At 40.1% G+C, this 117,924-nt stretch overlaps 5 protein-coding genes across 7 annotated transcripts; 2 read left to right on the forward strand and 3 right to left on the reverse strand.

Annotated features, from left to right (window-relative positions):
- The first annotated feature begins 2,057 nt into the window (after positions 1 to 2,057).
- LOC311499269 (inositol-trisphosphate 3-kinase A-like) lies at positions 2,058 to 29,974 on the forward strand. Of its 2 annotated transcripts, none has more exons than XM_084560195.1 (12): positions 2,058 to 2,549; positions 6,557 to 6,695; positions 7,077 to 7,233; positions 8,195 to 8,479; positions 9,894 to 10,808; positions 22,111 to 22,210; positions 22,695 to 22,732; positions 22,870 to 23,045; positions 23,727 to 23,931; positions 25,528 to 25,629; positions 26,213 to 26,284; positions 26,807 to 29,974. In XM_084560195.1, exons 2-12 carry the CDS (start codon positions 6,649 to 6,651, stop codon positions 27,014 to 27,016), a joined length of 2,307 nt encoding a protein of 768 aa, XP_084416321.1. In that variant the 5' UTR covers positions 2,058 to 2,549; positions 6,557 to 6,648; the 3' UTR covers positions 27,017 to 29,974. The 2 variants fall into 2 exon arrangements, with proteins under 2 accessions (XP_084416321.1, XP_084416322.1); XM_084560196.1 differs by having other exon boundaries at positions 7,080 to 7,233.
- A 1,401-nt stretch (positions 29,975 to 31,375) lies between these two features.
- Positions 31,376 to 49,028, forward strand: LOC311499724 (atypical kinase COQ8A, mitochondrial-like). 2 transcript variants are annotated; one of them, XM_084560831.1, is made up of 17 exons: positions 31,376 to 31,860; positions 35,219 to 35,318; positions 36,541 to 36,623; positions 36,779 to 37,029; positions 37,129 to 37,318; positions 37,428 to 37,494; positions 40,722 to 40,796; positions 41,726 to 41,851; positions 43,313 to 43,398; positions 43,517 to 43,657; positions 44,072 to 44,153; positions 44,518 to 44,611; positions 45,437 to 45,578; positions 45,732 to 45,839; positions 45,961 to 46,026; positions 46,543 to 46,629; positions 47,154 to 49,028. In XM_084560831.1, the coding sequence occupies exons 2-17, from the start codon at positions 35,225 to 35,227 to the stop codon at positions 47,448 to 47,450; spliced, it is 1,989 nt and encodes a 662-aa protein (XP_084416957.1). In that variant the 5' UTR covers positions 31,376 to 31,860; positions 35,219 to 35,224; the 3' UTR covers positions 47,451 to 49,028. The 2 variants fall into 2 exon arrangements, with proteins under 2 accessions (XP_084416957.1, XP_084416958.1); XM_084560832.1 differs by having other exon boundaries at positions 40,722 to 40,787.
- A 3,466-nt stretch (positions 49,029 to 52,494) lies between these two features.
- stum (stum, mechanosensory transduction mediator homolog) lies at positions 52,495 to 69,807 on the reverse strand. Its single transcript, XM_084560116.1, has 3 exons — positions 68,993 to 69,807; positions 59,642 to 59,824; positions 52,495 to 55,111 (listed from the first exon to the last, which is right to left on the reverse strand). The coding sequence occupies exons 1-3, from the start codon at positions 69,195 to 69,197 to the stop codon at positions 55,077 to 55,079; spliced, it is 423 nt and encodes a 140-aa protein (XP_084416242.1). The 5' UTR covers positions 69,198 to 69,807; the 3' UTR covers positions 52,495 to 55,076.
- A 4,387-nt stretch (positions 69,808 to 74,194) lies between these two features.
- Positions 74,195 to 77,121, reverse strand: LOC311499057 (C-C motif chemokine 4-like). The gene is made up of 3 exons (XM_084559890.1): positions 75,388 to 77,121; positions 74,889 to 75,000; positions 74,195 to 74,667 (listed from the first exon to the last, which is right to left on the reverse strand). The coding sequence occupies exons 1-3, from the start codon at positions 75,467 to 75,469 to the stop codon at positions 74,544 to 74,546; spliced, it is 318 nt and encodes a 105-aa protein (XP_084416016.1). The 5' UTR covers positions 75,470 to 77,121; the 3' UTR covers positions 74,195 to 74,543.
- Positions 77,122 to 97,624: 20,503 nt separating this feature from the next.
- ehd3 (EH-domain containing 3) lies at positions 97,625 to 114,046 on the reverse strand. The gene is made up of 8 exons (XM_084560502.1): positions 112,854 to 114,046; positions 108,536 to 108,712; positions 107,879 to 107,976; positions 103,245 to 103,386; positions 102,774 to 102,873; positions 102,398 to 102,568; positions 100,668 to 100,832; positions 97,625 to 100,582 (listed from the first exon to the last, which is right to left on the reverse strand). Exons 1-8 carry the CDS (start codon positions 113,078 to 113,080, stop codon positions 100,055 to 100,057), a joined length of 1,608 nt encoding a protein of 535 aa, XP_084416628.1. The 5' UTR covers positions 113,081 to 114,046; the 3' UTR covers positions 97,625 to 100,054.
- Positions 114,047 to 117,924: the final 3,878 nt, after the last annotated feature.

A 117,924-nucleotide genomic window follows, 5' to 3' on the forward strand; every position in this document is an offset into this window, starting at 1 on the left:
ATTTCTAATGTAAACTAGCGGATTCTATTGATCTGATTTCAATTTTTGATGAACACCGATGCTTTAGTTTTATTCCAAATCACCACTGAAGCAAAGGAGGAACAGCCCTGATTTGTCCAGCTGCCACCTGTTGTCCAGACTCCGACAATCCTAGCATGAGTGTTTTCCTGTCTCGAGATGAAACAGTGGAAATAATCTCATCTCTCTGTATCCATGGCAAAAAGCTGATCCATTGTTGCAGCTTCCACAAACCAGACTGAAATCTGATTTGGAGGTTGTGGGCAGGTTGCTATCAGCAGGTTAAAAAGGTTAAAAAACAACTTAAACCACTACACAGTCAGTAGCAGATGCGCAGCCAGTAGACATGTATTAATTTAGATAACATTCATAGGTGTCAGAGTCCGTTCCAAGTCTACTGTTTCTGTCTAATTTCTATTTCTAATGTTGCACTGATGGCTACATTCAAATCAATGACATCGAGCATTGTTCTCTGTGGTGACGTCGATGTTATGTCATAGACTCATGGAAACTAAGTATAACCCAACAATATCCTTACATCTTATCTGTAATTATTTATGGCTTACATGATTTTCTTGTAGTAGCTTCTTATAATGCAGCATAAACAAGTCACCTGTAATATTGAATGCGCCATTACACCTCCTCTCAGCATTTTGTGCGTGTGTCTCGACTCCCTCCCCTTTTTTTCACCTGTTTGGGTGGGACAGTTTACACTGTGATCATTGCTCTGTTAATAGATTTTCCGATACAGCTGCACCCAGTTTCAACCCTGTATGCACTTTTGAAATTACCACAAACCGCTTGACACACAGAGTTAACCTGATGCCTTTAGAGCCCAGTTGATAATTCTGTTAAGTATTAATGAACTTGTATAGTCTATTAGCTTTTATTGTATACTATGTGTTGTTGTACTTTATCTCACTATAAAGACTTTACTCTAAAACAATAGTACATACTCAGTAGGTTCAGATTAAGTAGTAGTAAGCCATCTAGGAGAATTATCACAGGGCTAACACACATGCACATCTATGGCCAATAACCACCAGTTGTTTTAACACACAAGCCTCTGGCTTGTGGGAGGAAGCCGGAGCACCAAGAGAAAACTCCACACATAAAGGCCCACGGCAGATTTAAACTCTAACAGTGCTAACCACTGCACCACTGTGACCTTCCAGTAACAATACAGCAATGTGAAAACTTTCTAAAGAATGGTCAGCCAAAGGTGGCTATATTATTTAAATAAAAGTACTGGTTTGGTTTGTCTAACTGATTTATTAACATGTTTGACATGATTATTAATGCCGAAGCATCAGTGTGTAAACACAGTGTTACTGTTGTAGCTGCAGCAGGTCGAGCTAGTTTAAGCCAAATCCGAGGAGTCGTGAGATGATTAATGTTTGGAGGAAAGAAGAAAAAGTTCTGATACACAAATCTGTTTTCAACTTTCAGTGTTTTTCTCTGATCTTAGATTTTTAGTGAGATACACAAAATAACTAGTTGTTGGAGCAGTTGGCAACCTATATCCATCACCAAGTCATTAGGTACACTAATGAAAACAAATATATTCTGATACAACAGTACTGCTCTAGATCTATTCGTTTTCATGAAGGTTATAGTATTTGGCCTTTATTTAAAATAACCAGAAGTGCTGCTGATCCAAATGTGTTTTCACAGCAACACAAACTACATCTCCCCAAATGATCATACAGTTGAATTACCACCTTTCTGACGGTGTTTTAACATAAACCAAACATTATAGCAGTCATGAAAGGGCATTTAGAGCAGGACTGTTAGAGTAGAATGCATTTCCTTTCAGTAGTGTACATAAATAGTTGTCATCTGAACTAGATCTGTCTTCGTTAGAAGCTGCTGTTTTCGTTCACTTTTGAGATTACGCACGCGCTTGCGCACGTCCATCTGAGGGTTTCCCTGCACGGCACGTGCGTCTACAAACTGTTGAACGAGCACGCGCCCAGCTTTTCAGTTTTTTATCCTCCCAGTGAACCAGAGAGGGAGAGAAAGAGAGAGAGAGAGAGAGAGAGAGAGACACTGCCTGGTCGCTTCCGGCTTCAAACGCTCAGACAAACAGCGCCTTACTACGAACACAGAGAGGTGTCGAGCAACACATGACAACAGAAACCTCCCCGAAAACCACCTATCCGAGAGCAAACTGCGAAAGAATGTCGTTGAAGGACGGGCCTGAAAGTTGAAGTTTTTCTTCACCACAAACAACCAGATGCTCGTGTGACAAAAAGGCATTCTTTTCTTTCGTGGAGGAGGCTTTTTTTTTTGGCGAAAGGGTGAAGAAGCATAAGTAGAAAAAAGGGGACCGGCGGCTGCGTCGAACAAGTTCGTTCATGGAAGAAACCCAAACCGCACAAGAGGAGGAGTAGAGTCGGTGCTGGTCGACGGCTGCTGTCTTTTACATGCTCGGAGTTTGACAGAGAAGACTCATCCTTGTTACTGCTGGTGTCTGGCAGTAATATAACTCGAACAGAGAAGCTTTTGGAGGGGGACGGGACGGGGCTGAGGTAAGGTAACACCCGGCCTGCTGTCATGTCAAGACCTCCATCTGAGATTATTGCTGTGTGATAGAGTTTATTAGTCTTTAATAGCACCACCTCGACTGAATGGGGAGTGAAAGCTGTTGGTAGTTAGGATCACATGCACAGACATTCTTTCAGTAAATGTCTAACTGGCTGCTTAAGTTGTTTAAATACTATTAAGCAATCAATACGTTGAAGGCATTTAGTCTGCTAGAGAATCTCCCTATGATACATATGTTCTGTGAATTCAGCTGCTAGTCAGTGATAAACAGAAACATTATAAGGCATCACGTGCATTAGGTTGGAGTCTGACTGCATGCCATCCAATGCTCATCCAAATCCAGCAATAATTCAACTCATGAAAGCTGAATGCCTCCAAACAACTTATCCAATCTTTTAGCTTCCAGCAACTGTAATTAACGAAAGTTAAATATCCTGGAGAACTGAAACTCAAATATGGACATTCAGGTGATTTAAAAAATCGAGTTTTTCTAGATTATGCAAATTTGCGCCAGACTACTTAAATGATTTGAACATCCTGTCCTGAAAAGACAGTTGGAACAGATGGAAGACCTGGCATTCATTAGAGCTAGGAATTAAGAAGTTATCTTGCTAACTTGCATCCAGATCCATAATCGGACTACTGTCCACCGTTAAGGCGTTATTAGCTCATTCATTGCAAATATTGTTATGGCTGAAGGTAAGGATTATTTTGATTAATCTATAAATAGTTCTTGCCTGTATGTTTGGTATAATGTCTTAAAATAGTCAAAAATTCTGTTTATTCTTTTTTTCAAATGTCAGATTGTTTTCTCCCAGCCAGCACAAAATATCAACGCTGATATAAGAGTAAAACAGAAAATGCAATTTAAAAAAATAAATAAATAAATAATTGAAAACTGACTATTACAAAATAATAACTGATGATTATTTTAATTGACGGATTTTTCCTTTTGTGGTTGGTTCTAATTTTGTCTTGGTCCCATTCAAGGCCCTGTTTAGTCCTTTTCCCATTTAGGGAACCACTGAGTGTGATCCCATCTGCGAGGAGTGGGCGTTACAGACAGAGAGTTATCTATTGCTGTGCATGTAATTTTACTTTTGCGATATTCATATATTTATCATTACTTAAATAAATTATTTTTGATTGAGTAGAATAAATGAAAAACACAATACAAATATCCAATATTACCACAAATAAGTCTAGCCTATTAACCTTACACACTCAGACATGTAAATTTGGTTTAAATAGAGTAAACAGTAGAATGCAGATACATGTATTTCACTGTGAAATTCCTTATTGTACCTGCTTGTAAATTCGCTTGAGACACGCTCATCATCAACATCTCAACACACTGTGTGCAGGATCATTGCCCACTAGTGTAGGCATGTGGACGCTCACGCAGTCCTACTCAGTCTGACGTTAGGCTCTGCTGAAACACTCTGAAGTAGTTTATACGTGGTAATGCCAGTATGATGGCAGCAGTGTTTGTTTAAATATGGAGCTTTTTTATTGCAGCAGCGTGTTGCTAAAGCGGCACTTTTGTGCGTTCCTGTAAGCGTTGACCTATCTGTTTGGAGGCCTGCTCATGGGGATGGTTTGCTTCACTATCCTGTTACTAATATGCGTTAAAAGGGGTTGGAATGTCAACAAAATGCACACGGGTAGTTAAGCATATGTAATGTTTTGGGCATTATTATCAGTTCAGATGTTCAGAGAGATTTCATTTTTTTTTTTTTTTTCCTCTTGTAGTCATTTGTACACGATGGGGCCTGTGTGGAAATTGGCCACTTTATCAAGCACACCATCCAAAATTGAGACACGTTATTCAGTGCAAAGACTGAAAAAAGTCTTGCAGCTAACCATGTGTGGCATGCAGTGTGAGAATGGTTCCTGGTGCCCAGTGCTGCTTCATTACACACTCGCTGTTTCACAGAAAGTAAATCCGCTACTTCTGCATGAAAGATTCAGAACAGACAGCTGAACCAAAATAGCTTGCAAACGCCTCTCTTTCCTTCCTTTCTTCTCCTTCTCTCATCCAACTCGTTCAGTCTGTGTCCTGCACCGTCTCCTTTCCTCATCTCATGCGGGCCCTTCGTGTTGTTGTCACTAAAACTTTGTGGACGTTTAATACACCGAGCAAAGCGATTATGCAGTGTGACAAAAGCAGCACTGGTGGTTAGTAAGTTACTCGAGAGGCCATTCAGATTATTCTCTCTCTCTGTCTGTCTCTCTAACTGCGTCACACCCCAACATGGAAAACCCATGTTTACCCTGTGGTTCATGACCTGATGTCTTAACTTATCAGCTATCAAAACATGTGCCACGGCAGTTTCTGTCACCGGCATGCTTGAAATAGCTCAAGAACTGCACTGAAAAAGATCTGAAAAGGTCGTGATTTCTAGCAGTTATGTTGACTGTTCTGCAAGAGTAGTTATGTTGCGTTATTGCGCCTGTTAAGACACGTTATCTGCGACTCATCAGTTCGTCTTTAAGATGATTACATTTGAAATGTCATAATAAGGACTCACACTCACAGCTCTGCACACCAGGGACGACCATCTTTCTTACATGTTACTACTTACAAACTGTAAAAGTCTTGCCGACAAGCACACTGGCTATATTAATACTGAAGTAGAAAATACTAGTCGTCAACTCCTGTTGCACACTGACACTTATTTGCATGGCCTATTTCAACAGCAGGACATGATACCAAAACCCATTATTCAGAGTCTGAACCTAACTGCATAGAGTGTATTTTGCTGTATTGTGAATGGACGTTGTGTCCTTCTAATTAAATCTGTGAATCTTTCTCACGCTCTGCAGTCTTCCTCCTAACTGTCTAGGTTCAGGACTCGTTTTGGTTTCCGAAGACCCATTTCTGAGAAGAATACTTGCCCCTTGCACGACTAATGTCGAAAGAAATTTCATGGTTGTTCTTGAAATCAGACTTAAACCTAGTTTATTTTAAATGAAACGATCCTGAAACAAGGGCAGAGCTTGATTCTGTTTTGTCACATTAGTGTAAATGAAGCATTATATTTGAAATTATCAGATTTAAAACGTTTTTTTATGCAAAAGAATGAATGCAATTTATTGCACACATCTTAAAAAAATACTTCTTGATGAATCTGAGAGCAGAAACATGCTATGGGGGGTGTGTTGTCTGCAAAAGGAGAAGTCTTAATTCACTGACTCTGGGCAGCATCTGAATCACGTCATAACAAGGAGATTCCACAGACGAGCTGTAATCTTTTGTCCATCTCTTTTTTTCTCCATTTCCTCCACCTTTCTTTCTCCGTCTTTAAAGACCTTCGTGTTTACTTTTGCTGACACTTTCTCTGCCTCCCTGCCCTTTCTCAGTCTCCCTCTCTGGATGTTTCTCTCCAGCTCCATCACCCTGCCCTTTTCCACGTGGCTCACTCATTTCCCCCCTGAAAGAATGTTACCTTGAAGGTATTTTATTTTTAGGCTGAAGACAGATGTTTTGGAGTGAATATATAAGTTGTATGAAAAATGGTGAGCAAATATTGAGCTGTGTAATAAACCAGCTGCTTTATTCAAATAAGCGTCATAAAAATCTCTGCTTTTATGGAACATTGCAGGAGAAAAGGCAAATTATTTCCTGCTCATTCTTCTCCAGTATAACTCTGTTCACGTTCTCTGTTATTTTTCCATTTATTTTATGAACTATGATATATGTATTTTGGGTCAACAACAGGACTATATGAACGATTGTCTTTGTCCATGACGCAGTTTGGGTTGGCTTTCCAGGAACGGAAAAACATGACTTCTAGTATCTGTCCTTCTTGGGCAGAAGGGGCTTTTGATAAATTGGATGACCCTGATGAAGGCCGCTAGCCGAAACGCATTGGCCTAATAAAGTTGTTCCATATAACTTTTAATCTGATTTAACGTTTAATCATTACAAAGCTTGGATACAATAAAATTAACTGCCATGGTCTTTTTTTTTTTTTTTTTTTTTTGTCAGTGGTGGGTACAGTTTGAAGCGGCTCCCTGCGGCTACAGGGGAGATTGTCAGATGTGTACCCAGCGCTCAAAGCCCCTGGCCTGGCCGCGGGAATGGCAGCCTCTGCCCTGAACCTGAATGGGCTTGGAGTCATGAACAGGTATCATTTTGTTTCATATGTCTCACTGGTCCTTTGCCTTTTCAGTTTTTTGTGACTACATCCGTTTTTACTGGAGAGTCTCTGTAGCAGAAGTGCATACTTTAAACAGTCACTATGGTTTGTTGCCACTGAGAAGCTGTTAGACCAGACTGGCAAGATCACTGTTTTTTTTCTATTAAGTTAATAATTGTCTCTTAAAGTATTCCTCTATATTCCTCTTTAACTGTTTTTATGTGTAAGCTTTGGCAGCTTCTCACAGCTTCTGCATATTACTATTGAAGTGTACAATTTGTCTACAGTCAGTATGTTGAAGTGTTTTGCGTTTGTCTTTTAAATACTGTACATACAAATTAATCCTGTCCTCTCCTCCCTTTTCTGTAGCAGTAATCAGTTTCACACCCAGTCAGGCTCCTCTAGTACCTCCTCTCGAGCCAGAACCAGTCCAGTGGCCAGACCTGTGCTGCCAGTTCCAGATCGGAGCACCTACTGCCAGTTACTTGGTGGAGGTGGAGGTCTCTACAGCCCAACCAGCCCCAAGGTACCTCGGTCACCTCATCCACCTTGAGATGGTTAAATACTATTTACGTATTTTCCAGTTTTTCTCAAAAATGTCATAATTTACATTGAAACACTAGCACGTTTAAGCAAACATATGATAGATAACAGTGTTTCCCGTCAATTGCCAGGACTGTGGCAAGCCCAGCATGGACTTATAGTGGACCGGAAATAGCGTGACATGTCTCAAATACCATCCATAACTTTGTGGGAGTAGTGGTGAAAATGAAAGTGAAACTTATCATAGTGAAACTTCAGGATTTTTTAGTTGGACATGGTGTACTTCACTGCTGCTATCACATCCCGTAATTTAGAGTATTTTCGTCATGAGAACCAAGCCTCAAGTTTCAGGCCCCGCCCCCTATAGGCTCACGACATGTACAGTGGATATTGTTGTGTAACTCATTTCCTATTTTAACTGCTGATATTAATAAATCTTGACTTGTATTTTCTATTTTTAAGATTTTACTTTTGCTTTCAACTTAGAAACAACTACACCAACATTAATCCGCGTTTGTCTTCACTGTTGATCTCTTCTTTTTCAGACTGTAATCCATAGAGTTTGTTTTTTTCACTAGACTATCAGATGGTTTTCTTGGATACTTCCTGCCATTGTTTTTCTGCCATAGGCTCTGCCTCACTCAATGCCCCAGGTTGTTATTAGCTGCACCATCGTGACAGTTACTCCTTTCTTCAGCCAAGGGCAAGGGTGTGACTGTAACGAACATTTCTATGTTAAAATCCCACACTGTAGGTTTAGTATAATTCTAAAGTAAATGGAAAAACTGTGGAAAGAAGCCCAAATGGCTGCTTTTGTTTACACTTGCAGTTTTTGTAATGTGTTGCTCAGTTAGTGAATGTTAGTGTCTCTCACCTTTGCCTTACTTGATGTAAGTAAATAGTTTTGGTTCGCCCCTTAAGCCATCTTATTTGTCTTCCCTTAGACGAGCCCTCGAAGCTTTGGTCAAACCTTTGTCTTCCCCCCTTCGGCCTCGCTCACCCTAAGCCCCACACCTCGTGCTCGCTCCCCCTCCCCGAGAAGCCCGGAGCTCCTAGGCGTCAATGTGGGCCAGCGCGTCCGACGCCTAAGTTCGCCCGGTGGTGAAGGGAGAGCTGAAGGAGACGGGCTAGAGGAGAGGAGTGGAGAGACGGGAGGAGGAGAGAGACGAGAGGAGAGGAGACGCCAGGCACAGCTGCTTCAGATTCACAGAGAGCTGCAGAACGTTGAGGTGATTTTTACATGTGCCTCATTATCTGTCTCATATATATTACCCGTCTGTCTGTGTCTAAGAGTCTTTATGCAATATAGGGAAATGTATTAAAACTTTACTAGTTTTGATATATTGGGCAGATCATAACAATGCCATTAATCTCTACTCTCTCTGAGCCTAAAACAAGTACTCTAGCTTGGAAAGCTGAGCAAAGCAAAAAAAAAAAAAAAAAATGTGTTTGGACCATGCAGGTTTGAGCTGTTTCTTTGTTATGTTTTTATGATTGGAAAGCCCAAAAATGGACTTCTACTCCCTGTCATTCTGTGAAAGAGCTGTTAGATTACATTTCATATTAAACAATGCCTCTTTAGCCTGGCATCAGCAAAAAAAAATGCCCGAATGCAAATTAGTCAGGAACTGCTCAGTTCATTTTTGTATCCAAGAGGTGTTATCAACTGACACATACCAAAGTGCCTCTGTATGCAATTGGATGGGACTACAACCAGTCAGAGCAACAAAACATGTGACTTAGCCAGTCATACTCATACCCATATTAGATAAATGGCTGGCACTGGACCGGCACTGGCAAACCCGTTGGAAATGTGTTTGAATGAAATGAGGGCCAAATGGATTCTGCCGGAGTGAATGAAACGTGAGCTCTCAGATACGTCTGGTTCCCAGGCTAATGTTTCTAAGATTCAACTGTCGAAAATTTGCTACCCTCCTGGTCCAGGGCATCCTGGAAAAAGAAAATGCTAACCTTAGTGCGATATACAAGGTTAAATAAAGGTTAATAAATAATCACTCCTTGGTACATAACTTAATCAATATCCGTTTACTACTTGACGTTATCCATCATGAAATCAAGCTTGTAGATGAACATAACATGTGTTTTCTAACCTTTTATTGTTTGTACTTGTCTTTTTTGTACTAATCCACAGTTGAACCAAGCTGATGTCAATACAGACTGTTTGGAATTCAAATGACAAAAATCAGTATAAGGCATAACCTTATTTCTCTTAAATGTTGTAAAGATTTCACATACGCACCATTTATAGGTTTAAATGCAGTTTCAAACTCTTGCTTGCTTCGCTTCATGCCTCTCTATTTTCAGTGGAAAGCCAGTGTACATTAGTACTCTGTGTGAAACTGTAGACAGTCACACATTGAATTCAGAGCTTGCCAACAGTTCATTTTTTAAAACAGCCTGTGTAGTGCCAGACATGGAAAATGATAGTCTAAATTCCTTAGCACTGGTGCTTTATTATGACTTTTTGCATGCCAGTTCATCTTTCTCACATCAGATAAGGTTCTGTTATTACAAGTACACCTGTGCAGTGATAAGCTGCCTACACCAATGAAACTTACAGTTACACCAAGGAAACCAAACTATAGCTTCAGTTACGACCATCGCTTTCTCTGTGTGTTTCAGGTCAGGGGAAAAGTGGGCATTTTCGAGGCCCACATTTCTGGGATTCGTGCCCAGGTGCTTAATAGTGAGCTCCAACGCAGCCCCCGGTCTCCCAGACGAGCGACGAGCCAAACCCCTTCCCATCCCAGCCAAGGAAACACAGTTTTTGAATACCCAATGACCCACCCACAAGAGACTAAAGTTCCCTCTGTTGTCCAAAATGGGAGAGAAAGGGAGGAAGAAACTACCGAAAGAGAAAGGAGAGAAGGAGGTGAGAGGGAGAGCAGTGCTACTAAAACAAATCCAGAGGACAAGACACTGGTTGATAACAACGACTGCCATCCAGAAACAATGATGCAAGCTCCTTGTTTAGACGGACTATTTGTTCAAGGTTCACTTGAGACATTAATCAAAGACGCAGCAACAGACGGAGAGAAAAAAGAAGGAGAAGTACTGAGAGTAAAGGGGGTAGAAAGAGATCGAGGGGAGGCTGGAAACAGACAAATTATGGAAGATGAAACAGAACGGACCAAAAAATCTGATGAAAAAATGCTGCTTCAGACGGAGGGAAACAGGTTGGAGACCCCATCTAGCGAGAACTCCTGTTTGTTGGACATCCCTGATCTCGCCTCCGACCCCTCTTCCTCCGTGTCTCCCTCCATCCCTGCAGTCATAATAACTGACCACGGCCAGGAAAGCCAACCTCAAACTTCTGAAGGCCCTGCCTCAGACCAGGGACTATGCTGCACCCCTAGCCCCACTTCTAGCCCCGGTCCAAACTTCTCCACTCGCTCTCTCAGGAAGCTGTCTTCTTCCTCTGCCTCCTCGGCCGGTTTCTCTTCTTCTTGGGAGGAGTCGGAGGATGATATTTCCAGTGACACGGAGAAAGGAGAGCACCTTCTTAACCCTGCACTCCTCAGTTCTCAGCAGAAAGCGGTAAGTAGATTCAAAGCTTGAGAGTGTGTGTGCTTCTATCTACAACTTACACAGAAGACTCTGTGGTCATATTTAGAAACTTTAGCTAAGATTGCCCTTTAGAATCCCCAAAGGAGAAGTCAAAGAACGAGATGGATTCTCTGTGAACTTCAGGGGGTAGCCAAGAACTATAAAGAACAGTTCCAATGGCTTTGCACCATTTCTTGAGCCAATCCTTTGTGCCTACAGCTTACATCACCCACAGCCATTTAACAATTAATGCAAGTGACAGTGTAATTGTTAAAATATGCATTTTTCCAACTTCTAGGGCCTTGTTGGTTTAGGTTTATTTCAGTGCGGCTTCAGAATCAATTCACAGAGACTTGAAACCTGCTCAGCACAGTTAATGCATCACTAAGACATGTCTTTCCCTGGTTTTGTTAAAATAACTTAACTTTGGAGTTTTATTAGTGTTATATTTGCAGTCTGTGAATCCTTCCTGGTGCATTGTTGGTGTGAGTTGAAGGTTTGACTGGGGGAGAAAAGACAAGGTGTGCTGTAACCACTTGACCAGAAAGTGAAGAAGAAAAAATACTTCTAAGACATGAGTTTCACAAAACACAACAATTTGGACAGTTTGGACCTCAGGACAATTTTAGCTAGTGCATAAACACACTGTTCCTACACCTCTACTTCAAACACAGAAGACTGTTCTCACTGGATAATCAGGTCTGGAAAGTCTGTGTACTAGTCAGTAAACACATAACAAGAAATACATTTACTTTAGGGAAGAAATAGCCATCAGCAAATAGGATTATGAAGAGCTCTGACAACAAGACGGTTATGTTCCCATGGAATGGTAACTTTGCTGTTTTGAGCTGCAGTATACTGAGAAAATGGTCCCGAAGTGAGCACAGAGAGACGAGAAAATTAGATTACTGACTTGAACGAACAAATGACAGCTGGTGTTGTAGTTGTAACACGTTCCAAACTCTACAGTCCACAACAGAATGTGGGACACCCCACATAGATCCAGTGTTTTGGTCAGACATTAGGTAGAATTCATTGAGAAGTAGTCCCTCACAAAATGACACGAAAAGAATATATAATACCCATTGTTCAAGATTAAATGATACTTTTAAAGCAAAATCATTGTTACTGTTATAAAGGTGTTTTATAAGGCAAACCACTGAAATTATAGATGGGTGTATCTCCTAAATGTGTAATTTTGAAAATAGTGAAGATAGTGAAGTTAGTGTCAGGTCATCTATCTGTTGGTCCAGTCTTAATCTTATCAGCTATAAGATGCGTTGCTCTCACAATTTCCAGTAGCTAAACCGTGATGTTGACATTGACTTTTAAAACATTTGTAAATTCTTTCATCTAAGCCGGTCATCAGGCATAAATAGCGTAGTAAGGCGTGTATATACTGTATGGTGATGACTAGCAAATGTAGGCATGATAAATACCCACAGCTGAAGTTTAATTCTGAGTATTATTCTGAGTTATTAGCATACAACACTCAAGACCTGTCTAGTGCAGTAATGTTGCAATTAATCTTGGAAGTAGTTTGTCTTGGCATGTGAATCTGACACCGATAATTGCTCAGAATGCGTGCTGCAATAATGTGTGTCTGTTTTTTTTCCACGTCTTCATTGTTTTCAAGGTGTGCGAATCGTAGCGTAAAGCCACCATCGTCAGTTCCAATGAATTGTGTAGTTGGCACGTTGACAGCATACACACACACACACACACACACACACACACACACACACACACAAATAAAAAACAAAAAAAACCCAACACTTAGACTTAGACTTAGATAAACTTTATTGATCCACAAGGGAAATTGCTTGGTTACAGTAGCTTAGTTGTCATAAAAAACACACAGTGAGGATTGTGCAGGGAGAAAACAAGACCGCGGATATAACGCAAAACTGACCAAAAAGACACAACACGGATCGGGGTCCATTTGCCATAAAATAGGGAATTTAGAAAGGTGCCCGTGTCTTGGTGAATGTGGATCGGAAGTCTCTTAATTGTGCACCTCGCTTTGTTTGTTTGAATGTGACTATGCATGTTGCTAAGTGCTCCTGTGTCAAATTGGCCTGAGCCCTCTGCCTGAGTAATTTTTGACATTAGCGAGACTTGCTCGGTTCCTCAACCTGTGTCCATGTAGGAGTGTCTGTGAAAGATGGTGCGGGCGATAGAAAAAGAAAAAGAAAGAGAATTTGCCAGTCACTATGCCTGCATTTGGACACAGTTCAAAGACGAGGTTGAGGCCTATTTGGGTATTGTGTGTGTGCGTGTGTAGGAAGGTGTAGGTGGGTGCGTAGATATGCTTTTAGTGTAGCCAGGAAAAGTTCAAGAGCCCATCTCACTCACTTCTGCTTTGAAACATGACTTAACGAAGGATTGTTTAACTGATTTTACCACTGTTCCTGAAACAGAGTGACAGTCGCAAAAGTGTCCCTCTTTTAAGCACTTTGTGATGCAAATAATTTTTCTCTTGTTTTACAAGTGAGAAGTGCTCCTTGTTAAAAGACAGCAGCATCAAAATATGAAGTGCATGACATTCTAGTTTAACCAAATAGTTTTTATATCGTGCAAATGGATACATTTAAAGTGGCTTGCATATTTAATCCAATAATCCCCCAGCCTAAACCAATGTCCGAGTTCTCCTGTGTGGCTCGCGCTGCCGTGTATTTGCTTAAATGAATTTGGCTGGTGGATTTGAATAGTGTTTGTATCGCTCTTTGCATATTTCCGGGCATTGTTTTTGTTTTTTTTCTATCCAGGCAGAGAAAGAGAGAGATTCTCCTGTTGGCATTTGTCGTAGAAGTCTGGATCCCCCCCCCCATTACAGCACAGAGCTGTCAAACATGTGGGTTATGCATGTTCTTGTCTGAAGCTTGTCACAGTTCCTGATCCGTAGTTTAAGGAAACCTGGTGTATCTGTGCAAGAGGCAAACGTGCAGAAACACATAAAGCATGCTCGCCTGTGTGGGAGGTATGTAGGAGAGAGGATAGAGAGAAGAGGAGTGATACTGAGAGAGTAAGAAAGAGAGAAAAACAGAGTGGGCTACAGAGAAAACTGGTATAGAGACAGACAAGAGAAGGGGTGCAATGTGTACTGTATGCTTGCTATGTTGTCTTGACATGAAGGGACGCATGTATTTTTACTTTTTGGTGGAATTTGGTGCAGGAATGAACTTTATCTAGCATCTAACAATGAAAATACAACACTATAAGGACATCTTTCATAACATAAATCATTTGAAGACGTACCAGGAAATGTACAGATGCGTAAGTGTAGCTCAGGAACGACTATACGCATACCAGTGTGTAAGAAAAGGAATATTCCCTGCACTCTCTGGGAAAAATACATTCATCACGGTTTTTAAGAGCTCTGCGTCATTGCAGATATATTTGTCATCCACAGTGGGTTTAATTAATACGCATTCTTTTGGATTATTCACCCACAAGTCAGCGTGACATTTTTATTTTGTACCAACAGATCTTCTTTGTTATGGTCATTACTGTTTGGATTATATCAAGTCATTTTTAAGTGTGTAAGTGGAAGGCTGGAATCTGAACAGAGCCATATATAGACACAATTTGGCTGATCCTTTGACAGCTGGGCATCTCTCCAAGGTTAGAAGGCACATGTGTGCTGCCAAGGTTTTTCTAGTTTGGGCAAATTTGCAATAAGAAGACACCTGCCATAGATTGGCATCAGTATTTTCTTTTTTCATTCTGCACGATTTCAGTTTTATGGAATTAAAAAAAAAAAAAGAAAGAAAAGAAGAAGACTCTCGTCGGCCTCAGATCTGAGCCTTTAATGAGATGACAGTCGCTTGTTTGCTTTTCTGTGTAAATTATCTTTAAGCTGCCACCCACATTAGAGTAGCTTCAAACTAAACATCTTGGAGCAAATGCAAATATTTGGTAATGTAATATTACGTCTAGCCATTAGAGGATTTAAGACAATAAAGATTAAAGTAACTATTCAAAATATCCGCCTCGCTGAATAACATTAGAAAGAAGGTTTATGGAAGGAATCCCTATAATCAACAAGAATCATGGGATACAGCAGTAAGTTTGGACACACAAGGCTCTGATCATAATGAGTATCTCTGCATTCAAATGTACTTGCCGACAAATTCGTTCATTCATTCATTTTCTGTAACCGCTTTTCCTGTGAAGGGTCGCAGCGGGGTTGGAGCCTATCCCAGCTGTCATTGCTGATAAACTGAATCATCAAATTTCTTTTATTTAACAGCTAGTCAGTCAGTCCATTTACATCTACAGAATATTAACCATGAACTAGTTTTGGTAGTCATTAATGTTCGGACTGTTGTTCCAATATAATAAACAGCCGGGTAATTTTATTGGCTGTTTTCCCTCTTTTGTGACATTTTTAAATCATCACCAGTTTAATTGGTCATTGCAGCCCTAAAAACAATTACAACATCTAGCCATTTTGTTTAACTCGCAGGCGTTTAGTAGGAGCTATATTTTTAATAAGCCTCAGACTATGTAGAGAAACCTCCAGCATCACGTTCAGCGTATTTTTGTGTGTGTGTGAGTAAAGGTTGTTGAGAGAAAATAAAACTAGAGGAGCAGAAGCTACGGCGGAACAGAAGTTGGGCAGGACTTTTGAAAGTCACACTATAAGTGAAGCGGACGCAGTGCTGTTACTCACGGTGCGTAATGCTTGTGATGCCATGCATTCTCGATACACCATTCATTTGTTGAAAAGTTGCACCTATTAAATAAACAGATCGGTCATATAAACAAACTTGTCATTTGGTAAGAAGACTACGCCCATACCTCTGTAACTAACTTTAAAACACATACGCCATCATCGACACACCCTCTGCACATACCACTTTTAAACTTTTGCTATTTGCGTCTGCTTCTATTCACTCATCCCTGTTTTGCTTTCACAAGCATACTGTAACTTGTGTCACTTTGACTCACATCCCCTTTGTACGAGCCTTTGAGAAGTGGTCACACACTGACCCCTCATTAATCTTCACCATCCCTCTTTAACTTCTGTTAATCCAGCCGTGTCTCTAAACTCATCTCCACTTCAAACACAGAGCTTTCGTGATGCACTGCACTGCACTGAACTAGACAACTTTTCTGTGTCCGCACAACTGCAGCTCAAGTGCACAAAATATCACACAAACATACTGAGACACACACTCCAGTGGAAAATCTTCTCTACCACGGCGGCAAGTTGCCTAGCAACCCCGTGACGTCAAACCGAGTTTCCCTCTTACAGCTGTGCAGTATGTGTGTGTGTGTGCTCGTGTGTGCGAGAGTCTGTAAGTGTATGGGTGTGTGTCTGACTCTACTGTATGTGTTAGAGAGTGTGTATTTGGTTTGCTGTGAGAGGGGAAACACCGGTCAACTCTTTATTTGGTATTTTTGCGTGAGGTTGTGGTGAGATGGCATGCATCTGCATGTTTGAGTTGCCTCAGGCTTGGAGGAGTCAGGTTGGCCCGATACTAGCGAAGCTGACATTTTTCCTGAAAGTGTATTGTCAGTACTGGATACCCTGGGGAAACCCTGCTGCTTGTGACACATGACTGCAGAGACAGAGTATGCCTCGTACATAAGTTGGACGTCCACTACACTTATAGTAAATGTAATAGCTGTAAGAGTTCCTGCAGAAGTTGGATAGGCTTCTTGGTTAGTTTGTTCATTTGTCAGTTTTTCATTTTTCAATATCTGGTTGCATAAACAGACCATACTCTGGTAAGTGGGTGCACTCCTTGCGCACTGTTTTAGAACCAACTCCAGATCTAAAGACAGATACGCTCTTTAATGTTCCACAGTGGCCTCAACTTATTGAGTTACAACATAACTGAAAAACAGCCACATCACAAACACATCACACTTTTTTTTTTCTTTTAGGTGTCCCCTTTTCTCACCTTTCAGTAGCTGTCAGATTTGCAAAGCTGTTGTTCCACTGGTCAGCCTTGGCTGCTGCTAAGAAACTTATCATGCAGTCTTGAAGCGTGTTGTTTAGCTGGCATCACACTCTCTGCAGTTTATTTCTGTGTCACTACGTCTAAACTTTGCATACTCAGACAGTTGCAGTATTTGTATCTGCAAGGGGACCTTGCGGTGAGCGATATCAGGCTTGTTGTTTCCTCCGTGCCTCTCCGTTGAAAACATCAGCACGCATCAGTGTTTCCCCTGCTTCTTCACATTACACATTTGTAACCCAGAGTTACCCTTTGCCCCGAGTTTTTTTTTTTTTTTTAGCTTTTCTGCGCTCTTCTCCCACTACTCTCTCCATGCAAATGAGCGGTATCTAGTTGCCCTATGTAATCCTAGTCTTCTTGGTCAACGAGAAAACATCAGATTTCCATTCATCCGTGCATATTGTTTGTGACAACCATATCAATACGGCATGTGAGAACTTTCCACTGTGTGATAAGTAACTTGTCTTATGCAAATGTGTGTTAAAACATATCTGCAGATGTGCATGCTGAAAACGCGGTGTACATTTCTGGAGATGATAATCAAGGGGCCAATAAAACCTCTTCACCTCAGAGCTTCTTTTTTCCTCCGTGCTCTTTCTGTTGTTTACAGAGGGCAAGGCCTTTTTTTTCTCTCTCTCTTTTGTTTGTAGTCAGCGGCGGATGTGGAAAATACTGTCGCTGAGGCAAGCGGCAACCCCCCCCACTTCCTGTCTGCAAGAAGTTCCTTCGCTTACCATTTCCTCTCTCTCTCTCACTCTCTCTCTCTCACTCTCTCTCTCTCTCTCTCTCTCTCTCTCTCTCTCTCTCTCTCTCGCTCAATGGAAACTTTACTGTTTGTCCTGCTCTCCCCTTGTCATCCAGCTGGTCTGGGGATAGAGATAGTAGAGGCAGAAAGCCCGCCGCATAGAGATGACCGAAAGACAACAGACCCTGACATGGAGGGAATTTCTAGACAAAGACAGAACTCGACCAGTTCAGCAGTTTCATTTTGACAAATTTTCTATAAATGCAAACTTATCAGTCTAAATGCAAAATAAATGAAGTGCTTTTCAAGCAACTAGAAGCATGCATATGATCGTGCATCATTTGCTGAAGACGGTGACTTTTTGAACAGTTTGTTTTTGAGGACATCCCTTTTTTTTCCCGTGGGTGTCTAATGATCGACAGTTTGCATAGTGTTAAGCTATTTACACGCTGACACGGAGGAACAACAAAAACAGACGTTGACCGTACCAAATTGAGGCTACATGCCTACGCACGTCGACGGACCATATACAGCTGCACATTTCAAGCATGTTAAACTTGGTTTTCATGGTGTACAAGAATGAAAAGGTATAAATGACTTCTGTAAAGGCAGGAATATCCCTGTGCAGATTACATTGATTACAGAGACAAGTCTAGTGTCCACAGGTTCATTAGTCAATAGAGAAAGAATTCAGTATAAAGAAAACCTAAAACATAATCCACCATGTAAAATTATTTGTTCTGTGAAATGACCAAACCTTTGCATGGATTTTGTGTCTTTTCTGCTTAGTAAATTTAATATTTTTAGGCTTTTTGAATACATCATCTACATCAGCGGTTGTGGTTTTTATTTTATTTTTCATGCGTTTCAAACAATTGAATAATTGATTAAAAATAGAATCTGCTGATTCATTGATAAAGATAGTGTTTGTGGCAGCCAGTTTAGATAAACTATCCTTGTCCTTGCAAACAGTTTCATAAAATAATGTGAAGCTATATTTGTGTGCATGGGCTGTTTTAACCTTACAAATACTCAGATGCAGTTTGTGATGCAGTGCTGCACCCAAAGGTGCTGAGTTATAGGCTGCATTGTAGTGGCTTCAAAAGGTCACCGTAGAACGTGTGTGAGCTCCTGTTTAAGATGCTTCCCTTTGTTCATTTGAGCCTGTGTCGCAACTTATGTCACAATCTCTCTGCGTCTCGACCTCACCAACAGCAGCGCTCATATGACAGACACGTGAAGGTTTACACAATGATGCCTTCATACATATTTAAGTTGAAAAACATGCACGGACATACTGTGCAGGTGCTGTTTGCTTTTCTGTGAAACCTCTACATTGTGCGTATTCACGAGCGTTTACCTCTGTCTCAGTCCGTCAAATGTTCTGTGGAAATTTGCATGGCGATATTGTGTTTGTCCTCTTGTTTTGCCAATCAAATGACCCACAATTGTTTGTCCCCGCGCACACTCAGACAAACGTGTAAATTTTGTGGGGCATAAGAGTTAGGGTTTTCAGCAGAGAGGGACAGATAATCGGTGTTGTCCGTTTGTCCGTCTGACTGAAAGTCCGTCTGTCATCATGTGGTCTATTTGGCTGTGTTCACTGTGGAGTGTTGTTGTGTCAGTTGGAGCCATCTTTATCATTACCATCATCCACCGCCGCAACACCCAACGTCGTCAGGTACTGTTACCTATATGGTCAGATTTACTTACTTATTTTAGTCAAGGTCTGCATTAACTACCACAGAAAGCTTTTATATCGGAACTTAGATCTTGTTTAGTGATGCTTGACATCTCTATTCTGCTGCAGTTAGATTTTATTAAGCAATGTAGTTTAAGCCTTTAGTTTTTTCCACCTTTCCTCTCCTCTCCTCCACTTATTAGTCACACATCAACAACCCAGACTTTCTCTTTCTCTGTCTCACCCTTCACAGCTCATACACACCAGCTGTCAGTGGGAAACACGGTAGAAAAATGACTTTCTGAGTTGGTAGAGATGATAACCTGATGCATTTGCTCTCTCGCTAACTGGCTAAAGATGACGGGAAATAGCAGAAGGTTGACTCAACTAAGTTAACTTATTTAAGTCTTTTCTTATGGTCTTCGGTGTGGAATTACGTTCTATGTCCCTCAACCACAAGACGGAAACAGTGACAGAGATATGTCGGTTGATCATGTTTTCCAGTAAAAGTCTTCAGACCACTGTCATCATATTTTAAACTATACTATCCAGTTTTACTGAAATCGCAAAGAAAGCATTCTGTTTTTAATCAATAGCATGATTTTACCCAGTAAATCAATTTAGCATCCTTCTAGAAAGGCTGAGCCTTTAAGGCAAATGCTAACAGTCCTGATAGTAGGAAGATTTGCTGCTCTCTCTGACCTAAGTTTTACTTTCCACCATGTGATGTGTTCACATGGGAATGTGTGAGCGTGTTTTACTTTTTATAAGATTGAGCTTTTTTTCTCTCAATCCTCCACTGATGCAGAGAAAAACCCCTCATTTGACTCTTCAGAAAGAGAGAAGGAGTGTGAGTCTGAAGACCTGTGTGTGTGTGCATCTAACCATAGATAGTCATGCTATCAGCTGATGAATTTTCATCAGGTCCAGATTATGTGACATGGGCTATATATCTCCTTCTATGGTCCTCTTCACTCTTATCTTATCCTTTCTCTCTTTCCCTACTGCTTGCACATTGCTTCTCTTCTTGTTTGGTTATTTCTAGACATAATATTATTCCTACTGGTATTAAAAGACCAGAGGAAATCTTCTGTGTGGGAGATCACGTCTTTAAGATCTTTTGCTCCAGGACACTTGCAGTGTTAGCACCTCTTACCGGAAGGACCTTTTTAATGATGTTTCTGTTGATATGTTTTTAATGGCAGACGAAGACGTTTTGGGTTTGTCATGTTTTCAGTGCTGCTGCATCCGCTGGTTTGTCCGTCTCAGAGCTGTACAGCCAAGCATTGTTTAAACCCACAGAACAAGACATGTGGAATCTTTCCATCTGATGTAATGTTGCAGGCATAAATAATAGTTAAGGGCTTCAGTATTTTATTTCGGAACAGTGTTATCTGCTGTAGGGAGCAGGGAGGTGCGGCATGCACCAAAATACTGCTCAGAGACATAATAGAGGTTTATTTTGTACTGACATACTGTATTAAGGGACAATGTTAAGAGGTCCGATTAAGGAAAAGCAAGTTCAGCATCACGTTTTTGCCAATTTCATTGTGTCATGTTTTAGAATTTGCATTGTCCTTTTCCTGCAAACCGAAACACGCATCTTTACATCTAATTCCTCTACACTTAAATATTAATATAATACTTAATGGAGCTTCTCTCCTTTTTTGACTTTCCATCATAAAAAACAGCAGAAAGAAAAGTGGAAGCCTGGATTTTAACCAGAACAAAAAACAAAAAATGCTGGAAATGCTGTGTGTGTTTGTCTGTCAGAGACAGCATATTCCTCCTGAATGGATGTGTGTGTGTGTGTGTTTGCATTTCTTTGTCTGTGTGTGGCAGGAGTCCCGCAGTTCAATGTGTCCTTGCCAGGGACAGGGAGAGCCTTTGGAAAAATGCTGTGTGTAGTTGTGTGTGTGTGTGTTACCAGGGGAAACCCCGACTCGGTCCTTCCGAGTTTGGTTAAAATGTTCTAAAACAACTGAAGAAAAAAAGAGAGAGAGGGAGGGAGGGGGAGAACCAGGCAGCTTCCTCATGGTCAGGGATACCCCACTGTGTGAGTGTGTGTACGCACATACAGTGTGTTACGGACTGTGTTGCTCATGGTCATTAAACAAGGTTGTAACAAGCAGTGGATCAGACAAAGAAGAGGTCTTAAACGAAGGACTGTAAGAACTCTGTCCACGTTAAAAGACCAGTGTGTAATTAGTTACCGTAGTACTGCTCACAGACATTACAACTGCAAGTTTGAAACGTCAGAAACTTGTGTTGACTGCACCCATTTTCTTATCTACACTTTTTTTTTACCAATGCAAAATATTACAAAGTTATAGCAAAGTTGTTGCACTAGTTTCCATTTGTTTACATTGGCTTCCCTGTGAGATCACACTTTCAAGGCTCCCTGTTCTTGCACGATAATCTTAATAATATCACATTGTGTGTTTTGTGCTGTTATTATCTCCTTTATTGTGTGACTCCTCCTTAATCGGATATAATTTTAAACCACCTCAGGTATCTGACATTTAGCAGTCTTAGTTTACATACAATTTTTTAACTCTTTCATCTTTGAAAGTCATGTCTTCATACGTGCCCCGATAGTTTGCATAATCAGAAGAGCAAATACACAGAATACAATAACAAATACACCATTAAACCTGTTGAAAGATAATTGCGCTGAAAGACAACAGGTTTAGGGGAGGAGGACCTTGGGCTAATAGTTTCACTGAAATAAACAACTCACATTTATTTCAGCTCAGGCTGCATCCTCAGTAACACATATGGCTAGAGTAGTTTGTGGTGGAGATAAAGAGGTACATTTCTTTTTGAAAGCGCGCACTTTTGGCAACAGATCATTGTCATTATCATCACAGGATCACCACTGTGTTTTTTTGTTTGCAGCACAAGTCTTGGAAGAAGATTAAAAACATGGTCCACTGGTCGCCGTTTGTCATGTCCTTCAAGAAGAAATATCCCTGGATTCAATTGGCTGGTCACGCAGGTATGTGGACACACGCACACTCACACATCCATTACATTGTTCAAGAGAATAAGAGAATGAAGGCCTTTGTGTCACTCACACAGCCAAGGTTTACCTAACTAAACATAGGGCTACGGCATCATTCCTAATAGCCCTGAAACAAATATCAACGAAGTAACCACTGGATGTTTCATCATCTGGAATCCGCTTTGTTCGTCTCTACTCAACTTGTCTTACTGTATTTGCAGGTTGATGGTCAGTGGCTAGTTTTTCAAAGAGAATGTGTTACTTTATGTTGTCTTTGTTGGAGCTTGTACTTTGTGGTCATGGCCCTCAGGTGAAATGTGTGTGAGGATGGTTGGGAATAGGAATGGGTAAAGGTGATGTAAATCACAAGTGTTGGTTTAGAACAACCTCTAATCTTACTCAAGCTGGCTAACCTAAGCCAAGCTCAGCACTTCTTTTCTGCAGCTGCTTCACAGTAAAAGTGTGTCTTTTTTTTCAGGGAGTTTCAAGGCAGGAGCAAACGGCCGTATATTAAAAGTAAGACACCCTTTCTGCCTACTACCAGTCACAAGAATTTTTTATTTAAATCCATTCTGGCTTTTGAGAGTTTCCACATTTGTTTAATACTAAATCCCAGCCAAGAGTCTAAAATTGTAATTTGTTTTATCTTCTAGAAACATTGTGAATGTGAGCAACGCTGTTTGTCCCTCCTGATGAGGGACGTGCTTCGCCCATACGTCCCCGGTTACCATGGAGACGTAGAGAAGGATGGCCAGAAATACAACCAGATGGAGGATCTGCTGGCTGAGTTTGACTTCCCATGTGTGATGGATTGTAAGATGGGAGTAAGGTAATCATATATCATTTGCATACTGTAACTATGATTGCTGAAGCTTTTAGGTCTTACAGGGGCCGACTGACTTTAAACCACACATTGTTTTGTGTTTTATCCCTCTCAGTTAAATGTTATTCTGGTTTTACAGTTTTCCTGCTGACAAGTTATGTGCTCACTGAAGCATTTAATGTGATATTACAACATTTATGCTCACAAACTAACGACTTTGTTTGGAGGTAAATTCCAAATGAAAGCACCCTCGTAGTCCCTCATGGCACATAAAATATAGTTAAAAGGGAACCCGTTGCTAAACAGTGAGTTACAATTTTATCATTTGCCTTAGTTTTCTCTTTTTAGCTAATCCAAGGGTTTGTTTTTAATCAGTGTGATCGTCTCATGGTTCTTATTTCTTGGCTGAACAGTAATGCTGACACATTCCAGTGCGGTCTTGGAGTATGCAGTGTTAGAACTAATTTGTTCAAACAAGCCCCATATTTAAATGATTTGGAAATGATTGTTTGAAGGATCCTTTAAACTGTAAAACAGCTGCGTCATGCTATTTGGAAAGAGACACCTTCCACGCATCTTCTCTACTCCGCTCATCTCTGCCGCCTACCTATCGTGTCTCTCACGCACACTTGCTTCTCCAGTGTCTTCACCGCCCACCACCTGCTTTTTTATTTTCTCACGCTTCAGGACCTACCTCGAGGAAGAGCTGACCAAGGCTCGTAGGAAGCCCTCCCCGAGACCCGACATGTATCAGAAAATGATCGAGGTCGAACCACAGGCGCCTACGCAAGAGGAAAACGACAAGAAGGCGGTGACCAAACCCAGATACATGCAGTGGAGAGAGACCATAAGCTCAACAGCTACCCTGGGATTTAGAATAGAGGGAGTCAAGGTAAGACTGACAAAGAAAATTTGTGTGTACCGCCTTCCTTCCCTCCTTTCTTCCAGCGTTCTGTGTGTATCTGCGTTTGGGTGTGTGTGTGTCTTTCAGGGGCATGATCTAACTTCCTGTTTTGCCCAGAAACTTCCTCCGTAGTATGTATATGTGCACGAGTGCCTTTGTCGTACATGAGGCCTGTCTGTGGCAGCTGTATAGGCCTTGGCATCTGGGACTGACATTGAACGCACACACACACACACCCACACACACACAAATCTCTTTGTCTCTTTGAGGGTCATGGCTATATAAGGACATTCACGGCCTCCTGGTGGTCTGTTGCCATGACATTGAGGGTTATCCCGAGAAACAGAAATGTGTGTGTGTCTATACTAGAAGTATAAAGTGTGTATGTGCAGTTTGTGCAGTTCATATGTGTCTGTTATGTATGTAAAAAAAAAAAAACATGGGACAATCAGGTAAGGTGTGTGTGTCTGAGTCCTGTGCTCAGACTTGAAAGGGAAAAATAGTTTTGTCTCTAAATAGTACCTTGTTGCCTAGCAGCCAGCAGAATAGGAATAGTTCATTTATTCCACTCTGAACCCACCAACTGGTCGCCAAATAGTAGTGGTACTGCTTCTCTAAAGATCCACTACTATACGCGGACTACAGTTGCTAAAACTGCACAACATCTACCACAACTGCCACAAGTTTCACCAACATGTCCTACTATAACTCCCAGATATGGATTTTTGTATGGTATGTTATGCTACTTTGACGGATTATTTCCTTCATATGAACTTTATTCTTTTTTTATTCTACACAACATTTCACAAAACAATAACTGAAGTGTTTTTGTTAGCAGGACCCCAGAGACAGGTCCATTTGAGTCTGACTAAGTGTTTGTGACAACACAGGAAAGACTAAGACAGAAAAGCTGAGACAATTCATCACCAAATTACAAGTTAATTTATTCAACGTCTGGTCTGATAATTTATTATTAGTGAATTTTTAAAGCAAATGTGACCAGATTTTACTGCAGCTAATGAATAAACATGAATATCTGCTGTTATGTTTACTCTGGGATCATATTCACTGTATTTAATTGTATTTAAATTAATATGAAAACTAGGATTTTTTTTAGATTTTCATGAATGTTCATTATTAATCTGTTAATCAAAAGTATAGATGAGTCAGTAATGAAAAGAAGCATAAGCTGCTGTACCAAAGTTTGTCTAATGACCAAAGAAATGATAGGTTTGGGGGTTAAAAGACACTCTTCTTGTGTATATGCTCTGGTCACACACAGAGCCAGTGACCTTTCCCTGCTTTAAGGCTCAGTCTCTAAAAATATCACTCCTTTCCTGTTTCCTTTCTTCTGTGCATTGTGTGTTCTGTTTTTTTTTGTCCGTCCTCCTTTCTCATCTTCCCTTTGACAAGGCGGGAAGTTGTAGTTTAGTGTGTGGCAGAAAAGTAAATATAAACAGTATATACCATACTGTTCCAGATATTATTATCTGTTATTGTCTTACATTACCACTGCAAATAAACATGACCGGGAGCTCTCACATGAAGTCAGTTCTCATGCGAATCCTCTCTGCTCCTCTACAGAAAGAGGACGGGACAGTGAACAGAGATTTTAAGAAGACAAAGACGAGAGAGCAAGTTACTACGGCCTTTGACGACTTTGTCAAAGGAAATAAGGACATACTGGTGAGTCTGTGTGTGTGTGTATGTAGTTTATATTGTGTTAGTGTGTCAAAATCATTGACCACTATGTGGGACGGAGAAACAGATAAGGGATGGAATTTAAAGTTGACCTGTTCAGAGCTGTTTTAACAACCCCATGGGAAACAAACTTCATTACACTCACTTCATTACACAGGCTTACATTCATTTCCTGTAGACTTACCCTAACCGTTACCACTATGTGCTTAGCCCTAAACCAAATCTCCACACTGAAATGTCATGATTTACTGTATATGATGGGGCTGGTCCACACAACACAAGTTAAAAAAGTACCTTACTTCATAGCATTTGTTTGTCTTTTATTGGGTAATCAGGGCTTTGTAAGTGAAACCCATGAATGTAGAAATGCAATTGTTGAAATTCATGCCATGCTTCTTAAATGATGAGGATTGCTATTAAAATCCTTACTTTGCTGAATACTTGGGGATGGAGTTTGGAGCTGATCCTGTCAGCAGCTCAGTTGACACCGATAATAAAACTGTCTGCGTCAGAACTAAATAAATTACATACAGTAAAAACTTGTTTTTTGTTGTTTTGGTTTATGCAGAACGCTTATCTAACAAGACTCAAAGAAATCAGAGACACTCTGGAGATCTCCCCATTCTTCAAAACCCATGAGGTAAAGACACACGTCCTGTGGTGAAAAAGACAGTGTTATCTGCAGCAAATAAATTAACTCCACAAAGCATTACGAAAAACTTTAAGCCAGATGACCTCGAGACATGATAACATGAACCAAAACTTAAACATTGAAGCAGTCCTGGTTTATTGCTATTTGGTTTCACTGTAGACCCTCTTTGTATGTGTTACTGGTCTTAAGTTTAATTTCGTGGCATTGTCTCTGTCAAGCAAACACATCATTTCACACGCTGACACTGCAGGTCTTGTCATGGAAACTGGACAGAAACAGCCCTGACCACACATTCGCACAGGCACGCACTCAGTTTCACACTCTCACGCGCACAAACACACACACACACATTCAAACAGGCAAACCAGCACACATGTAAGACGCTGACATCACAAAACAGGAAGTGAAATAGAATTTTCAAAAGATGCAAACAAACAAACACGTAACGTTGAGTGAAAACCTGCTTTTGTAAGCATTTCCAGCTTTCATTGCCTCTTTGCGTCTGTGCAGGTGATCGGCAGCTCCTTGTTATTCGTTCATGACAATAAGGGACGGGCTAAAGTCTGGATGATTGACTTTGGGAAAACCACGCCTCTTCCTGACGGGGAGGAACTGACCCACCGAGCGTCATGGGTAGAGGGGAACAGAGAAGACGGTTACCTGTTTGGACTTGATAGTTTGGTGGACATCATTTCATCCATGGTGAACTCTGAGACTTGAAGTCCGTGGGTTGGTTTTAAATAATCCAAGTGAACGTTCGGACACGCAGCCACTTCCATTCATTCCTCAATCCTCTGGGGAACACTTCGGACTTCCTCAGTGACTCAGTGAGACGCTAGTCCTCATGTTGGAAACCACGTTATCCAGAATGAATGAGTGGCTAGATCCATTCATATCCTGCAGACAGTCCAGATCTTAACAGGCCTTTTGTCTTCACAGCAGACAATTTGACAGGAAACTAATAACATTAACAATGGCTCAGTTCCTCACAAAAGAGAAGCCTCTATACCAAATGGCATGATATCTTTAATATTATTTGTTGTACTATATGTGTTTTACTGCTGTGACACATCAAATCGTCTGCTGTGAAAACAAGTTTTTACTAAATGAATTCTCAGTTTCAAAGAAAAAAGTGTAGATGACCTAATTAGGGGATGTTCAATCATTTAATATTGTCAACAAATCCCATGAAAAATCAAAACCAACAATGAGTCAATTTGTCTTTCAACGCTTCCTGAGTGTATATGGCTCTGAATCCCAATAGTTCATTATGATGACTATTTCAGCTGTAGATTAATGTAAACTGTATGTCATTCACTCAAAATGACTACCTATGTTACTATAATACTGTAATGAATACAAATCAAAGGGCGTTATTCTGTATGTACCCGTGCTGTTTTTTAAACTGTTATCTTTAGATGGCAGGTTATTAGTTGAATTGTTTCCTCAGTCAGGTCAAAAGTATAAAAAGAGACGGAAACTACATCTAAATACAGATGTGGAAGTTGAATGGGCTAAAACGGGAGAGCAGAGAAGTGTTGAATTTTCCGACGTAGTTTGGTTTGTAATCTAATTTTAGGCAAATACATTTCACAACGATAGCCACATGTTAGAAATCACTCAAGTCAAACTGCAACATTCAGATCAGGGCTTGTCACATTCAGAGAGAACTTCATAGGTGAGTGCACACCAGGATTTCAACTGTTCAGTCGTGGATCCTCCCCGAAAGTGGAGCAGTCTTAAAGGCTTATTGCTGCTGTAGATGAAAAAACGTGTCACATAATTAAATGACGTCAGGATTGAGCTAGACTAAAAATTCTTAGGCCCAGTTCATTGTTGGTTTTGGTCTTCCTTGGTATTTGTTCTTGATTGAAACTATCACCAGAATTATCTATGAAGCCATTCATGTGATTTCCTTTCAAAGGTCGTTGTCTTCATTTTTGTACACACCAGCACTTATGCTAGCCTCATCTTTTGAAAGACACTGTAATCACATACTAAATTGTCGTGGCTTTAAAAACGTGAGTTCTCCTGTATTTGACTTTAAATGTCCTGACTGGACTAGTTCTCCTGGCTACTTTCCCTTAAATATCCGTGAAGCTCCACCTTAAAGAGAGTGGGCTGTATTTCTCCTAATCATAACTGAACTCACATTTTATTAGATTTTTTGTGTGTTAGAACACAACTTCAGCACAGTTCCTATTTTTTGTCAAAATATGCACTTAATTATCCTTTCAGCGGTAAAGATGATACAGTTCTGAGTGTGTTTACTCATCCGTTTTAAGGTGTGTGGAATGAAAAAGTAGTCTTTTAGATGTTTTTCACTTTAACAAACCCCCAAACTAATCAACAGAACTTAGATGCTGCAGGTTGATCGCTGAGGTTTTCAGCACCAAATGATCTGGTATGAACTGGCGATTCAGTGGAGCTGGCGGGGGGGGGGGGGGCATTGTTTCATATGTAACATATTTGTCCATAGTAGTGGCCAAACACTTACCACTATTCTCACACTTTGTTGGGATTGTTCACAATGTACAGTAAGTTTTATTTAGTTTGATGTAGTTCTTTTTTTTTTTATTGTAACATTATTTCAGTCAAATCTTGTGGAACACTTACAGCCATGAACAATCGTATTTAAGCTATACAGCAGTGCCTTGACATTACAAAGCCAAGTCAGATAACTGAAAGTACCTTCTTACTTTTAAATGTTATTTTTCTCCTAGCCTTATACGTGGGTTTTTTTTGTGTTTAGTCTTACATGGGTGCATGTTTATTATCCTCTAAACAGTTTGCTCTTAATTTGTAGTTTTTAAACCTTACTGTTGGTTTGTTTTAGTTCACTGGATACTGTGACATTTTGAATCCTGGGCTCTTACAGCGTTTTGTTCTCATAGGAGCTGAAGTCAAACCGTGGGGCGGGTTGCTGACATTGTGGACATCTTATATTCAAACTGGAGGATATTTTTAGAGAAACGATTAATGGTGTTTGGCTCAGTGGAGCCATTTATTTGAGTGTGGGAGGATACCAGCAGTGACTGAAACAGACGAAGGCGAGCAAAAAACGTCTCATAGTGTAACAGGTTACTGAGGGTAAATATAAAGTTTGGTTATGACTTGTATTTAAAATGCCATAGTTTTCCGTTAAAGTTTGCAGTGACCGTAGACGAGAAAGAGGTAGCTTGCAACTTCATGCAGTGCCTTCTTAAAGAAATAGTTAGACGTTTTGGGAAATGCCTTTGTTAGCTTTCTTGCTAAGATTTAGCCGAGGAAGTGCGTGTCTGGTGTGTAAGTTAAATATGAAGCATCCTTCAGTAGTTGGGTTGTGTAGCTTAGCTTAAAGACTGGAAACAGGGACTACTAAACTTTCTTGATTAAACAAAAAAGAGTTTTAAGTCAGTGAGTCAAGTTGTTTCCCCTTGTTTTACATTATTTTTTTTTTTTTGCTAAGCTCAGCTAACTAGCTGCTGGGTGTAGCCTCATTTCTAACATACAGATATGATCTCTAGCTCGTGCAAACATTGAATTTTCTAACTATTCTTTTAAGACCAGCTGTCTGACCTATTGCTTATGCTCCACAATGTGCACTTACAGCTGTTTGTAAGTAGGTTTCATATTGTTCTGGTTTTGGAGGCTTGTGTATTTATTTGGATTGTTCCTATAAAAATGTATTTGGTGAAACACCTGTTTGTTTGTGTGATTTCTGTATCATGTGTATTTCACCCATGAGGGCACAACCTCTCATTCTGACCTGAGAAAGCCCACAGTGACCCATGCTGATGCTTCTGCTGCTGCTGCTGCTGCTTCTCCTTGCCCACATTAATTGCTGTGTTTGCATGAGCGTCATTTGCCATTCAAATCACACCTGTCCACAACAGCAGCAGCCTCCGGAGCCGGTGGGAAAGAAAGGAAAAGATTTATAAGCGACATTCCGAACAGATAAACAACAGAGCCGCGATTTTTCTAAAAGGAAAGTTGGCCTTCCGGGCCTTTTTGAACAAGTACAGATTTTCAAAATGAGTTTGTTTTTTCCGACTTTATATGGATGCCAATTAATCCATTTTTGCACTTTTTATGTTACAGACCAGGAAGTTATGAGTTGAAATATTGAGTTGTCTTATACAGGTCAGGATTTTTGAGGTATCTGTGTGACAAAACTTGGTTTGAGTCTCAAAGTGAGTAATATTCTTTTGAGTTTGTTTCTCCTTTTCCTTACTGGAATAGGAAACTACATTTTAATTTGTCCCACTTTGATAGAAGACATGTTCACTTGAGAAGACCAGTGGATTTATTTAGTCTAGGAACAAATTTATTACATTCTTCACATGACAAGAACTGTGTGGCTCTGTGGCGCACTCTGCTGTCGCTTTATTGGCACAGCTGAGAGTTCTAGCAAATATGTACTGTATGTATGTATATGTCCTCATATATATGGATGTACATATGTATGTAAATATGGGAAATTTACATTATAATTTATTTTTAAAAAGAAAGGTAAAAAATATGATTCATATTTCTAGCAGTTATACATTATACCTGCACATTTTAATAATTTCTAGAAATACATAACATTTACAGAAAGTGCATATTCTGTTATATATTTATTTCAATTTAATGTTGGAATCATATCTGATAACATTTTAAATGATTTTATTCTATTAACTGTAACTATTAAAAGTTCACCAGGGCCTAGTCAAAGTGCAGTCATCTTGTCGACAGCAGATGGCAGCAAAGACCTGATTACACTTCGAGATACATTTTATTAATATGGTTGACATCTATATGGAGTTTGTGTTATATTGTGTCCGTTATCACTATTCACAATTTCACGGCTACGTGCGTCTTGTAAAACTCAATTTTGTTTTCAGTTAAATTCAGTCATGCATCGTAAAGGACATCTAAAAGGGGGGCCTGCACTTTGTTTTTCTTTCGTGATGAACCAATCAGAAGCCGCGTTTCGAACCCCGCCTCCTGTCAAAGGAAGACAAAGGACCAATAGGAGCAGAGGGAGGGCAGGAGAGCGGCCGAGAAAGACCAGAGCCATACATACTCAACGTTTAACGAGGCAGTTTTCTTGACGTGTATACGTATGAGCTCATTTTACAGGTTAAATGAGGTCAAGTTAGATTTAAAGGAGATTTTCTGATTCATGAAAGGAAACTGAGAGGAGAGAAGGCGACACTGTTAGATAAGAAAAATACTCTGAATGAGAGCCTGCGTGTGCGCATAAGTGCAGTTCAGGGTCAGACATGAGTTGGTTGCGTCAACACACGGCTCTGGCTGCAGTGTGGCGTTGGTAAATACGTTTGACCTCGTGTAGAGAGAGAGAGAGAGAGTCAAACTGGATTAAACGCTGCCTGCAGCAGTGGCAGGAGGAGGAAGACGACTAGCTAATGATCTATACCTCTGCTGCTAGCAAACAGTGTCCCGTAAATAATAAAATCCTCGTGAAACCGTCTTTCTCATATCTCAACTAATAAAGTGTGAGTGTTTTGACTCGCCTGCCACAGTTGACCTCGTCTGACAGAGTTGGACAAACAAGAGAAGACGCTGCGCGACAGCTGCTGGTGAGTACCTGAAATCACAGATTAGCATGCATTAGTATTAGCTATTACATATGCACGGTGAAGTATATTTTAGCTCGCTATTTTAAAGCTCTTCCTCCAATTCTGCGTGCATAGTCCTCTTTTGCGTGCTGACGCGACGGATATCAATGGCTGCTCGTGTTTATGCAACTTTGGACTCAGTGGAAACTTATTTGAAACTATTTAATCTTTTTATTTAAGCTCAGTCCGCAAACGAAGCCGTGATGGGTAGTTTATTTAAAACGTGGCAGGCGTTTGTTTTTGCAGCGTCTCGTGCCTGCGCGCACGCCCACGAGGAAGTTTGGTAGATTTGAAATGGGCACTTTCATTAGTTAGAAGGGTTTGTGGCGTAACTCTAAAAAAGTTAAACAGGAGAACATGCTTAGTGAGGGTGTGTTAAAGCTTATTAGAAAAATATTAATGATGGAAGGATATATCCGGCAGTATGCAGCTTATCTGTATCCCATCTCTTTCTAGAAACCAATGTTTATGACATGACGGAAGTGGTGTTATTAAACCTTAGCTGAAAACAGGTACTGGACACAAATAGTCATAAAATGTCAGAAAGTGCTGATATCTGCACTACACTTTAAGACGAGAAATTTCCATATATATATATATTTAATTATGTTTTAATATCTTTGTTAGAATATAAAATGAATTCTCTCAAACTTTGAGACAAACCATAACATTTTCGCTAAGATGAGTCACTGATGATACACGTTTATCAGAAAATGGCCACTACGTGACAAACTGCATCACAGAACTACACAAGTATATTTGAGGTAATTCCTTTCAAATACTTTGCCCATCAAACTTTATTTTTAACTTTTAAAGCTCAGGCTGAATGTTTCCCTTCACTTTTGTGATATGCCACTGTTGCCGCAAACAATACATGTTGGATGGGAGGCTGTTGGTGGATTTCTTTTTTTATACTCTTAACTACTACAACTATTTGATATAAGCCACAGCTAGTAATTGTGACACTGTTGTGGCTGCTGTGGTTTAACTGATGACATTTTTCTTGTCCAAGCATGATATTAAGAAGATGACAAGAGCCGCTGGCTTGGTTTCATTCAGTCATTAGCTCTTATCAAACTAAAGTATGGAAATAATAATGAAGGCCATTTTCATTTACTTACCTTTGTTTTAATGTAACAGGCAGTAATGGAAGTAATATAAATCTATTCAACTGTGACTGTTTACTTTTCTGTTTCTTTATAATCACAGAGGAATCACAGTTATTACTTATTGTAGCCAGAAGAACAGAAAAAAAACATTATTATTATGATAATTCTTATTAATTTAAGGATATGTGGTTTGACGACCAGTACTCCTCATGCTTTAGTACATTATTACACAAGAACCGTTTTTGATTGTGTCATTTATTATAACAGAACTCTGACTGTGCCTCCGGTCTCGTAGTCTTGCAGGGAACATGGTTTTCTTCACGTTTCCCCTGTTAGCGGTAGTGGCTCACCACTGCACAGTAACGGGAAACATTTCCCAAATCTGGCTCAGGACCAGCAGTCAAGGGCAGTGATGTTAGACTGTCAGTAAGCCATGAGGTGTACTGAACAGCATTCAGGCCTTGACTAACACCGCCTGGCTATTTCCATAGCAGTGAGACAACACTTTTTACAGCAGACAACAGCTGAGGCTTAGATGTGTGTGTGTTGCGTAGTGGCTGCACAGTTCCACATAGAATCACAGTCCTATAAAAAGTAGTTACCTTTTAGTTTTCCTCCTCGCCTCTCCTCTCCTCTCCTGTATTGTTCAACACATTATATTTGGCAATAAACAGTTAACTTCCTCACAATGGTGGCCGGTTTTGCAAGTCAAATCTGTAGATTTGGGGTTTACAGTTCTAAATGTCAGTAGAGAAATGCAAGTTGATTTAAGAAAAGCTTTGCATATGCTCTGTACAGTATGCAGCAGATATTAATTTGTATAGAGGTTTGCAAAAGCAGTTCTCATATCTTGAGGTTGTGTGCAGACTTATCTAAAGTTTGTACTAAAGTAAAGATGTTTGTGAAAGATTGGTGTTTGGGGAAACGTTCACTCAGCGTGGTAGAACTTGATAATTGGCATGATGGAAGTATTTTGAATAAAAATCAAGTGCATATGTTTCATTCTATTTTTTTATATATGTATATACACAATTCAAATTAAAGAAAAAAAGCCCATCACTACCGTCCCAGTGTTTCCAAAAGTCCAGATGATAACAGGCCCGCTAGTAGAAATTAAAAAAAGAACACTTAAATGTAAAACATTTATTGTCTTTATATTGTCCTTGTCCACAGTTATTAAAAAAAATTCCTAATGCTGCTCGTCCTTTATGTTCACAAACTGTGGTGCACCTGGTCTTCAGTCCACCATCCAAAAACACAGAGCAGCCCTGAAGGAGGATGGGTGACCCACTTACTGCGTCAGTCCGTGTATGTGGGGTGCTTCACACACACATATTACTTAGACTCTATCAGCAACAGCTTTTTCCATTGGCCCAAATCCCAGCTGAGCTGTGTCGAAGCACGTTGTCACACCCGCAAAACGTCACCTGTAACACTGGCTGCAGACAAGAATGCAGCATTGTTGTTTAGATAAAAATGGAAAGGCTTCAACTTTGAGTTGTATTCATGAGCATTATCATCATAGTTTAATAAAGGGCCAGCTGTATCAGTGAGTATAAGATACACCAGATTATTTCTTGGAAGGAAGGTGTAATAATTTTAGATAGGCCTTAGTAGAAAACAATCTTACAGTCCTGTTAGTGGCAGTAAGAAATGGAGAGTAGTGTGACTGCCAACCTTACACGAACTAAACTCATGCAGCCACATAAGCACAGAAATAGCTAGAACATTTAGGCTATCTGGCACTCCTCCCCTTTCGTTGGCAGTGGCAGTTCTGGATCCAGCCCTACACCACATACACATATTGACAGCTTACATGTGCGGCGTTCGCCTTTCCTTTAGTGTGTTCACGTGCGGCCGGATGGGGATTGGAGGTCACGAGTATTTTTAGACAAATTATTAAAGTTATCCGAAGATGTGGTGACAGGTGTATGCTTATGTGTGTAACTGTTGACAGTGTGTTGACACCAGTTTTATTTCCCTCCACCTGTTCTCTTGTCCATTGGTTCATCTTTGTCTCTGTGTGCTTCATATCTTTCTGGACCAGTTGATGTTACATATTTAGATACAGCAGTCCTTGTTCAGTTTGTGTCGCTGTTCTCAGTGAACAGTACGGACTTCTCCATGCTGGCAGGCTTATTTCATATGAAAGTAAACTAACAGTGACATTCGCCTTACATTTCTTTATTTTCCTGTTTTCCTCTCTCTAGTCCATCATGGCAGGAGATATGATGTTACTGATGCGAGGCTTGGCTAAGTTAAGTCAGGCAGTTGTAGAGACTCAGAACAACGCTCTGCGCAGTGGGACAGGTAAGTTCACTATATATCAGCTTTGAAAAATACTTTTTTCTTTATTTACTCTTCTTTTATTTTTAATAGTCTGTTGTCACTTTATGGAAGTACAAGTTTCACTGTGGGACTCTGGACAGACTTTAATGACAGTGTTCTGCTTTAACACCTAATGCTAACTAACCAACTCCCTGAGAACGGGTTAACTTTTGGTTAGCATAGACTGAAATCAGAAATGCTAGCAAGACGTTTTTCAGCTGAAATGAAAATAGTTTGTTTACACTGTAGCCTATTATACCAAAATGTGAAAATATTAAAATAATAATTAAAAATGGTAACACTACTATCTTGTCACCTTTAATTGAATTCTTTATTCAAAACATTAGCTAAGCTGCTATATCCATGAGAGTAAACTCATTTGTGGCTAGTAAGCGTTTTTCAGATAAAAGAACTCATAATCCATTTTTCTGCCATTTAGCCTATTGTACAAATAATATGCTTTAATTCTAACAAGTTAGTGTCACATTAAAATGTGTGTTGGGGAAAAGAGAACTTCCATAGGGCTCTTTCAAGCTAACCATTAGCAAAGCTACTAAACCATTATAATACACTCATTTAGTCTAAATTAGCAAAAATATTATTATTTTATAAAATGTTAGTTTCACATCTAAACAGTTCTCCTCTGAAAAGGAGTGGTCACATTATTATCTTGTTAGCTTCAGTAGGGTTTCTTTTAAACTATAAGCTAAATTATCGCTAACTCAAATGATGTCTTTTGGGAAAAGTTTTTTTTTTTTCAGCTGGATTTATTATTAATCCACAACTTTCTTTTTGAGCCATTAGCTAAACCTCTAATTCCCATTTTGGCTTGTAATCAAAGAGGCTAAAAAGCATTTCTTCCGTCTGAAGACTTGATAGTGCAGAAATTTTATAGATCATAGCCTTGCATAAAGATAGCAGACTATAAATTAAAGGCACCTATCACTTTATACTTCACAGTTTTACAAGGACTGTGATAGGATATCATCGCTGTGTATAGAAATGATTATCCAACATTTGCTTTTGTACTAGTGGGATATCTTAGCAGACGGCAAACAAAGCAAGTCTAACTTTTCATGTATTTTGTTTATTACCAGTCACTGTTTATGACACTGATCATTTTCTTGTACATCAAGTTTGGGACTCCAATAGACGTTAAAGCAAATAGAGTTATGAATTGTCTTGTTTGGATTTTGTAACCCAGGGATCCCTGGCGTTGGTGCTGCTGTTCAGACTGTCCAGTCAGCTGCTGAGCAAGGCCTATCTGTGGCCATGATGAAAATGCAGGTCTGTGTGTGTTTCAGGAAATACCGTTGTGTGTATTAGCTTGCAGATGGTGATATGGAGAATTGTATATTAATGTATATTATTAACAAGATAATACTGTTGATATATTTTCATTGTGTGTACGTGCATATATGTAAATCTATCTGTCTTTATAGGAGCTGTCTGGCCAGCAGCAGACCTCTTCATCAGAGTCAGAATTTGACTTTCCTCAGGATGACAGTGCATTCACAACTTCAGAGTTCAGGGAGGAAGGTGGGGACTTCACAGTGGATCCCTCAAGAAGTAGTGACGAGGCAGCAGCAGCAGGGGTGAACCAGGCCAGTGGGAAACAGTCATTGTTTGAGGGATACAAGGATCCCAGCAAACAGTTCAGTGGACACACCAGATCTTACCATCAAGATGCCAGGTATGAAAAGTTTCTTATTCAGTTGCAGTCAGTAGTGAACAAGTATTTGGTATCGTTTTAGGAAGATAAAGGTAATCATTTCTGCTTTGTATGTTACAGACATTTCATTGGACATCATCTCTACAACCACAGCCTGAACAGGCATGCGTGGGGACAACTTAATTGTCATCCTGTCGGTCAGCTCAGGAGCTACCATCAGGACCCGTCCACAGTGGGCGGACTGACAGCTGATGACATAGAGAAAGCCAGAGAGAGCAAGAGGGATGAGATAAAGCCGCACAAACAGATGGTAATTCCTCATCCTCATTCTCTGTAATTAAACACAAAAGCACACAGATATTCATGATCTCTCTTTGACATTTTAATAGAAAGGTTTCATTGTGTTCTGTGTTTTTTAGTTGAGTGAGAGAGCCAGAGAGAGGAAAGTGCCTGTGACCCGTCTTGGCAGACTGGCCAACTTTGGAGGTAGAGCAATATGTTTGTTTCTGAAATTTGGATGAATCATTCATTCATTCATGTTCATCTATCTGCATTTGTAGTCATATGTGACTGCCTGTCTGTGTGTCTGTCTGCAGCTACAATGTTACCGTAACCCACACTTTAATAATCAGTCCAGATGATATTTATTGGAACATACCTCTCTCATACCTTTCGTACCTCTTTAGTTGGTGTTAGGATAATCTTATTTTTATTCTTTAGTTAATATAAGAATAAGAATAAGAAAACCTTTATTTGTCCCACAATGGGGAAACTGCAGTTTGCAACAGCATGCAGAAATGACAGAGATAGAACAGATAATAGACATATTGCACAGACTGGTGTTATTACACCATAAGGTGTAATAATATTGCACATATTAGGAGTGCTCGCCGTGGAGCCTAACAGCAGCAGAAGAACACAACATAGTCTGAGTGCTTTGTCAGTGTTTGTAACATGACGTATAACTGAGTTCTGGTAAGAAACCTTAGAGTCTACAATCTGACTGGAAGCTCCCGTTCCTTTTAAGCAGTGGCCACTGGGTTCAGCGTGTCATTACTTCATGGCACGACCTTCTCATATGACAAACATCAACACCAACACCACCAGGATGTATGTAAAGCCATACGTAAAGACCAGCAAACACAAAATGCAAAGAGACTGTGGAAAATAACAGAAATATAACATGCATAAATGTTATCTGTTTATCAGCTGGAGCTGTGCTTAAACAAACACTTCAAGAAATGAGGTCAAGCTTCCACAGCCTTTATTAATGGACCTGTGTTCCTGTTCGGATAAATACATACCTTGTAAGCCAGCTCTAAGCTGACAGAGTGAGTGCTTTGCAACATTTAAGCCTATTTGCTCATATTAACTACAACATATGAAAAACATGTATATATAAAAGTACATCTAAAAACAAGTGATGGATATAATTAATAATTTAAATGATCAGCACCAGATATAATTTATATAATTGATAAAAGTTGTTTCCTAGCTACTACTAGCTCATTACCTTTAATTCTATATTTTAGGTCTAATTTTGATATGTAATATTGACATGTTTGGAGCTAAACGCAGGTACAGAAACTTGCTGGTTCCAGTTTCCATATTAATATCTATCATATCTAGATGGGATGTTTATACATACACAAAAATCGTAATGTTCACTCAGCTAAAAACTCACCTCTAGCCTCAGATGTCGTTTAACGTGACCGTTCCAGGGATTTTATATCAGAGGACAGATGACAGCTAAGATAACATGTGGCATAAAGTCAAAGGAGAACATGCACTGGACTAAAGTAAACCTAGAACAGTTTGAGATAAATCTCAGCGGGCTGCCAACACAAACACACACAGAAGAATTTAGCCAAGACACTTTCTAAACAAGCGGAGTCGCTACAGTGAGATACATCAGGTAGAGCAGAGTTGATTCAGCATGTTGACAGTCGTAACATTGAGAAGGTGTTGAAAGGGGGAGGCGTCGGAGGAATGTGGCCTCAGCTTGTCCTTCGTTTTCCTGCAACATGTGTTTACAAGTTCTGCAAGTGTATTGTTTTTCTTCACAGCTGCGAGGGCAGGTTTTCCATATTTAAGTTGGAAACGAGCAGCAAAGTGATTCAGAGTATCATAAATCTCTTGGCATGTTTCCTGGCAACAGCAGATGCAGCAGCATGTTTAGGCATCCCATAGCTGTTATTAATGTTGCAGCTTTCAGAGGCTTTATTGACAGAACTTTAGATTTGGTTCTGAATACCATGTAAAACAATAAGCCAGTAAGTAATTCATTTTGTAAACACGTATCTGTTCTGTAGGGCAAGTGATGGACAGACACTTGTGCTTGATCTGGAAAAATATCAGTGACTGAGAGACCCTGCAGGAAATGCTGATCTATCTTTGGCTCTCAGTTGAACACACTGACATCACACAGATATATGCATACATGATGCTGGCTCATCCTCTCTGTTTAATTCTGTGAATTTCAAAAAGTAAACTAGTAAATAAAACATGAAGGACATGAAGTAGACACACACACACACACACATATATGTGCAGTACAAAGCTCTGTACACATTTTTTCAGAAAGTGTGGTGCATGACTTCCCTCATGGCCAACCTGTTTCCTGCAGTCGAGGCACAGACCTGTTTTCTGGTCGTGAAGAAATGCTCTGCCGATTTGTATACAAGACGCCGTGGCCCGCTGTGTCCTAATTTGTCCATCTACGACTGCATCTCAGATTTGCTGCTTCGGAGAGACCGCTGACTAACTGATTATGTAATGCTGAGTTATGTAAGGTGGATGCTATGCTTGGAGGAGCTTGTTCACAAACAGACACCTCCTCATGTAGTCTTCCTTTTGGTTTTCATTATCTGATGATACAGTCCTGTAACCTTTAAAATGTAAGGGTTATTCCATGATTAGATTAGTGATATAAGTTCTCAGATGGACAGCAGAAATACAGCTATTACTAGCTATTACTAATATTGTGTAGGTCTCCCTTGTGCCTCCAAAACAGTTGTGACTCATCAGAGAATGTCCTGTGGTGTCTGGCAACAGAATGTTGTTGATAGGGGCCTTTGGGTCCTATGGGTTGAGGGGAGGGGCCTCTGTGGATCATCCCACAGATACTTGATCAGTTTGGGATCTAGTGAATTTGGAGGCCAGGTCAACACCTTGTGCTGTTCTTCATGTTTTTTTGAGTTGTTCCTAAAGCAACTAAAGTTGCTAAAGTGTGTGTGTCTGTGTCAGACTGCATCCTGCTGGGGATGGCTGCTGCCATCAAGGAGTGTCATTGCTATGGGGTGGGGGTGCCTGGTCTGGTCTAGGTGGCTGGTACATGTCTAAGTAACATCCACTTGAATGCCAGGTCCAAAAGTTTCCCAGCATAACACTGAATTATCACCTGATGGTCAATGTTGTTTACTTCTGCTGTCAGTGGTTTTAATGTTGTGGCTGATCGATATGTGTGAGACTGCAACTGATGGCTTCATGTAGTTTAGCTACACAGTTATACAGAGTTATCACTGAGCACTGGTGGCATATTCTGACAGGTGTCTGGGGTGAAGGTCCCGTCGCTGCATAACTCTGTGGTTTGAAGTCTTGTTTGTGTGGAAGTGTGTTTATATGTCTGATAAACATACAGTGATACATTGGTTTGTGTTTGTATAATGAACTTGCCAACTCTAACTGTGATGTTCTCTGTGTGTTTGTACCAGGTTTAGCTGTCGGTCTGGGTATCGGAGCGCTGGCAGAAGTAGCAAAGAAGACAATGAGAAACAACGGTGCAGCAGGTGTCACACAAACACACCCAACAATAAACAAACCCAGCATACAATGAATGGCTTTTTCACTTATTTACTTATTAAGTAAAGAGCATTGCTTGCTTTTGCATTAACACTGAGGCATATTTTTGAAACCTGTATATTCAGCTTTTGTACTGGAATTATGAACTTATTGAGGAAAAAGGATCAGTAATAAAGCAATAAAGGTTATTTATATAGACATGTTTTTTTATTCTAGCATTTTTTTTATGAGCTTTTGTTTGGGCATACATTTAGGAATATTATGTATAGAATGTAAACTCACCATTGTTTCCAGCCAGTAGAAAAAGAATCAAAACATAATGAAGGCATGTCTGTTCATTTTTGCTTCTTGAACATGCAAAGAATTTGCTGCTGACTTCTTGCTGAATAGCACCTCTGTAAAAGCTAACATCATTTTGTTCTACACACCCATCGCTTGTGCATGTTACAACACGTTATACGCTTTCTGTATGCCAACTGAGTGCAATAAAAGTGTAATTAGGTTGCTTCCTTCACCAGCGTGCCTCCTACAAAGATACTCCTGCTGAGCTCTACTAATCCTAAACATAGGCTAAGCTGAAGCAGAGAGTACAGGTGTAAATCTGCGGCATTTGTCCACCTGTTTGTGAGTGTTTATCTTTGTGTGGGCTTTAATCCCAGCAGGGACGCTCTGAACAATGTGCTAAGTGTGTGTGTATGTGTGTGTATGTGGCAAATCTCTGTTAAAGCTCCTGAAGATAGCTTCAGACATGCTAAAACACTATCTGACGGCCTACTGACACATACATACAGTCACACATGTTGGTATAGCCCATACTGCATATAAACCTGGATCTAAACTACTGATAAATCACATGTGAATGGAACAGACATGTCGTACGTTTATACTCACTTCAGTTCGCTTTATACTTCTTCAGGTGACAAGAAAGCTGTTCTGGACTCCAGCCCTTTTCTGTCTGAAGCCAACGCTGAGCGCATCGTCAGAACTCTGTGTAAAGTCAGAGGAGCCGCATTAAAACTGGGACAGATGCTCAGCATTCAAGGTGATGAGCGAACGCACCATTCACATTTTTATTTGCGCTTTTGTTGCCAGCAGTGTATGCAGCATTTTATTTTTTTTTTTAACCATATTGCTTTCTTGTAGAGCAAAAACACTCACAAATGCTTCTGTGGAGCGAGGTCACAAAAAACAAGAAAGTGCAGTTTGTAGATGGATCTGAATTTAATACAATTTAAGCAAAACCCAGCCTGACTCACATTCCCTTCATACAAAGCGTTCTTTTTTTGGCACTGCTTTAACCAAAGATTTCATAACAAAAGCAATCCTGTGATCACAGTTAGCAAAGAAAGTTGGCACAGACACCAGGTTGTTGTTGCCAGTAGTGCACGTTCTGTGATGCGTGTTTTAGAAGGCAGGTGAACAGACTTTGTACTCATATAGTGGAGTTTTGTTTTGTTTCTATTTTCTCTATTACAGCTTTGACATTGACACTAACCTGCATGTAGGTTAATGGTTGTTTGTGATCGTGCACAAACTACAGAGGAATGCCAACAGCAGTAAACACTCTGCTCTGGTTAATGTAGTGGGCTCAGGTAACAGCAGTAAACACATCATCAACGTTTTGTTTATCTCTGTTGCCCTGCTGCCTGACCTTGGCTGGTGACCCTTTTCTGTGGCATGCATTTACCATGCTGTGAACATGTGAGTGCAGAATTTGTGCACACAGTACAGTGTAGTAGATCAAACAAGCCACAAACACAGGAGTAGGAGAGAAATGCACATCGGCTGCCCAGTGTTTGCTAATCAGGTTTCAGCACAGTGGATTGACCTTGTTTGAATGTGCTGGTAGAAATGGCACAGCTTTATATCTCAACTGGTGACAAGTTGTGTCTTAAATTACGGGTGAAGAGGTGACAATAGTCTTCTATAGATTGACACACACAGCCTCACTTCACCTCCCATGGAGAATGTAAAAGATTGAAATAGACGTATTTATTGTGTGACCGACTGGAGTTGTGTAAATCTGGAGGATAGAAATCATTGCAGTGGTCTTTGCACATTGCTGACATTTATCTGTCATGGCAGGCATGTGGGGAGACGAGTGTCTGTCCAACCATTGTAGCCTCTAGCACAAATCTGAAATAGTGTTCATCCTCAAATGCCTCAAGTTGTTCTTATACTGGTCATTAGAATTTCTAGTACATATTCCTCATATCATCAACAGCATCCCATAAAAAACAATCTCAGCTGCTGAGTGGTATTAGTTATTTATTGTGATAGTGTGTAAGCCTGGAGTCTTTCAGTCTCTTGCTTAACAGTTCAGCTCAGTTCTGTAATGTGCCTCATGTGATCAAGCAGTGTGATCGAAGATTTACTGTAACTTGTCAAATGTCCTTTAGTGTTTGCTGCAGAAGTTCTTAGATTATTGGTTTATTGAAACTCAGATGTGCTATGAACTCTGCCAGCTTACCTTAAATGTGTTTTTATTTTGCCTTTGTTTCAGACGATGCCTTCATCAACCCTCAGCTCGCCAAGATCTTTGAGCGCGTAAGACAGAGTGCCGACTTCATGCCAATCAAACAAATGACGGTAAGAGTCTTTCCTTGTACATTAACTGGCATTCTAATTTTAAAGGGCATCACACATTTTATTGATGGCGCAGTAATAAAACGATCACTCCTATTCACCTTTAACTCCGTGTCTACAGAAAGCGTTGAACAACGACCTGGGCCCTAACTGGAGGGACAAGCTGGAATCGTTTGAGGAACGTCCGTTTGCAGCAGCGTCCATCGGGCAGGTCCACCTGGCGAGGATGAAGGATGGGAGGGAGGTGGCCATGAAAATACAGGTGAGGATGTGTGTATACACAGCACGTTCTGGTGTTATTAAGATAAACACTGTAACTAGAGAGTGTATTGTTGTGTCTCACACGACATACACAAAGACACTGCACTGATCCCTCTGATCTGTTTACCTTTACAGATCAGACCTGAGTCAGCATAGCAACCATAAAAATCTAATCAATGTTATTTCTTAGAAAGCCCTTTGAGCTAAATCATATCATGCTTTTACATAATAAGATTGTCAAATTTTATGCGAAAGAAAAGCTTTCAGAAATTATGGAGGGCATGCCAGTAATATGTTAATGGATAATGGATTAGATTAGATTATAGATGATAATTGCAATCGGAAAGGCGGAAATGGTTTCGTATTAGAAAAAATAAATTTCTAAACGTTGCTCTGTGTGTCTGTTCGTCCTCAGTATCCTGGTGTGGCTCAGAGTATCAACAGCGACGTCAACAACTTGATGACAGTGCTGAACATGAGCAACGCCCTCCCTGAAGGTGTGCAGTCGAAGAACTCACACTGTACACTGTCCAAGCATTTCATGATGTTTAAACAGAGTTAGGATTTTCCGTCCAACCAGAAATTTATGTAGTTGGCTGTACTTGCTTTTTTTTTTTTTTGGACAACCTTCAGGGTTAATCAATTAAGCATACCCAGAAGTGCACTGTAAACATGAGCATGCCCAACGTCTTGTGTACACAGATAACATCTCCCCTTTACGACTCTGCTCAACTTTGCTCTGTTTCTCCTGTTCATCATCGTCCCTTTATTTATGCCCATTATTTTCCACCACCTGTATCTCTGAGTTACTGTTTAAAGAATTAATGCTAACATTTTTATGCCCTTTTGTTTTCTCTCTAGGTCTGTTTCCAGAGCATCTGATTGATGTGATGAGAAGAGAGCTAGCGCTGGAGTGCGACTATCTCAGAGAAGCTCAGTGTGCAAAGAAGTTCAGGTGGGGACTTGAAATAGGTTTCTTAGCATTTTGATTCACATCCTACATTATTTGTTTAGCGGCATTCTCATGTGTTCTGTGTATTCAACTGTATCCTTTAACCCCTCTGGAAGGATTGTATAATTTTTGTGTTCTAGAACTCTTAACATATCGAAACTAAATTAAATCTTGGGATTACTGTATTCTAGAACTCTGGATTGTACTGTTTATGCAGGGCTGTCTTCTACAACTACTTCAGTTCCACAGATAACTGCATTCTAAACCACTAACTGTCTATCCAGGAATAATTGCATTTTAGAACTCCCTACTCTGAGTCACACTCGGCATTCTAGAACTTTAACTGTAAAAGCAGGGCAACTGTACACGCTAACAGCAGCACATTCTGGAACTCAACTTTCAACGCAGTCTGATGATATGAAGCCAGCATTTATTTCTACTTGATGTGCTACATGTCAAAGTTGAGCTGGCTCCAATGATCCGGTGACGCATCAACCAATCATAGGTGTTTCTTTTACTTTTAAACGAATGAGCTCATCTCAGTGACTACATCCTAGAGAGCTGCCTGTTCAATGTCTGCAGTGACTGTACTGTGTAGTCTGGCTCAATCTCACAGCACACATTACAGAGAGTCTTGATATGCTCAAGTTACATACACAGAGATATAGTTAGCTTATTCCTTTCCCCTATTAAATGTTCATCTATTGGGTTCAAGGTCAGAACAAGTGCAGTCCAAATATATATATAGAGAGATTATACTCTATCAGATACTTTCCTACTTAAAGTAATTTGTGTTATTTATATTTGCATTGCTCATGTTTCATTCAGGGAGTTACTGAAGGACCATCCGTTCTTCTATGTACCAGAGGTGATAGAGGAGCTGTGCAGCAAACAGGTCCTGACCACTGAACTTGTTCCTGGGTTTCCCCTGGACAAAGCTGAGAACCTCACACAGGAGCTGAAGAACGAGGTACAGCTGACAAACGTTTCTCTGTTTCATAGTGGATCCCAGTGCAGTGAACACACCACACACCACAACCAGCCAAAAAGCAATACAGTTTAAAATGAGTGTTACCAATGAACAACAAGAGATTCTACATACAGTATGTATTTTCGGTCTCAGATCTGCCAGAACATCTTGATGCTGTGCCTCAGGGAGCTGTTTGAGTTCAGGTACATGCAGACCGATCCGAACTGGTCCAACTTCCTCTACGACCCACAGACACACAAGGTGAGCGTAAATACTACAGAAACCAGAGTTACGTCTACTGTGATTAAGAATATTATGGTGCAGACAGTGAGATTTGAGGGTATGAAAAATAATAAGTGATCATTGCATTATGACTCTGTAGGTGGCGCTGTTGGACTTTGGAGCTACGAGAGGATTTGATCTAAGCTTCACAGACCTCTACATAGAGGTAAGAGCAGTCAGCCTCATTCAATTTTTTTTATTATAATCTATTGTATTGATTGACTGAATATTATTCTATGAGCAGTTTATGGGGTTATACTATATTTATGCTGTAAACTGATCAGATAGTTACTGTTTTATATATTTTATAGGTCATATCACAAGTTACAACATTACTACCATACACACTATTAATCTGATATTTTTTTTAAATATTTTGTATACATTTGTGTAAAACTGTCACAGTAATTGATAGACAACAAAGCTCAAACTGCTTTACGTCACCTCCACTTATCTACTACTTTTGATTATGTTTTGATTTGTTGCAGAAGAGACATTCATACAAATGTAATCTCACTGGAGCCATATTTGTACTCAAGCCGTTGGCAAGTGGTAGCCACTGTTGAAGTTATATAAAATCAAATTTCCCATTTAAAATTCTGTTTGAATTAAGTCTTGGGTGGAGAAAATGAGAGAGACTGAAGGGATGGTAGTAACATGTGTGTCCTGTCTGTGATTGTAGGTTATCCGTTCAGCTGCCGAGGGCGACCGAGAGGGAGTTCTGAAGAAATCTATTGAGATGAAGTTCTTGACTGGTTATGAGTCCAAGGTAAGCACCTCTGTTTGTTTTTCTTCCTGCTCTACATCCCATTTCTGCATGCTCTACGGCATTTTTTTCCCCCTGATACCTATCAAAGCTAAAGAGGGTAGCTCATACCTATGCTCCAGAAGACCTGTGTTGTCTACTCCAGAAATGGGATGATGATCCAGCATCATTAACTCCCTAACCCTCTCTACAATATTTTTTGCTTGACACTGTATCGAGATAAACTTTTCTCTTCTTTTAAAACCAGCATTCAGTGTTTGTTGTTGTTGTTTCGGCGCAACCTTTGTCTGAGCCATAATTGCATAATTTACAAACTACTGTCTGACTAACTTAATATTCCAGAGTAAAGTTCTTCCACACAGCACAGACATGTTGTTTTCTTCTTCTTCATTTTATTTTGTAACGTGAAAATGAGTTTCACGTTCATAAGTCAGTGACTTGAGGAGTGTTTGATCAATAGCTCTTCTTTTGAGATTATGACAGGCTGGTCAGTTGTGACTAAGCACTTTATGTCTCCTTGCGTCCAGGCGATGGTTAACGCCCACGTAGATGCGGTGATGATCCTTGGCGAGGCCTTCGCCTCCATGGAGACATTCGACTTCGGTGCCCAGTCCACCACGGAGAGGATCCACAACCTCATCCCAGTGATGCTCAAACACCGACTCACTCCGCCTCCAGAGGAGACATACTCGCTTCACCGCAAGATGGGTGGCTCCTTCCTCATCTGCTCCCGATTGAATGCAAAGCTGCAGTGTAAGGACATGTTCCAAACAGCATATCAGAAGTATTGGGAAGGCCGCACACCTCCCTCTCACTTAGTCTGAGCCCATCACTGTCTGCCGATTTGATGAACTGGTCCTGGGGCCAACAGCAAAGTGCCCATCGATGGCGAGGTTTGGGTGAAGATGCAGAACTACTGAGCAGATGTTACCTGTCCTTAACTGGTCATTGAGCACCAGTGTCTTTCCTTTTTGGGAAACTACAATGAGGCTTTGAACAACCTTTATTCATATTTACAGCCACTATTTCTTAGCTTTATAGAAGGAGTGGCAACAAGGCATCTGCACTGTTTGTACCTAAGTATATATGGCCCAAAGAGGGCAGATGGAAAAGATGTAGGAGGTGGATGGAGGGAGAGCTCTGTTAGGTCTAAAATGAATGTATAAAGGTTGGAATTTTATCTCTTCTCTGTTCATTTCAAGATTATTCTTGCGTTTTCTTTTGTGTTGCTGTGTTTTGTTTTGGATAATCATACAAACTGTCCAGTTTGCCATGTAACGTGTAACTTTGATTGTGTCAAGGAAGAGAACTAAACTAACTGAAAGGCAAAAATCACTCAACAATGGGGTTAACACAGTGAACCGGCAGAATGGGTCTTAGTATGGACCAGGACCAACGTGTCTGTGTCACTTTTTGTTTTGAAGACGTTCGATTAGATTGTCTAGGTATACATAATACAGCTCAGTGTATATGTAGACAGCAGGTTAAATGTTGGTATGGTTTCTGTTTTTAGAAGGTGTGACAAACTGGTATTTGTCAGCATTGAACAAGAAAAGTTCTGACTTACCCCATCTATATGCAGTATACAATCATCTAGCTTCACAGTACTGAATGATGCTGTTGATCACATTTCAGTAGCTTTGTAATGTTGTTAGCTTTTAGCCCCCTAGGGAGATATTATGAGCATAGCATTAAATCAAACTGTTTCAAGGAAAACCATGATCTGTACGCTTCAGTCAACCTTCGGTTAAGGCATGTTTTCACTCTGTTTGTGCAGGAGGATGAAAGCATTGCTGCTATTATTTTGTGTCCTTTGAACGCTTAAAGTGTTAGGATTGTGGTTTAGACTTAACTTCATATCTCAGATTAGTTTTTTCTAGTATCAAAGCGTGATTTTCTTTCTGTTCATCTGTTTGTAGGAGATAGTGAAAGTAATACAGAAGTGACGTCACGTGGATCGATGAGGCTCTCTTTAAGAACATAAAGTCTGGTAGAAAAACAGAGCATGGCCCGCATCAACTCCGGGCCTGTGCTTAGTCATGAATGCTAATGAAGCACCGGAATAAAAGGTGCTCATCCTGATAACGCACAAAATCACCTTGCTGGCTCACCGAGCTTCCACAAGTCACTAATCTCTCCACGCCTCCTCGGGTGTAAAATCCTCCGTCACCTGGCTGGTGTGTGACTGTGAAAGTTCTCTGTGCTCTGCTTGGTGAATGCAGTTACAAAGATATCTGGTGTGACAATGGATTTAAAAAGGAAAAAAAAAAAAAAAGGTGCCTGAGGTTTTTTCAGCAGACGGGTTTTAGCTAGAAATCTCGACTTTATATTTCATATCTAGTCTCACTGAGAAGATGGTTGAAATTTTCTAAGCAAAATGCATTCTTAAGTGAAAGTTGTAATAAAATATTTTTTGAAAAGAGTAAATGTTTGTATGGTTTTTGCGTGTGGCTCTTAATATTTTCAGTTTCTTTAAAAGGATCTTGAGGAAAAATGTACTGCATATTAGGTCTGTGTTTGGACATTGAAACAACTTCTGTTCAGTCACCACTGGATAACTGGATAACTTTCAAATCAAGTGTCCAAACACTGAAAGCAGGGCTCTGAGTATAAAAATGGTATTCGTTCCTACATCTTTCTTCTAATTTGGATGTAAATCCTTACGGGGGCCTTCACTTACGAGGCCCCTCTCCTCTGCTTCCAGTTTTGATTTGGGAGGAAGACACCCTCTCTACTTTTAAGGTTGGGCTAAAGACGTTCCTCTTTGATCCAGCTTCTAGCTGGGACTGCTTTAGATGACCCTGAACCAACGCTTACTTATGCTGCTCCCATGGGAGGTCTCCCAGCAGCCTAGACCTATAGCAGATGCATTCAGCACCAGTTCTTTGCTTTCTCTTCCCTCACTATCCATGCATTTGAGTGCTGCTACTGTATATCATTAACTCTCTGTAACTCTGTGTCCCTCTCTCTATCTCTTTGCTGCTCTCTTCTTCTCTCCCCTGTCTGTTCTATCGCTTTTTTTCTGTCTCTACCCAGCCTCAGGCAGATGGGTCCCCTCATATTAGCCAGGTTCCTGTTCAAAGGAAGTTTTTCCCTTTTTGCCTCTGTAATCACTCTGGGGGTTCAGGATGTGGGATCTTTATGTATCTTGAAACAATTTGGACTGTTATTGATGCTATACACAGTAAGTAATTGAATACCCTAATAGTCTGCAGTTTAAGTCCAAATAAATTATATAACTGTTAGTTAAGTATGTTTCAGTAAACACCAAAAGTAACAAGAATTGTGTCAGTGTCCTGACATAAATGGACCTAACTGTATAACCCACATAAAAAGGTTCGATGGCCTTCGTTGAAGAGGTGAGGGTAAAACAGCAGAAGACAGAGACGGAGGTCGCCTTCCTTATTTAGCAATGTCTTGGCCAGCGGTGGAGGAACTGGCTGAGAGCCTGGGAAATAATCACACACACAAATATTCTCAGAATGTGAACGCACACACTTCCACTCTGGACAAGTAAATTGTGCCAGTGCACATGTACGGGAAAGCGGATGGTTTTTTGAGTGCGTCTACGTGTAAACCCACTCTATGAGTCTTCCCCTCTATCATTCGTTTTGTGTTCACTTTGGAAAATAACCCTTCACACATTTTTATTTCATCTTCATCAGTGTTGTAACATATGGTTGTAACTACAGCCTGTTGTAGTTCACCTCGATGCCCAGCAGACGGCGCTGCCGTGCTCTCCCGCAGTCACTGACAGGTCTGGTAGAACTCAAGCGGTTGGTGAATTTCGGACAACATCCAAATGAAGGAAGAAAACATAAGCAGCCTGGAGCCAGAAACATAATTATATGGAAGTCAGCTGGCTGCATCCGCTGTAAGAATTAAATATGACATGTGTGCCTTATTAAATAATATCCTGTCAGCAGAGGTGGGAGAAATGAGAGGGGAGGATGATTACACAAATCAGCTCTGATCAAATTAGGAGCATGTACACTCATATATGAATCTGCCAGTGCTGTTAGTGTGTGACTCTAAGCCACCAAAACCTGATTAGTGCACACATTCACTCATATTTCTGAAAAGACTTTGGGCTCAAGCTACAGCATATTGCTGTTGCTTAGCAAGCTTCTAATCATCAACAGCGTCACACTAATAATCAACAGCATATGTTTTATGGTGCAGTTAATGAAAGGCTTTCATTTAGTTTTATTAATCCCATTTAAATACCATCTGTGGTTTTCTTAAAAATACATTTCTAAAATATAAATCTAGAAACCAAATCAGACTCCCAGACAAGTCTCTGAGAAACACTATTTCTGAAGGACAATGACTCAAGATAATTTAAAGTTCAATTTCTCACAGGTTAAGATGAGCCTGGCATGTCCCCTGACCTACTTCAATACTGACCGGTCTGAAATAGTTTTCTTGCCCTGGTTGCTACTGCACTACATCTCAGTGACCCGAATGTGTTTTGACATTGCAACGTCCTCAACTGAAAGAAATGTGCAGGGTTGAGTCGCTGAGAAACAACTCAGCCCTGGTTGTGTTTACATGACTGAGAGGATGGTGGGAGTGTTAGTAGGATGTCGTGCACGGAGCGGTCCGGTCAGAAACCCTTATTTGGTGAGGGGACAGTCAGCACAATCCTTAAAGCCAAATACTCCAAACACTTTCCGTCAGTGTGATTTTGCACTGCGTTCGTCCTCATCACTGGCATCACAGATGGTTAATGACACTATTCTTAATATTGCCATGGAAACAGACATTGTGTGCCTTTAGTGTGGAGTAATCAAGAAGTGCACTTCTGAGCCTCTAAGCTGTAACCTAAACTTGGTGGCACTTAGCGGAGCTGTGGAATCGTCAAGATATTCCATTTTAACTTGTCGTCCAACACATTTCATTTCTGACTTCAGATTAATATATTCTTCTGATTTTACATGTGTTTGTTGAGGCCTCCCCCTCAAATTGGGATTGGTCTAGCATAGTTTGATTGGATAAATACTGGAAGAGTAATACCTTTTAAAATCTTATTTTAAAACTTTTGTTTGCAGATAAGGAAATAGAAATGTAACTTTTTGGTATGCTCAGTATCAACAGGCAGCTAGAACAAAAACAAAGGTCCAGGAAATACAGAGATGTGAGCCCTCTTAAGTGGTTTGCGGTTAACTTGAGGAGAAACCGTTCATTTGTGAATGTAACCCTCAATTTGCGACTGAAAGCTAAAGTGCAGTTTACAGTCCCTCAGCCTCTTTCTCCCTTTCAGTGGTCTCCATTGAGGGAAACATGTTTGTCCTCACCATTGACTTGTTCTAATTTAGTCTCTGAATGCAGCATTTCCTTTTTCTTCATTTAAATACGTTGTAGGTTGTCTTTTATTCTTCGGATCTGAAATGGTGAATTCATAGAACCTGGGTTACATTAGTAACTTTCTTTTCACTGGCTGTACTTGTGGTTGCTGTAGCCAACTATGTCTTTCCACATCTGGTCCCTTCGCCAGCTCTGGCAAACAGAGAGCAAGTACATCGCTGCCAGAGCACCAGAGCACCGAATGTCGCCATAGAAACATTTAAAACGCTTTCATAAACAGCGAAATACAGAGATTTACCTGGCGTAAATTAGCTTTGGCATTGTGTTCATTTATGACAAGAACATTTTAGCATTTCACGTAGCTCTGTGGCCACGTTGTGAAATGTATCTTTATTCCTAAAGACTTATTGCAGTTATTTACAGTGTGCACATATTGTACCCGCAAGAATAAATAATAGTCTACGGTTGCTGCTGGAACAACAGAGACTGCAGAGTTCCTCAGATCCTCTGGGTAAACATGTCTCTGCCTTTCTGGATCAGAGGATGAATCTGTCAACTAGGAACAAGGACATATTCTTCCCCGCTGACTTCTGAGGACACTGAGCGTGAAACTCCTCAAGTTAAGAGGGTGAATAACCGAGATGTTTCCCGCTACTTTACGAGCATATCACTGGAATACTTCCAAATAATTTTACTTAAATCACAAACAAACATACTCAGTCATTTGGACCAAAATTACTTTTAATTGCAGGATTGTCAATTAGAATAAGAGAAGTGCTCCAAAGCCACAAAGTTAAAGTACAATCTTAAAACAGTTAAGTTAGTCTGTGTTTGTATGTGTGTGTGTTACTCTATACAGTCATTTGACATCAAATATACGCATGCAGAAAAAAATACTGTACAGTGTTCATTTTATAGTCGAAAAGCTAGAACAGCACGGCATCATTTACAAAAAAAATAATACAGCTATTCAATGTTTCCCCCTGAAACACATAAAAAGTTGATTATAATAAAGAGTCCAAATATTAGCTTAGCTCTAGATGTATAAACCAGCACCACTCTTACAAAAACACACACAGGAAAACATTAGTCAGTTGTAAGGCATAAGATATGACCACCATTACAGACATAATCATCATCATCATCATCATCAACTCACTCTCACACACTGTACAATATATACACAGTTAAAACACGGGAGCATTTCTTTTTCATCCAAATACAGGTTCTCAAAAAGGCATTTGGCTAAAATAATTAAAAGCTACAAAGATCGTAAAAAAAGTCAAAGTGATAGATCGTCAGTAGAAAAATCAAACAAATCAGAGGCTCAACTAACAGAGTAAATGATGAACTATTCTTCTGTAGAGGCACAGCCAATCGTATCAGCTTTCCTATATTACATATCGCGTATGCATTTCTGTGTTGAAGCTAGAGTTGAGCATCATTCTGTCGGAGCCCCATTCTGTTGTTTTTCTTTTTCAGCAGTAGCTAAGCATATATTTCCTGCACACACACACTCGTGATGATTTTGATTTATTGCCGCTGCTTCATGCTAAAGCTGGAACGTTTGACTTTTTTTTGTTTCGGACTGTTTGACTTCTGATGCTCTTGGATATTTTTCATGGAGGCAGGCCAGTGATTAAGTGCATGAGAAAGCTGGTGGGGTATCATGGGAAAGGCCGTGTTTGCATCTGCGAGTGCAGGGCAACTTTCTGACCCGTGCACACGACAGAACTGTTTACGCATTTCTCCTCATTTTAGCCCAAGACCCTTTTACACACTTGACCCTCTTATAAGTCACATATTAACCCCAGCCCATCTCCCAACATTGCACACTATCCTTCACACAATCACACGTGAATATATATACAATGTGTGCACACTCACATTTGGCTGTTTATGTGACACAAAATTACATAAACAGTGAATTAATCTAACTTAAATTCGTCCAATTTCGTGTTGATATCTCAAATGGAGTTAGGGAGTTGCTGACTTACACTGACACTTTGAAAAAACGAGAAAATGTTTATCCCTAACAGCATTTCTGTAACTGTATCTTAACCATGAAGTGTCAGACGGGGTCTAAGCAGTGAGGGCTGATATTCTGAGACCTGTTAATTAGATACAACGCCTCATTAAGGTGTAATTTCCCTTTCCCACCAATTTTCACATTTAAGCGGTATGAATATTCAAGACCAATAATTATCTGGAAGGGAGTGATTTTTAACAGCCGTATAATTTTGGGAGAACACGCATCTTGAGACCAGCAGTGTATGCATATTGAAAATTGGTTTACTATAGCTACAGTGACGAAATGCTTGCTGATCAGCTGGTTCCAAATTGGTACATTCGTTTTTATTGATTTCACTGGATTATCACTCTGTCCAGCAGTCAGCATGATTCTGCTGTAGTAATACTTTTCCTGACGTTATTGAGAACACTCAAATAAGAGACATATTGTAGATTTTCGGAGCAGCAATATGGTGTCAGCGTTACAAACTGGAAAGCAAAGGCCACTGCAACACACTAGAGGCTGGTTAGTCTTTGAAACATTTAGACTATGTGACGGTAAACATCTCCAGTGAAACCAAAGACATCTAACGCTGAAACTAGTGAAGTAGCAGCTGCACCAGGCAGTTAATTCATTCAGTTAATTTATGAAAACACAGTTTTGAACCCAGTAGATTGTAATCTACTCTATTCTATAATCAGCATATGCTAAACTATTTAATCTGGATTCTGACAAAAATCACAAGCCAATTATACAGAAATCAATGGTTTTATCACCAACTCATGCAAATAAAGCGTTTGTCCCTCTTCATTAATGGAGACACCTTTATACAGTGTTGTAAATCAAACAAAGATATCAAAAGACAGAATCAAAAATCACCGTTGCCATTACTGTGTATTTCTTGTATACAGTTTAAGTCTCCTTTTTCCATCCTGTTCCTTTAAATGTGAGTGTGGCCTGGCGCTGGCTGATCGGAGTGAAGGGCAGTCTCTCGATTCGCTTTGATTCGTTCATTATCGTTGCGTCTCTGCCTCTCTCCAGCTACGGGTCATTACAAAGGTAAAGGCTTCAGGGAGGTTGAAGAGGTCAAACTGTCCGTGTGATCCGTCGGCTAACGTGAGAGCCACCTCTCTCAGACATCTTGAGGGACACCCTGGTCTCTACAGCCTGAGGGAGGAAGAGACACAAGAGTGGGAAAAAGGAAAATGATCTTCGACCGCTTGCAGAAATGAACACTATTACCCGGCTCTCTTGGGCCAACTTCAGATGTGGTTTTTTTAGATGCATGCAATTACAAAACATTGGGTTTGAACTTTTGACAATAATTGTCATTTCATTCTCTATTATATTTAATTGGGCAATCTGAAAGTAAAGAGTTTGGCAACAGGCAAAAATGGGCTGTTAGGAGCTAATTTCATATCAAGTATTGACTGGTGGGTGTAGCAATTACCCCAGCTCCCCTGAAGAGGCAAACAGTGCTAGCCTGGCAGAGTAATGGTGTAAAACAGCTCTCCTCAGCAGGAAGCGGGGAGCAACAATACTAATTTGTCTGGATGCTGGGTTAAAACGGTGAAATGCTGTCAGCAACAGCGGGAGCAGCGGCAACATGCTGTGTCCAGGCATGCAGCAATGAGCTGATAGCTTACCGATATGAGTAAAAGAGCGTGTTAGATATGTGTTGCAGTGAGAGGAGTGTGTCCTGTGAATGTAGCAGCAGACTTGATTTGGGCTGGACAAGCTTGCAGGCTTTGCTTCGTTTAGCATTTCTTTAGTTTCTTTAGGTTTATTCTTGTTGTTCAGATACATAAAAGCATACAGTCAGTGGGAGAACACTTAAGGAGTTGCACAAAACAGCATTAGATCACTATTGCAAGTCATATTGTATTAGCAAAATGGTCATTGCAGGCAGCTAATGTTTGTGTTTGCCTCCAATCAGACTTAAAAACGCACATTTAAAAAGATTCATGTTAAAATCTGTGGAAAGCTGCTGGGAGCGCATGCTAGGGGATTCGACAAAGGTGTTCACATGCCATTTGGTGCGACTCCTCTTGTCCTTCTGATTTATACCGTGTGATTTAAACTGTGTGAGGAGAGAGAGGTTGAACAACTATCTTTGGATAGGACTTTGATACAGCACTGATTGCAAACATTAGCTTGCACTATTAAGCTACAAACAAGAAATGCCAAAAGAGCTGTGGGTGACCAGCTGCTGAACTAGCATGTCAACAGATGCATCTCCATGTATCATACACACTTCTAATGTAAGTGTCATTGTAAAGGTAAAGTGCTTTATTAGACATTATACAACACTATACATCGTACAACAAATTGCATGGTCAGATGGAGGGTTAGTCCTTGGTTTACGATTGAGTTGTCCAACTTCACTTTTCCTATAGTTCAGTGATAAACTATGCTTGAACTCATGAGGTTTGGGCTGATTTTATGAAAACAGCACTCATACTTTAGCTGCACACTTTAGTCCCACTGCAGGAACCTTTCCCAGGAACCTTTCCCATGAGGGCATTTTCATTGCAAGAATCCAGGGTCTAAATTAAAATGGAAATTTAACCCAGGGAAAGTCCCTGCCCAGGAGTAGTACTGCTCAAATGTACTGTGTAGGAGCGTGCCTCTCTTAACATTTCTTGATTGTTTTATTTCAACCACCATTTTTAACTGTAGGTACAGTTTGATATCTGTCACCTTGCTGAAGGCTTAGCATCTTTCACCACATTTGCAAAGCAGTAAATCCCAATCAACAACAGTGCCATTTCAACTTCCTCCACGATTGCTTTATATTGATTGTTGTGTAGTTGTGTGCATTACTACCACCTGCTGGGCTGGAATGAAGCAGATGGTTTTATAGTAAAAGAGCCCTTTTCATCTCTGTGTGCAGAGGAAATGCAGATAATCAGGTCAAGGTCCATGTAGTTCCTAGAGCTACAAATTCTGGGTTCTTTGGGTAGAAACGTGGCTTTTGTGGATACTGTAGTGCCAAAATAAGATCTTTGCAAAGAGTGCAAGTATGTCCAAGCCTGGGAAATTATTTGTTTTGGCTTAAGAGATATGTGGGTTAAATTTAGTAAAGCTCACTCTTTGCTATTTTAGTGGCCTGCTCCTACATCACTCCACATTTTTATCAGTTCATTGGGGAACTGCTGGTAGTAAAGGGGGAAAGAAAATAAGAAACACTTACCATCAGAAACTTTCATGAAGAGGGAGAGCAGAGAGGGAGAGAAGACACAAGAGGCAGTTAGTGACAATTTGTTTCACACTTTTCCTCCAAGTTCCTCCGTGACACTGCAACAGAGGTTGGAAGAAAAGAAGATTTTTCACAGATAACTTTGTTTCATCATGACCTCACTTTTGATATGGATGCATAACATAATCAAATGAACACAGCTACAGTAACCCAAGCCCAGTATGCTGGATCAATGAGACGAGAGACGGAGCCAGGAAGAAAGGGAGACAATATGAGGGGGGAAAAAAAGTGAATAAGAAAATGAGGCAGAGAGGGAAACAAGGGAGGGGGCAGAGAGTAGGAGGAATGATTTGAAAGAAAGAGAGGAAGCAAAGATATGGCAAGATCAAATAGGAACAATCATTAGATAGAGAAAGAGGCAGATGGAAGGCGATCAGTGGGAGGCAGCTAATACCACGATCATTACATAGACGGAGAACAAGGAGGGAGTTGTCTTTGTAGAGATGGAGTTATAAGAATATGCCGCAGTTTCAGAGTGATTCATTACGTGGAGGAAGAAAAGAGGGAGCAGCTGAAAAGGAACTCCCAAAGCTACAGAGACATGAATTGTGGAGATGAATAGTTGAATAACAATTGATCCTATGAACGTGCGTGATTTCACTTTGAGAAGCAGTGCTAACAGGAAAATGGTGATCTCACTCAGTATAAATATTCAACACTTGCCAGATCCAACGGCGGTATAGATTTTAGAAGCAACAGTTGAAGAGAACGAGTGCCCGGAGGCCTGAGAAGCAGTGGGGAGCAGTGAACAAAAACACACCAGGGGGGCTGCTCACTCCCACGCACACAATTACTGTACCTCGCACGCAACAAACACACACGTACTTGCGGGTGTGCTAACACACATTGGTTGCGGATGCAGGCAGCAATTACCTCACATACGCACACTTACACATATACACAAAGGAGACAGTGCTGTGGTAATTCAAAGGCCTCCTTGGTGCAGTGTGTGTGTCGGCACTTGTTCATGCATCAACACCTGAAGAGAATGCACTACTTTCTGGCAGAGCAGGCGGCAAAATTACCTCTCCATCTTTCTCCTCTGAATCTTCCTTTCTTTCTTTCATTTTATTTTCTTACTTTCCTCACCCATTATTCTTATTTCCAGGTCTATATTTGTCATGTGGAATTCCATTAGAGTAGCTTTGCATGACTCCCTTTTGAAAAACAATCTTTGTTTACCTTGTACCGCTTGTTATTCAGCCCCTCATTAGAGCCCCTGTCTGAAAACAGGAAATATTAGCTCCTGTCTCTTTAAGGGCCTCACCCTAAACACCCACTTCCCTCTGACTGGCAGTCTTTGTGGAAGCCTCTGCTTATTTGCAGCAAACTATAAACCAGCTAAGTAACGTAATTTCTCATTCTTCGTTTAATTTGGCAACTTCTCAAATCCATCTGTGCATATTCAATATCCTGAATTAAGTCCTGAATAAGAGAGCGGACAGCACAAATACCTGCGGCAGCAAAGATCACTATAGGACATCTCTGTCAGTGCACATACATTTTCATCATTTGAATCATTTTGTCCATGTTTAGTAATATGAAAAAGCATAATAGGTCCCCTTTAAACAGGTTATCTGCTAAATAATGCCCCTTTTTCAACCAGAACGTGAAGGATAAGGTCAGTGTTGTTCCATATTTTTGTTAGCAAAAATAAATCTGGTTAAAAAGATCAAGAACAAGTTATTCTCTTAATGCTCTCTGACGTCCCCAGCCTGTCAGCAGCACTCAACCCTGAGACCAAGGGAACAACAGGTCATGAATTAGTTCCATATTTTAAAAGGTTAAATGGTTTCCATAAACTGCCAGACATAAAGAAGAGACAATTTTTAGCCATAATTTTATTCAAATCTGATGTGAAGTCAGTTCTATTAGCGCCAGGATTGTGTCTGTGGAATTGTGTAATAATAACTGTGTAATAAAAAAAAAAAAAATTTAATCTCATCCATTTATTCTCCTCCCCACACTTAACTGTCACCGTGAAACTGCAGATATACACTCCAATGTTATTAATGAACATTACAATTATTCTCGGAAAACAATGGAGGTCAATGGAATGGAACCAGTTAGTGGTTTTGCTCATTTGTGCATTTTTATTATTTTTTTTTAAAAAAAATCAGAAAAGGTCAGACAAATCTTTTAATGTATTCCTATTAATTTTACATATTTAACTATCGTGCAGAATAAAGAAGAGTCACGCAGAGTGAGTTTTGTTAAAATTTTGTCGGCCAGTTTCACATGTCTCAGCAGTCTGGTAACCTTTCGACACCAACGTTAACTCACTTTCCCACTCAGACTTTAAATAAAGTTTGGATCATCTTTGAACTGCTTGTCAAGTATGAGACAGACAAACAAAAAAAAAAGACCAAAATAAACTGAGAAGAGGGTTGAGGAGAACCGAAAAGCAGTATGAAAGATGCAGACAGAAAACTACTGACTTGCCAGGATGACCATGTCCATTCCCCAGAAGATGCTCATGATCCATCCAACCATGATAACAGCTGTCAGTATTTGGATGAGTGCTGCTGCCACGTTGAGCCAGAACACACAGCAAACACCTCGCTCGGAGATCAGCTCGCTGCGAGCGCCGCACAGTACCGTGAAGGCTGAGATGAAGGTACCTGTGGGACAGAAACAGCCAAACATCCTCTTACCAAAAACATTTGATTTAAAACAAAATGTTTCAGCTGGCTGTCACATTTGGCTGCGTGATGTTTACAGCTCAGCGTGATGGAAGACCATGAAGGAGTTTTCCACTCTGGTTAATCTCCAATGAAATACACCAACAACAGGCTCCAGACTTAAATAAACCAGAGGAGATGGGCTTGCTTCTGAGGAAAAACATTACTCAAGTAAACTCCATGGAATTTCTTTGTAGAGCTTTGTGCCAAATGTTAAGATGATGAAATGTTACTGTTTTTGTTTATTTATGGTGATACAAGTGGATGTACTTTAAGACTGTGAGGAAGATATGGGGAGGAGTGGACAAGGAGAAGAGAGGAAAAGGGTAAGACAAAAAAGCAACAGAGGGAAGAGACGAGGGGCTTCTTCTACTACCTATAGAAGTAGAAATTTAGTTTTATAGAGAGAAACTCTTATGCCCTCCAGTGCCACCCTGTCAAAAAACCTCTTGACGTCCCTTTTTTTTTTTTTTTTTAAATCTGCCGCTGGTTGATGAATGGTGTTGATCATGTGAAACATTTACGCTTCAGTCATTGCACTTAACATCTATGAGTACATTCACATAATCCAATGGTTAAATTACAGTGCTCACTTATTTCGAATTTTTGCTCATCTCTCTTTCAGTGCAGCATATTGATCAATTACCCTCTCAGCGAACTCCGGCTTGTTCCTGACTAGTTCGCTCTCCATGGAGATCATGACGTGAGCGTTCAGATGTTCCTGAGTAATTGCAAATTGCAGGAATGCCTTGATCAACTGATAAGTGACTGCACCAGCAGGCCCATTCAGACTGCAATGCGGCGTCTGAAGTTTTTTTTTTTTTAAAAAAAAGGACCTTAACATGAGAGACTATGAGACCAATCTGGTTGATTTGAAGCCATACTGGAATCGCCCAAAACGGTTTGAGACTGGACACATTGGATTATATTCAGAGGCACGCAGACAGTGTGTGGCAGTGACAGTCAATGACAGCTAACTAAACACTGTGGTTGAATGTGTGTGGGTGGAGATGATGGACAGTGGAGAAACCGCCTGTGATAGCCTAACCTCCTGGGGTCTATTATAGAAATGATGTTCGATTTTCAGTTTCATGCCCCTTAAATTTAAGTGTCTTGACCTTATTCAAGAGATATGAGACATGTACACTTAGCATCTTCAGCATTCTGATGATATACTGTACCCGATGATATATATAGTAAATATATTTTATGCATTTGATCAGTTGTCAATACAGTTTCACTATGTTAAATGTCACAAAATATCTCTAATGTAACCAGTCGGTACTAGTCAAATGAAACTAAACAAAGTCTTTTGGTTCTGTAGTACTCAGAATATCATCATCTTTATGTATTTATACCAAAAGTCTTGCTGATTTGCTTTTGGAAAAAAAAGTTTGAATCTGAGGTGTTTTCTCAGTGACTGAGTTGTTAAGTCTCTCTCTCTCTCTGTACCTTTTTAGCAATTACTGATCTGAACACTGTGAATATCGAATGTGACAGAAGAAATGCCTGGTGGGCGTTGTGTGCATCGTGGCTTTGGCCCTTCCTTTTCTGCAAGCTCCATTTCTTGTCACACTGGAGAGATTCAAATAACAGAGCAAATAGAGCAGGTGGGTTGGGAGGAAGGAGGAGCAAGAACGGCCAGAATGCCAGCTGCATCTTGTCCCTCAAGAGAAACTAAACAACTCATGTAGCTATAGGTTCTGATTAACTTGAGACTAAACTGCAGACAAGCTACAAACTGAGAGCCATAAATGTTTCTACAGAAACACAGATGTTCTCAGTTTGATAACGTTTGACATGTCTGAATGAACGTCATAATATTTACTCTCACAAGGCCCATGCTGGCCTTATCTGGAATTATTTCAAATAAGTCAAACTTAAGAACAAGCACAATCCCAGAATAGTAAGGCGTCTGAGTAAAGAAGTTTATATTTGGAAAATGAGAGGAGAATGATTTATCTTATTCCTTTCAAGCTTTTACCCTATGCTCATTTCAAAGCCTCTTACAGAAAGAGCAACAGCAGGCTAAAATCAGATTCCACCCAGAGCCAGCAGAGTCTGATCAGACGGAGAAATTTTCAGGTCGCAGAGGCCACGCCCACCAGCAGATGCTCTGGCTGCCGGTGGAGTTGCCCACCTCCAGAAATGAGCTGTGATTGACAGCAAGCTGGTAGATAAGTGGTTATGCATCACTTCCATCTGAGTTCTGGCCTGTAAACACAGGATTTATATGGTCTGCTCACTTTTACTTTTTCTGGATGTCTTCCAACTTGTCCAGTCAGGTACCAATCACATGTGTTGCTTTCACTGAACAGTTGGTTTGTATCAGCGTTGGAAGAAATATGTAATTGCTGTGCCTGCCCACAGGATCAACATGTACACCGCCTGTTAGGGACGCAGCTAAAGATTTGATTTTCATGTGTTGATCATTAGCATAATTTGGTCTATAAAATGTCAGTGACAAGCAATATTCCAACCTCCTAAAGTGACATCTAAAGTCAAATTATAGGAATAGTGAAAAATGTAAGATTTTATACTGACATGTAAGAATATGTCAGTATAAAATCTGTGTATTTTTTCTTTCAAAAAAATGCCAAACACCAGTACAATAACTGATTATTTCAGCACATGAATTGAGGTTTCAGTTGATACAGACAGTCCAATTTCAGTTGCCTAGGGTTCACTCTTAACCACAATGATTTCACAATACATAAATTAAATAAAATAAAATAGCTGCCTTGTGTAGACTAAAATACATCATTGGTGTAGAATGCTACACTACGTAAAACCAAAACCATGAGCTGAAAGACATTATAATGCCCTACAATATGAGGAGGAAATTGCAGAGTTAGGTGACACTCCTCTGCTCATCACTTATTCATAAGTTATTTCTTCCACATCGATTTGCTTCACTGGAAATATAACAATATCAGTTAAAGTGGTTTGATTTACTATCAATTTAATAAAGCAAATAATAATTTGAGTCTAATGTCCAATGGCCAAGGAAAAGTTTCCTCTTAGGCGCCTGTTTCAAGGTTTTTGCAGACAAGACTCTGCTGAAATTATCTTGCTATGGCTTCAAATACAATACATTGCCAAAAATATCCAAAAATTATCATGTTCTGTAAATATACAGTCCGGCGAATCAAAGCATAAAACTGCTGACCGATTACAGAGCATTTTTAAACTGCATTGTACTTGCAACTGCACTGTAATTGCAGGCCGTTATGAAAATAGTTTCTTGTGTATGAATGCGTGCAGCTGGATAGAAACTAAACAAATATACATGCTCGACAGTTCTCTGCTGCTATAAGACATTTTTAAGAAATCTTTCAATTCTCCACGACAGAAATCTACTCTAACAATCCTCTATGTGTGAAAAGCTCTTGGATCCTTTGTACGTCACATGTGGGATCTTGTGAGAGTGTGCACATGTGTCTGTGTCTGTGTGTGTGTGTGTGCCTAGATATTACCCAGACTAATTACTATAATTACACAGAGAACTCCACAAAGCACCCACTGGTAGTGTGGGAGGTTAATGATGGAGTGTAAGAGTGGCAAAGACAGAAAGAGAAGCAGACATAAAGGGAGAGAAAAACCTGAGGAAGGAAGAGAAAGTACAAGAAATCAAATGAGAAAGTTTACTGTAAAGCAATGTTGGATAAGTAACTTGGAAAAGTACTGACGTTACATATTACTCAACAGCAAAAGCAACCAGATTTATTAGGTTGCACTGGTTTTGTCACCAAGCACAGCTCCATCAAATAGGCTTTAAAAGGGGTAATATTGTTAGAAATTTAGTTGAATCAATAAAAAAATATAAAAATAAAAAGCAGAACAGCAGATTTTATGTTTTGTCAAAGATGTATTGTGTTGCAAAGCTTGCAACAAATTACGCACTGTACTGCAGTGAGCTAGGGCCCATAGTGTTTTGTTATTCCACTTTGCACCACAAGAGGTGGTAGTGAGTCACTGTAGCATCCAGTCTGCCCTTAGTTTAGCATGAGAAGAATACGGCTGAAGCTGAAGAAGTAGTTTATAAATATGTGTCCTTGTCTCTACGGTTCTTATGGACTTATAAAATGTCATCTCTCAATGCCCAAGTAGTGTTCAATTCAAAGTATGCCCTTGACCAAGTACAGTCCAAATACCCAGATGTGTTCTTGCCCTGCAAATTTTATCAAGGAGATATCGTAAGGTGACTTGTGTTGACTTAGAAGAGCTACATATCCCAGAATGCATTTCAAGTACGCTGCTGTTCCGAATCCCAGAATGACCATCCTGCATCTTTTTGTCCTCTGGAGTTCATACTTCAGAACTGAACTTATCAAGTTCAAACTACCAAGTATTGAAGTCCGAACTTTACTTGGGTTTAAACGGCCTCGTCCTCCGTGAGAGGAAGTGTGTCCATGGACTGACCTGGACTTTGTCGGGTTTTGCAAAGTAACGCGTATCAAAACAAATGTCTTTATGTTATCGCCATTTTATTCTAAGTGCCATTGAATTTTCTCCACTGTACTGAGTTCTGAATGCATACTGAAAAATCCTAATCATGAAGTCAAATGTTACGAAGCTAGTCATGCATGCTGCATTCAGTGTTTTGTAAAGAAGTTGTTTATTCAAATACATGTTCAGTGGTGTAAGATCAAGATCACTGGTCAGGGCCACACATTCTGTCAGGGATATCGACCTTGGCTTGCTCGGATATACCTGAGAACAAGTGTGTCCCTGTACATACAATGAAGCGGGGACAGAAGGGACGCAACACTGGCAAGAGACCACCTTATAAGAAACAGAAAAGCAAGACGCTGCCTTCCATATCTGGACACAGCTGTTTGCAAGTAAAGGAATTATGTTTGACCTTGCAGCGTTTCTTGTGTAAACAGCTCTTATGCATGCTATGTTAGTAGTGAGCATATGAAATTACTGTATAAAGTTGCTGACAGTGTTTGCTTAGTTAGCTGTTGACTGTTACATGATTAAGACCACGACAACACAATGTATGGTATTCCTGGAGTAGATTTCTTGCTGCCAAAAACTGAGATAAGCCAGCTAAAACATAAACTGTAAACTTACTGAACATGTATAAGATAGACTCTCAGAGTTTTGGCAGGAAGGAGGGACCGGAGACCTTTGGAACGATGGGTTGTACGCCCGTGGTTGCTTTAAAATAAACTGATCTCGTTCCATCCACTCCAAAGTAGCTCACCACTTTTCTCACTATTCAAGTTCTATGATTTTAGGCCTTCAAATCATGAGCAACAGCGACTTCCTTAAGGTGGGCTGGCTTTGAAAATAATTTACAGGTACACACGGTTCCTGGTCTTCAGTCAACCATGCAACCCCTGAAAGAAAGTCTTTAGATAAGAGGAAATATCTTCCTTCACACGTTCTCCAACTACTAGTAGATAACTCCTAGCAAGCTAACCACACACAAAATGTAGATCAGAACCGTATGGAGTTACCATAGATTTGCTATCCTACTTTTTAGCAAGTTCTTGATATGCCAAACCCCTATGCGTATTAATTATTAACTCTAATGCAGTTGCTAAGTGTAACTGCTCACACAACATATTGCTGAAAACACTATAGTAATCTCATGACTGGAAAATGTTTCTGGACTAACCTACTTTAGGTTAAGAGTAAAGAGAGACCGAGTGTGGCAACAGAGTAACAAAGCTAAACTTAGTGTAAGTAAAGTACATACTCCCGAGAATGTGCGCACACACAAACATTCAGAGGCAAGATGTCAACATGACCCGGGTAAGCTGACGCAGTGTCTCCTGTATCACATACCATCAATCTCCCACAAACGCACACACACACACACACAGACCCTCCACATAAACACAATCACGTGACCGCTGCCTCCTACACAGTCCCACTGAAGGCTAAAGCATATATTCTCTTTAGTTCTCTGTGTGAAAGCTTCACACTTTCCAGTCCTCTTATGGCAAATATTGTAACACGACCACTGAGCTGCACAATAAGAGTTATTTGCTGAACGTGCCCAAAGCAGCTCTTCAATCACTTTTACACAGCAACATCTCTGTACTCAGTCTTTGCTTCATTGCAGGGGCGTGACATGTAGGCCTGCATCCCCCAACCTGGTGTGGAGCTATCCAGCACTCACATTTGAGGAAAAGGTCCTACTAGTTGATCATATACAGTGTATCAAGAGAATATTTGATATCTATGAACGTCTCTGGAGTTGATCTTTAAGTTAGCTAAGGATTGTTTCATAGCAAAAAGGCTGTTTGTGATGAAACAACTCCTGTGTGCCATGCGCTGTTGGACCTTTGCATGAGCACCTGCAGGAGATGGTGATCAGCTCTTGCTCTCGTCCAAATTCGCACTTTCTAAAATTTATTTTGGCTTCGCTGGATAGAACAAGACACTGTTTTCAGTCTCAGTCAATCAGAGCCAAACAACACTGACACACACTCCCATACATGCATTGTGTTCGTTTCAGCCGACGTCGTCATGGCAACTAGCCGCAGCCATTCAATGAAATGTCAAGGCATTCAGACAAACCTACACACACACACAGGCGCGTTCACCCTGTAAACACACACACACTGGGGTGAGGTGTTGCCTGGATGCTTTTACATACATGCTGGGGACTACATGTGAAGGAAACATTGCTTCAAGAAAGCTGAAGAAACTGGACAAAATGTTTGCTGAGCTTGTTTTAATGTTTGTGACATTTTCACACAGTCACTAATTCAACACTTCCTGTAGAAAGGCTGCAGCGATTAGACTGGTGAGTGTGAGTAAAAGTGAGGGGAGGAGAATGAATATGAGCAAAGATTCAGATAGACAGAGGGAAGAGATGAAGAGGAGACACACTCTCATAACTCTCCAGGGAGTTAGGCCTAATAGATCAGAGGCAAGGGGCAGAGAGGACACATCTAAGGTTATTCAGAGATTGACTGGGTTTGTCTTATCAGTATTTTTCCAAAATAAACTCCAGTACATGTTATTTCTCTGTGTCTTGCTACTTTGGAATTGAGCTACTGAGCTGATATTGGTTAGTGAAAGGTGGTGAGTTGACTGGTTATAACTTATTATCTGTCTTTATATGCATTTTCACTGATCAGACATAACATTATGACCACCTTCCTAATATTGTGTGGGTCTCCCTTGTGCCTCCAAAACAGTTGTGACTCATCAGAGAATGGACATGGGCCTTCTGAGGGTGTCCTGTGGTGTCTGGCAACACAATGTTGTTAGTGGGGGCCTTTGGGTCCTATGGGTTGAGGGGAGGGGCCTCTGTGGATCATCCCACAGATGCTTGACCAGTTTGGGATCTAGTGAATTTGGAAGCCAGGTCAACAACTTGTGCTATTATTCACGTTTTTTGAGTTGTTCCTAAACCGTTTTTGTGTCTGTGGGGATGGCTGCTGCCATCAAGGAGTGTCATTGCTATGGGGTGGGGGTGCCTGGTCTGGTCTAGGTGGCTGGTACAAGTCTAAGTAACATCCACATGACTGCCAGGTTCAAAAGTTTCCCAGCAGAACATTGGATTGTCACAAGATGGTCAATGATATTTACTTCTCGTGTCAGTGGTTTTAATGTTGTGGCTGATCGGCATATGCGGCAATATGAAAGTTAGGAGGATTTATGCAATGGATTAAATTCAATATACAGCACATAGCATGTGTGTGTTTGTGTGTATGTGTCAGTTTGGCTTTGTTTTGTACAAAGTGAGGATCAACATATTAATGAGGCTCATTTTCCTTCCTGCATTTGTGTGTGTATGACATGTAATGTGACATACGTCCAACACAGTGGAGGATCAAACGCTGGGAATTAGAAGGTAAAGGTAGAACAAACAGCAGAAACGGTGTGCATCTGGATCCGTGTTTGTATCGAAATACACATGGTGACGTAATCAGAAGGATGGACGTGGGACGGTTAAAGCTTTCTACATGACGGAACTGTGCATAGTTTAAAGTTTAAAATTCATAATTTGACTGTGGCATCACCTATATGTGCGATACCGTTATACTGTATTAGAATTTTTTTGTCAAACAGGCCAAACAAAAAGAAATTTGCTACTTAAAAAAAGCTACTTAAAATAATAATGTCATTCAAATATCCTATCAGTTGTTTTACTTATGAAATGCCAAAGATAGTGGCCACGTGGTGGTGCTATTTGCTCCAGCAACCATTCATTTCTTCCTTAACATTTGAAATCAGTTTTAAGATGTTTTTTATATGCAGTATATTTTAGAAAAACAAACAGATGAGGATTGTAGTAAATTGTGATATGGTTATCCGTGTAATGCGCCAAATGGTCCCACTTATATGAACATGTTTTACTTCCATAGCGTCATCTAATGACTACAAATCTAGGGATGATTAACGGAGCTGTCAGCCTTAATAAACCTGCATCTTTGCTACTGTTTGACCCCAGCAGGCTGATAAACAGCTAATTCCGGCAAGTTCCAGTGTTGGTGATAATGATGCAAATGTTGAGTCTGCCCCCAGCCATGATGTCTCTACCTGCTGCGATGCTGCACGCGAACACAGTGATGATGTTTCTGTTGACAACGATGACATATACATATATTTTATACGCAGAGTGCTGACACTTCTACCTGCCGTGATGAAGCCTTGACACCACATTTACGGTGAGCGTTAACACCTGGCAGACGGAGGCTGTGTGTATTTACACCCTGACACTCTTATTTTAACACGAGGTGCGAGAAGGAAATATACAAATACACACACAAGCAGGACCACTAATGGTTATTGTTTTTTCTCCAGAAATTCTTGATTATTATTATTTAATTTTTTTTTGTAGCTAGTGAGCACCTGCAAACCTTTCAAGTATCTTTTATGGGAACTCTCCATTCCTCTCTCTCTTATCCTATTTTTTTCACCTTCTTGTTTGTATGCCTTGCTGGCATGCCTGTGTGCATCACAGCCATAAACTCTCCATGTCAGTTTCATGACCACCCCAGTCTCTTGTTTCACTATTCCCAACCTTCCTTCCGTGTGTGATTTCCTTCACCTTCTCTGGCTCTTTACTCCTCTCTGTTGTACACCATTAAGCACAGAAACCAAAACACACACAGGAGAGTGTGATTTCCAACTTACCGAGTCCCGGTATGAAGGTGTTGAGAAAAAGACAGATGACAGCCAGAGGGAAAGGCATTGTGGGTATCGCGGCCCGCAGAGGTCCTTTCTTCTCCCTGACCTCCACCACCACTCCTCCACCTGCCGTCTGGCCCCCGACCATGGCTTTGGCCCCTAGATTGTCCTCTGTCTTAACACGCTCCGTCCCCCCTTCTTTCTGTGCCATCTCTCTTTTTACTCTCTCACACCTGCGTCTTAAAACTAAAGGTAGCTGCTGATACGCTCTGGAGACTATTAATGATTCAATGGAACGCAAAACTAATCAATGAGTGGTTGAGAATTCCAGTAGTTGAATATTCAGCAGTTCATGTCAACAGTTGGTTCACAGTCTGTGTCACATTCATTGGCGAATAAATAGTAGCATCAACGAGTTTTGAAAAGTAGCTAGATTTAATATTTAACCTGTTCAGACTTTCCCCAAAGAATATTCTGCTGCCTCAGTCGTCCCGGCGTTTATCTTCCAGAATTTCTCAGAAAATTTCACCTCACTTTTGTTCAAGTCCCATCAATAAAAGAAAAAAAGTCTCAAAAGCGGCAAAAATGGCTCTTCAGTGTTCCAAAGCTGTTCTTGTTTCACGCCCTTTTGTGTCCTTAAAAATAACCACACTGTCTCCCCGTCAGAGGTCAGTGATGTGTGCCATTTAAGTCCATGTCCAATGAACCACTGGTCATTCCTCCTTCAAACACTTTGGATGTCTTCAGAAAATTCCACAAAACAATCCTTGAACGGGGTGCACTCTCTTTCTCTCTCTTCTTTCAGGAAAATCACGCTCAACCCACACACCTCTCCAAGACAGAGAAGAGAAAGTGCACACAACAGCCCCCCTTTTTCTACTACGTCTCCCTCTCTCTCTCCTCTTCATCTGTCTCACTCTCCTCCTGTCCTCCCTCCCTCGGCTCCCCTCCATTTAAAGGAACAGTGCACCAGTCTAATGTCACACTTGACCAGTGAGATCACATTTAGTGCAGCTAAACTGAACCAGTCAACACGCGCATGTGTTAGCATTAAGCTAAGCTCATGCTAACAAGGGGGCTTCAGGTTTATCGTTTACGTTCATTTAATTCAGTCACACATCCATGAGACATATAGGAGAGGTTATGGCTAAGGCTAATGATGATAATAATAATTTAAAGCTTCTTTTTTGTCATTCCTGTGATTTGTAGCTACAAAAACTGATGAAGAAAAACGAAAGAAAGAAAGGAAGAAGGGCAGGGCGCTCAGAACGACTGAAGGAGAAATTAGATCAAGAGATGGCCAGTGTCAATATCTCAGTAATTATTCATGCACTCCCCTAAAGATCAGACATGTGTTTCAGTCTCCTGACCACCCCCTATCAGACTTCCATTTCATTCCCATATGGCGCTTCTTCACCTCATCCTTCTCTTCACCACTTCTGCAGTTGTTCAGTGGGAGCTCTGTTTAAACACATGTGGCAAACAACAACAACACCACCACAGTGGAAATCAGTGCAAACGTAAAATTTAACTCTGCCTTTGTGTTACTCTGACTGTGTCTGGCTCATCTTCCTCTCTCTCATCTCTGCTGGGTCTCCTAGCAACCCAGGAAGCTGTAGGTAATTATACAAAAGATATCGATCTCTAGTTTTTGGTCCGTCTCTGTCCCTCCTCCTCCTCCTCCTCCTCCTCCTCCTCCTCTCTTTCTCATCTCAACCACTTAGTGCTAATTTCACTTCAATCCCCACTTTTCATTCCCTTTCATCCTTGAAACTGAAACTGTAGCTTCTATACAAAGTGGCTTTACTTTTCTTTTTTTTTTTTTTGTCATGCAAAGCAGCATTATTGTGAGTCTGACAAGCGGAGGACTCTGACAAATCTGGACCGCTGAACTCAATCATCACTGGATTGTACAGCCAAAGGCACGCGGTGTATGTGCCGATGCTTATTGCCATGACAACGTGACGAGAAAAGTAATCCGTCTTAAAGGACGTTTCAGGTTTGAGACTTACACCAGAGACTCGGAAATGTTTCTGTTTGGATAGTGATTAATGACCAACATTAGACAGTCTAATTTCCCTGGGGAGCATCCTAATAACCTCCTCATTTGTTTGTGTGCACATAAGCAATATTCAACTAGGTATGAAATATGCTCTGGAGTCCGTTCTTCCTGCTTATTTATTAGATTTTTTTTTTTTCCTGTTGGCGTACTGGCAGCAAATCCTGGCGTGTGTATGTTTATGTGTAGTCTTGTTATTATAAAGTTGTGAGGGCCAATTTTTCAAGGTCTACTATCGTTGTTGGGGCCATTCTTGCTGGGCCCTACAACTTTGTGAAGGTTAAAACACTGAAGACTTGGTTATGGTAAAGGTTAGTGTTAGGGTCAGACACTTACGTCAGGGTTATTGTTAGGGAATGCATTATTTCAATGGAAGGTCCTCACAAAGATAGAAACATGAGTTTTCGTCTTGTGCTGTGCATAATCTTTTTTTTTTTTTTGCTAAAAGATATTGCATATATGTTCAACTGTGTGGACTGCTCTTCCCCTGCTGTCTCTTTGACTCTTTCTCCACTCAGTCTGTTTTATTACACACACACACGACACACAACACACACAACACACAACACACACACAACACACACACACAGCTCTCGTTCTCTCAGGGCTTAATTTATGTTGATCCCATCTGTCAGGAAAAGCTGACATCACACACCGGTTATTTATATACATGTGTCTTCATGTGTGTTCTGGGTGCATTGGTGTGTGTGCGTGTGTGTGTGCGCTCCTGATGGCATCCCATTGTGCTCGCCTCTGACTCGATCTCCACGGTGACTGTAGCACTCACACACTCTTTTCTCTCACCTTTCATCTCCATCTCTCGGCTGACTCTGGCTGGCTTTTATGTTCTTCAGTTTTTCCCTTCTCTTTAGTCGGCCATAGCACCCTGTGCATCACAGTGCACCGTGTTTTTGGCTCGGCTTTTAATGAACAAATACTCTTTTATTGTTGGGATAAAGCAGCAGGCACTACAAAGACAGACATATTGTTTGTACTCGCCACCACAGGAGCTTTGTCATTCCAAAGTCACTGACTTTCTGTTTTATAACGAGCGTTCATGTGTCTGTCTGATGAAATAGGTTTGGTTTCTTTTTGTAGTGACACATAAACACATAACAAATAATATTCCTTTTAGCTAGATCTGATGAATGTAGTTTGAGCCCATTGTCAGGCAGTATCCCAGTGAAGTTCTGCAGTTCTAAACGAAGACATACTCCACACTTTCACTTTGAGGTCACAATGCTTGCACTTCATTTTCTACACACTTCTGGCTGCACAACTCTTATCTGATAGCAACTTTTCAAACTTTACATGAAAGACCTTTCCAAAACTTGATAATATTCAATTTCTAAAACAATCTAAAACAAATGGTTTCCGGAGGTTTTGTCACAGACAACTTTCTCTTTTCAGACATCTACAGACTGACAGTAGCTTCACATGAGCTACAATAATGAAATGCTGCATCCTCACTGTTACATCAGAAATAACAAATCAGTAATGTCATACATGTTGATATCATGAGACTTGGAGTATTTTACCCAAATCCCTTGGGCATCTTTTATTCATATCTGCATTAGTCATACCTAGGCATGTGTCTTCATGTGTGTTCTGGGTGCATTGGTGTGTGTGTGTGTGTGTGTGTGTGCTCCTGATGGCATCCCATTGTGCCTTAAAAAAATAATCTGAATAAAAAAAACTGTATAAGAAAATAATAATACTAAAATAATAATTAAAAGCATTTTATCTACTTTCACATTTATTTCTATATATATACATTTATGTATTTTAAAAAATATATAAGCTTGCATTGTATATGTTGTATATATCTTTAATATATTGGCGTTTACTGATTTATTGCTTATTCTTCTTATTCATTTCCCCGTTGCTTTTGGTTTTCCCTTTAGCAGTTGAAGGATCAATGAATAGCAAAAGCAGGTAAAATAAGGGGATGAAATAAATAAAAAGAATTAATACAATTATTAAATAAAGTATAAAGTAAAACATGTATAAGTAAATGCAGAAAATTTTTAATTAAAATAATAATTGAAAAACACAACTGTTTCAATTCAATATTATATATGTCTACATATATATCCGTCTTTATAGTTTCACATTTATTTGTTTGTTTTTTGGGGGGCACTCCTATGACTCCATAAACCTCAGGCGACTTGCTTCTTCTTCGTCCCAGTTTCTCTCTGCTGCAGGTAGGTCACACTGACAGACACGCTTACATGCAAATTTGATAGGACACCTCCAAGACTCCAGTCTGGGTTTCATGAATGAATATTTTTAGCAGAGTAAACCCACGATGGCAAAAAAAGGGTTAGATGTGGCATTACTACTCATTCACATAGCTGTCTGTCACTTAGCCCACAACATGCTGAACATTCACTGTATGGATTAATTAGCTGTTTTCACCATAATAGCAAACAACAAATGTCCCCCTTTTTAATGTGTAAATCTGCACAGGACGGTCCTCTAACATCAAATCAGACCATCTATTATGATGGGACACCTGTAGCGTCAATAAAGCTCCTTTGGTGAGCTTTTATTGAGAAATGACATCGTGCCCTCATAAGACTGAAGTAGCGTGAAGTGGGGCAGGAAATAAAAGTAAAAGTGTGGGTCTGAAACTGTTCATAGAAAGTCTGGGGACGATGTCACTGCATCTGTCGTTCTGGGGCAGCAGGAGATTTACAGGTCGATTTATTTTGAAATATCAAATAAATGTGTCAACATGAGACCACTGGGAGCTAAACTTGTCGACCACAGTCTCTGATTGTTACACAGCTCTCTCTCTGTGGTTGAGACCGTTGTTACCAGCTCATTGAGATAATGTTGGCAAGAGTGAGCTTTCAGGTGAGATTAAACAGTTCTTCATTTTGCAAAAATCCTAGAAAATCCTCCATGCTGTGGAGACTGCTCTGAAACCTTTTTGAGAATGTTAAGTGGAGATGAGTGACACCTGCTGGCGACATCGGCCAGTAAACCACAAGAGGGCAGCTGAAGAAGAAACCATCACCTATTGACACAGGATTAAAAGAAAGTGATGGTGGTTTTAAATATTTCTGAAAGGTCTGATTTACTGATGCTTATCTACTTTCTACTTGACTAACAGACCTTTGTGAAGCCGATAAGAATTTCCTGTGGCTTTGTCAGCCAGAAACCACATCAGCTTTGATGCCGCGCGGCAGTGTGGCAAACATGACACGTGAAGGTGACTTGAATATGAGAAATTTATTTCGTTCTGATCAAAGTAAGGATTACATGGTAAATCAATCAAAAGAAATAAATATCACACCTGTTTTTTTATATATCACTAAATAATTTCAAATAGCTTATACTTTTAAAACTGAAGACAATCAAAAAAACTCTTTTTACAATTTATTGCTGGCTCATAGAAAAATATTCAGAAAGAAAAACATTAAATGCTGTGACTGCAAGTCACTACAGCAACACTTCTGCTTGGCTCGGTGAGCTTTTAAACGCGTTGTTGAATCATGGAGATGCCGTGGAGACCGTGGTGTTCCTAGCCAGGTCCTTGAGCTTGGCCTCGACGAGGGTCTTGACCCACTGCATAGACGGGTCGGCACAGAGTATAACGCCACTCTTCATCTTGAAGCTAAAAAAAGAGAAAACATTTAAAATGATCATTGGTTGTTCATTTCTAATAATTGTATTTGGTTTCTCGCAACCATTTCTCGTTTGATTTCTTTATGTTACGTTTCTGTCTTTGTTTTTAACGCTGTAATGTACTAAAAGCTACTACTACTAATGATAATAATACTACTGTATTTTTAAAACAACACAATGGACCAATTAATTTGATTCTGAGACACTTACATCACTCCTTCCATTGGGCACAGCTTGCCTGTGTACTGTAAGTCCATCACCTTTTTCCTAGGCAGGCGTTTGGAGTAGAATTTAAAACAGCACTCATCTGGACCAAAGCTGCCTGAAACCATGAGAGAGACACAAGCAGGCATTAAACGCAAACTCATTACATCAATGCAAAATTTAATTTTTTCGCCACATTACACCCTTGGAGAGCGGTCAGTACACTGTGAGACTTTGTAGCTGTAGTCTGTGGAGGATGTCGCACGAGGAAGTCGCTAACAAAGTGCACAAAGCTTCTCTTTATCCTCTTACGTCTTAATTTTCTTCAGGTGCAAGTGGTGCATTATTAGTCTTTTTTCAATTATGGTATTCTAATATTGATAATTTTAGATGCAGTATGATAAACTCACATCTGCATATAACACTTTAATGTGAACAAATTATTGCAGAAACAGACGAGAGATTTGCCTTTCATGAAAAACAAAGTGGTCTGCAGTCAGCTTACTTTCAGAGGCCTGCACAGCGAGCGCCGTCAGGAGCAAGACGCAGGTTGCCAGAATGACGGGGTTCTTCATCATCATCATCATCTTCTTCTTCTTCTTGCTTGCTTGCTTGCTTCTTTTGCCTTCTTGTCCGTCCAACCGGCTGCCTCTGGTTCTTTCTGTCTTCTGCCCTCAGAGCCACTCACATTTATTGTAAAGGTAACCGTGTGCATGTGTGCGTGCGCGCGTGCGTGTGCGCGTGCGTTTCGTAGGTAGCAGAGCAAGTTCCATGACAAATACAGAACAGAACCTGAAACTACCCAGCATGCAAATAATCTGTGGTCGTGTGGTCAACGCCTCTCAGTAAGGGGGGAAGTAAGTGTGAGGAGAGGAGGACAAAGGGCGCTGTGGTTGAGACCAGATTCTATGAAATAGAAAACATTGCATCTGTACTTCTGCACTTTAATGTATGCATGTCTTTGCAGCGTGCAGATGCATTGTGGTTTTAAGCTTGTCTCCCTGTTACTACAGTTTAAGGGTTATGGTTTCAAATAATGAAGTGTGATGAGTATAAAACATACAAAGTACTTATTGATAGATTAGGGTCTTAACAGTCTTTTCTAATTAAAAAAAATAAATGTACAACCTGCTTAGAGGAGTTTAAGCACTGAAGGTTTCACTGAGTTGCGTATTAACTCTTCTTTCAAACTCTCTTACAACAGTAGGCCTTACAACCACAGCCTGTCCATCATCTGCTTTGTGGTTGTCATTAGTGTGAAGGGCCGTTTTTATATGCATGTCTTTTTCACACTACTTTTGTGGTGGATGATGGAGGATGTGTGTCACAGCCTTTTTCTAAACACGTGGTGTATTTTTGATGTCTATTAATGCCGCTTTTCTTTGTCTAAAATGAGAGTATATTAAAAATATACTTTAGGGTATACTGTAGATTAAGGGTGCAGGACTGAGCGGGTCAAACAAGGCCAGGGGCAAACAGCTCTGTGTTTTTAATTGTAGGAAAAAAGAAAGATTCTTAGAGACTGTTAACGCGTGAGCGGTGACAGGAAATGACGGTGCAGACAGATAGGTTGTGGTTCATTCATGGTCAACACTTTACTAACCCAAGCCACAGAAACGTCTCTCCTCGGTCCACCCGTGAAGCCCACATATTGAGGCGCTTTCACGTAAAATACTTGAAGAATCATACACTCAGCAAGATACTAAAAACCACTATACATAACCTAACCACAAAGTAGGTCAATATCAAGATGAAACTTCCCACATGAGGGATCAATGAAACTTTATTTTATTTTGTCTTCTCCTGTCTCGTATTGACTTATCTTTTCTTATACTGTCTTATCTTCTCCTATCTTGACCTTGTCTTGACTTATCTTGTCTTATCACTTCTTACACTGACTTATCTGATCTTGACTTGTTTAGAATTTCCTTGTTTCATCTTGTCATATCAACTTATCTTGGCTTGTTTATCTTGTTTTGTTTTCTCTTGTGTCATCTTATCCTGTCTTTTCTTGTCTTATCTTGACTTATCTTATTTCCTGTTGTCCTTTCTCATTGTATTGTCGTATCTTGCCTTGTCTTGTCTAGCTTGTCTTGTTTCATTTTATCTTATCTTGACTTATCATCACTGTTCTCATTGCACTTCATTGTCTCGTCTTGCTTCATTTTGTCTTATCCTGCCTTATCCCATCTTAACTTATCTGCTTGTCTCATTTTATTTTGTCCTGTCTTATCTTGTCTTATATTGACTTATCTTGTCCTGTCTCATCTTGTCCTGTCTCATCTTGTCTTATATTGACTTATCTTGTCTCATCTTGTCTTATCTTGTCTCATCTTGTCTTATATTGACTTACCTTGTCTCATATTGTCCCATATTGTCTTATACTGTCTTATCTTGTTTTATATTGTCCTATCTTCTCATCTTGTCTTATATTGTCATGTCTTATTTTGCCCCATCGTGTCTCATATTGACTCATTTTATTTTGTCCCATCTCATCTCATATTGACTTATCTTGTCCTGTCTCATCTTGTCTTATATTGACTTATATTTACTTATCTTATCTCATCTTGTCTTATATTGTCTTATCTTATTTTTTCCCATCTTGTCCTGTCTCATATTGTCTCATATTGACATATCTCGTCCTGTCTCATATTGACTTATCTTGTCCTCTCTTATCTTGTCTTATATTGACGTATCTTAACAATAATAATACATTTTATTTATAAGCACCTTTCAAGACACACAAGGACACTGTACAAAAACAATAAGACACAGAAAGAAAAAAAAACTGTCTTCCCTCAGTGCATTACAGGCCTCGAAGTAAAGCTCGTAGGCTGCGTCCTGTTCCCCAGCAAACACACCGACGATAACGGCATCGTCGCCATCCTTCATGAGCTCCTGATCTTGTCTTACGTTGTCTTATGTTATGTTGAAAGAAAGCCATTTTTAATATAAGTTTAACAAGTCCCTTCATCTCATAACTGTTTCACTAATAGTTGACCTAAATAAATAGATATTTCGCGATTACAGTCCCACTACTCATTTCACTTCCTTTTACTATCACGCTTTTATTATTGTGACCTACAGTATACACTTCACTGAATGGAATATATGAAGTTAACATACTGAACGCTTAAAATATTATCTCCTGTTTGTGAGTCATGAGTTGTATAGGTGAGGGGATATGCAGAGACAGAAACCAAAGGCTGACTACAGCAGAAATCTAACGCCTGCTAACTCAACCGGAAACCTGTGGTTTGCAAAAGATGCAGGGGTACGCTGCAATATGACTGCACACATATGTGAAAACGTGAAAGGTGAGCAAGTACATTTCACTTAATTATAATCGATGCAAAAGAAATTCTAATGCCACATTTCAGTCAGGGGTCTGTAGATGCTCTAAAATTATACAGGATGCATGATTGCATGAATATACTAAACACCAATGAAAAATAAATTAATAAATGATCTCACGTTTCAAATCAAGCACCACCTAATATTCTCAAAGGGCTATAGAATACTCTTCTGTATTGCATAGCCCTTTGAGATTATTTGGTTGTGTCTGGAGGCCTTGTGTGGCACAGGAAGGAACATACAGTTCAATGAAATGACATCACTTGACTAAACTGAGGTTCGGTGGAAAGTCTGAAATGGAAAGTCCGCTTGGGTGGTAGGAAGAGGAGAGCGGTACTTGCCACCACCACACATCAGCAAATTAAGACCGCAAAAAAGCCCACCTTACCTTCTAGCCCTCCTCTTACCATCACTTTCTTACTTTAGTAAACCGAGAAGACGTCCGTCGAGACGCCGTCTGAGAACAGATTTAACAGGTGACTCTCATGAAAATGATGGCGTTCACGAATGAAACTCTGCTTTATGCTAGGTATAAATCAGTTGAACTGGGAGGCCTAAACTCTCAGCACATGTCAATTTTAATTTTTCTGAAAAGATTTAGATTTTTTTATCAAACACAAAGGTGAGAACATGTTAAGATACACACTACACTAACACTTACACTAATGAGATACATCTTAGATGGCAACAAGCATATTTCAGCGTTTCTCACAATGCCCATATATGGATTTCCCATTCTCAAAAACGGGGAATGAATACGGATATTCATCGACATACAGAGAAATAAAAAGATTAAATGTACATTATAAGGGAAATAACTGTGTGTTCCAACCTAAATAAGATAGGATAAAAATCCATTTTCCATGTAGGAAATGTCCAGTATATGTTTATATCCCCAACAGAAAATAAAATGGCACTAAGGGAACTTTGGCAGCTATAATCTTATATTTCTAAATTTTATTCTGCATGTAATGCCAATATTCCAATCATTTTGGACAGATGTGTGAGTACCCAGCTGACCTTAGGCAGATGGGTCCCCCCATATGAGCTGGGTTCTGCTCAAGGTTTTTTCCTGTTAAAAGGGAGTTTTTCCTTGCCACCGTCGCCTTCGGGCGTGCTGTGGGGATTTCAGGCTGGGTTTCAGACCGGATTTTGTAAAGCGTCTTGAGACGATATGTATTTTTATTGATGCTATATACAGTTACGTTCATAATAATAGCAGTGTGTTTAAAAAGGTGAGTAAACCTCAAAATTCTTCAAATAAATTGTATTTTAATGAACACAAATGCATTGGGGACACTGCACATTCTATTTCAAAGCAAGAAAATTGGAAAAAGTAATTGAATTTGATAATATTTTACAGAAAGTCAAGAAATATAATGTTAAAAAAAATAACAGTGTTGACGTCTTTCTTTACAAACTCAAAAATGTACTGTATAAACTAAGAGATGCTTGAAGATTCAACTTTCCTGAGAATCATAAACTAATATTTAGTTGCATAACCACGGCTTCTAATAACTGCTTCACCTCTATGGTACATGGAGTCGACCAACTTCTGGCACCGGTCAACAGGTATTGCAGCCCAGGACAATTGTACATGAACAGCATTTTCTTATGTCAGCCCATAAGTTTTCTATGGGATTAAGGTCCGGGGATTGTGCTGGCCACTCCATTACTTGAATTCTGTTTGTCTGGAACCATGATTTTGCTCGCTTGCTGGTGTGTTTGGGGTCACTGTCTTGTTGAAACACCCATTTCAAGGGCATTTCCTCTTCAGCATATGGCAACATGACTTCTTCCAGTATTCTGATGTACTCGAACTGATCCATGATCCCTGGTATGTGATAAATAGGACCAACACCATAGTACAAGAAACATCCGAATTTCATGATGCTTGCACCACCATGCTTCACCGTCATCACTGTGTACTGTGGCTTGAACAATCTTACTCTTATCAGTCCACAAAATATTACGCCATTTCTTTTTAGGCCAGTCAATATGTTCTTTGGCAAACTGTAACCGATTCAGCACATGTATTTTTTTTTTTTAACAATGGGACTTTGCGGGGGCTTCTTGCTGGTAGCTTGGCTTCACATAGACGTCGTCTGATTGTTACAGTACTCACAGGCAATCTTAGATCTTCTTTGATCCTCCTGGAGCTGATCATTGGCTGAGCCTTTGCCATTTTGGTTATTCTCCGATCCATTCGAATAGTCGTTTTTCTTTTTCTTCCCCGCCTTTCTGGTTTTGGCTGCCATTTTAAAGCGTTTGATATCATTTTAGCTGAACAGCCTATCATTTTCTGCACTTCTTTATAGGTTTTTATTAATTTCTTAATCAAAGAATGCTCTTCTTCTGAACAGTGTCTTGAACGACCCATTTTACTCTGTTTTTCAAGGACGAATGCACAGCCAGCATATGCAGCGTCAGTTGCCCTGATCCTTAAATAAGGGCCACCTGTTTAACACCTATTTTTTTCACATAATCAATGACCTCACTAATTGAACTCGGCACTGCTATTTTTTTTGAACACACCTCTTTCGGTAAATGATTCAGTTTCACAGAATCAGCAGCATGCACGTCATGCCTGTTGGGTCTGTTGGTTTTCTATACCTTTACTAAACCTTCTAGAAACTTACTTGCAGTGTAGAAGTTGAAATTCTAACAAAAACAGTGATTTATCTGGCTAGTGATGTGGGACTGCTATTATTTTTAACACAACTGTAAATAAAACTGAATTGAATTGAAGTGATGGCCTGTCAGGCCTGATAAAGTACACTGTTTGCCCGAATATTTCTGACATTCAGTGTTTTTCATTAACTAGAAATGGGTAAAATCTTGTGAATTAACAAACTCATTTCGCCCCTTAGAAGGTTCATAAGCAAAGAAATTTGTAAATGTGGCAAAGGAGAAGATGTGGAGACTGAGGGGAGTATCAATGGCCTGTTCCACACCAGATCATATGTATATTTAGAAAATGGGTACGAGCCCACTTGAAAAAAAAAAAAAAATATATCAACTCAAAGTAGAAATAGGAGTTGTCTGCTGAGAAAGAAAAGGATGGTAAATGGAACGTTTAAGTTCCCAAATTGAGACATGGAGATGAGGAGAGTAACAATACTGTGAATAAATTAACCTGGGGAAAGAATGAAGAAGGAGGAAATATGAGAAACGAAAAGGAGAGAACTTTGCCTAAATATAGGCTTTACATTCTCAGAAAGCACCAAACCTCCCACGAAAGACAAAAGAATGCAGAGTTGCAGTTTCTTACCCGTCTTTATACTCTCCTCCCCTGACGAGCAAGTGGAAACAGATGCACTTAATCACCTGGCGGGGGAAGGAGCTGTACAGACGCACACAAAAGAGAAAATACAAAGCAACATAACATTATTTTATAGCAGACCTGTAATATCAATCAATATTAACCTGTGGGAGTTGAAGCCTAGAGGTTAGAGAAGCGGCTGAGGGTTTGTGAGGTCACTGGTTTAATCTCCTTTATGTCCACGGTGGCCTTAAGCAAGCATTTAAAAAAAACCTGCACACTGCTCAATGGGATGGTTTCAATGCAGAGAACCAGTTCAGTCAAGAAACATTTAACAACCAGACACCAGTTGCCATACATGATGGAACCCTATGGGTATTACGGAGGAGAGCTGACTGACTGTGTCACAAAATGGGTGTATGGTGTTTGTTTCTAAAAGCTATACTACCAAAACAATACTCCACAGGTAAGATAAAAACAGAGTCAAATACGTCTACGCAGTATGAAAAATATATACAGTTGGAGCCAGATGTTTACATACACTGTGTTAAAATACACATAAACCTTTTTTCCTCACTGTCTGAAGTTAAATCAGACTAAACCTCTCCTGTTTTAGGTCAGTTAGGATTACCAAAATTATTTCTATTTGCTAAATGCCACAATAATGAGAGAGAGGATTTCTTAGAGAATTTTTTATGACTTTCTTCAAAGTCAGAAGTTTACATACATTTCCTTAGTATTTGGTAGCATTGCCTTTAAACTGTATGACTTGGGTCAAACGTTTTGGGTATCCTTCCTCAAGCTTCTCGCAATAGTCTGCTGGAATTCTGGTCCATTCCTCCTGACAGAACTTGTGTAACTGAGTCAGGGTTGTAGGCCGCCTCGCTCGCACATGCCTTTTCAAATCTGACCACACATTTTCTATGGGATTGAGATCGGGGCTTTGTGATGGCCACTCCAAAACATTGATTTTGTTGTCCTTAAGCCACTTTGTAACTACTTTGGCAGTATGCTTAGGGTCATTGTCCGTTTGGAAGACCCATTTGCGCCCAAGCTTTAACTTCCTGGCTGATGTCTTGAGACGTTGCTTCAATATTCCCACATAATGTTCTTTCCTCATGATGCCGTCTATTTTATGAAGTGCACCAGTTCCTCCTGCGGCAAAACAGCCCCACAACATGATGCTACCACCCCCATACTTCACAGTTGGGATGGTGTTCTCAGGCTTACAAGCTTCCCCCTTTTTCCTCCAAATGTAACCATGGTCATTATGGCCAAACAGTTCCACCTTAGTTTCATCAGACCACAGGACATGTCTCCAGAAATTAAGGTCTTTGTCCCTGTGTGCATTTGCACACAGGGACGTTGCTTTTTGGAGTAATGGCTTCTTCCTCGCCAGTGAGGAAAAAATGTTAATGTGTATTTTAACACGGTGTATGTAAACATCTGGTTTCAGCTGTATAATACTTGCGGCTTACATGACAGAGATAGAATATATTAGCTCCAGACTGCTTTACTGCTGGAGAGAAAATCAGAAAACAACTGCCTTTAAATTCGACTGATATTGTAACTATGCTCCTCATGACGATCAGCCCCATGTCATACACGATATTTTGCTGTCATCTAGTGGGCTTATGGTGGCCCTGCAGAGTCACTATACTGTACTCTGGAAAGCTTTACAACTATGTGCCACACACCTTTGATCCCCTGGGGAGCTACACTGTATATGTAGAATCTTATGGGGTATAAGCTAAACAGACTGGCCAAAGGTTGAATTGTGTGCTCATCAGTAGTTTATTGCTAGGATCCCCTTCAATCCCCTTGCCTTTGTGTTGACTGTCTGTTTATTAATTTTTTGTAAACTTTTTTGTATGCTTTGGCAACTCTGTACAGCACTTTGGCCAATGTCTGTTTTTTGTAATAACAAATTTAATATGTCACCTGAATAAGGATGGAGATGGAGAGTTCATGTGGAAAAATCTTTACTAAAACATTTGCAGAATATGTATTCTTATGCTTTATGGTATTTCTGTACATTTGAATCATAATAATAACATTATTATTATTATTATAATTAATATACACAGCCACCAAAAATACAAAAAAAAGCTCACACACTCTAATATTTCACTGGGCCGCCTTTAGCTTTGATACAGCACACATTCACTGTGGCATTGTTTGGATAAGCTTCTCCAATGTCACCAGATTTATTTCCATCCAGTGTTACATTCATTTTTCACCAAGATCTTGTATTGATGATGGGAGAGTCTGACCACTGCACAAAGCCTTCTCCAGCACATCCCAAAGATTCTCAATGGGGTTAAGGTCTGGACTCTGTGGTGGCCAATTCATGTGTGAAACTGTAAATGTTCTTACTTTCACAATTAAACATAGCCCCGAGTTCTACTGTCGTTTTTCTTCTATTTGATTTCACCAAACGTTAAATCTAATCTAATTTTATCACAATCAATCAGGATTTTTTTCCAACCACATTTCTTCCTCAAAGACGATGGTTCCCCACTATCCTTCCAGTTCTTAATAATGCGTTGGACAGTTCGTAATATTCATTCATTCATTCATCTTCTGTACAGCTTATTCCTGTGAAGGGTTGCGGGGTCTTCTGGACCCTATCCCAATCAATCAATCAATCAATAATTTTATTGCCATATCAACACAGTTGATTGGAATTTGTCTTGGTACCATTCCAGTTAAAAAGGCAGTACATACATACATAAAACATACAGTACATAAAAACAATCACATAGACAATCATTCAAACCAATAAAAAGCTGTAAAATTTAAAACTTGTGCTATTTCAACTTCCCAATAAAGTGTCTTATGCAGTTCAGTAAAGTGCATTTAAAGAGGTCATTTAAGAGCATTGAGGAGCCTAATAGTGGCAGGGTAGGTACTATTACAGAAACGGGATGTTTTACCCCTAAGGCTTTGGACTCTCCTACCAGAGGGCAGTAGTTTGAAAAGGTACCTGGCAGGGTGGGAGGGGTCATCCAGTACTTTCCGGGCTTTATGGCTGGCCCGAGTGGCGTAGATAGAAGCTACAGATGGGATTGCATGTCCAATGATTTTGGATGCAGAGCGCACCACCTTCTCCAACTGCTTCCTCTCTGAAGAGGTGGTGTTACCGTACCAGACAGTAATGGAAAAGGCTAGCACACTTTCCACTGTAGCTCTGTAAAATTGGAGCATTGCATCCCTAGCTACACCACACTTCCTAAGCTGGCGCAGAAAGTGGAGCCTCTGGTGGGCTTTGCTTATGATGAGGTTGGTGTTGACCTCCCACTTTAGGGACTGGCATATGGTGGTGCCAAGGAATTTAAAACTGGACACTCTCTCCACTGCCTGGTCATCGATGATCAGAGGGGAGTGAACTAACCTATTTTTCCTGAAATCTATGATTAGTTCCTTTGTCTTGTTGACATTTAAAAATAGGTTGTTCCCCTTACACCATACCTCTAAGGCTGCCACCTCAGATCTGTAGTCTGACTCGCAGTTGTTACTGATCAGTCCTACAACTGTTGTGTCATCGGCATATTTAAAGATTTTAACATTATCAGAATGAGACACACAGTCATTGGTGTAGAGAGAATAGAGCAGAGGAGAGAGGACACACCCCTGTGGGGCCCCAGTGTTAATAGTACTGGATTTGGAGAACAGGTTGCCCATTTTCACAACCTGCCTCCTGTCTGATAAAAAGTTTAAGATCCAGTGACAGAGGGATTGATTGATTCCCATCAGCTGGAGTTTACCAAATAATGTAATGGGTATAATAGTATTAAAAGCAGAACTATAGTCTATGAATAAAACTCTTGCATATGTAGCTGGGGCCTCCAGAGATACAGCATCCTCTACAGACCTGTCAGCACGATAGGCAAACTGATAGCTGTCCCAGCTGTCATCGGGCGAGACAGGTTGCCAGTCTATCGCAGGGCTTGTTCTTAATATATATATGGCAAATAAAACTTATATATATAATTTGGACAGAAGCTAAATCACAACACCAACACTTCTGCTTGGTTTGTATTGTAATGTTGTTTTGGGCTACTCATTAAAATCATTATTGATGATTAAAATAAAAATGATGTCTTAATAATTACAGGGCACCTCCCTGGCTATAGGACCAATAACCAAATAGCAAGTTCAGTCTCAATGTATATACTTGATTATTAATTTGGATTATTAATTTTCAAATTAACTTTTAAATAATAACTAAAATTATCAATCAGTAGTAAATATAGAAGGATTTGAAGCTTGAGCAGGAGAGGTTGGCAACATTCACTTCTGTGTAACATTAAACAGACCACCTTATATATTCAAACACATTTATTCACAAGATAATATATGAAAACACAATACATACATCTAATGTAACAAGGGCCATTTCTAGCTTTGTGGGGGGCCCAGTGCAAGATGCTGTTTGGGGTCCCCAACTTTGTCAAACTATGATGGAGAGATTTCTAACCCTTCCACAAAGATGCCACAATCTATTACACATGAGGCAAGCAGGCTACAGTCACGATGACCTCTCAAATTAAAATAAAACATCTTAACTTCAGCCACTCAGGCATCATAAAAAATGATAATATCAGGAAAACAACAATCATCTATATGCCAGTATATAAAAAAGATTATTTTTTCAAAAGATGTCTACTGTAAATTTTGAAAGCCTGTCATAAAAATACAATAAAGCAGCATTTATTTGAAAGTGCAATAACGAAAATGAACCAAGACCTGTTGTTTCAGAAGCCACAAGAAATCCTATGAAATGTTCCTTGATTTCTGGTGCTTTGTCCATTTTGACAGTCCTTATGACTGACATCTGCTCTTGGTGGTTTACAGTCCAAAATGATGATGAAAGCTTCTACCATCTTCTTTTTAGACAAATTTAAAATCTGGGCTAATCTGATATGGCCCTCTGCCTACTAAATCTGTTGTGAATGAATAGGAGAGGACTGAGTACCAGTCAGGCGGATCTACTGGTTTACCAAAAATGGGAAGCTGACCATGTAAATCTGCAGATGAAGACGGCCCTGTTGCTTGATGGTCAAGAGGGGGTCCTGAGGAATATGAAGGTCCTGGGGCTTCCTGGTCAGCAAGTTCTGAAGACTCTTCTGCTTCAATGCCAGGAGCTCCAAAATATTTTAGAATTGCTCCTGCAAAGACAAAGCTCACCAATCTCCTACCAAGTAAAATAGACCATATGCACATATTCCTATTTTATAAATTGCAGTGATGTTGCACTAATACAGAAATTCCTAATCTGTCACTTTTAAGAGGTTTCTGCCTTTTTTTTTTTTTTTTTACACATGTACTTGTTAAAGTAATAAAAGAAAGATAAATGATCCAGGATGCTCAACATCACTCACTGAGTGACAGTGCAGTCTAACATTTTTGACTTAACTGTCCCACAAAAATATTAGCTTTCTTTGTATCCTACGTTTATTTTTTAAGCATATAAGGAAAATAATAAACATATGACATATGAATATACTTATTACATACATACATGTCTGATAAGTGGGAGATTTAACTCTAGCCCACACAAGTGGTTGTGTTAGAAGTGATCCTTAAGGTGTCTGGTTCTAAGAGAAGGTGTTAGTTTAAGTGCGAGACTGTCTGTGTGAAACTCAACTCAGCTAAACGGTGGGCAGGCTCTTGGTTCACTGATGAAAAGTTTCTGGAAAAAAAACACATGTGGTCAATGCGTCATCAGAGCGGTGGAGAGCAAAGCAAAGAAAGCAAAGAAAAAAGAGCAAGAGAAGAGAGGGTGGTATCCGGTTACTGATATGGAAAGTGACCCGAGGTGTGACTGTTAAAGTAAAATTATATTATCGTAACAGTTCAGTAAAATACTACACAATAAATGACTTAATCTGTGGATTTGGTCAGATACTTCGAAAGCAGTATTGGACATAGATTTCCTGGTTGATATCCTTGGCTTTGGCCATTTCTCTGGCTTGGTCAACTTCCTTGGTTGGAGCTATTTTTTTGGCTTGGTCAACTTCCTTGTTTGGGGGTAGTTCCTTGGCTGGCGCCATTTCTTTGGTTTGGTTAACTTCCTTGGTTGGAGCTATTTTTTTGGCTTGGTCAATTTCCTTGGTTGGGGTTAGTTCTATTTTCTTGACCATTTCCTTTTGCTTGGCCTCGATGAGGGTCTTGACCCATTTCATAGACGGGTCTGCACAGATTACCACACCACTCTCCATCTTGAAGCTAAAAAGGAGACAATAGTTGTCATTGCCATTTTCATTTTTTCATTCTAATTTTACATTTAAAAATGGGCATTGAACATTTATTTCTTCTTCCTTTTTCATTATTTCTAACCGTTTGTTTATATGTTAAACTTTACAAGACTTTGGTATGTTTATGTTAACTTTGTTTTCTTTAATGTACTGAAAGCTACTAAAAATGGTATATTTAAACACAGTAGACCAATGAATCTTGTTTTGATTCTAAACTGCAAGATAACTTGAAGTTGAATTCCAAGAGATGAGACACTTACATCACTCCTTCCATTGGGCACAGCTTGCCTGTGAATTGTAAGTCCACCACCTTGTCCTTAGGCAGGTGCTTGGAGAAGAATTTAATACAGCACTCATCTGGACACAAGCAGGCATTAAACACAAACTCATTACATCAACACAACACTAGTATTTCTTCCCCACATTACACTGTGGGAGAGCAGTCAATACACTGTGAGACTTAATTTAGTTGTAAGCAGCTGAGGACGGCTGAAGATTTCTCAACAGCCTTTCATGAATATTTTTTAATCGTAGTCTTAAATTGTGCTGCTTTTGGCTATTCACGATACAGTCATATTTGTACACAATGTAATTAATTTTAATTTTAGCAAATTATTGCAGAAACAACTTTACCCTTCGTGAAAAAACATAGTGGTCTGGAGTCAGCTTACTTTTAGATATGTGCACAGCCCCAGATGAGAAAAATAAGACGCAAGTTGCCAGAATGATGGGGTTCTTCATCATCATCATCTTCTTCTTTGCTTCTTTCCTACTCGCCCGTCCAACTAGTTGTCTGTCTCCTTTCTGTATACTCTCCCTACAGCCCCTCACTTTTATTGTGGGGTGGGTGGGTGTTGCTCAGGGCTAAGCAGATAACTAGAGATCAAATAACTCAAGCTCTTTGGCACTTTTATGATCAGCTATGTTAAGTCTGTATATAAAACAAATCTGATTCCAAACATTCTTTGCTTATTTTCCATCTCCATTTCTCTGTGTTTTGTCTGTGAGTCCATCCATAGATGCTGAATTACACCAACTGAAGGGCCAGAGTGTAGTGACTTTATTTCAAAAGAAACTTTCACACACTACCTAGCAGGAAAATATGATGCAGGCATGTGGTCATCACCTCGTAGTATAGTGTGAAGGGAAGAAGACAAAGCGTGTTGTGGGTGAGAACACACACGCACATATGTTTGTGCACCGTGCAGATGCATGGTGACTTTAAGATCCACGATGCTATTTTGTTTCACACCAACTTGCCCATCATCTGCACTGTGGTTGTTATTTGTGTCAGTGACTGACCGCTGTGTGTCTTTACTATGTGTATCTTTTTCACAGTAGTTCATGGAAGTACTTTTGATGTATATTAACATAGATATATTTGTATTCTAAATCTAGGATGCAATTATGTATATTTAAAAAAATACGTTAAGGTATAGATTAAAGTTGTACGCACAGTGGTGAGGTGGTTAGCGCTGATGCCTCACCGCGAGAAGGTCACCGGTTCGAATCCATGGGCCTGCTGGGCCTTTCTGTGTGGAGCTTGCATGTTCTCCCTGTGTCTGCGTGGGTTCTCTCCGGGTACTCTGGCTTCCCCCCACCATCCAAAGACATGCTCGTTAGGTTCATTGGTGATTCTAAATTGGCCGTAGGTGTGAGTGTGAATGGTTGTCTGTCTCTGTGTTAGCCCAGTGATGGACTGGCGACCTGTCCAGGGTGTACCCCTGCCTCTCGCCCGAAGACGGCTGGGATAGGCTCCAGCAGACCCCCGTGACCCTCAACAGGACCAAACGGGTATAGAAAATGGATGAATGAATGAATGAATGAATGTATTGACTAGAAGATTCATAATAGTTTCTTCTTTGGTCTAAACAGTATTATGTTTTCCTCATTATCTCTGATAAAATGTATTGTCCAAGGTAATATTATTAGAATGAATACATTTTAAATACATGTTGTGGTGGGTTACACTATATTTTCCACATTCACAAGTTGTGAACATGAGGTTTAAAACCCCCACAGGGTGGCAGCAGAGCGATATGGAGAGCAATGGAATTTATTCTTTGCTGCTTGTCTTTATATCTTTCATCTTATTTCATGGACTGTTTGAAACCATCTCCATACTTTCCTGTTTGGCTAAAACTAATCTGATCTTTCTTCCTTGAGGTTTATGTTTGCACCTTGTGGTGACCCTTTTGTATTGTTTTTTCTCTTAATGATAGATTTGGATAATGACATGCCTACCTCATGGAGAGCGTTCTTCATTTCACTAGATACTGTGAAGGTGTTTTTCATTACCACTGAAAGGATCCTGAGATCATCCACCTCGCTTCTCTCCGGAAAACTGGGGACACTGTATAAAAATTATTGTAATTCTTTAACTGTTTCACCAATTCAGATGGGAATACCGTCAATTAAAGTCGAGAGTTAAACCCATATTCATTATATGTCTCTAACTTGAACATGTTTTTTTAAACAGCTTAAATGAAAAAAATTTCAACATTTGTTCAGAAATCCTTCCTTGCCTCACCCTGGCCTTTTACCCGTTCAGATAACAGACGCTCATTCATCAAGTGATACAGTGCTTCCTCCATTTTCAGTGTGGCGGTTCCCCAGGACAACTACCCTGGTCGTAGGAAAAATTCTAAACACAAACAGACAAGACAATTAAAGCCTTTTAATCTGGCTATAACATCTCAGTAAAAACAGGCTTCAACCATTAAACAGTTGGAGCAAGGCTTGATGGTGGGAATCTGAGCTGAATTTCAACTGAAGAAGATACACCAGTTATTTTCATATGTGAGTACAACACGTGAACACGTGTAATCTACTCTATCTAGCTAGCTAGCTAAAAAAAGATTATAGTTGACAGGCTTATTCAATGCTTTTGCATCACTCAACATTTAATACTACACTGCATCTCATGTTAGTTACTTTGGTCATTATGAAAGGGCTGTGATATAACACCCTGACAGTAATCATTTCAAAGTAATACAAAAAAGCCCTATCAACCAAATTCTTTATGAAAAAGTACAAAAACATTCACAACACAATATTCAAAATATTTGAACCTAAAAGAACAATTTTCAGTTTGTTCTATTTCAGCAATAAATGTGAGGACCTTAAAAATACACCGATCTGCCATAACATTATGACATTATGATCATTATCACTGGTCAAGTGAATGATTACTGGGTTATATATAAGGCAACGAGTAAACATTTTGTCCCCAAAGTTGATGAAGAAATCGGCAAGTAGGAGGATTTGAGTGACTTTGATTAGGACCAAATTGTGATAGCTAGATGAGTCAGAACATCTCCAAAACTGTAGTTCTTGTAGGGTTTGTCCGGTCTACATTTGTCAGTATTTATCGAAAATGGTCCAAGGAAGGAATAGTGGTGAACTGGCAACAGGGAAACAGGCAGCCAGGGCTCAGTGATAAACGTGGGGAGTTAAGGCTCACCCTAGTGGTCCGATCCAGCAGACGAGCAGCTGTAGCTCAAATTGGTGAAAAAAGTTAGTTGTCAGAGCACACAGTGTATCACACTTTGTTTTGCATGGGGTTGCATCGCCACAGACATATCAGGGTGCCCTGTCCACTCCCAAAATCCCCTCATGTTAGCATGAGAACTGGACCACAGAGCAATGGAAGATGGTGGCCTGGTCTGATGAATCACATTTTCTTTTACATCATATGGATTAACGGGTATTTGAAGAGTCACTTATCTGGGGAACATATGGCACCAGGACGCAAGAAACACCCCCATGCTGTTGCTATAGAGGTGTGCTTGATCTGCAACGATGTCGAGGTGGTGGTATGTGTCAAAGTAACATCCACATAAACGCCAGAACTGAGGTTTGCCAGCAGAACGTCTCATTACATCGTAATGAGATCATCAATCACGTTTTTCAAACCACTTGGTGGTTTTAATAGAGGCTGATCGCTGTACATTAAAGCTGCACAAAAATACTGAGTGAACTCAAAAACCCTCTGTGCTCATGATAAATGAGATTTATAGTGACAACTGGTTGCTGTCCACGCCTAAATTAATGAGAGTTGCAGAGCTGAGTCAGTCTGGAGACTGTTGTCCTTAAAAACACAGAGTTCCTTGATAACATATCAGAGAGTTTCTCATTCTGACAACTATTATGTAACTATGATAAAATTCTCCCTTTGTGTGCACGTCAAACAACATGGACACACACACAAGTGCAAAATATACAGGAAGCTCACAAAACGCACAAACAGAAGGAAGATCATATTACAGACTGACTGTCAAGACAGTCAGAAATGGATGATCCAAGCTTGTATTTGCCCGTGCAGTAAACAAAATGTCAGGGGTCATGATAATGTCAAGAATACAAATGACTTCATCCTGTTTAACAGTGACTTAAGAGGGATTTAATCAAACCTTGATAAAATTCTTATAGAGCAGCTTCCTGGTGCTTAGTTACAGGCTTTCAGGTGGAAATCACAACACACACACCAGAAGGAAATATCAGATCACAACAAAAGAATGTGGAAGATTTTTGTGCTGCTTTCATTCCCACAGAATGACACTGCTTTGGTGCACCCCTTCTACCCACGAACCCGGGTTTGGCTCAGAATGTTATGTAACTAAATGAAAATAAGTCTTACAACAGTCTGTATGCCATTTGAAACCAGGGAAGCTACTCTTTCCATTGATACAAAGGATCACATAGCTGGGGCTAACCCGCCAAACTTTGAATTTCACGGTCAGCATGTCAGAATTTCTTCCTATGTCTCAATATTTCATCAAATCCAAAAATAATTGACAAGAAATGTTATTAAAAAAATTATTACCTTTTGTGGTCCTTTTTGCCCATCCACATGATTGTCAATCTCTCAATCAACTCTGCACTACATGGAGACTTGCCTTGCAGAATCTGATCCCTGTGCCACAATTTCATAAATAGCCATTTTGCCTTCATTTAGTGGGCTAATGGTTTTACTGCCGATACCAACCACAATATCGCCAGCTTGTACTGAATGAGACCTTTCCACAAATATGTAACATGCCTTGATGACTCATTTCCCTAGGGAATCACAGATATGGAGGAAATTTCAGTATTTTTATGGATTCCATAATGTGCATAATGGTGGAATCTGATGATGTAGGCCAAAGGCCAAAGGTTGAATTTTGCACACATTGCCTCCTGTAGTGGGAATCATTAATACTTTGTAGTCAGGTTCACTAAAACCTTTGTATAATACATGTGCTTTGTGGTATTTCTATAAACAGTTATAGCCAAAATAACTGAATGAGTTCAGTGGCATCTCTGTGCATGGTATCATTGCTATTAGGGTATTTTCTGCTACCTAATCAATAAGAAATTTTAGGCAAGGATAAAAATGTACATTTTTGCTTTAGTCACAAATTAATCAGGCAAAGTAAAAGCCACAATGTTACTAACAGTGGAAATCCATTCTGTGACGACTTGTCCATAGAGACCAGGGCCATGTGCATGGACCTGATATTGTTGGAGATATTACTGATTTATCTTGGATCTGCCTTTTTAGGCGGGCCTCACCTCCCAGAAGCAAGAACATAATTTTTGAGATATTGAGCATTACGGCATTCATAATTTAACATAACAGTAACGTTTATTTGTCCATTTCAGACAAGTGGGAAAGGATTCTAAGGGTCAAAGGTCAGACTTGTTTGGCAAGATTCCCAAAATTCATTAAAAAAAAAATGACTAAATTAATGTCTGCGTGTGTGTACGTATTTTCACAGGATGTTGACCTCGTCCATGGCCTCTGTTGAAGGCAGGAAGAGGTTCAAGGAATGGTCACCAGGATTTGGGATTATTTTTAACACTCACACGTGCACATAAGGACAAAAACACACACAAACGTGTGTTTCTATCTTTAAGTTGACTTCCTATTGACAAAATGCATTCACTATCCCTTTACCCTAACCTAACTGTAACAATCTCAAGTAAGCACTTCATCATCAGCATTATCTGATTGGTAACCTTACCCTAAAACAAAGTCCTAACAAGTTTTAATCCTCAAATGGTAGACTTTTAAGGTGGACAGTGTGCACCTCTAATTTTTTCAATTCGTATTTTCTTTTGTTATCAGCCTCTGCTCTCACACTTTGTGTCACCATGGAGACAGAGAGTAATTAGCGGCAAGGTGTCAACGCTCGGCAAACATTGTGACTGCTCCACCCTCAGTCACGCACACATACTGTACTATCAGTGAGTCACAAGAGGATGTGTCATTATACCCAACCACGGCTGATTGAGAGGAACAGGTGGACCTTAATGTGGTTAGATGATCAAATCTGGTAGGATTTGACTGTGTAAAAGTGAAGGTTATTTTCTTGTTGAAGCACTAGTGACTCCTATTGGTTGGTCATGGTACCTACATGAAGTAGAAAGGTGCTTGAGGGATGGTGTGAACTCACAACCAGTCCTCACGGTAAATCTTATCACTGGCAGAGGAAAAGAAGCAGCTGACCAGACCATGCATCATGTAGACAGGGCATGTCTGACTGCAGGCCTCCTCGGGTCTACAGCGGAAAGGACTGCTACAAATATTAATAGACACAAGGGAGAAAGCCAACTAGTTATTTCTGACTCTACCTGTCATGACTTTAAAAATATTTACCTATAAGTGTTATCTGGAATTTATAGAAGTGTTTGGAAATTTAAAACAAACCAAATGAGGAAGAGTGGTTTGACTTCAACGTGTAGGCAGGCATCTGACCTCAAAAATTCCAGATGTCATGACTTTTAGCCTTTTTGCGCAAGTTGGAATTTAACAGAGAAAAAAAATCCCAACAGATCAATTACACAAAGATTAAGAACACAAGAAAAATTCAAATCACTCTTTCTATACAATGTTCAGACTTCTTCAGATTTAAACCAGTTCTATACATATACAGTGGACATACACGAATATACACCAATTAGCCACAACATTAAAACCACTGACAGGAAAACCAAGTAACATTGACCATCTTGTGACAATTAAATGTTCTGCTGGGAAACTTTAGGACCTGGCATTCATGCAAATGTTATTTAGACATGTAGCACCCACCTAGACCAGACCAGGCACCCCCACCCCATAGCAATGACACTCCTTGATGGCAGCAGCCATCCCCAGCAGGATGCAGCCTGACACAGACACACACACAAAAACGCTTTAGGAACAACTCAAAAAACATGAAGAACAGCACAAGGTGTTGACCTGGCCTCCAAATTCACTAGATCCCAAACTGATCAAGTATCTGTAGGATGATCCACAGAGGCCCCTCCCCTCAACCCATAGAACCCAAAGGCCCCCCACTAACAACATTCTGTTGTCAGACACCACAGGACACCCTCAGAAGGCCCATGTCCATTCTCTGATGAGACACAACTGTTTTGGAGGCACAACAGAGACGTACACAATGCTAGGAAGGTGGTCATATTCAGTCATTTATAACAAAGTCCACACATTAAATTGCAACAAACAAATGAAAATAGGACATTTAATGAGACTTTTATGAATCTTAAAGAGTATTTGCAATAACGGACAACTAATGACGAGAAGGTGTGAAGGAGGTGGTGAAGTTGTTCATGTTGTTACCTCACAGAAAGAAGGGTCTAGGTTTGAATGTGCCGTGGGTCTTTCTGTGCTGCTTATGCTCGTTCTTCCTGTGCCTGTGTTGTGTTTTGTGTGGGTGCTCCAGCTTCCTTCCATAGTCCAAAAACATGCCTATTTGGAAAGCTGGTGGTTCTAAATTGGCTGTAGGAGTGGATGTGAGATAATCCACTCCTAGATGGATGGATAGTTTTATAAGATCAAGCAGTGGTATGTTGGAAAACTGTACATCACTCATGATTAAGTCCTCCCATTATACAACATACAGTGTGACCTTTCTTTTCTTGCCCTTATGACAACTGAGGCAAATGTGTGTGTGTGTGTGTGTGCATGTGAGGGCATCATACCCACCCAGTGTTCTCAAATTCCACTTCCCTTGTGTATCTGGGCGTGTATCCTGATGTATAGCTTCCTCATGCGTGCATCTCCACCAGACAAACACACGCATCAATCACACACATTCACTGCACCCAAACACGCACACACACATGTCCATACATCACCGTTGACAGATATCTCACATTTATTACAACTGACAAACCGGTTCAAGATATACTGCGCTTTCCTTCTGGAAAGATAAAATACTAAAACAAAACACCAAAACCAGAGACAAACACATTTCAGCTGTCTCTGACTCAGAATGTTCCTGCCTCTCACTGTCTGTCTCTCTCTCTCTCTTTCCCTAGTCTATTACCAGCCTCTCTTTGTCATTGTGTCACATTTTATCCAGGAAAGAAAGAAACATAAATACCCTACTTAAAATAGCAAGAGCAGCAGTTATTCATAATTCCGACATAATTCCCTAGCCCCCTACCCTAACCCTACCCATCTCAACTAAGTCCCTAAGCCAAATCTTAGTCATAATCTAATTGTATCATTTACCCTAAAACTGAGTCTTTTGCCCTCAAACTGCCTTGTGAAGCGAAGACTGTCCTCACTTTGCACAAATGTCCTCACTCCGATGGTCTAAAACCAGTCCTCAGAAAGATAGCTGTAAGAGAACAGAGACAGAGAGAGAGATAGAAGAGAATAAGAAGAGCTACACTGTTGCTGAGTGACTAAGAAGTGTTGAAACTTTAATTACTCTCTATTCTTTAAATGTATAAATGGCATCAAAGAGGCTTTTTTTATTTTTTTTAATTGACTTTAGTGTATGATGGAGGATGCATGTTTGTCGTTAAGAGACAGTGTGAGAGGGGTCAAGGTGGGACAGACAGGAAATGGTGGACAAGAACAGAACTTCCTGTGTGAGAAAAGAGAGTGCTGCATCTTCCCTTCATATGGTGTGAGTGTGTTTGTGTTTTGAGGGGTCTTCATGTCACAGTCTGAGGGGATGCTTTGACTTCCTGCCACACACACACACACACACACACCGCACGCGCGCGCACTCACACACACATGGAATTCCCTAGATAGTACAATAATGTCTGTGGTCCCAGGGTTTCCTGGTCCCCCCAGGGTTTGTTTCCTGCCATTTGTAGCGATTTAACAATTTAAAGTGAAAATCTTTCATGTGAATACAGGACACATTTAAAATGTAGTTAAAGCAGAAATATTCACTCACTAATCATTTATTTGGGGTTACATAGAAAAAAAAAAAACTCCCTAAAGTGAAGATAACACCAACACCCTTGAGAAATAACATGGAGGAATTTCATATTCCTTACCATTAGTTATCTTTACTGTTTTTCATTAGCTCATCAACATATTTTTCACCATTTGTAGAACTTCTTAAATGCATTTCATAGTTACAATTGGTAGAGAAAATACATTTTAATATAATTTCTGTATCGTTCTTAGTTTTTATGGATCACACAGAGTGGAAAACTGTTATCTTTTAGGTTAAGTAACATCTATTATAGGTAATTTGCATGTGTCCCTACCTTAAACTTAACAGTACAGTTGTCCAATTTAAATATTGTCTAAATCTTACTACAGTATTTACTTCTGTTCATTCTAATGTATGTATGTATGTATGCATGTATGCATCACTTTCATCTGAAAATAGTCAAGACTCTGTTAGTTGAATACATGATTTTTATTATGGGCTGTTTATGTTGACAGAAAAGCAGTGAAGTACACATTTAAGCAACGCATCAACATCTTAAAAACAGACAGAACGCCATAACGCCAGTGTTTCCACTTAATCTAATGTGTTCACCACCACAACGGGATTTCAGTGTCGCAATCTGTCAGGGCAAGAAAACAACTTAGTCATTTTGCAGAGCATCCACATTCAACAGGCATCTTTTTTTTTTTTTTCCACATTTTACTATGCGATCTGGATCAACAGTGAATAATGAGTTAGTGATGCATAAAGAGCGCAGGATGACGTGGATGATTTTTAGATCTGTGTTCAAGGATTCAGTCAGTCTTCTTATGTACATGTGATTTACAGTAACAGCACAGAAACATATGAGAAACGGCATAAAACGGCCATAAACTGGATATAGTTCTATTAAATCAGCAAGGAGTGAACACTGCCTTATTCAGAAAGCACATGCTTTACATTTGATGCCATATGATATGGCGATCCAGTTATAGTTAGCGGAGTGTTTATATCTATGACAGACTCATAATTCGGTAACAAACCACACAAATGGTCCTAGTGTGAAATATTCTGTACATACACACATACTGGCATATCGCTACAGTAATATCAGAAGCATTGTAAAGAGAAATTATGTTTAACACATGTATACAACTTAAAATACATGAACCACAAAGCCAGATTTGCAGGTAAAACTATTTTAAAAACTGTGTCAATTATTGTGAACACACAAAAAATTGAATAAATCGCTTGACGATAATCTAGTTACTTTTAGAAGAAGAATCAATTATAAGTTTTCAGTTAATGACTACACTATTCACTCTTCTTTCCTTCTGTTGTCTGACACCAACAATTTCTTCCACATCTTTTTAGGTCTCTATTTGATTTTTTTCCCCCACCAATTCCAATTTCCCCTTTGCCTTGGTGTCATCATTGTGCTCTTTTGTGTGACGTGTCGTGGCAACACTGGTGCCACCCCTCCAAACTACAGCTTTGCATGCTGCAAACACCAGCGTTCCTCTTGGGGGATAGCCATTTGCAAAATATTGCAGAAATTGCTGCTGTTTGGCTAACTGTGGCTATGGTAACCCTACCAGAAATCAAAACAGTTGCCTACACAGCAAGTTGTGCTACCCTAACATGGGGAAAGAAGTACTGATTTTTGGTAGTGTTAGCAGCAGCTAGCAAAACTCTAGCAATTTGGCAATATTTCACACTGGGAAAAACCTGGTATCAGACTGGTGCATAGATCGGCGTACTCAAAGTAACTAAGGCATTTCCAATACTGGTATCTGTATTTTCAAACAGCTCTATCCATGGCCCAATCTTAAAACTCCCTGCTCAGTAGCTTGAGTAATTCTTATGACTGAATACACATATGTTACAAATAATAACACTGATACATGTGGTGGTCAGATGCATACATACAACAGTCAGGATGGGCCCAAACAGAACCACGAACGACATTCAAAGTCCACGCTTATACCGAGCTTGTCAGCACACTCGTGATCAAACAATACTCGTGGTATGTCATTATAGTCACAGTATCAGTCACATGGTAATGAGACTCATAAAAAGAGATTTATCATTAATAGTTTCTCTCCCGCTTGTTAGCCGTTAAACATTTTCCTCCTTCAATCCAAAAGGTCGATCCAGGTGTGACGGTCACCAATGGTCATAAACTCCAACCTCCACACAGCACATCGCGTTAAAAAGTTATTCATTCATTTGAAGCCATTTTTCATTTTTTTTCTTATAATTGGTTACAAGCCTTATGACCGGTAATAATTCTGTCGTGGCTTTGTGTGTGTGTCTGTGTTGCTTCTACACATTTATGTTTGTGTGCGTGTCCTCACCGTCTTCCAGGAAATCTTTGTCATTGTTTTATGTGTCCCCATGAAACAAAAGCCAGACTACTCAGTCGTGCCAGGAGGACAAGAATAACGCACGCCTTTGAAGTACAAGGACTGAAGTGTTTTGGCAGCCAAGTAAAATACTGCAGTGTAATCTGGGCATACACATAATAAAAATAATACTGAAGATCTAATCATAGGTACAGATGAATGGGGATAAGCTGTTTCTTTTTTGCATATATATATATATATCTGTCTTTTTCTGCTGTCTTCTCTTCTTTCTTGTCATTACATTGTTGTATCTCCCCCGTTTTCATTCCAGTAGTTCAAACTTATAATTTTCTATAATCCAGTGTTTGTTTTATTGATTACCAAATCTCCTATACTCACATCTCTAACATCTGCCTCTAACAACTAACCTCACTTTTTTGTTTTGTATACTATCACTTGAATAGCTATTAAAAAGCTGGCAAACCCTGCAGAGGTGGAAATTTTATGCATTTATTTTATTTATTTATTTTTTGCACAAAATACGTAGCCAGTGTGCACAGTCACTAAGCATTTGTTATTTTTTTAATTAAAATTCTTCAGGTATTTGCCACTTGAGGGTAAAAGCATGAAGATGACAGCAACGGAGCCAGACTGAAAATGAGTATTAGTAATTATTTGCTGTAATGCTACAGGATGATTCCTCTTTTAATAGGGTTAATATCCTCTGGGGGTGGGGACGGGGCTACTTACAGGCTTTAGGGGCAGGTGATGGGGAATCTTACATTTATTCAGGTATTTTCCTCTTGGAAGGAGGCACCAGGTGTGCAGGCAGATCTGATGGTAGTTCATGTCCCTCCAGTTTCACTTTTATCAGGTGATTGGCCAAGGCAAACTCCTCATCGTCGAGCATCCCATCCTTATCGATATCTGCCAGCTTCCAGATCTTTCCCAGCACTGTATTGGGCAGTTTTGACTTCACCATCTCCTTCTTGGCGTTGGCTCCCGTCACCTTCCCATTGACGGGGGATAACGTGTAGAAAATCTCATCGTATGCAGGTTTGTCGCGGGCAACGACCCACTCTGCCTCATCGATGCCTTCCCCGGCTCCTTCGCCGTACCCGTGGCCGAACGGGCCGTTCAGAGTGCCGTCGAATGCACCACCCTTCACTACTTGGTTGGGCCGCTGGGTTTCCTCTTGCCGGACCAGGACCATCAAGCCAGCGATGTCATTGGCTAGCATGTCGTCGACTGCCTCCAGGAGTTTGGATTTCAGAGGCTGGAACTTGGTGAGATCTTGAGCTTGGAGCTGGTCCTAGAAGCAAACAAACCACTGGTTTATGACAAGACTTATAATCATGCAATCTAAACCTCATCTCAGAATGCCTTTTCCCATTTACCTGCATCTTCTTCAGATTAGGGAAATCTCCAGGTGATATCTGATGCTCTCTTTCAATGCGTTTGTAGATATCTCCCAGGCTACCGATCAGCTCTTTCTTCTTGTTGTCTTTCCCAAACACAGAGGGCATGTCTTTCTTCAGTGAGCTGATGATATAGGCATGGACCTATTAATGGAGAGTGAAAGCCATCAGCAACTTCACTGGGAAAGTTCAGTCCTATTTCTTTAAATCAGTGCTTAATCCTTTAGATTTTTCTGTTTGATTTGTTGCATCTGGACACTGCAGAAAATATGTTTATTTATCACTGGAAATGCTCTTTGGGCAGATCCTCTCTTCTGGAACGGAGTCTGTTTACACTGCAGTTATTTCTTGATAAATCACAGTAGCAACACTTTAGATCAACAAAAATGTCAGGGACCGGCTGCTGTGCTGTTCCACACCACTTCACAACGCAACAGCTAACACACGGCATGTGTCATTTTTTTTTTTAATTCTTTGTGCATGTGTGGGCTATTTAAGTTATCATAGAAATGCAAATTGCTAAATTGAAAGATAATGATGAATAGATGACTAAAATGTATCGTAACTGCACTGGAATGGAAATCGTACTGATTTTTACTTGAAATGGGGACGTGAAGCGGTTTACCTATTTTTACAGCGGAGAACAGAGGACTGATAGAGAGCTTCATCATATGGTGCCAGAGCAACCACCTGAAACTCAACATTGGCATGAACCAATGAGGAGACCCCCCTGTTGTAGTTGTTATCCAGAGAAAGCAAAGAGGGTGAACTCCTATTACGGTATATTTGTGTGAAAATTCTGTCATAATTAGTGTACGAATTCTTGAGCTGTGGCCAAAAACATGTTTTGTGTGGTCGCTGTGACTTTGATCTCTGTTTGTGCCAAATTTGAAGAAGTTCCTGAGATACGGCGTTCACAAGAACCCAAATGTATTTTTAATGTCGCTGTGTTCTCACCCTTCACAGAAATTATCATACTGCTGTTGAACACTTGAGAAATAGCTATAACGTAGCATCATGCTGTTGCAACCATGGAGCCTGTGGACACTTAGCATTCCTTTAACCACATTAGTCATCTACTAAATCTTTCACATTACCTTTATTGACATTTGTTTTCATTTTCAGCACAAACTAAACATGGCAAAAGTACTGGGAAAATGTGTATTTGTTCTGTTGCTGTGGTGATAAATGTGTTTCCAGAAGTCCACCTCGCGTCCTTGAAACTCACGACAAAACAAACGCACACCCTATCAGCTGTCAAACAGGAAAAGTGCACTCAACTCTCACAGACAAATTGGAGTGTGTGCACGTTTACATCCTCTGCGTTTCCTCAAAACTACAACAGGCAGCGGACTGTCGCCTCTCATACCTGACTTCCTGTCCGGCGAGGAAACGGGAAATAATTCACTCACTCACATTTGTCTGGTTCTATTGGTTCTGTGTCAGTAAAGAGCTTTTTCTGTCAAGGTTAACAGCTGGACAGGTGATTGGGAGAATAAATAGGAAACACACACACACACATCTGTGATATTGACCATTTAAACACGTCAGCAGGAGTCCCTTTATGTCACAAAGTATAAAAAGCCTGACATGTTAACATATCAAATGTTCTAAACCTTGACATAATGAGACAGTGGCCATTTAAAACTTCCTGAAACACAGAATCACCTGGCTTAAACATATCTCCAGCCCTTCCGGGTGTACGTTACCTTGGCCAGTCTTGCCCTCTTGATCAGATCATTGAGTTTTCTTAGTGCTGCATTTCTCGGTAAGGACTGAATGTCCTTGAATAAGTCCTGCTCCTCTGCTTCGAACAGCTTCCTGTTGTCAGGAATCAACAGCGGATGGGACCAAAATGAGCCGATATAGACGCGGATCACCTGTCAGTGAATGAGACAGGAGGAATCAGTGGCAGGTTCAACCAAAACAATACATATTCTTGTCTTACAATAAGTAAAAGGTCTTTAAATAAAGGCATTTAAAGGCATCAGAAGCCTTGAGTTATACATACACTGATGTTCATCAGTAAACTGTATGAAAGTTACTGCAGAAACTATATCAACTTAATTCTACAGTTTACCGTACCTCTGGGGTGTTAACTATTTTCCCAAGTGACCACATCAGAGCTCCATACACTCTCATCAGCTGCTGGGTCTCTATCTGGTCAGCTTTGTTCAGCACAACTCTGGAAAAAGCAAAAGCAGGGAACAGTTTTGACTCACATCAATACTGCATGAACGCCCAGTTAAGGCTGATCTAATAGTAGAAACTATAGATCAACCTTAATTGGCTGTCTGTTCAGAATCATATAATATACTGAATGCAGTCTGAGGGAAATTAAAAGTTTTAGCACAACAAAACTTTTGAAAATACAATGCCATAAATTCATAGTTTTATTCCATTAGAAATTTGTGTGTTTGTTGTTATAATGAGAGTATGATTTATTGAGTTACAAAAAAGTTAGGTCACAGGGACCTTAAACTCCAACTTTTTTTTTCTTTTTTTTCCCCCAATTTCTGTAACTTGGGTCACTAAATCAAGGAAATCTAACAGTACCTGATCTTGTCTTCATGGTTCTTCAGAGCCTTAATCACCTCTGAGAACTCATCAGAGATGTCCAGTTTGTGGGCGTCAAAGAGTAATATGATCCTGTCCACTCGCTCTGCAAACCACTCCAGGACAGCTGCAAAGTCATAGCCTGAGAGGAAGAGGAAGAGAAGGAGAGCGGAGAACGAATAAAATGAGAGTGGAGAAAATAAAAAAGAAAGAAAAAAGTGTTCCACTGAGAAATGAATCTCCTCTCATTTTAAAAATAGCATTCTTTTGGACTGGTGGTGTATAGAATACAAATTAAAGACTGGAACAATTCATTCTACCTCTAAGGTTTATGATTCTTACAATGTTTAACATTATATATCATCCGAGTAGTGGAAAAATCAACTGCAGCAGAGAATGAAAACCTTGACAATGACTGCTGGTCTGTGGGATGAGGCAGTAACAATTACACCCATATTGCAACATGTTGAGAGAAAAGAATGTCTGTTTACTGATGAAGACGGTGCTGCCAAGGTTCAAACTAAACTAAATTATGACAGGGGAAACTCCAAACTATACATCGTTATTTAACCCCATCTCCTTTTAGAGGTGTTTATGCTGTAATGGGCCAATGTAGTAATAATACTTTTCACAAAAGAAGGGACTAATGAAGCGATGAACATGTTAATCCATATAACCTTCCATAATACAAGAATTATTTAATCACTGATTGATCCTGTCAGTTGGACTGCACTACTGACTTCTTTGACTTTCTGTCTCACTCAAGGACAAAACTTACCTGGGGGAATTCCACAGGATATGAGACAAGAACAAAGAACAAAGAACGAAGGATTAGTGGTATCAAATTTCCAACCAAGCATGAAGGACACACACCTGAAGCAGAGTTAATGGTAAATGAGTTACTATAGTAATGATTATTAATGGATTACTACCAGAAGGCGTTCTGTCAGTTGTTAGAAGCTTCATGTTAATTCAGGGAATGTCAAGTGGATCTTTTTTGAAGCTGTGTTTATAAAAAAAAAACATGCCATCCCTTTTAAATTATAACCTAAATCTACAGATTTTTCATATGAAAATTTGATTTCACAGACATAGCTGTGATGGATATTTTATTTTTTTTCACTGCACTGCTGCTCCTCTGAGCAGAGGAATAATTTATGCTCTGGAGTAGCAATACATTTTTAACAAAACTTGTGGTAATGCTGACACGATACAAGGGTTTCACTCAGAGAGATAAAAACTGGCCTTCCAACAGAATATTTCTATTTCTGAGTTTGCGATCATTACTCACTGGGATGTGAGCAAAAAGGTAGTAGTAGCAATAAGCGAGTAAAACATGGAAAACATGGTTTTTAGCTTAGTCTTAGGTCAGGCATAAACAGAGCGGAGCCGCTTCAGAAAAAACTGTGTGTGTTAAGAAAGATACAGATACCTTGATATTTTGAATTTTTGAAGATTATTCTTCACTCGGTTCACTTCTCACATGTATTACCTCCAGAGCCAAGTTTTTGTCTGCACCTTCTGGCAGTGAGAGTAATTATACAAACACTGCTGCCATACAGTATGTGTATGTTGTATTCCTTTAGTCCCTACAGCTTCTTCTTTCAGTCCTCTCCAACAAGCACTGACGTCTTTCTTTGCTAGACTGTGATTCTTCTTGTTTTATCTAGAGCATCAAGAACCTTTCTTGGAAGCTGTCTAGGTTCTTTTTCTTTCTTCCTGACCGCCAGAGATGGTGATTCATAGAACCTTAGTTACACTCCTAACTTTTATTTTTCCCGCCAGCTCTTTCATACTCCTAGTTGATGTAGTCAACAATCTCAGTCACTGCGGTTACTCTTCAGCTCTGGAAACAATCATTGCTGCTTGTTGTAAAACGAATCCCTGCCAATGTGCCAGAACGTCGCCATAAACTCTGGATATAAAACACCATACAGCAAAATGCACAGCTTTACCGGATACAGATTTGATGAATCAGCGTTGCGTGAGCTTGTTTGGCAAGAGCTTGAACGTAACAGACGTTCATTTATACGTAAAAGTCCCACACACCAGTTTTGCGGTGTAGTGTTTCTTTACTGCACAATCTGAAAGGACAAGTAATCTTGCTATCTGTTGTTGTAGCATCTTGTTTTGACAGTGTCGGCCAGAACTCTTATTGCCATTATAAGGCCCTGCTGCTACAAACAAATGGCGACATTAAATATGTCAGTTCCCTCGACAGGATGAGGTTGTGAATGTGACTTCTACATCTAAGTACTGACTAACAACTCAGAGACAAACACATTTTTTCCAAAGCCATGTGACAAGCCTGGTGAAGAACAGCCGATAAATTCTTCAAAGCCAAGATATCCATTTGCATAGTTTTTTGTTTGTTTGTTTTTTTACAGCTGGTCAATGCCAAGATTTATTATCTACAATACCTCCATACGGACATCTACGTAGGCATCTATAGCCTGACAACTCCTCCTCTGGTAACACACACACACACACACAAATAAAGCAGGCAGATATACACAGAAATGAAAACACAGAAACATATACTACACATACGGATGGAAATGGATGAAAGACAATGAACACACACAAACAACAATTTCACCACACACACCCACTCACACACACAGTGTCCCCAGAGAAAACACAGCTGTGCTGACTCAGTAGTTTAGATTTAGCCTGTTTTTTGTTTTTTTTTGTCATCCAACAAACAATAGCACGGTCTCACCTCACGTGTTGTTTATTTGGTTTGACAACACATTCATGAGACACTATGACTAAAAAGACTGAGTAAAACAGAACTGATGTGGGTCTGTTTCAGCTCAGCTACTTCTACTAATATGAAGAATTCTGAAATCTCGTTAGCGCTCACAGACTTCATTCTCAGTTGCTTCCAAATAGAAAAGCTGGAGACAACAACGCTGTCATGACAAAACATTTTTCAAGTTTAGGTTCTGAAGTAAATCCAGATCTCAGCTGACCCAACACCCCAAAATGATGTAATTTGCTGAACTCAATGACCGGGAATTTGTGTATTTAAAACAGCCTGAGTATATTTCAGAATTTCAAGATACTGCTCCTGCACAACAACAGAAGAAATACTGCCTAGAGGAGCAGCTTACAGATGCCACTATACAAAAAATAAAAATAAAAATAAAAATAAATCATAGCAGCAGAAATCATTATGAAATTTTAAACAAAAGTGTGGAAAAAAATGATGTGATTTATTATTGTTATGTAAGAAATATTTTGTCCTGGACCAGGGTCGGCTCTAAATGCAGTCCCGCCCTGCTACTCCATGTACTACCGACCTATGTACAATGTTACTGTAAATGGATTAAGCTCTATTAAAATATACCTCATGTATTGGTCAAACTGAGACTGATGCGTTCAATGTTCTGCTATCATATCAACACTATAAATGCCAACAATCCAATAGTTTGGGCCTTACTTGGCATAAGAACCCAAAACAGAAGAGGTAGACATGGGGAGAGGGGCTAAAAGTAGGGAAGAATAAATTATCACTTTCTTTAATTATCCCACCTCTTTTGTTCAAGTTAGCAGTTGGTATGGCAATGTCCCCACTGAGCCTTGGGAATGCCAGCCATGACACATACAGACACAGTGTCAACTTGTGAGAGCTGGGGGGTTCAAACTAAACTTCATCCTCACACTCTTAGCACTGCATGTTAGTTCACACCACGGGTGAGATCCCTCAGCTAAAAAAATATACACATATCTAAATACCTTAAAGGGTTTTATATTTTCACAAGGATTTGCCACAAATACTATATTTTCTTACTAAGCCAGATCTAAACAGATGTAACTACAGTGGAAACTGATATTGATCACCAGCTGAATGAGAAAACATGTGAAAGAATCATTCCTATACAAGTCCTGTTTAAACAAGTATTGCAATTAAGTAGACCATTTAGTGCTCAATTTTTACTGCACTCACAAAATACTTTGCCCCAAAGTAGTTCACCCTGGCTATCTGAAGCAGGTGCTGCATGGACACCGAAAGCATGACATGAAAAGAATGATGATCAATTCCAATAATCGTTTATAGTGATCCATTTGACCTGAACTGAGGAGCTTACTTTAAGCGGTGTCCACTGTACTTGGCAATAGGTGCATTTTTACCGTCATTAGACGTAAAACAGTGAAGTGATGGGAGTGCTTATGACATGTAAAACATATTCTTGGCTGCACCTAAATCCCACTTGTTGCAGTTTCTGTATATCAGACACTGTAAGTGGTCTTAAATCTGCAGCTCTGTTTGTAGAGCTTTAAATTTATTTAGTAGAGTAAAAATATTAAAAGGAAAGCTGTTTGCATGGATGTGTGTGTGTGTGTGTGTGTGTGAGAGAGCACATTAAAGCTCATCTTTCTTGTCACTGCTTCCTGTTCTTTGAAATGAATGAAGCATAATCCTCCTGATAGAAAAAGCTAAAATAAACACACAGACACAAATGTGCAAAGGAAACGCTGACATTGTAGTTCAGAGTTCAGTGAGACTAGGGGGCTGCAGCTGAATGGGTCCAGTGAACGAACGCCCACACACACACACTCACACACCAACATAAACAGAGGAAAAACACAAGTGTGTGTGTGTGTGTGTGTGTGTGTGTGTCTCTTACCTCGACTGATTCTCTGTTTCTCTCCAGACAGAATCCCTGGTGTGTCGATCACACTGATGCTTTCCAGCACTGGGTTAGGAAGCTGGGCACACACAAACCTACACGCAGAGAGAGGAGAAGATCAGGACAGAAGTGTAAAGTGTTTCAATAACAAACATCATCCCACACCAGACCTCTACCTCCCTTATCCACTCTCCTCTATCTCTGCTGCTCTCCCTATTTCTCTCCAGCTGAATAAATATGAACAGGTTAAGCGGTCAGTGTGAACCCTCTAATCCCCACTGGCACTAAGCATTTCTGAGGACACTACTGCAAGAGTAAAGAGTTTTTGGCAGTCTCCTTTTTCCAGGGGGATGATTCTGCAAAGATGACTGGCTGTATCTCTCTCTGTTCCACAAACACAAGGCAGCCATTAAGAGAGAAAAGCCTGACCAGCGAGCAGAGGGAAATTCAATCACCCAGGAATGTAGCGCTGTGGTGTTGATTCTCACTTGTACTCTGGTTGCTCTGTCTTCTCCACTGTCCTCCCCAGTCTTCCCCTCCATGTTTACATACTTCACCTTCGTATAACATTTTGCCTTTTTACTGCACACACCAAAGACATCAACCAACAACTTCCAATGTGTGCGTTTCCACTGAGTGTGCACCAACTTCTACCTGTTGAGGAAGGCGTTTCCAAATGCGTTCAGCTTTCTGAAGGGCTTCTTGGGGTCAACCACCAAAGCGTTGCCGGGGATGACTCCTTCTGTGTCGCCGTGCATCACCGCGATGAAGGAATCCGTGGTGGGTTCAGGGCCAATGCGCATTCCAGGAAAATCCTGCTCCAGCAGGTAGCTGCAGGTGAGATAAGAGGAAATAGCGTCAAACTAAACAGGATAAGAGATAGTTTTGATCAGCTATAATCCAACCATGCACAAATGACATTTCGGTATGTTGGAATAATCCTTCGAGGGAATTTTATCTGAGACAAACAATAGTATTGTAGGGGCACTGTGAGGCATAAATGACATGATATCCATCTTAAAGAAAAACGTATTTAAAGAGTAACTTAACATTATCCATAGGCTGAATCCAGTAGCAGGACAGATGTGCATGACATCTGCAACCTCTAATTTGACAGAAGTGCTTTTTCATAATGATTTTGCTGAAAGGAAATTAGTCTGAATGGTGAGCCGCAGTCCCACAGGTCTGCCTTGAATTAGACTCTGCTGGAACAAAGATTAGGGGAACTGTGCATGATCATAAGCTGGATGGCTGCCACGCACCAGCTCCAAAACAAGCAGTATTGAGTTTGCTGCTACCCGCATGGACCAAGAAAGGGCCGTTTGAAGGTGAGTTTTGTCAATTTAAGCCCCTGGAAATGTATTATTCTCAAGCAGTGCCTTACAGTGAGCAAAGCATGAGGAAGAGTTGAACAATTCTGGTGATTTCCAGTAGCAAAAACAAAACAAGAAAAATGTACATCTAGTTTCTAATCAGAATGAATCAGTATTTCAGTTTGTGGGTTGTTTGGTCAGTGTCAGTCAAATCTGACCAAACCACAGTCACTCAGTGTAAATGAACAAGATTAACTGAGGTTTGGAGTGTAAAAATGTGAACAGATGCAACTTCAGTTTAATCACTGTTAGCCATGCATGTTTTTAATATATTAACTTATATGGGATTGGTGATGTTGGACTGTAGTAATAAAACTGACTAGACTTGATCCAGTGGTGGATAGGTGCAGTTAAAATCTAAAAACAGTTAGTTGTTTCCAGTCTTAACTTAAATGCAAATCATATTTATACTTGGCTTTATTGGCCAAGTATATATGCGCATATAAGGATTTCTGCTCTGCATTTAACCCATCCACTTGGAGCAGTGATCAACCATCCAAGGTACCCAGAGAGCAGTTTAGGGGTTAGATGCTTTAATCAAGGACACTTCAGCCATGGATAGAGAGGGAATTTGAACCACTGATCCTAGAGTCCCAAGTCCCAAGAGTGTGATATAAATCACAAGTATATATTTCTCAAAATGTGAAACTATTCCTTTAAGATATGAAGCCAACTTTTCAATCTGTTTAAAGCTAAGAATGTGAGGTATTTGACTTAAGATCCCTGTGATTACTGTCAGAGCTGTCTCACGGCAAATGTGAACTAATAAACTGCAGAAAAGATCTGTAAAGATCAATTCAGTATTCTGCAGCAGAACCTCAAACCGTCAGCTGCAATTATTTTGTGCTGGGACAGATCACAAAGTCATGATCACACAGAAAATATCCAGACTGGTCTAAGAGGAGATTGTGTGAGAATTTGGTTTTGCTCTTCCTCTTCTGAGAGAATGAATGGTAAAACATTTGCCTACCGACAACCAAAACAGCTGAGCTGAAAAATATTTACAGACAGGAACATAAAAAGTTATACATGCATGGTTTGAACTGGGCACATTCTTTAGGAGACCTATAATCGGTTCTCTAAAGAAATCCAATTTGTGAATTTTCTTTTGCTGCCAAAAAGTTTTATCTTTGACTTACAAATGAACAATCCTTTGACGCAGCAACACAGCTGACTTACATCTCACATGGTTTAGGAGTTAAAGGGCAAAACCTCAGCTGTTAATGCAGTGACATCACACATCTTGCAAATGAAGATTAGTGTGTTTCTGTTGAGTTTCACAATCCCAACAATGTTAACACAGACCATAAAACAGGGATTAAGGCAAGTGATTTACAGCTAGAAGGGTCATACCCTTGAAGTGTGTATATATGGGATGTGTGTGCATTTTAACTGCTGCCAGATGTAAGGATGGTTCCCCTATAGACAAACACGCACAACTTGTCAGAGGATCCAGTAGTGCCTGGTAGAGCCATCCCTATGCACACGTGTCTGTGCAGAGCCTTCCTCTCTGGAAAGACGTTACGCAATGCATATGCACAAGTATGTGCATCTAAAATCTTGTGTGTTAGATGTCACAGAAACACTACATCTGTGTGCAGATCACACACACGTATCAGCCCTCAGGATCTTATTTTGCATTCTGTGCAGGTTGTTAATTTCCTGACACTAAGATCAAACGGATAAAAGTTTCACAAACTCAAAACCTCGAAGTTACATCTTATCCGGTTTATTTGGAGCACTTTAAAGATGTAGCAGAGTAAAGACAAGTTTTTCACATTATGACAGTGCCCAGATGAAACTGTGGGACTGAAGAAAATCAATATATTCAGCGCAAAACTGAAGACAGGCTCTGGTTGCTGATCTGTGAATAACTGCAGAGGTAGAAGAGCTCCATTACTTATTATCCGCACCTTGTCTTCCATTCATTTATTCTTTCTTTTAACTCCCACGCAATATGATTTCAATAAAAAGACATTCATTGAGGCTCTTTTAAATAGACACATTATTTTCAAGTCTTGGCCTTGGTAATGTATCTAGGAAAATGTGCTTCTGACAAAGAAAGAGAGCCAGAGTGATACTCTTGAGGTATGAAGTTACAGAGAGGCTGTGAGTGCAGCAGCTACGACCAATAGTTACTCAGCAGTTTGTACATTCTGCATCTTACTGCTACAGTGCTGCTGGAGCGGGGGTCAGGCTGCTGACTGGGAGCATTGTCATCAGTGACAACGAGAAAGAGAGAGAGAGAGGAAAAGACAGCATCAAAGTGATCGGACACAAGAAGAGGAAGAAGAGAGAGCAGGGATGTCTGCGTGGTCAAGCAGGGATGTCTGCGTGGTCAAGCAGGAAGTCAGTAACAGCATCCTCTCTCTGGCTTTCAAAGGCTTAACACACTAATTACCTCCTATTATGCCATGCAAGTGTGTGTGTGTGTGTGTCAGAAGGGCAAGATGTGAGGAGCAGCCCTGCAGCTCAATAAGGGACCCGACACACAGCTGCTAACATTTCTCACTATCCACACCAGTTCCAGACATACTCCAGGTCAAATGCTCCGGCAGAACTTTGAACACGGCTGAGGTAAAGTAAAAAGTAAGCATCGACTGCGGCTTTAAAAGGATTATTATCAAGATGTGTGCATTAAATATTAATGCGCAACAACAACAACAACACACAGACAGTAGGTGCAATAACACAGAAAACGTTGGTGCAGGAAAGAGGAGGCTGTCCAGAGTAATTTAATCGAACGTCTACCGTCAAGAAGCCAGTTAATTAGTTCAGTCAGTTTAATCAACAACAACGCCCACATTCGTATACTTTTCCCCATGATGTAAAGGATTTTGACGTAGCCTCAGGGCGGGACAGCTCAGCATGAGCCCTGATGGCGGGTTCATACATCACAGCATATCTCTCTATCGATAAACACTGATGGTCTGATCAGAAACAGCAAATCTGTGACAAATGTCTGTCCTGGAGATTACACAAGTATTAACGCAGCTTTAGTTTCTGGAGTCAGCAATAAACAAGAAAGCAATCAATGTTTTTTTGCTTTCTAATGAATAAAATGACAAGATGAAATTACTATTTTTGGCCCCTGCATGAATGTATCATGAACTTCATCTGAAGTGAAGGGAGGACATTTATTTACGCCACACCCTGTAGCCACTAATGTCCTTCTGTCAGCTTGATCTTCCATATGCATAAGTATGTATAGCACACACACGTCATCAGGGAAGGCTGCGGTGCCATGTAGAGATGCCTCCACACGCAACAAGTTTTGCGTGTGTGGGTGTTAACGGTGTCTGTCAAATAAACTTTTTATGGATTCAATAAAGCTTGCAGAGGTGTGGCTGCTCAGTTAGGCCGAGTGGCTGATGTTTATGTTTTTCATATTCCCTTTTAGATTGTTTTCTATTCTATTTGTGTTTTATAGCATCTCTTTGCGGTTCTCCATGAATTCTTTGTTTTTTTTCTGTCAAACTGCTGGAGGAGTCAGTTTGGGTGTGACAGCATCTCCCCCTTCTATCTTTCTGATGGCCTCTCTCTCATGCGTTTGTGTGCGATTTCCCTTTCTAAAACGAGTGCATGTGCAGTTTTCTCACCGTATGAAGCTCGTCTTTCCAGTGGAGTACTGTCCCACCAGTAAGACCATGGGCTTGTTGTCAAAGTCAGCATCCTCCAGCGCCGGGGAGTGGAACTCATGAAACTTGTAGGTCTCCTCCAGCGGCAGGAGTTTGGTTTTGTAGAGCTTCTTCAGTCCATCGCTGACAGTCTGAAAGACCTCCGGCTCCTTCTTCCTCCTGTCGTCGGTTCCAAGCCAGCTGAACATTGCTGCTGGTCGCTTGTGGCTGGACTAGTCAAGCCTCCAATAGGCGCAGTTTGTTGATCAGCTGGACACTTGTGTCACCTTATTCAGTGTTTGAGTCAATAAATTTGTGTCTTAAGGTGAAGCTCCAAGACGGTATTTCCGCACAAAATTAATTAAAAACTAAAAATAAGATGAAGTTAAAACCTAAACTTCTTTGAAGGTAAATAAAAACTTTATTTACGCCCGAAAAACAAGGCGTACAAGCAAACACTATTTGATATTGTTCTGCCTCTAGGCTGTTTTTAATGGAAATGTTCACAAGTCTAAAAGAATTTTGCAAATGTATCTTGAAAAAATATATATATTCTATTTTTTAGCTCACATCAGTCTAAATATGCACTGATATATAAATGAAATTCTGAATGAGATTTAACCTGCTCTTAATGGGTGGTGACTGTTGCTGTTGATTATATTCAGGTGTGTTAATATCAAGCTCAGCTGAAGGATATTATAAGATTCAGTCTCTAGAAATGTCTACAAATTAAAAACAAAGAAAGAAAGAAAACCTTGGGATTATTTATCAGTGAATGTATCATCTACATTTAAACCTGACCATTCACTCTCATCATCCAGTCCATGAGTCCTCCCAGGTCCAGGCCACTGTATGCACCACAGCCGAGAAACAGCTTGTTTTTGTTTACTAATCTATTTCAGTAAACAAAAAAATGTCGAGAAAAGTCTAAATCATCCTGCTAGGGCACAGCATCACGTTACCGCCGTTCAGTTTCGTCCGGGAGCTAGCAGAGGAATCCCAAAAATGATGCACCGAGCTGCTGTCACAGCACAGCCACCGTTATTGTTCAACTGCTCCCGCTCTTCTGCTCCCAAAAACAACAACAACAACCCAAACCTCTTCAGGATTAACTATTATTACTGTCGTTATCGAGTCAGAAAATAGGAGCAACCTGATAAGCCAACGCTGACGGATTATTTACTACCACAGCACGGTGCTGAATGTAGCAGCAGCTGATGTCCTGCAGCTCAATTTAAATGCCGAGTCGAAGGAAACCCGAGCCCGGCGGAAGTGCTCAGCGTCTGGCAGCCCGACCCACCGCGGTCCCGCCCAGTGATGCGGGAGCTGGAGATGAAGTCGGCCAGGACGACGCCATGTTGGATGAGGGAGCCGGAGACGACACATACATACGTAGACGTCTCATTGAGCGGGTTGGCCCGTTGTTACGATACGTCAACGTCGCCGCCATATTGGAGGAGGCAGCTTTGTCCCGCGAGCCAATACGAGTCAATGGAGTGAACTTTATTAAGCGTCTTCTACAAAGTACTATAAGTTAATGCCTCTCATTTACACATTCACACACGAACGTATATATTCAGGAAACCGATAGGAACCAAAAACAACGTCTGCAACATTAATGTAACATTAATGTTTTGTTTTGTTTTTAATTTTGTTTTGTGTCTATATGTAGAAACCTTTTAAAAAGACTGTTTAAATCATTATTATTTGTGTATATATTATGTATCTTATTATAAGTCCAAGTGAATTAAATGTGTATTGTAAATTTAATTTGTATATTCTTTGTAAATTTCTGAATCTACTCAAAAAATTTAAAAAAAAAGGTAATAACAGCATCAATAAATACACAGAAATTAATATAACAAGGTGAAAAGGTTGGAGAGTAATGACTGAGGTTGAATCACAGGAAGAGTCTTCGATACAAACAGGAAATATTAATAATATTAGGCTACTTCATTAGATCATCGCTCGGCTGGCATTTTGTTTGTAAAATACACATTTAATGTAAAGATGCAGGCCAAAAGAAATAGAAGGTAGGACTGAAATTGTTATTTTAAAATTAAGATCTATTTTTATCTAGGATAATCCTTTAATTTATCCCACAGTGGGATAAATAAACATGCTTGAGAAATACACTTGAATACCTGCCATTGATATGGCACCTCTGCACTTACGATAAAAGCTTAATGTTGTGTCATTTCGGTTCTGATTTCCATGGTAACGGCAACACGTATCCAACTAGCATCAGTGTTGATATGGAGATGCATCATTCAACATTACTAGCTATTTTATTTACCCATGCATGCATTTTTAATTATCTGAAATTCAACATCCAGGACAATAAAATGTATTTAAATGAAATTTACATTTTGTTTTGTATCTCAAAATTACATTTGCGGTTAGATTTTGTGCAGTACTGGCCCAGTTACTAAGGGTAATCTACAAACACTAAATAAAAAAAAAAAATAACAAAATAATCCATTACTCAAATTCTATTAACATCCGCTATATTGGAGCAGCAGCAGAAATTTAAGTAAATTAAAATCTCCATTGCAGCTTTTTGAATTTGTGCAGATTACGAGATAACTCCACACAATCTATGGTAACAATTTTACTTTATTTAAATGATTAGTCGAGCACTGAAGAAAACCCTTGTGTCTATAGTTACTTAAATTACTGCATAAACATTCAAAAGATGAAAATGTACAACCGCTTGAATGAACAGTTCCAGTGTCCTTCCATGTATAGTCCCAACCAGCTTCACATTTTGGAGTGGACAATATAAAATGTTCTCTAGTAGCAAAGTCACTCTTCATGATCTGTTGATCTTCATCCACGCGTGGAGGTGAGTAGGCAGCTAAAACAAGTATTCTGGTATGTTTTATATTTCCTTCTTTTGTCTGAAAGTGCCCCCAGATGAACCATGTCTCTTTGTATTTATGACAAGCAGATGATGCCAAAAGCTGTTTGTGGTTCTTAAGAGAGTAACTTGCTTGTGCTGAATGCCTCTCAGGATGACACTACTCAGCATATGCCTTTACAATCAAATGTCCTTATCCTTCTTGTTTCCAGGAAAACACAAGAAAAGCAGAGTTAAAAAAAAAAAAGAAGATAAAAGGTGTGGGGCTTTCTACAGTGTGTGTAGATTGGTTCAATATGATATAACAAGGCAATCCCTGGGGTCAGGATGGAGTGAGGAAGAGGAGCAGTTCCAAGGGGATACGAGGAGGGACATATTATAACTTCAGTAACAGAGCTAAACTATATCATTAGTTTTTTGCTCCTAGTGTAAAGATTCTTTCTTTTAAAAATCATGAACATACACATCTATTCATATACATTTACATCATCTAGAAGCATCCAACTCATCAACCTCGGAATAGGTTATTTAGTCTGTCCAGCTCCCTGCAGTTATCCATGGTCATGAGCTCTGCCTTCTTGCGCATTCGATCATTCCTGTATACCTTAGCAGCATAAAGCAGGTCTGTTTCTGAATGAGACAAGCAAAGAAACAATGTCAGAGATTTACAAAACTAAAATCTATTTCTGAATACAGTAAGGCAGTGCTAAAGGTATTTTAAAACCACGGTTACTTACTTGTCTGTCTCTCATTCCAGCAGTTATTTCTGGCATTAGATACATAGTCCTCAATTTGCTGCAGTGCTGAGCCCTTGAACTCTGACTTGAAATCTCTAGTAATGTACTGTAGTAGTCAACACGCAGGTTCTCCGTCTGCCTTTTTATGGTCTGACCTGTGGACCTGGATGAGACAGAGGAAGTACGAGCTTGTGTAAATCTGATGGGACATCTGGAGATGTTTCTTGACTCCTTTGTGGTCTGGATTGTAATAACACCAGCAAACATGCACAGGCTGGGAAGAAAGGAGGACTGTTGTGCAGGTTTTGTGGGGCTAAAGGCACCGTGGCACACGGTAAATGATTTGTTAAACAGGTCTGACTCAAAAAAGACGCAGGTGGCACCATGACAAAGCATTAGCAACTCGTAGACAGACGTCTTGGAGCTTCAAAGATGGAAGAAACTACCACTGAACGCTATCATCTATGTAAAGGATGAGCAACAGCCGGTGCTTAAGGGTGAAGTCAAACATAATCTACTGCATTCAGCCTCAGACCTTGGCAATTCCATTCACTACTCTAAGACCGGACATCATTATGTGGTCCCATGAGGGAAAGAAAGAAAGACCTCCTGGTAGGACCGACTGTCCTGTTGGAGCTGAGCTGTGAGAGAGGAAGTGAGGTAAGTACGAACATCTGCTCCAAGAATGTTGTGACAAAGGGTGTACTACTGGTTATTACTACTGTGAAGGTGGGGCGAAGGTGACTAAAGGTAAATACAGTCATCATCAGCACAACAAATTACAGCAATGGAAGGCTACTGTTTTCTTTTAATGAGGGGTAAAGAAATAAGACACATAAGAACAGAGTCATTGGTCATCCGTTTGACCCTTGTGTGCATCCACGCAGATTTCTAAATCTCTGAGTTTCTAAATAACAGAAATATCGGGAATTCCTGTTCATATTACGTACGGCAATTACAGCAGTTCAGGTTTATGCTAAGTATCTGACTCAAAGGTGTGTTGGTTTGCCCATTTCGTTTCACTTTTGCTTCGTAATTCTTCTCAACTCTCATATTCAAAATAAAAGCTTAAACTTTTTTTAATACTATGAAACTAAGCGTAAATTATGATAGCACACTGTGGCGTACTCCGATGCCACGGTGAGTCCTACACCAGAGAATCACCCAGAGAGTTATGACATTTCAGTTCCTTTATTCACAACACAACACTCTACACAACATTTGTGGTCGTTCGCAGGCTGGTTCTCCTTTTCTCCACTGCCGACAGCCGTGAGTGTGTCTTTCTGCACTGTGTTCTTTCCAGGTCCAACACGCTACTGTGTTTAAAAGGAGAGAGTGATTAGTCCAACAGGATGCTGGTGTGCCAATCACTCTCACCTGGTGCTGCTCTCGTGAGCCCTCTCCACACCTCTCTCCTGCAGCTGATGCACCACGCCCCCTCCACACACACATAACA

This window comes from Chelon labrosus (assembly GCF_963514085.1).
Source record: "Chelon labrosus genome assembly, chromosome: 14".
NCBI lineage: Eukaryota > Metazoa > Chordata > Actinopteri > Mugiliformes > Mugilidae > Chelon > Chelon labrosus.

Bases quoted from the DNA above. Each gene is read 5' to 3' on its own strand.
- ehd3 (XM_084560502.1), bottom strand. From the start codon at position 113,080: ATGTTCAGCTGGCTTGGAACCGACGACAGGAGGAAGAAGGAGCCGGAG. The intron at 102,569-102,773 runs GTACGGTAAACT...ATTCACTGACAG, and splicing joins AAATAGTTAACACCCCAGAG to GTGATCCGCGTCTATATCGG. The intron at 100,833-102,397 runs GTAACGTACACC...CTCCATTAATAG, and splicing joins AGAGGGCAAGACTGGCCAAG to GTCCATGCCTATATCATCAG.
- LOC311499269 (XM_084560195.1), top strand. From the start codon at position 6,649: ATGGCAGCCTCTGCCCTGAACCTGAATGGGCTTGGAGTCATGAACAG. The intron at 23,046-23,726 runs GTAATCATATAT...CTCACGCTTCAG, and splicing joins GATTGTAAGATGGGAGTAAG to GACCTACCTCGAGGAAGAGC. The intron at 23,932-25,527 runs GTAAGACTGACA...GCTCCTCTACAG, and splicing joins TTAGAATAGAGGGAGTCAAG to AAAGAGGACGGGACAGTGAA.
- LOC311499057 (XM_084559890.1), bottom strand. From the start codon at position 75,469: ATGATGATGATGATGAAGAACCCCGTCATTCTGGCAACCTGCGTCTTG. The intron at 75,001-75,387 runs GTAAGCTGACTG...TCATGGTTTCAG, and splicing joins CGCTGTGCAGGCCTCTGAAA to GCAGCTTTGGTCCAGATGAG. The intron at 74,668-74,888 runs GTAAGTGTCTCA...CTCTTTTTTTAG, and splicing joins TGCCCAATGGAAGGAGTGAT to CTTCAAGATGAAGAGTGGCG.
- LOC311499724 (XM_084560831.1), top strand. From the start codon at position 35,225: ATGGCAGGAGATATGATGTTACTGATGCGAGGCTTGGCTAAGTTAAGT. The intron at 37,495-40,721 runs GTAGAGCAATAT...TGTTTGTACCAG, and splicing joins CAGACTGGCCAACTTTGGAG to GTTTAGCTGTCGGTCTGGGT. The intron at 43,399-43,516 runs GTAAGAGTCTTT...CCGTGTCTACAG, and splicing joins TGCCAATCAAACAAATGACG to AAAGCGTTGAACAACGACCT.
- stum (XM_084560116.1), bottom strand. From the start codon at position 69,197: ATGGCACAGAAAGAAGGGGGGACGGAGCGTGTTAAGACAGAGGACAAT. The intron at 59,825-68,992 runs GTAAGTTGGAAA...TCTGTCCCACAG, and splicing joins CACCTTCATACCGGGACTCG to GTACCTTCATCTCAGCCTTC. The intron at 55,112-59,641 runs GTCAGTAGTTTT...TTCCTCCCTCAG, and splicing joins GGACATGGTCATCCTGGCAA to GCTGTAGAGACCAGGGTGTC.